General features: G+C 48.4%; 1 protein-coding gene across 1 annotated transcript; it reads right to left on the bottom strand.

Moving 5' to 3' along the window:
* Positions 1-29,077: 29,077 nt before the first annotated feature.
* On the bottom strand, positions 29,078-77,941 carry LOC140721627 (NACHT, LRR and PYD domains-containing protein 3-like). Its single transcript, XM_073036439.1, has 8 exons — positions 77,830-77,941; positions 59,915-60,082; positions 57,519-57,614; positions 55,088-55,561; positions 53,428-53,594; positions 47,981-48,152; positions 47,807-47,872; positions 29,078-30,819 (listed from the first exon to the last, which is right to left on the bottom strand). The coding sequence occupies exons 3-8, from the start codon at positions 57,526-57,528 to the stop codon at positions 29,078-29,080; spliced, it is 2,631 nt and encodes an 876-aa protein (XP_072892540.1). The 5' UTR covers positions 57,529-57,614; positions 59,915-60,082; positions 77,830-77,941.
* Between the last annotated feature and the right edge of the window lie 66,238 nt (positions 77,942-144,179).

A 144,179-nucleotide genomic window follows, 5' to 3' on the forward strand; every position in this document is an offset into this window, starting at 1 on the left:
GAGGGGGAATGGGCAGTGAGATCCCGCAGGAGGAAGGGGGATGGGGAACAGAGATCCCATAGGAGGAAGGGGGATGGGGCAGAGAGATCCCACAGGAGGAAGGGGGATGTGGAATAGAGATCCCACAGGAGGAAGGTGGATGGGGGAGAGAGATCCCATAGGAGGAAGGGGGATGGGGGAGAGAGATCCCACAGGAGGAAGGGGGATGGGGGAGAGATCCCACAGGAGGAAGGGGGATGGGGGAGCGAGATCCCACAAGAGGAAGGGGGATGGGGGGGCGAGATCCCACAAGAGGAAGGGGGATGGGGGAGCGAGATCCCTCAGGTGGCAGGGGGGATGGGGGAGGGAGATCCCACAAGAGGAATGGGGATGGGGCAGAGAGATCCCACAAGAGGAAGGGGGATGGGGGAGAGAGATCCCACAGGAGGAAGGGGGATGGGGAACAGAGATCCCACAGGAGGAAGGGGGATGGGGGAGAGAAATCCCACAGCAGAAAGGGGGATGAGGGAGAGATATCCCGCAGGAGGAAGGGTGATGGCGGAGAGAGATCCCTCAGGTGGCAGGGGGAGAGAGATCCCGCTGGCGGAAGGGGGATGGGGGACAGAGATCCCAAAGGAGGAATTGGGATGGGAGAGAGATCCCACAGGAGGAAGGGGGATGGGGGAGTGAGATCCCACAGGAGGAAGGGGAATGGGGGAGCGAGATCCCACAGGAGGAAGGGGGATGGGAGAGAGAGATCCCACAGGAGGAAGGGGGATGGGGGAGAGAGATCCCACAGGAAGGGGGATGGGGGAGAGAGATCCCACAGGAGGAAGGGGGATGGGGGAGAGAGATCCCACAGGAGGAAGGGGGATGGGGGGAGTGAGATCCCACAGGAGGAAGGGGGATGGGGGAGAGAGATCCCACAGGAGGAAGTGGGATGGAGAAGGGAGATCCCACAAGAGGAAGGGGGATGGGGAACAGACATCCCACAGGAGGAAGGGGGATGTGGAATAGAGATCCCACAGGAGGAAGGTGGATGGGGGAGAGAGATCCCACAGGAGGAAGGTGGATGGGGGAGAGAGATCCCACAGGAGAAAGGGGGATGGGGGAGAGAGATCCGACAAGAGGAAGTGGGATGGGGGACAGAGATCCCGCAGGAGAAAGGGGGATGGGGCAGTGTGATCACGCAGGAGGAAGGGGGATGTCGGAGAGAGATACCTCAGGTGGCAGGTGGATGGGGGAGGGAAATCCCGCAGGAGGATTGGGGATCGGGGAGAGAGATCCCGCAGGAGGATGGGGGAGAGAGATACCGCCTGAGGAAGGGGGATGGGGCAGAGAGATCCCACAGGAGGTAGGGGGATGGGGGGAGAGAGATCCCACAGGAGGAAGGGGGATGGGGGAGAGAGATCCCACAGGAGGAAGGGGGACCGGGGCGAGAGATCCCACAGGAGGAAGGGGGAAGGGGCAGGGAGATCGTGCAGGAGGAAGGGGGAAGGGGGAGTGAGATCCCACAGGAGGAAGGGGGGATGGGGAACAGAGATCCCGCAGGAGGAAGGGGGACCGGGGCGAGAGATCCCACAGGAGGAAGGGGGAAGGGGCAGGGAGATCGTGCAGGAGGAAGGGGGAAGGGGGAGTGAGATCCCACAGGAGGAAGGGGGGATGGGGGAGAGAGATCCCACAGGAGGTAGGGGGATGGGGGAGAGAGATACCACAGGAGGAACGGGGATGGGGGAGGTGAGGAGGGAGATCCCGCAGGAGGATGGGGGGAAGGGGGAGAGAGATCCCACAGGAGGAACGGGGATGGGGGCATTGTGATCCCGCAGGAGGAAGGGGGATGGGGCAGTGTGATCCCGCAGGAGGATGGGGGAATGGGGAGGGAGATCCCGCAGGAGGAAGGGGGAATGGGCAGTGAGATCCCGCAGGAGGAAGGGGGAATGGGCAGGGAGATCGTGCAGGAGGAAGGGGGACGGGGGAGAGAGATCCCACAAAAGGAAAGGGGATGGGGGAGAGAGATCCCACAAGAGGAAGAGGTATGGGGGGAGAGAGATCTCACAGGAGGAAGGGGGATGGGGGAGAGAGATCCCACAGGAGGAAGGGGGGATGGGGGAGAGAGATCCCACAGGAGGAAGGGGGATGGGGGAGTGAGATCCCACAGGAGGAAGGGGGATGGGGGAGAGAGATCCCACAGGAGGAACGGGGATGGGGCAGTGTGATCCCGCAGGAGGATGGGGGAAAGGGGAGGGAGATCCCGCAGAAGGAAGGGGGAATGGGCAGGGAGATCGTGCAGGAGGAAGGGGGATGGGGGAGAGAGATCCCACAAAAGTAATGGGGATGGGGGGAGAGAGATCCCACAAGAGGAAGAGGGATAGGGGAGAGAGATACCACAGGAGGAAGGGGGATGGGGGGAGTGAGATACCAGAGGAGGAAGGGGGATGGGGGAGAGAGATCCCACAGGAGGAACGGGGATGGGGCATTGTGATCCCGCAGGAGGAAGGGGGGATGGGGCAGTGTGATCCCGCAGGAGGATGGGGAATGGGGGAGGGAGATCCCGCAGGAGGAAGGGGGAATGGGCAGTGAGACCCCGCTGGAGGAAGGGGGAATGGGCAGTGAGACCCCGCAAAAGGGAGGGGGAATGGGCAGTGAGATCCCGCAGGAGGAAGGGGGATGGAGAACAGAGATCCCATAGGAGGAAGGGGGACCGGGATTAGAGATCCCACAGGAGGAAGGGGGATGGGGCAGAGAGATCCCGCAGGAGGAAGGGGGAAGGGGAATAGAGATCCCGCAGTAGGAAGGGGTATGGTGGAGAGAGATCCCGCAGGAGGAAGGGGATGGGGGAGAGAGATCCCACAGCAGGAAGGGGGATGGGGGAGAGAGATCCCACAGCAGAAAGGGGGATGAGGGAGAGATCCCACAGGAGGAGGGGGATGGCGGAGAGAGATCCTGCAGGAGGAAGGGGGATGGCGGAGAGAGATCCCGCTTGAGGAAGGGGGATGGGGCAGAGAGATCCCACAGGAGGAAGGGGGATGGGGCAGAGAGATCCCACAAGAGGAAGGGGAATGGAGAACAGAGATCCCTCAAGGGGAAGGGAGATGTGGAAGAGAGATCCCACGGGAGGAAGGAGAATGGGGGAGTGAGATCCCACAGGAGAAAGGGGGATGGGGGAGAGAGATCCCACAGGAGGAAGGGGGATGGGGGAGAGAGATCCCACAGGAGGAAGGGGGATGGGGGAGAGAGATCCCACAGGAGGAAGGGGGGATGGGGGAGAGATCCCACAGGAGGAAGGGTGATGGGGGAGCGAGATCCCACAGGAGGAAGGGGGAGAGAGATCCCACAGGAGGAAGGGAGATGGGGAGAGAGATCCCACAGGTGGAATTGGGATGGGGAACAGAGATCCCACAGGCGGAAGGGGGATGGGGGAATGGGGGAGAGAGATCCCATAGGAGGAAGGGGGATGGGGGAGAGAGATCCCACAGGACGAAGGGGGATGGGGGAGAGTGATCCCGCAGGAGAAGGGGCATGGGGCAGTGTGATCCCGCAGGAGGAAGGGGGAATCGGGAGGGAGATCCCGCAGGAGGAAGGGGGAATGGGGAGTGAGATCCCACAGGTGGATGGGGGATGGGGGAGAGAGATCCCGCAGGAGGAAGGGGGATGGGGGAGAGAGATCCCGCTGGAGGAAGGGGGATGGGGCAGAGAGATCCCACAGGAGGAAGGGGGATGTGGAATAGAGATCCCACAGGAGGAAGGTGGATGGGGGAGAGAGATCCCACAGGAGGAAGGGGGATGTGGAATAGAGATCCCACAGGAGGAAGGTGGATGGGAGAGAGAGATCCCACAGGAGGAAGGGGGATGGGGGAGAGAGATCCCACAGGAGGAAGGGGGATGGGGGAGAGATCCCACAGGAGGAAGGGGATGGGGGAGCGAGATCCCACAGGAGGAAGGGGGATGGGGGGGGCGAGATCCCACAAGAGGAAGGGGGATGGGGGAAGCGAGATCCCTCAGGTGGCAGGGGGATGGGGGAGGGAGATCCACAAGAGGAAGGGGGATGGGGCAGAGAGATCCCACAAGAGGAAGGGGGATGGGGGAGAGAGATCCCACAGGAGGAAGGGGGATGGGGGAGTGAGATCCCACAGGAGGAAGGGGGATGGGGGAGAGAGATCCCACAGGAGGAACGGGGATGGGGCAGTGTGATCCCGCAGGAGGATGGGGGAAAGGGGAGGGAGATCCCGCAGAAGGAAGGGGGAATGGGCAGGGAGATCGTGCAGGAGGAAGGGGGACGGGGGAGAGAGATCCCACAAAAGTAATGGGGATGGGGGAGAGAGATCCCACAAGAGGAAGAGGGATAGGGGAGAGAGATACCACAGGAGGAAGGGGGGATGGGGGAGTGAGATACCAGAGGAGGAAGGGGGATGGGGGAGAGAGATCCCACAGGAGGAACGGGGATGGGGCATTGTGATCCCGCAGGAGGAAGGGGGATGGGGCAGTGTGATCCCGCAGGAGGATGGGGGAATGGGGAGGGAGATCCCGCAGGAGGAAGGGGGAATGGGCAGTGAGACCCCGCTGGAGGAAGGGGGAATGGGCAGTGAGACCCCGCAAAAGGGAGGGGGAATGGGCAGTGAGATCCCGCAGGAGGAAGGGGGATGGAGAACAGAGATCCCATAGGAGGAAGGGGGACCGGGATTAGAGATCCCACAGGAGGAAGGGGGATGGGGCAGAGAGATCCCGCAGGAGGAAGGGGGAAGGGGAATAGAGATCCCGCAGTAGGAAGGGGTATGGTGGAGAGAGATCCCGCAGGAGGAAGGGGATGGGGGAGAGAGATCCCACAGCAGGAAGGGGGATGGGGGAGAGAGATCCCACAGCAGAAAGGGGGATGAGGGAGAGATCCCACAGGAGGAAGGGGGATGGCGGAGAGAGATCCTGCAGGAGGAAGGGGGATGGCGGAGAGAGATCCCGCTTGAGGAAGGGGGATGGGGCAGAGAGATCCCACAGGAGGAAGGGGGATGGGGCAGAGAGATCCCACAAGAGGAAGGGGAATGGAGAACAGAGATCCCTCAAGGGGAAGGGAGATGTGGAAGAGAGATCCCACGGGAGGAAGGAGAATGGGGGAGTGAGATCCCACAGGAGAAAGGGGGATGGGGGAGAGAGATCCCACAGGAGGAAGGGGGATGGGGGAGAGAGATCCCACAGGAGGAAGGGGGATGGGGGAGAGAGATCCCACAGGAGGAAGGGGGATGGGGGAGAGATCCCACAGGAGGAAGGGTGATGGGGGAGCGAGATCCCACAGGAGGAAGGGGGAGAGAGATCCCACAGGAGGAAGGGAGATGGGGAGAGAGATCCCACAGGTGGAATTGGGATGGGGAACAGAGATCCCACAGGCGGAAGGGGGATGGGGGAATGGGGGAGAGAGATCCCATAGGAGGAAGGGGGATGGGGGAGAGAGATCCCACAGGACGAAGGGGGATGGGGGAGAGTGATCCCGCAGGAGGAAGGGGCATGGGGCAGTGTGATCCCGCAGGAGGAAGGGGGAATCGGGAGGGAGATCCCGCAGGAGGAAGGGGGAATGGGGAGTGAGATCCCACAGGTGGATGGGGGATGGGGGAGAGAGATCCCGCAGGAGGAAGGGGGATGGGGGAGAGAGATCCCGCTGGAGGAAGGGGGATGGGGCAGAGAGATCCCACAGGAGGAAGGGGGATGTGGAATAGAGATCCCACAGGAGGAAGGTGGATGGGGGAGAGAGATCCCACAGGAGGAAGGGGGATGTGGAATAGAGATCCCACAGGAGGAAGGTGGATGGGAGAGAGAGATCCCACAGGAGGAAGGGGGATGGGGGAGAGAGATCCCACAGGAGGAAGGGGGATGGGGGAGAGATCCCACAGGAGGAAGGGGGATGGGGGAGCGAGATCCCACAGGAGGAAGGGGGATGGGGGGGCGAGATCCCACAAGAGGAAGGGGGATGGGGGAGCGAGATCCCTCAGGTGGCAGGGGGATGGGGGAGGGAGATCCCACAAGAGGAAGGGGGATGGGGCAGAGAGATCCCACAAGAGGAAGGGGGATGGGGGAGAGAGATCCCACAGGAGGAAGGGGGATGGGGAACAGAGATCCCACAGGAGGAAGGGGGATGGGGGAGAGAAATCCCACAGCAGAAAGGGGGATGAGGGAGAGATATCCCGCAGGAGGAAGGGTGATGGCGGAGAGAGATCCCTCAGGTGGCAGGGGGATGGGGGAGAGAGATCCCGCTGGCGGAAGGGGGATGGGGGACAGAGATCCCAAAGGAGGAATTGGGATGGGAGAGAGATCCCACAGGAGGAAGGGGGATGGGGGAGTGAGATCCCACAGGAGGAAGGGGAATGGGGGAGCGAGATCCCACAGGAGGAAGGGGGATGGGAGAGAGAGATCCCACAGGAGGAAGGGGGATGGGGGAGAGAGATCCCACAGGAAGGGGGATGGGGGAGAGAGATCCCACAGGAGGAAGGGGGATGGGGGAGAGAGATCCCACAGGAGGAAGGGGGATGGGGGAGTGAGATCCCACAGGAGGAAGGGGGATGGGGGGAGAGAGATCCCACAGGAGGAAGTGGGATGGAGAAGGGAGATCCCACAAGAGGAAGGGGGATGGGGAACAGACATCCCACAGGAGGAAGGGGGATGTGGAATAGAGATCCCACAGGAGGAAGGTGGATGGGGGAGAGAGATCCCACAGGAGGAAGGTGGATGGGGGAGAGAGATCCCACAGGAGAAAGGGGGATGGGGGAGAGAGATCCGACAAGAGGAAGTGGGATGGGGGCAGAGATCCCGCAGGAGAAAGGGGGATGGGGCCGTGTGATCACGCAGGAGGAAGGGTGATGTTGGAGAGAGATACCTCAGGTGGCAGGTGGATGGGGGAGGGAAATCCCGCAGGAGGATTGGGGATCGGGGAGAGAGATCCCGCAGGAGGATGGGGGAGAGAGATCGCGCTGGAGGAAGGGGGATGGGTCAGAGAGACCCCGCAGGAGGAAGGGGGATGAGGGAGAGAGATCCCGCAGGAGGATGGGGGATGGGGCAGAGAGATCCCGCAGGAGGAAGGGGGATGGGGCAGAGAGATCCCGCAGGAGGAAGGGGGAAGGGGAAGAGAGATCCCGCAGTAGGAAGGGGGATGGTGGAGAGAGATCCCGCAGGAGGAAGGGGATGGGGGAGAGAGATCCCACAGCAGGAAGGGGGATGGGGGAGAGAGATCCCACAGCAGAAAGGGGGATGAGGGAGAGATCCCGCAGGAGGAAGGGGGATGCGGCAGAGAGATCCCACAGGAGGAAGGGGGATGGGGCAGAGAGATCCCACAAGAGGAAGGGGAATGGAGAACAGAGATCCCTCAAGGGGAAGGGAGATGTGGAAGAGAGATCCCACGGGAGGAAAGAGAATGGGGGAGTGAGATCCCACAGGAGAAAGGGGGATGGGGGAGAGAGATCCCACAGGAGGAAGGGGGATGGGGGAGAGAGATCCCACAGGAGGAAGGGGGGATGGGGGAGAGAGATCCCACAAATGGAAGGGGGATGGGGAAAGAGATCCCACAGCTGGAAGGGGGATGGGGAAAGAGATCCCACAAGAGGAAGGGGGATGGGGGATTGAGATCCCACAGGAGAAAGGGGGATGGGGGAGAGAGATCCCACAGGAGGAAGGGGAATGGGGGAGAGAGATCCCACAGGAGGAAGGGGGATGGGGGAGAGAGATCCCACAGGAGGAAGGGGGATGGGGGAGAGATCCCACAGGAGGAAGGGGGATGGGGGAGCGAGATCCCTCAGGTGGCAGGGGGATGGGGGAGGGAGATCCCACAAGAGGAAGGGGGATGGGGCAGAGAGATCCCACAAGAGGAAGGGGGATGGGGGAGAGAGATCCCACAGGAGGAAGGGGGATGGGGAACAGAAATCCCACAGGAGGAAGGGGGATGGGGGAGAGAGATCCCAGAGCAGAAAGGGGGATGAGGGAGAGATATCCCGCAGGAGGAAGGGTGATGGAGGAGAGAGATCCCTCAGCTGGCAGGGGGATGGGGGAGGGAGATCCCGCAGGAGGATGGGGGAGAGAAATCCCGCTGGCGGAAGGGGGATGGGGGACAGAGATCCCAAAGGAGGAATTGGGATGGGATAGAGATCCCACAGGAGGAAGGGGGATGGGGGAGTGAGATCCCACAGGAGGAAGGGGAATGTGGGAGCGAGATCCCACAGGAGGAAGGGGGATGGGAGAGAGAGATCCCACAGGAGGAAGGGGGATGGGGGAGAGAGATCCCACAGGAGGAAGGGGGATGGGGGAGAGAGATACGACAGGAGGAAGGGGGATGGGGGAGAGAGATCCCACAGGAGGAACGGGGATGGGGCATTGTGATCCCGCAGGAGGAAGGGGGATGGGGGCAGTGTGATCCCACAGGAGGATGGGGGAATGGGGAGGGAGATCCCGCAGGAGGAAGGGGGAATGGGCAGTGAGATCCCGCAGGAGGAAGGGGGAATGGGCAGGGAGATCGTGCAGGAGGAAGGGGGACGGGGGAAGAGAGATCCCACAAAAGGAATGGGGATGGGGGAGAGAGATCCCACAAGAGGAAGAGGTAAGGGGGAGAGAGATCTCACAGGAGGAAGGGGGATGGGGGAGAGAGATCCCACAGGAGGAAGGGGGATGGGGGAGAGAGATCCCACAAGAGGAAGAGGGATAGGGGAGAGAGATCCCACAGGAGGAAGGGGGATGGGGGAGTGAGATCCCAGAGGAGGAAGGGGGATGGGGGAGAGAGATCCCACAGGAGGAACGGGGATGGGGCATTGTGATCCCGCAGGAGGAAGGGGGATGGGGCAGTGTGATCCCGCAGGAGGATGGGGGAATGGGGAGGGAGATCCCGCAGGAGGAAGGGGCAATGGGCAGTGAGACCCCGCAGGAGGAAGGGGGAATGGGCAGTGAGACCCCGCAAAAGGGAGGGGGAATGGGCAGTGAGATCCCGCAGGAGGAAGGGGGATGGGGAACAGAGATCCAATAGGAGAAAGGGGGACCGGGATTAGAGATCCCACAGGAGGAAGGGGGAAGGGGCAGGGAGATCGTGCAGGAGGAAGGGGGACGGGGTAGAGAGATCCCACAAAAGGAATGGGGATGGGGGAGAGAGTTCCCGCAAGAGGAAGGGGGATGGGGGAGAGAGATCCCACAGGAGGAAGGGGGATGGGGGAGAGAGATCCCACAGGCGGAAGGGGGATGGGGGAATGGTGGAGATTGATCCCACAGGAGGAAGGGGGATGGGGGAGAGAGATCCCACAGGAGGAAGGGGGATGGGGGAGAGTGATCCCGCAGGAGGAAGGCGCATGGGGCAGTGTGTTCCCGCAGGAGGAAGGCGCATGGGGCAGTGTGTTCCCGCAGGAGGAAGGGGGAATCGGGAGGGAGATCCCGCAGGAGGAAGGGGGAATGGGCAGTGAGATCCCGCAGGAGGAAGGGGGACGGGGTAGAGAGATACCACAGGAGGAACGGGGATGGGGCATTGTGATCCCGGAGGAGAAAGCGGGATGGGGCAGTGAGATCCCGCAGGAGGAAGGGGGAATGGGCAGTGAGATCCCGCAGGAGGAAGGGGGATGGGGAACAGAGATCCCACAGGAGGAAGGGGGACCGGGGTGAGAGATCCCACAGGAGGAAGGCGGAAGGGGCAGGGAGATCGTGCAGGAGGAAGGGGGATGGGGGAGTGAGATCCCACAGGAGGAAGGTGGATGGGGGAGAGAGATCCCACAGGAGGAACGGTGATGGGGCATTGTGATCCCGGAGGTGGAAGGGGTATGGGGCAGTGTGATCCCGCAGGAGCATGGGGGAATGGGAAGGGAGATCCCGCAGGAGGAAGGGGGATGGGGAACAGAGATCCCACAGGAGGTAGGGGGACAGGGGTGAGAGATACCACAGGAGGAAGGGGGAAGGGGCAGGGAGATCGTGCAGGAGGAAGGGGGACGGGGGAGAGAGATCCCACAAAAGGAATGGGGATCGGGGAGAGAGATCCCACAAGAGGAAGAGGGATGGGGGAGAGAGATCCCACAGGAGGAAGAGGGATGGGGGAGAGAGATCCCACAGGAGGAAGAGGGATGGGGGAGAGAGATCCCACATGAGGAAGGGGGATGGGGGAGAGAGATACCACAGGAGGAACGGGGATGGGGCATTGTGATCCCGGAGGAGAAAGGGGGATGGGGCAGTGTGATCCCGCAGGAGGATGGGGGAATGGGGAGGGAGATCCCGCAGGAGGAAGGGGGAATGGGCAGTGAGATCCCACAGGAGGAAGGGGGAATGGGCAGTGAGATCCCGCAGGAGGAAGGGGGATGGGGAACAGATAGCAGGAAGGGGGACCGAGGTGAGAGATCCCACAGGAGGAAGGGGGATGGGGGGAGAGAGATACCACAGGAGGAACGGGGATGGGGCATTGTGATCCCGGAGGAGAAAGCGGGATGGGGCAGTGAGATCCCGCAGGAGGAAGGGGGAATGGGCAGTGAGATCCCGCAGGAGGAAGGGGGATGGGGAACAGAGATCCCACAGGAGGAAGGTGGACCGGGGTGAGAGATACCACAGGAGGAAGGGGGAAGGGGCAGACAGATCGTGCAGGAGGAAGGGGGACGGGGGAGAGAGATCCCACAAAAGGAATGGGGATCGGGGAGAGAGATCCCACAAGAGGATGAGGGATGGGGGAGAGAGATCCCACAGGAGGAAGAGGGATGGGGGAGAGAGATCCCACAGGAGGAAGGGGGATGGGGGAAAGAGATCCCACAGGAGTAAGGGGGATGGGGGAGTGAGATCCCACAGGAGGAAGGGGAATGGGGGAGCGAGATCCCACAGGAGGAAGGGGGGATGGGAGAGAGAGATCCCACAGGAGGAAGGGGGAATGGGCAGTGAGATCCCACAGGAGGAAGGGGGAATGGGCAGTGAGATCCCGCAGGAGGAAGGGGGATGGGGAACAGATATCCCACAGCAGGAAGGGGGACCGGGGTGAGAGATCCCACAGGAGGAAGGGGGATGGGGGAGAGAGATACCACAGGAGGAACGGGGATGGGGCATTGTGATCCCGGAGGAGAAAGCGGGATGGGGCAGTGAGATCCCGCAGGAGGAAGGGGGAATGGGCAGTGAGATCCCGCAGGAGGAAGGGGGATGGGGAACAGAGATCCCACAGGAGGAAGGGGGACCGGGGTGAGAGATACCACAGGAGGAAGGGGGAAGGGGCAGAGAGATCATGCAGGAGGAAGGGGTATAGGGGAGAGAGATCCCACAAAAGGAATGGGGATCGGGGAGAGAGATCCCACAAGAGGAAGAGGGATGGGGGAGAGAGATCCCACAGGAGGAAGAGGGATGGGGGAGAGAGATCCCACAGGAGGAAGGGGGATGGGGGACAGAGATACCACAGGCGGAAGGGGGATGGCGGAATGGGGGAGAGAGATCCCACAGGAGGAAGGGGGATGGGGGAGAGAGATCCCACAGGAGGAAGGGGGATGGGGGAGAGTGTTCCCGCAGGAGGAAGGGGCATGGGGCACTTGTGTTCCCGCAGGAGGTAGGGGGAATCGGGAGGGAGATCCCGCAGGAGGAAAGGGGAATTGGCAGTGAGATCCCGCAGGAGGAAGGGGGATGGGGGAGAGAGATCCCGCAGGAGGAAGGGGGATGTGGCAGAGAGATCCCACAGGAGGAATGGGGATGGGGAAGGGAGATCCCACAGGAGGAAGGGGGATGGGGAAGGGAGATCCCACAAGAGGTAGGGGGTTGGGGAACGGAGATCCCACAGGAGGAAGGGGGATGGGGGAGACAGATCCCACAGAAGAAAGGAGGATGATGGAGAGAGATCCAGCAGGAGGAAGGGGAATGGCGGAGAGAGATCCCTCAGGTGGCAGGGGGATGGGGGAGATCGATCCCGCAGGAGGATGGGGGAGAGAGATCCTGCTGGCGGAAGGGGGATGGGGCAGAGAGATCCCGCTGGAGGAAGGGGGATGGGACAGAGAGATCCCACAAGAGGAAGAGGGATGGAGGACAGAGATCCCACAGGGGGAAGGGAGATGGGGGAGAGAGATCCAACAGGAGAAAGGGGGATGGGGGAAAGAGATCCCACAGGAGGAAGGGGGATGGGGGAGAGAGATCCCACAGGAGGAAGGGGGATGGGGGAGAGAGATCCCACAGGAGGAAGGGGAATGGGGATGAGAGATCCCACAGGAGGACGGGGAATGGGGAAGAGAGATCCCACAGGAGGAAGGGGGATGGGGGAGAGAGATCCCACAGGAGGAAGGGGAATGGGGTAGAGAGATTCCACAAGAGGTAGGCGGATGGGGAACGGAGATCCCACAGGAGGAAGGGGGATGGGGGAGAGAGTTCCCACAGCAGAAAGGGGGATGGGGGAGAGAGATACCACAGGAGGAACGGGGATGGGGCATTGTGATCCCGGAGGAGAAAGGGGGATGGGGCAGTGTGATCCCGCAGGAGGATGGGGGAATGGGGAGGGAGATCCCGCAGGAGGAAGTGGGAATGGGCAGTGAGATCCCACAGGAGGAAGGGGGAATGGGCAGTGAGATCCCACAGGAGGAAGGGGGATGGGGGAGAGAGATACCACAGGAGGAACGGGGATGGGGCATTGTGATCCCGGAGGAGAAAGCGGGATGGGGCAGTGAGATCCCGCAGGAGGAAGGGGGAATGGGCAGTGAGATCCCGCAGGAGGAAGGGGGATGGGGAACAGAGATCCCACAGGAGGAAGGGGGACCGGGGTGAGAGATACCACAGGAGGAAGGGGGAAGGGGCAGAGAGATCGTGCAGGAGGAAGGGGTACGGGGGAGAGAGATCCCACAAAAGGAATGGGGATCGGGGAGAGAGATCCCACAAGAGGAAGAGGGATGGGGGAGAGAGATCCCACAGGAGGAAGAGGGATGGGGGAGAGAGATCCCACAGGAGGAAGGGGGATGGGGGAGAGAGATACCACAGGCGGAAGGGGGATGGGGGAATGGGGGAGAGAGATCCCACAGGAGGAATGGGGATGGGGGAGAGAGATCCCACAGGAGGAAGGGGGATGGGGGAGAGTGTTCCCGCAGGAGGAAGGGGCATGGGGCAGTGTGTTCCCGCAGGAGGAAGGGGGAATCGGGAGGGAGATCCCGCAGGAGGAAAGGGGAATGGGCAGTGAGATCCCGCTGGAGGAAGGGGGATGGGGGAGAGAGATCCCGCAGGAGGAATGGGGATGGGGAAGGGAGATCCCACAAGAGGTAGGGGGATGGGGAAGGGAGATCCCACAAGAGGTAGTGGGTTGGGGAACGGAGATCCCACAGGAGGAAGGGGGATGGGGGAGACAGATCCCACAGAAGAAAGGAGGATGATGGAGAGAGATCCCGCAGGAGGAAGGGGAATGGCGGGGAGAGATCCCTCAGGTGGCAGGGGGATGGGGGAGGGAGATCCCGCAGGAGGATGGGGGAGAGAGATCCCGCTGGCGGAAGGGGGATGGTGCAGAGAGATCCCGCTGGAGGAAGGGGGATGGGACAGAGAGATCCCACAAGAGGAAGAGGGATGGAGGACAGAGATCCCACAAGGGGAAGGGAGATGGGGGAGAGAGATCCAACAGGAGAAAGGGGGATGGGGGAAAGAGATCCCACAGGAGGAAGGGGGATGGGGGAGAGAGATCCCACAGGAGGAAGGGGAATGGGGATGAGAGATCCCACAGGAGGACGGGGAATGGGGAAGAGAGATCCCACAGGAGGAAGGGGGATGGGGGAGAGAGATCCCACAGGAGGAACGGGGATGGGGCATTGTGATCCCGCAGGAGGAAGGGGGATGGGGCAGTGTGATCCCGCAGGATGATGGGGGAATGGGGAGGTAGATCCCGCAGGAGGAAGGGGGAATGGGCAGTGAGATCCCGCAGGAGGAAGGGGGAATGGGCAGTGAGATCCCGCAGGAGGAAGGGGGAATGGGCAGTGAGATCCCGCAGGAGGAAGGGGGATGGGGAACAGAGATCCCATAGGAGGAAGGGGGACCGGGTTGAGAGATCCCACAGGAGGAAGGGGGAAGGGGCAGGGAGATCGTGCAGGAGGAAGGGGGATGGGGGAGTGAGATCCCACAGGAGGAAGGGGGATGGTGGAGAGAGATCCCACAGGAGGAACGGTGATGGGGCATTGTGATCCCGGAGGAGGAAGGGGTATGGGGCAGTGTGATCCCGCAGGAGGATGGGGGAATGGGGAGGGAGATCCCGCAGGAGGAAGGGGGATGGGGAACAGAGATCCCACAGGAGGAAGGGGGACCGGGGTGAGAGATACCACAGGAGGAAGGGGGAAGGGGCAGGGAGATCGTGCAGGAGGAAGGGGGACGGGGGAGAGAGATCCCACAAAAGGAATGGGGATCGGGGAGAGAGATCCAACAAGAGGAAGAGGGATGGGGGAGAGAGATCCCACAGGAGGAAGAGGGATGGGGGAGTGAGATCCCACAGGAGGAAGGGGGATGGGGGAGAGAGATACCACAGGAGGAACGGGGATGGGGCATTGTGATTCCGGAGGAGAAAGGGGGATGGGGCAGTGTGATCCCGCAGGAGGATGGGGGAATGGGGAGGGAGATCCCGCAGGAGGAAGGGGGAATGGGCAGTGAGATCCCACAGGAGGAAGGGGGAATGGGCAGTGAGATCCCGCCGGAGGAAGGGGGATGGGGGAGAGAGATACCACAGGAGGAACGGGGATGGGGCATTGTGATCCCGGAGGAGAAAGCGGGATGGGGCAGTGAGATCCCGCAGGAGGAAGGGGGAATGGGCAGTGAGATCCCGCAGGAGGAAGGGGGATGGGGAACAGAGATCCCACAGGAGGAAGGGGGACCGGGGTGAGAGATACCACAGGAGGAAGGGCGAAGGGGCAGAGAGATCGTGCAGGAGGAAGGGGTACGGGGGAGAGAGATCCCACAAAAGGAATGGGGATCGGGGAGAGAGATCCCACAAGAGGAAGAGGGATGGGGGAGAGAGATCCCACAGGAGGAAGAGGGATGGGGGAGAGAGATCCCACAGGAGGAAGGGGGATGGAGGAGAGAGATACCACAGGCGGAAGGGGGATGGGGGAATGGGGGAGTGAGATCCCACAGGAGGAAGGGGGATGGGGGAGAGAGATCCCACAGGAGGAAGGGGGATGCGGGAGAGTGTTCCCGCAGGAGGAAGGGGCATGGGGCAGTATGTTCCCGCAGGAGGAAGGGGGAATCGGGAGGGAGATCCCGCAGGAGGAAAGGGGAATGGGCAGTGAGATCCCGCAGGAGGAAGGGGGATGGGGGAGAGAGATCCCGCAGGAGGAAGGGGGATGTGGCAGAGAGATCCCACAGGAGGGAGATGGGGGAGAGAGATCCCACAGGAGGAATGGGGATTGGGAAGGGAGATCCCACAAGAGGTAGGGGGATGGGGAAGGGAGATCCCACAAGAGGTAGGGGGTAGGGGAACGGAGATCCCACAGGAGGAAGGGGGATGGGGGAGACAGATCCCATAGAAGAAAGGAGGATGATGGAGAGAGATCCCGCAGGAGGAAGGGGAATGGCGGAGAGAGATCCCTCAGGTGGCAGGGGGATGGGGGAGGGAGATCCCGCAGGAGGATGGGGGAGAGAGATCCCGCTGGCGGAAGGGGGGATGGGGCAGAGAGATCCCGCTGGAGGAAGGGGGATGGGACAGAGAGATCCCACAAGAGGAAGAGGGATGGAGGACAGAGATCCCACAAGGGGAAGGGAGATGGGGGAGAGAGATCAAACAGGAGAAAGGGGGATGGGGGAAAGAGTTCCCACAGGAGGAAGGGGGATGGGGGAGAGAGATCCCACAGGAGGAAGCGGAATGGGGATGAGAGATCCCACAGGAGGACGGGGAATGGGGAAGAGAGATCCCACAGGAGGAAGGGGGGATGGGGGAGAGAGATCCCACAGGAGGAAGGGGAATGGGGTAGAGAGATCCCACAAGAGGTAGGCGGATGGGGAACGGAGATCCCACAGGAGGAAGGGGGATGGGGGAGTGAGATCCCTCAGGAGGAACGGGGATGGGGGAGAGAGATCCCACAGGAGGAACGGGGATGGGGCATTGTGATCCCGCAGGAGGAAGGGGGATGGGGCAGTGTGATCCCGCAGGATGATGGGGGAATGGGGAGGTAGATCCCGCAGGAGGAAGGGGGAATGGGCAGTGAGATCCCGCAGGAGGAAGGGGGATGGGGAACAGAGATCCCACAGGAGGAAGGGGGAAGGGGCAGAGAGATCGTGCAGGAGGAAGGGGTACGGGGGAGAGAGATCCCACAAAAGGAATGGGGATCGGGGAGAGATATCCCACAAGAGGAAGAGGGATGGGGGAGAGAGATCCCACAGGAGGAAGAGGGATGGGGGAGAGAGATCCCACAGGAGGAAGGGGGATGGGGGAGAGAGATACCACAGGCGGAAGGGGGATGGGGGAATGGGGGAGAGAGATCCCACAGGAGGAAGGGGGATGGGGGAGAGAGATCCCACAGGAGGAAGGGGGATGGGGGAGAGTGTTCCCGCAGGAGGAAGGGGCATGGGGCAGTGTGTTCCCGCAGGAGGAAGGTTGAATCGGGAGGGAGATCCCGCAGGAGGAAAGGGGAATGGGCAGTGAGATCCCGCAGGAGGAAGGGGGATGGGGGAGAGAGATCCCGCAGGAGGAAGGGGGATGTGGCAGAGAGATCCCACAGGAGGAAGGGAGATGGGGGAGAGAGATCCCACAGGAGGAATGGGGATGGGGAAGGGAGATCCCACAAGAGGTAGGGGGATGGGGAAGGGAGATCCCACAAGAGGTAGGGGGTTGGGGAACGGAGATGCCACAGGAGGAAGGGGGATGGGGGAGACAGATCCCACAGAAGAAAGGAGGATGATGGAGAGAGATCCCGCAGGAGGAAGGGGAATGGCGGAGAGAGATCCCTCAGGTGGCAGGGGGATGGGGGAGGGAGATCCCGCAGGAGGATGGGGGAGAGAGATCCCGCTGGCGGAAGGGGGATGGGGCAGAGAGATCCCGCTGGAGGAAGGGGGATGGGACAGAGAGATCCCACAAGAGGAAGAGGGATGGAGGACAGAGATCCCACAAGGGGAAGGGAGATGGGGGAGAGAGATCCAACAGGAGAAAGGGGGATGGGGGAAAGAGATCCCACAGGAGGAAGGGGGATGGGGGAGAGAGATCCCACAGGAGGAAGGGGAATGGGGATGAGAGATCCCACAGGAGGACGGGGAATGGGGAAGAGAGATCCCACAGGAGGAAGGGGGATGGGGGAGAGAGATCCCACAGGAGGAAGGGGAATGGGGTAGAGAGATCCCACAAGAGGTAGGCGGATGGGGAACGGAGATCCCACAGGAGGAAGGGGGATGGGGGAGAGAGTTCCCACAGCAGAAAGGGGGATAAGGGAGAGAGATCCCGCAGAAAGAAGGGGGATGGCGGAGAGAGATCCCTCAGGTGACAGGGGGAATCGGGAGGGAGATCCCGCAGGAGGAAAGGGGAATGGGCAGTGAGATCCCGCAGGAGGAAGGGGGATGGGGGAGAGAGATCCCGCAGGAGGAAGGGGGATGTGGCAGAGAGATCCCACAGGAGGAAGGGAGATGGGGGAGAGAGATCCCACAGGAGGAAGGGGGATGGGGAAGGGAGATCCCACAAGAGGTAGGGGGATGGGGAAGGGAGATCCCACAAGAGGTAGGGGTTGGAGAACGGAGATCCCACAGGAGGAAGGGGGATGGGGGAGACAGATCCCACAGGAGGAAGGGGGATGGGGGAGAGAGATACCACAGGCGGAAGGGGGATGGGGGAATGGGGGAGAGAGATCCCACAGGAGGAAGGGGGATGGGGGAGAGAGATCCCACAGGAGGAAGGGGGATGGGGGGAGAGTGTTCCCGCAGGAGGAAGGGGCATGGGGCAGTGTGTTCCCGCAGGAGGAAGGTTGAATCGGGAGGGAGATCCCGCAGGAGGAAAGGGGAATGGGCAGTGAGAACCCGCAGGAGGAAGGGGGATGGGGGAGAGAGATCCCGCAGGAGGAAGGGGGATGTGGCAGAGAGATCCCACAGGAGGAAGGGAGATGGGGGAGAGAGATCCCACAGGAGGAATGGGGATGGGGAAGGGAGATCCCACAAGAGGTAGGGGGATGGGGAAGGGAGATCCCACAAGAGGTAGGGGGTTGGGGAACGGAGATGCCACAGGAGGAAGGGGGATGGGGGAGACAGATCCCACAGAAGAAAGGAGGATGATGGAGAGAGATCCCGCAGGAGGAAGGGGAATGGCGGAGAGAGATCCCTCAGGTGGCAGGGGGATGGGGGAGGGAGATCCCGCAGGAGGATGGGGGAGAGAGATCCCGCTGGAGGAAGGGGGATGGGACAGAGAGATCCCGCTGGAGGAAGGGGGATGGGACAGAGAGATCCCACAAGAGGAAGAGGGATGGAGGACAGAGATCCCACAAGGGGAAGGCAGATGGGGGAGAGAGATCCAACAGGAGAAAGGGGGATGGGGGAAAGAGATCCCACAGGAGGAAGGGGGATGGGGGAGAGAGATCCCACAGGAGGAAGGGGGATGGGGGGAGAGAGATCCCACAGGAGGAAGGGGAATGGGGATGAGAGATCCCACAGGAGGACGGGGAATGGGGAAGAGAGATCCCACAGGAGGAAGGGGGATGGGGGAGAGAGATCCCACAGGAGGAAGGAGAATGGGGTAGAGAGATCCCACAAGAGGTAGGCGGATGGGGAACAGAGATCCCACAGGAGGAAGGGGGATGGGGGAGAGAGTTCCCACAGCAGAAAGGGGGATGAGGGAGAGAGATCCCGCAGAAAGAAGGGGGATGGCGGAGAGAGATCCCTCAGGTGACAGGGGGATGGGGGAGGGAGATACCGCAGGAGGATGGGGGATGGGGGAGTTCCCGCAGGAGGAAGGGGGATGGGGGAGAGAGATCCCACAAGAGGAATTGGGATGGGGCAGAGAGATCCCAGAGGAGGAAGGGGGATGAGGGAGAGTGATCCCACAAGAGGATGGGGGATGGGGGAGAGTGATCCCACAGTGGGAAGGGGGATGGGGAGATAGATCCCACAGGAGGAAGGGGATGGGGGGGAGAGATCCCACAAGAGGAAGAGGGATGTGGGAGAGAGATCCCACAGGAGGAAGAGGGATGGGGGAGAGAGATCCCACAGGAGGAAGGGGGATGGGGGAGAGCGAACCCACAAAAGGAAGGGGGATGGGGAACAGAGATCCCACAGGAGGAAGGGGGATGGGGGAGAGAGATCCCACAGGAGGAAGGGGGATGGGGGAGAAAGATCCCACAGGAGGAAGGGGGATGGGGGGGGGGGGAGTGATCCCGCAGGATGAAGGGAGATGGGGCAGTGTGATCCCGCAGGAGGAAGTGGGAATGGGCAGTGAGATCCCGCAGGAGGAATCGGGATGGGGGAGGGTGATCCCGCAGGAGGAAGGGGGATGGGGGAGAGTGATCCCGCAGGAGGAAGGGGGACCGGGGAGAGTGATCCCACAGGAGGAAGGGGGATGGGGCAGGGAGATCCCACAGGAGGAAGGGGGATGGGGAAGAGAGTTCCCACAGGAGGAAGGGGGATGGGGGAGAGAGATCCCACAGGAGAAAGGGGGATGGGGGAGAGTGATCCCACTGGAGGAAGGGGGATGGGGGAGAGTGATCCCACAGGAGGAAGGGGGATGGGGGAGAGTGATCCCACAGGAGGAATGGGGACGGGATAGAGAGATCCCACAGGAGGAAGGGGAATGTGGAAGGGAGATCCCACAAGAGGAAGCGGATGTAGAAGTGAGTTCCCATAGGAGGAAGGGGGATGGGGAAGAGCTATCCCACAGGAGGAAGGGGGATGGGGAAGAGAGATCCCACTGGAGGAAGCGGGATGGGGAAGAGAGATCCCACTGGAGGAAGGGGGATGGGGAAGAGAGATCCCACAGGAGGAAGCGGGATGGGGAAGAGAGATCCCACAGGAGGAAGGGGGATGGGGAAGAGAGATCCCACAGGAGGAAGGGGGATGGGGGAGAGAGATCCCACAGGAGGAAGTGGAATGGGGAAGAGAGATCCCACTGGAGGAAGGGGAATGGGGATGAGAGATCCCACAGGTGGAAGGGGAATGGGGAAGAGAGTTCCCACAGGAGGAAGGGGGATGGGGAAGAGAGATCCCACAGGAGGAAGGGGGATGGGGAAGAGAGATCCCACAGGAGGAAGGGGGACGGGATAGAGAGATCCCACTGAAGGAAGGGGGATGGGGATGTGAGATCCCACAGGAGGAAGGGGGATGGGGAAGAGAGATCCCACGGGAGGAAGGGGAATGCTGAGGAGAGATCCAACAGCAGGAAGGGGGAGTGGGAACAGAGAGCCCAGAGGATGAATGGGGGATGGGAAAGTGAGATCCCACAGGAGGATTGCTGCCCATGCCACGTGCTAGTGAGGCTAGAAATAATGCAGCTAAATACGTGGCTGAGGGGATGGTGCCTGAGGGAGGGGTTCATGTTTCTGGACAATTGGGCTTTCTTCCAGGGGAGGTGGGACCCGTTCGAATTGGGCAGTTTGCACCTGAACTGGAGGGGGACTAACATCCTTGCCGGTGGGTTAGCAAGTTCTGCTCCGGGGGTTTTAAACAAGGTTGCAGGGGGAGGGGGCAGAGTGTTAGAGCAGATAGTGATGTGGAGGAGGATAATGGTCATGTGAGGACTGCCTGTATAGACAGATCTCAATGGTTTGTACGTGATAGAAATGTTCTCAGGTGCATCTATTTCAATGCAAGGAGTATTGTAGGGAAGGCAGATGAGTTTAGGGCGTGGATTGGCACATGATGATTTCGACATTATTGCTATTAGTAAGACTTGCTTTGCAGGAGGGGCAGGACTGGCAGCTTCATGTTCCGAGGTTCAGTTGTTTCAGACGTGATAGAGGGGGAGGGGTGAAAGGGGGAGGAGTGGCATTACTAGTCAGGGAGAATCTCACAGCTGTGCGTAGACGGGACAGCCCGGAGGGCTCGTCTACAGAGGCCGTATGGGTGGAGCTGAGGAACGGGAAAGGAGTGACCACACTAATAGGGTATTATTATATACGGCCCAATAGTCAGAGAGAATTGGGGGAGCAAATCTGTAGAGAGTTAGCACACCAATGTAAGAAACAGAAAGTTGTAATCATAGGGGATTTTAACTTCCCACATATTGACCTGGACTCCCACTCTGTGAAAGGGTTAGATGGCGTGGAGTTTGTCGAATGTGTTCAGGAAAGTTTTCTAAATCTATATATTGAGGTACCAACGAGAGAGGGTGCAGAACCTGACCTATTAGGGAATCAGACAGGTCAGGTGACAGAAGTATGTGTAAGCGAACATTTTGGGTCCAGTGACCATAATGTCATTAGTTTCAAGATAATTATGGATAAGGATAGGACTGGTCCACCAGTTGAGGTTCTGAACTGGAGAAGGGCCAATTTTGTGGAAATGAGAGAGGATCTGGGAAGAGTGGATTGGGATAAGTTGTTTTCTGGCAATGATGTATTCAGTAAGTGGAGTTACTGAACTGCGCTTACATCCGGAGTTTGCATGTTCCTGCCAGGATTAAAGGCAAAGTTAACAGGGATAGGGAACCTTGTTTTTCAAGGGATATTGGCGATCTGGTTAAATAGGTGTTTAGCAGGTACAGGCAACAAGGAACAAATGAGATACTTGAAGAGTATAGAGAATGTAAGGGAATACTAAAGAAGGAAATCAGGAAGGCAAAAAGAAGACATGAGGTTGTGTTGGCAGATAATGTGAAGGTAAACCCGAAGGGTTTCTACGAGTATATTAAGAGTAAAAGGATAGTAAAGGACAAAATTGGTCCACCAGAAGATCAGAGTGGTTGTCTATGTGTGGAGCATCACGAGATGGGGAAGATCTTAAACAGTTTTTTTGCGTCAGTGTCTACTCAGGAAACAGGCATAGTGGATATGGAATTACAGGAAACAAACAGTAGAGTCATGGAACGTGGCCAGTGAGTGAGTGGGCCAGTGAAAGAGTGGAAATTTGAGGCTTTGACTCGAGGGATTCTGGCAGTTTTGGCAGTTGGACTGTGCAAATCAAGACAACCAAGATTTGAATAGCTCAGACTCAGCAGAAAGCAGCTGATTGACCAAGCAGTTTGAAAAGCTCAAACAAATAAATAGAGGGGTAGCTCAAGCTGAGCGGCCTGTGGAAAGCGGCCAGTGAGTGAGTGGAGATTTGAGGCTTTGACAGGTCTTTACAATGCCTCCTGAGACGGTGATGTGCCTCTCCTGTGAGATGTGGCAGTCTTGGGGGAACTCCCCTCTCCCGCAGAGTCACATCTGCCAGAAGTGCTTGCGGCTGGGCGATCTGGAAGACAGTGTGAGGAATCTGGAGCAGCAGCTGGATGACCTTCGACTCATAAGGGAGAATGAGGCAGACATAGATGAGAGCTACAGGGAGGTAGTCACACCGAGGCTGCCGGAAGCAGGTCGTTGGGTGACAGTCCGAGGGGGGAAAGCGAAGGAGAGTAGACAGGAGGTGCAGAGCACCCCTGTAGCCATTCCCCTGAATAATAAGTTTACCGTCCTGGATGCTGTTGGTGAGGACGACCGACCAGGTGTGAGTCACGGTGGCAGGGCCTCTGGCACTGAGTCTGACCCTGTGATGCAGAAGGGTGGGACGGAGAGGAGGAGAGCTGTCGTCATTGGAGACTCTATAGACAGGGGAGCAGACAGGAGATTTTGTGTACATGAGAAGGAAACCCGCAAGGTTTGTTGCCTCCCGGGTGCCAGGGTCCGGGATGTGTCTGACTGGGTACATGGCACTCTGGTACGAGAGGGAAAGCAACCAGAAGTCGTGATACATGTTGGGACCAATGACATAGGCAGGAAGAGGGATGAGGTCCTGAAGGGTGAGTTTCGGGAACTAGGCAGAAGGCTGAAGAACAGGACCTCAAGGGTGGTGTTCTCAGGATTGCTGCCAGTGCTACGTGATAGTGATGGTAAGAATTGGAGGAGATGGCAGTTGAATGCGTGGCTGAGGAGTTGCTGCAGGGGCAGAGTTTTAGATTTTCGGACCATTGGGATCTCTTCTGGGGAAGGTGGGACCTGTACAGATTGGATGGGCTGATTTGAACTCGAGGGGGAGCAATATCCTTGCTGGTAGGTTTGCTAGCATGGTTCGGGAGGGTTTAAACTAATTTGCAAGGGGGATGGGACCCAGAGCGATAGAGCAGTGAAAGAAGTGCATGGAGTAAAGCCAGATCTAACACATAGAGAGGCTTTGAGGAAAGAGCAGCAGAATAAAGGGCATAAAGGCAGTAAGGTAGAAGGGCTAAAGTGCCTGTACTTCAATGCAAGAAGCATCAGGAACAAAGGTGATGAACTGAGAGGTTGGATACAAACATGGAATTATGATGTAGTGGCCATTACGGAGACTTGGCTGGCACCAGGACAGGAATGGATTCTCAATATTCCTGGATTTCATTGTTTTAAAAGGGATAGAGAGGGGGGAAAAGGGGAGGACGGGTGGCATTACAGGTCAGGGATACTATTACAGCTACAGAAAGGGTGGGTAATGTAGCAGGATCCTCTTTTGAGTCAGTATGTGTGGAAGTCAGGAACAGGAAGGGAGCAGATACTCTACGGGGGTATCCTATAGGCCCCCTGGTTGCAGCAGAGATACCGAGGAGCAGATTGGGAGGCAGATTTTGGAAAGGTGCAAAAATAACAGAGTTGTTATCATGGGTGACTTTAACTTCCCTAATATTGATTGGCACTTGATTAGTTCCAAGGGTTTAGATGGGGCAGAGTTTGTTAAGTGTGTCCAGGATGGATTCCTGTCTCAGTATGTTGACAGGCCAACGAGGAGGAATGCCATACTAGATCTAGTATTACGTAACGAACCGGGTCAGGTCACGGATCTCTCAATGGGTGAGCATCTGGGGGACAGTGATCACCGCTTCCTGGCCTTTAGCATTATCATGAAAAAGGATAGAATCAGAGAGGACAGGAAAATTTTTAATTGGGGAAGGGCAAATTATGAGGCTATAAGACTAGAACTTGCGGGTGTGAATTGGGATGATGTTTTTGCAGGGAAATGTACTATGGACATGTGGTCGATGTTTAAGGATCTCTTGTAGGATGTCAGGGATTAATTTGTCCCGCTGAGGAAGATAAAGAATGGTAGGGTGAAGGAACCATGGGTGACAAGTGAAGTGGAAAATCTAGTCAGGTGGAAGAAGGCAGCATACACGAGGTTTAGGAAGCAAGGATCAGATGGGTCTATTGAGGAATATAGGGTAGCAAGAAAGGAGCTTAAGAAGGGGCTGAGAAGAGCAAGAAGGGGGCATGAGAAGGCCTTGGCGAGTAGGGTAAAGGAAAACCCCAAGGCATCCTTCAATTATGTGAGGAACAATAGGATGACAGGAATGATGGTAGGACCGATTAGAGATAAAGGTGGGAAGATGTGCCTGGAGGCTGTGGAAGTGAGTGAGGTCCTCAATGAATACTTCTCTTCAGTATTCACCAATGAGAGGGAACTTGATGACGGTGAGGACAATATGAGTGAGGTTGATGTTCTGGAGCATGTTGATATTAAGGGAGAGGAGGTGTTGGAGTTGTTAAAATACATTAGGCCGGATAAGTTTCTGGGGCCTGTCGGAATATTCCCCAGACTGCTCCACGAGGCAAGGGAAGAGATTGCTGAACCTCTGGCTAGGATCTTTATGTTCTCGTTGTCCACGGGAATGGTACGGGAGGATTGGAGGGAGGTGAATGCTGTCCCCTTGTTCAAAAAAGGTAGTAGGGCTAGTCCAGGTAATTATAGGCCAGTGAGCCTTACATCTGTGGTGGGAAAGCTGTTGGAAAAGATTCTTAGAGATAGGATCTATGGGCATTTAGAGAATCATGGTCTGATCAGGGACAGTCAGCATGGCTTTGTGAAGGGCAGATCGTGCCTAACAAGCCTGATAGAGTTCTCTGAGGAGGTGACCAGGCATATAGATGAGGGTAGTGCAGTGGATGTGATCTACAAGGATTTTAGTAAGGCATTTGACAAGGTTCCACACGGTAGGCTTACTCAGAAAGTCAGAAGGCATAGGATCCAGGGAAGTTTGGCCAGGTGGATTCAGAATTGGCTTGCCTGCAGAAGGCAGATGGTCATGGTGGAGGTAGAACAATCAGATTGGAGGGTTGTGACTAGTGGTGTCCCGCAAGGATCTGTTCTGGGACCTCTTCTTTTTGTGATTTTTATTAACGACATGGATGTGGGGGTAGAAGGGTGGGTTGGCAAGTTTGCAGACAACACAAAGGTTGGTGGTGTTGTAGACAGTGTAGAGGATTGTCGAAGATTGCAGAGAGACATTGATAGGATGCAGAAGTGGGCTGAGAAGTGGCAGATGGAGTTCAACCCGGAGAAGTGTGAGGTGGTACACTTCGGAAGGACAAACTCCAAGGCAAAGTACAAAGTAAATGGCAGGATAATTGGTAGTGTGGAGGAGCAGAGGGATCAGGGGATACATGTCCACAGATTCCTGAAAGTTGCCTCACAGGTAGATAGGGTAGTTAAGAAAGCTTATGGGGTGTTAGCTTTCATAAGTCAAGGGACAGAGTTTAAGAGACGCGATGTAATGATGCAGCTCTATAAAACTCTAGTTAGGCCACACTGGGAGTACTGTGTCCAGTTCTGGTCACCTCACTATAGGAAGGATGTGGAAGCATTGGAAAGGGTACAGAGGAGATTTACCAGGATTCTGCCTGGTTTAGAGAGTATGGATTTTGATCAGAGATGAAGGGAGCTAGGGCTTTACTCTTTGGAAAGAAGGAGGATGAGAGGAGACATGATAGAGGTGTACAAGATATTAAGAGGAATAGACAGAGTGGACAGCCAGCGCCTCTTCCCCAGAGCAACACTGTTCAGTACAAGAGGACATGGCTTTAAGGTAAGGGGAGGGAAGTTCAAGGGGGATATTAGAGGAAGGTTTTTCACTCAGAGAGTGGTTTCTGCGTGGAATGCACTGCCTGAGGCAGTGGTGGAGGCAGATACACTAGTGAAGTTTAAGAGACTACTAGACAGGCATATGGAGGAATTTAAGGTGGGGTTTATTTGGCAGGCAGGGTTTGAGGGTCGGCACAACATTGTGGGCCGAAGGGCCTGTAATGTGCTGTACTATTCTATGTTTTATGGAACATATAGAGATTAAAGAGGAGGAGGTGCTTACTGCCTTACAGCAAATAAAGGTAAATAAATCCCCCAGGCCTGACATGATATTTTCTCGGACCTTGAGAGAGACTAGTGTAGAAATTGCAGGGGTCCTGGCAGAAATATTTAAAATGTCCTTCGCCACAAGTGCGGTGCCCGAGGATTGGAGGGTAGCTCATGTTGTTCCGTTGTTTGAAAAAGGCTCCAAAAGTGCACCAGGTAATTACTGGCCAGTGAGCCTGACATCGGTATTAGGTAAATTATTGGAAGGTGTTCTGAGAGACCGGATATACAAGGATTTGGACAACCAAGGGCTGATTAAAGATAGTCAGCATGGCTTTGTTCATGGTCGATCGTGTTTAATGTATCCTGTAGTGTTTTTCGAGGAGGTTACCAAGAATGCACATGAAGGAAAGGCTGTGGATGTTGTCTACATGAACTTTAGTAAGGCTTTTGACAAGGTTCCACATGGGAGGTTAGTTCAGAAGGTTTAGACAGTAGGTATCCATGGAGAGTTTGTAGATTGGATTCGAAATTGGCTGTGTGTGAGAAGCCAGAGAGTGGTAGCGGATCATTGCTTCTCAGACTGGAGGCCTGTGACTAGTGGTGTGTCTCAGGGATCTGTGCTGGAACCATTGTTGTTTGTTGTCTATATCAATGATCTAGATGATAATGTGATAAATTGGATCAGCAAGTTTGCTGATGACACTAAGATTGGAGGCGTTGTGGACAGCGAGGAAGGCTTTCAAAGCTTGCAGAGGGATCTGGACCAACTGGCAACATGGGCCAGAAAGTGGCAGATGGAATTTAATGCAGACAAGTGTGAGGTGTTCCATTTTGGAAGGACAAATCAAGGTAGGACATACACAGTAAATGGTAGGGCACTGAGGAGTGCGCAGGAAGAAAGGGATCTGGGAGTTCAGATACATAATTCCCTGAAAGTGGCGTCACAGGGAGACAGGGTTGTAAAGAAGGCTTTTGGCATCCTGGCATTCATAAATCAAAGTTGAGTATAGGAGTTGGAATGTTATGGTGAGGTTGTATAAGACATTGGTGAGGCCAAATTTGGAGTATTGTGTGCAGTTCTGGTCACTGAACTATAGGACGGATATCAGTAAGACTGAAAGTGTGCGGAAAAGATCTGCGAGGATGTTGCCGGCTCTTCAGGAGTTGAGTTACAAGGAAAGATTGAACAGGTTAGGACTTTATTCCTCGGAGCGCAGAAGCATGAGGGGAGATTTGATGGAAGTTTACACAATTACGAGGGGTATAGACAGGGTAGATGTGAATGGGCTCTTTCCACACGGATTAGGAGAGATAAATTACAAAAGGACTTTGCTTCAGGGTGAAAGGGGAAAGGTTTAGGGGGAACGTCCTCACTCAGAGAGTTGTGAGAGTGTGGAACGAGCTGCCATCTGATGTGGAAAATGCGGACACACTCTGAAGATTTAAGAATAAATCTGATAGATGCATGGATGGGAGAGGTCTGGAGTGTTATGGACTGGGTGCAGGTCAATGGGACTAGCGGAATAAAGTTTTGGCACAGAGCAGAAGGGCCGAATGGCTTGTTTTCTATGCTGTAGTGTTCTATCATTTTACGATTCTATGAAGGAATATGGGGAGGTCAGTTCCCACAGGAAGGAGGAGGATTGGGAAGAGAGATCCCACAGGAGGAAGGGGGATGGTGTAGAGAGATCCGACTGGAGGAAGGGGAATGGGGAGGAGAGATCCAACAGGAGGGAGGCGGATGTGGAAGTGAGATCCCACAGGATGAAAGGGGAATGGGGAAGAGAGAACCTAGAGGAGGAAGAGGAATGGGGAAGAGAGATCCCACAGGAGGAAGGGGGATTGGGAAGAGAGATCCGAAGGAGGAAGGGGAATGGGGAGGAGAGATCCAACAGGAGGGAGGGGGATGGGGAAGTGAGATCCCACAGGATGAAGGGGGTTTGCGAAGAGAGATCCCGTAGGAGGATGGGAGATGGGGAAAAGAGATCTGACAGGAGGAAGGGGGATGGGGCAGGGAGATCCCACAGGAGGAAGGGGGATGGGGAAGAGAGATCCGACAGGAGGAAGGGGAATGGGGAGGAGAGATCCAACAGGAGGGAGGGGGATGGGGAAGTGAGATCCCACAGGATGAACGGGGTTTGCGAAGAGAGATCCCATAGGCAGATGGGGGATGGGGAAAAGAGATCTGACAGGAGGAAGGGGGGATGGGAAGGGATACCACTGGAGGGAAGGGAACGGGGAAGCGAGAACCCACAGGAGGAAGTGGCATGGGGAAGAAAGATCCCGCAGGAAGGGGGGTGGGGAAAAGACATTTCACTGGAGGATGAGGAAAGGGTAATAGAGTGTCCACAGGAGGAATGGGGATGGGGACGAGATCCCTAAGAATCGAAGGGGGATTGGGATAAAAAGTCCCACAGGAGGATTCCAAAGGTAAACGATAATCCTACAAGACGAGAGGATGCAGAAAATTTTTGTACGTGTGTGTTGGGTCTGAACAGAGACCCAGAGGAGATGCGGCCTCGCTCTCTGTGTATCTGATAGTGAGCAAAGTCACACACTATCAAGGGCAGTGGAGGACAATCTCACAATGGTATTTCTTTCCTTCTCACTGGGACAGTCTGCTGACGGTTTCTTGTCCCTCACCGGGAAGGGGGTGTGAATCTCTGACCCACCTGCTGCAATCAGTGTCGGTCTGGGTGTCAGTAACAGTGAGAAGGAACATTGTCAATGGACGTGTCACAGGCAGCAGGAAACACGGCCATTCCTGTGATTTACTACCATTAAACCAATGGTCGTTATTCACTGATCTGATGAAGTCTCCAACATCTCTTCACAAGGAACCACAGAACCCTCCCGTCCTTGGGGAATTACTGACCGATCCCCTGGGCATTTGTCACAATTCTTCACAATCTGATTTATCACAGTTTAACCCAAATCCCTTTTCATTGAAATGACACAATAGAACAGTTTCACAGTTCAGAGTGAGAGATAAATCAAGTTACCTCAACTCCTGGCACTTGTGCAGCCCGGGTCCCAGCCGCTGGATTCCTTCACACTGAATGTGGCAGTCCTCCAGGTCGAGGTGCTTTATTGTATCACAGAGTCCGATGACATGAGACAGGACCGCGCAGTCAATCGGGGTCAGTGTCATTCTACTGAATGAAAGTGTTTTCACAGATCCCAGTGCGGCCTGAGCCAGTCCACGATTCTGAGACTCAAACAAGTAGTGCAATGTGTTCAGGAGCCTCCTTTTACCAGCTTCACTCCATGTGTTTCCACTCTGGCGTTTAACCTCCTCCTTCACCCAGTCAATCACCCGGCAGGTTGTTGCATTAGGAAATGGACCCAGAAACTCCTCCAGGCCCCGAGCTGTCATTGGGGAGGACAGACCAGCAACAAAACGGAGAAACACCTCAAATCGCCCATCTGTCGTGTTGTGGGCTTCAGTGAGGAATTTCAGGATTTCCCCGGGATGTGGATTCAGGAATTGTGCGACTGCAGCTACAAACTCTTGGATGGTGAGGTGTGGGAATGTGTACACCACGCTCTGGGCAGAATCCTCTCTCTCCAAAAGCTCCATCAGGAACCCGGACAGGAACTGGGAAGGCTGCAGATTGTAGTTGATCAAATCTCCATCTGTAAACACAATCTTCTTCTCGGACACTCCTCTGAAGGCCATCTGACCAACCCTGAGTAACACATCACGGGGGTTCTCAATCTCACGGCCGTGGTTTTTCAGGATGTTGTAAATATAGTAGGAGTACAGTTGGGTGATGGTCTTGGGAACTCGCTGTGGGTCCCTGACTCTTTGTGTGAAGAAGGGGCCCAGTGTCAGAGCGAGGATCCAGCAGTAGGAGGGGTTGTAGCTCATGGTGTACAGGATCTCGTTCTCCTTCACGTGTTTGAAAACAGCTTCGGCCACCGTCTGATCTTCAAAATGTCTGATGAAATATTCCTTTCGTTCCTCATCAACAAATCCCAGGATTTCAGCCCAGACACTGATATCCGCCTTTTCCAATAAATGTAACGCAGTGGGACGGGTGGTCACCAGCACTGAACACCCTGGGAGCAGCTTGCCCTGGATTAAACTGTACACAATGTCAGACACTTCACACCACCACTCGGGATCTGGGCACTGGTGCTTTGGTTCCGTATCTCTCCGACTGTCCGCAAAATCGATTTTGTGTTTGAATTCATCTAAACCATCGAATATAAACAGTAATCCCTCTGGGTTCTTCCAGACTTCTCTCAGGATATTCCCAAAGTAAGGATACTGATCCAGAATCAGTTCCTTCAGGTTTATTCTACAATTAATGGTGTTTGAATCTCGGAATTTGAAACTGAAGACAAACTGAAATTGTTGGTATATTTTCCCCATGGCCCAGTCATAAACAATCTTTTGTACCATCGTTGTTTTCCCGATCCCTGGGACTCCGGCCACTGCTGCTGAACTCCCAGATTTGGATTTACTCCGGGAAAAGCTGCTCTGGAATAACTGATCAGTACGGATTTTTTCCAGCTGTCTGCGGAGTTGTTTCTCTCTATAATCCTCATGGTCTCTGCCTCTTGCCAGCAGCTCATGTTCCACCAGTGTCCGATCTCGAACAGTAGAAATGACCGTGAGCTCAGCGTATCGATCAGCTAGCTGGAAAACCTTCACCTTCTCCGTCATCAGGATCGTGTTCACTCTCAGTGTTTCAGTTTGTGCCCGCAGAGTCTCCTTGTGTTTCTGTTGAACATCTTCCATGGGAACAGAGAACATATTCAAAACGTTAAATGGCTCATCTGACAAAGAACTTTATAACGGTATTTCAGCATTCAGTGTTTGAGATTACATGAATAAATTCAATGCTTCCATGGATATTAGGACAGAAAGTAAAATTCTGTTCGCAGACACGGAATTGACAGCAATGGATGTCCCTGAAAATGTCCAATCCTCATGTTCTGGTTCTAGTTATTTGTGAAGGTGAACATTCCCCTGATTGCACTTTCTGAGGAAGCTTAAACAAGCATCACTCCCCACTAACATCTTAACTACATTCTACAGAGGCGTGGTTGAGAGTGTGCTGACCTTTTGCATCACAACCTGGTACTCCAGCTGCAGTGCTGCCGACAAAAAAGCCTTGCAGAGGGTGGTTAGGGGAGCAGAGAAGGTTATTGGGGTATCCCTACCTTCTTCCAAGACCTCTTTCAACGTCGATGCCTCCAGAAGACACGGTACATCATTAACAAACCCTCACACCCTCTCCATGAACTGTTAAATGTTCTTCTGCCATCAGGTAAACGTTACAGGAGCATCAAAACTAAAACCACAAGGCTACTAAACAGCTTCCTCCCACAGGCAGTCAGACTGCTAAATAGCTGCTCTACCTGACTCTGCTTTGGACACTTTTAATTTGGACCGGACACTTACAACTTGATTTAAAGCGATATGTGTCTGTTGTGTTTTATTATTTATTGTTGTGTTTATTATTTAGTGTTGCGTTTGTTATGTTATGATTGGACTGCTCCTGGGAAACGCTGTCTCATTCTGCCCTGCAGAGCTGATGGACGGTTGGAATGACAATAAAGTTTTTGAATCTTGAATATCCTATTGCAGTCCTGACTGCACTCCTGTTACAACAACATTTCACTATATTTAAAGCATTGTTTGCCTCATTAACAGAGGATGTTAATGTTGATCTGGTGTGGAACTATGGAGAGCAGGACACTGTGCATTTTGGCCGATCTACACACTGGGGAGTCACAGGTGTCCACTGCTCTTGCATCAAAACAGGAGCAGAATACGCGGGAAATACTCAAGTCGGGCAGCGTCTGGGGGAGAATCACAGTGAAGTTGCGGATCGATAACCCAACGGAATGACAGGAATGAAAATGGGTAGTTTTCAATCGCAGTGATGGAGGATTGGTGGAAAGATGGAATCTGTGTTAATGGAAGAAGCCACAAGCGTCTGTCTCAGTGATGTACATCGTGTCTGTGGGAGAGGGTGGTGAAGTCTTGGCAACTGTTACTCATCAGTCTTGCTGTGGGGGTATGGGGCGCTGTCTAATGAGGCCTCCGTCTGTCAGAGTCGACCATGGATGTCCTTCCCCTGCAAGCCGGGACACTCCGATATGGAGAGGAAGCTTCTGCCGATGTAGCAAGCTCCCTCTCTCCATGCATCTGATGTACACAAAGGAACGGCAGAGATTGACACAGCTTGGCACCAGAGGTGTCGCAGGAGATGCCAGTCTGCGCTGAACACCATTTAACACTGACTCAGGGACTCCAGCTCCAGGCTTTTCCCATTGTGATGCAGTTTGAACAGCATCGTCTGGATGAAAGGTGCTTTATAAATACGTCATCATTATTATTATTATTAATATTATTATTATTATCTTAGCCTAAACTGGTAAAACTTGAGGTACAGGTATAGCCAAGCATACTCATGTTTCAATTGATAGGAGATTTCAGACTATTCTCGTGGTGTATAGCGTTATGGGTTTTCGAAGATTTTCACAAGTATCGCCGTGTGGGCCTAATTTATTAATACTAGTCTGTAAAGCCTTTAGGATGATACCAGTTATTGATATTACGATTGGGATAAATAATACCCTGTTCGTGTTCCATAGTCTTTCATTTTGCCCTTTCAATTCAACATCTTTCTGGCTTTTTTTTTACTAATTCATTTCTGTAAGTTATGTGTGTTTGGAATGGCTATATATATTTAAAAAAGTTGCTTTTGCTTGTTTATCCTGTAAAATTACATCCGAACGCATATCATGGATTATCCTATCTGAAATAATGATCGGACGCAGTATGATATGAAGGACTCTAACTCTAAAAGTGGAACAGGCTTGTACTTATTGTAAGTTATCATGTTTTTCATCAGTTGTAGTTCAAGCAAGATTTTTGGGAATGTTGTCTACCACTTGATTGTGCTTGTGCAAGTCATGAGATTCAGTTTAATTACTGCAGGATGTTGTAAAGTGTTGGATTGTTTCTGGTTTCTCTTGTAATTTTCAGCATTTATTGTCCTGAATCTATTGGTCGTTTATTCTGTATTATTGATAACTACATGTGTCAACAACCTTGTCCTGTATTGCTACAATGATTCCTTCTGTTTCTGGGAAGAGGTCTCCAACTCTGAGCCAGGGGCTCGACGCTTCCTTGTCGACATCTAATCGGCTCAGATCGTGTGGATGTCCTCCGTGGGGAGTCAGACTCATCCATCGGTTAACATTTTCTACTTTTATGATAGTTTCATTACTTTTATGGGTTATGCTTTCATTTACGTTCAGTGATGTGTACCCTTTATCGGAGTTGCATATGCGTGTATGGAGTGCTGAATCCTGCTTGCGTTATGAAAGTATGTCAATAGAGCTAATTGTGGATTTCAGAAAAGAGTGAGCAATTCCAAATTCCTGGCTGTCAGTATCTCCGAGTATCTAACCTGGACCCAATATATCGATGCAGCTACAGAGAAGGCACAACAGTGGCTATATTTCATCAGGAGTTTCCAACATCACTTGAATATTTCTACAGGTGTAACTTGCAGAGCATTGTAACTGGCTGCATCACCGTCTGGTTCACGAGGACTACTGTACAGGATCGGAGAAAGGCGCACACTCAACGATTCAAGAGCAACTTCTCCTCTGACATCCAGTTTCTGAATGGACATTGAACCCATCGATAGTGACTCACTAATCTCTTTTTAAATTTCTATTTCTACACTAATTTATTTTAATATTTCATATAATCACACAGACATGCACAGCTATATATGTTCAACTTCCAGGCCCTGAAGCCACTTCGCTGCTCAGCCAGATCCACCGTCTGGCAGGCCATATGTCTCGCATGGATAACTCCAGGTTACCGAAAGCAGTACTCTACGGAGAACTCTCTCAGGGCAAGAGAGATCGTGGTGCCCCGTGCAGGAGGTACAAGGACCAAATTAAGCAGAGGCTCTCTCAGGTAAATATGGAGGTCAACGAGTGGCAGCCGCTGATCCACGGAAAAGCCAGGAATTTTGAGGAACCTAGAAGAGCGACTGCTGAAAAGAAGAGGGGATGCAAGAAGGATCCAACTACCCAAGCGCCTGCAACCCAGCTGTCCCTCTGTCCCAACTGCTCCCGAGTCCACAGATCCAGAATTGGCCCCTACCGTCACCAACAATCGTGTCGTCATCCAGTACCAACCCACACACACACACACACACACACACACACACACACACACACACACACACACACACACACACACACACACACACACACACACACACACACACCTATTTGGGAAGAGAACAGGATTTAGGGTATGTTTCATAATCATTAATGCTTGGTGGAACCCCGGAATGTCCATGCCCTCAAACCCTTTTGTTCCCCAGATCTGGAGTACCTGGTGCTGCTGTGTCAACCTTTCCGGCTGCCAAGAGAGTTCCCGGCTGTTATTATCACAGCTGTGTAATAACAACATCCCCCAGTTGTGTGTTATTGTCACAGAGGGGAGATGATTCCCTTCAGAAATCAAACCACAAAATTTGTATCAACAGTTCCGTGTGAACAGCACTTGCCGTGTGACCGACTGCTTACATTGCCGGTGATCAGCAGGAGCTCAAGAAATTCAGCTGTGATCTGTGCAAAGTCATCCAGGCAGCGAAACGACAATACAGAGATCGTATTCAGGCACAGCTCTCCACCAACAACGCACACAGCTTATGGCAAGCTCTGCACCCCAATGCAGACTTCAGAGCTAAATGCAGTGGTGCTGCCAACATCGCTGCCTGTCTCCCAGAGGATCTAAGTCTCTTTACGCTCGGTTCGATATCGCCAACACTGAGACCCCGAGGAGAGCCGACAAAGCAACCTGCACATTGGTCATCTCTGAGGCTGAAGTTCGCAGGTGTTTCCAACGAGTGGACAGTTGCAAGCCCGCGGGACCGGACGGCGTCCCAGGGCGGGTACTCAGGATGCGCGCGGCACAACTGGCAGGTGTATTTACGGATATTTTTAATCTCACCCTCTCCCAGTGTAGAGTTCCCTCCTGCTTCAAATCATCCACCATTGCTCCTGTACTTAAAACAACTGAGGCAACATGCCTGAACGTCTGGCGTCCTGTCGCACTCACCTCAATAATAAGCAAATGCTTTGAGAGACTGGACAAGGACTGCATCTGCAGCTTGTTACCACCCACACTGGACCCCCTACAATTCACCTACCGACACAACCGATCAACAGATGACACAATAGCCACTGCTCTGCACACCTCCTTAAACATCTGGAGAAGAGGGATGCTTATGTGAGAATGATGTTATTAGACTACCGTTCAGCATTCAATACCATCATTCCCTCAAGGCTTGACAAGAAGCTCAGAGACCTCGGCCTTCACCCTGCCTTGTGCAGCTGGGTGCTGGATTTCCTGTCAGATCACCAGCAGGTGGTAAGAGTGGGCTCCCTCACCTCTGCCCCTCTGACCCTCAACATAGGTGCCCCTCAGCGTTGTGTCCTAAGCCCCGTCCTTTACTCCCTGTATGCGCATGACTGTGTCGCTACCCACAGCTCCAATCTGCTAATTAAATTTGCTGAAAACACTATATTTATTGGCCAAATCTAAAATAATAACGAGGCAGCCTACACAGAAGAAGTCACCACCCTGACACAGTGGTGACAAGAAAACAACTTCTCCTTCAATGTCGCAAAAACAAAGGAGCTGGATGCAATGTTGCAAAGACAAGAGGAATGGAGACGGGCTAACCCCTATTGACATCAATGGGTCTGAGGTTGAGAGAGTGAACAGCTTTAAGTTCCTCGGCATTCACATCACTGAGGACCTCACGTGGTCTGTACACATCAATTGTGTGGTGATAAAAGGCACAACAGCACTTATTTCACCTCAGATAGAACCATAGAACATTACAGCACAGAAACAGGCCTTTCGGCCCTTCTTGGCAGTGCCGAATCATTTTTCTGCTTAGTCCCACTGACCTGCACCTGGACCATATCCCTCCATACACCTCTCATCCATATACCTGTCCAAGTTTTTCTTAAATGTCAAAGTCATCCCGCATTCACCACTTGATCTGGCAGCTCATTCCACACTCCCACCACTCTCTGTGTGAAGAAGCCCCCCCCCGAATGTTCCCTTTAAACTTTTACCCCTTCACCCTTAACCCATGATCTCTGATTTCTTTTCTCCCCGAGCCTCAGTGGAAAACGTCTGCTTGTATTCCCTCTATCTATACCCATCATAATTTTATACACCTCTATCAAATCACCTCTCATTCTCCTATATGCAAGGGGATAAAGTCCTAACCTATTCAAACTTACCCTGTAACGCAGTTTCTCAAGTCCCGGCAACATCTTTGTAAACCTTCTCTGCACTCTTTCAACCTTATTAATATCCTTCCTGTAATTAGGTGACCAAAACTGTATACAATACTCCAAATTCGGTCTCACCAATGTCTTATACAACCTCACCATTACATTCCAACTCTTATACTCAGTACTTTGATTTATAAAGGCCAATGTACCAAAAGCTCTCTTTACGACCCTATCTACTTGTGAAGCCACTTTTAGGGAATTATGTATCTATACTCCCAGATCCTTCTGTTCTACTGCCCTCCTCAGAGTCCTACCATTTACCTTGTATGTTCTAACTTGGTTTGACCTTCCGAAGTGCAATACCTCACACGTGTCCGCATTAAACTCCATCTGCCATTTTTCAGCCCATTCCTCCAACTGGTCCAAATCCCTCTGCAAGCTTTGAAAACCTTCCTCACTGTCCACTACACCTCCAATCTTTGTATCATCAGCAAATTTGCTGATCCAATTTGCCATATTCTCATCCAGATCATTGAGAGAGATGACAAATAACAATGGACCCAGCACTGATCCCCGTGGCACATTACTAGTCACAGGCCTCCACTCAGAGTAGCAATCCTCCACTACCACTCTCTGGCTTCTTCCATTGAGCCAATATCTAATCCAATTTAGTAGCTGTGTCCTAAGGTCCCTCCTTTACTCTCTGTATTTCTCCTTTGAAGGTCTCCCACCTACCAATCACATCCTTGCCAGAGAACAACCTGTCCCAATCTACGATTTTTAGATCCCTTCTCATTTCTTCAAATTTGGCCCTTTTCAGGTTTAGAACGTCAACCCGAGGACCAGATCTATCTTTATCCATGATCAAGTTGAAACTAATGACGTTATGATCACTGGAACGTAAGTGTTCCCCTACACACACTTCCGTCACCTGCCCTAACTCATTTCCTAATAGGAGATCTAATATTGCATCCTCCCAAGTTGGTACATCTATATATTGATTTAGAAAACTTTCCTGAACACATTTTACAAACTCTAATCCATCTAGACGTTTAAAAGTATCGGAGTCCCTATCAATGTGTGGAAAATTAAAATCCTCTACAATCACAAATTTCTGTCTCCTGCAGTTGTCTGTTATCTCTTTGCAGATTTGCTCCTCCAATTCTCGCTGACTATTGGGTAGTCCGTAATACAACCCTATTAATGTGGTCATACCTTCCTGTTTCTCAGCTCCACCCGTATGGCCTCAGTAGACAAGTCATCTAATCTGTCCTGCCGAAGCACTGCTGTAATATTTTCTCTGACTAGCAAAGCCACCACCAACCCTTCATCCCTCTGTCTCTATCACGTCGGAAACATCGGAACCCTGGAACACTGAGCTGCCAGTCCTGCCCCTCCTGTAGCCAAGTTTCAGTAATGGCTATGATGTCGTAATTCCATGTGTCAATCCAGGCCCTCAGCTCGCCTGCCTTTCCCACAATACTCCACGCTTTTAAATATACACACCTCAGAAGATTATTACCACCACACACAACCTTGCTATTTGTGACTTTGCATGAATTACCAACATCATTTATTTTTACCCCCGTTCCACTATCTACTCTGGCACTCTGGTTCCCATCTAGTTTAAACCCTCCCCAATAGAACTAGCAAACCTCCCTGCAAGTATATTGGTGCCCTTGTAGTTCAGGTGTAACCCGTCTCTCTTGTACAGGTCCCACCTGCCCCTGAAGAGGTCCCGATGATCTAGAAATCTGAAACCCTGCCCCCTACACCAGTTTCTCAGCCAAGTGTTCATCTGCCAGAGCATCGCACTCTTACCCTCACTGGCACGTGGCACAGGCAGCAATCCGGAGATTACTACCCTCTGTGTCCTGTTTTTCAACTTCCTACTAAGCTCTCTGTACTCACTCTTCAGGACACCCTGACTCTTTCTACCTATGTCATTGGTACCGATGTGTACCACGACATCTGGCTGATCACCCTCCCACCTCAGAATGCTGTGCAGGTGATCAGAGACATCCCTGACCATGGCACCCGGGAGGCAACAAACCATCCAGGAGTCTCTGTCACGACCACAGTATCTCCTGTCTGTACCCCTGACTATGGAGTCCCCTATCACTACCGCTCTCCTCTTCCTCAGTGCCAGAGATCTGGCTGCCGCAGCTTGCCCAGGTAAGCCATCCTCCCCCCCTCCCCTGCCCCTGCAACAGTATCCAAATTGGTATACCTATTTTGGAGGGGAATGGCCACAGAAGAACCCTGCATTAACTGCCCTTTCCCCTTCGCTCGCCTGACGGTAACCCAATTACCTGTGCCCTGTTTCTTAGGTGTAACTACCTCCCGGAAGCTACTATCTATAATCTGCTCAGTCTCCCGAATGATCCGGAGGTCATCCTGCTCCTGCTCCAGTTCCCTAATGCGGTCTGTTAGGAGCTGCAGCTGGATGCACTTCTTGCAGGTATCGTTGTCAGGGACACCTGATGTCTCCCTGACTTCCCACATCCTGCAAGAGGAGCAGTCCGACATCCTGCCTGGCATATTCTCTAGTCTGAACAAAAAAAAAAGAAAAACAGAAAAACAGATGGTTGAGATGGTTGAGGACGTTTGGGATGGGCCCCTAAATACTAACGATTTTCTATAGGGGCACAATTTTGTGCATCCTGACTAGCTGCATCACTGCCTGGTATGGGAACTGTACTTCTCTCAATCGCAGGACTCTGCAGAGAGTGGTGCGGACAGCCCAGTGCATCTGTAGGTGTGTACTTCCTACTACTCAGGTCATTTCAGAGATAGGGGGTAAAAAGTGCCCGAAGGATCATTCTGGACCCAAGTCTCACCAAGCACAAACTGTTCCAGCTGCTACCATCCGGGAAATGGTACCGCAGCGTAAAAGCCAGGACCAACAGGCTCCGTGACAGCTTCTTCCACCAGGCCATCAGACTGATTAATTCACGCTGATACAATTCTATTTCCACAATTGTATACATAAATACAGACTCACTGCACACACTTTACTGTAATCGTGCTGCTGGCGCAGAAAAACAATTTTCACGACATGTGTCCATGATATTAACCCTGATCCTGAAAATTTTTATCTGGCTGTTGTCTCATTTTTTTAGATCTGTTATTCATCATCCTCATACTGTCCTCGTTCATATCAATCCAAGTGCGCTCCAGTGCACGTGGGGTTTTCCAGAAATTGCTATTTAAGTTCTTATTGTTTTGTATATTTTCCAGATCTGTTTCAGACCAGGATATTTTACCAAAATTATACGTCAATATGGGCACAGTGAGTGTTTACTACCTTCGTTATATTTTTACTGTTCAGCTCTGTTTGGCAGATTTTCTTGATCCTTGATGTAAATTCAAAGTTTGTTCAGCCTAGCAGTAAATTCAGATTTTCTTCAGCCTTGAAGTAAATTTTGTTGGAAGGTTTTCCTTTATCACACTATTATCTATTTTCTTTGCTTATTGATATCCTAAATATACGTTTCATATTCTGTTGCATTCCATCCCGATGCTCTGTTTGATATTCTACCGGCTCTATTGCACCTTTCTTTATGTTTAATCATGTTCTGTACTTTCCTAGTCTAAAGTTCATGCTTATATATTTGGAAATTAGTTCCATTATTTGAATTGTTTGTTTCAGCTTTACTGATGCAAGAGCAAATAATATCAAATCCTCAATGTATAGCTGTGTCAAGGTATAATTCATATTTTTTCTGATTAGATACCTGATTTTTATCTGTTTCAGTAAATTATGAGTGGGCTTAAAGCTAGACAAAACCACAGTGGGCTTAGTGAGTCGCTCTGGAAAATCCCTCCATTTATTTTGATAATGGTCGTTGTTCCTCTGTGGTTGTTAATAGGACGATTATTTTACGCGAATGCTTCATCAGTTGTAGAAACTTCACAAGTATTGTATGAATTTTATAAATATTTGGAACTTCTTTTAAACACACGAGGAACAGAATCAGATGGGTTTTTTTATTGACAATATAACACTGAAAGTTTTCTGCTTTCCACAGCGTTTGAAATAGAATTACATAATCTGTTATCTGTTGTTCAAACCCGAACGGTATTCTGTCTGCTCTTCTGTGAGTATATTGTGGTTATCTAAGTTGTTATCTGAGTTGTTATTAGTTACGAGATGTACGATGCTATAATTTTAGATTTAAAATAGTCTTATTATTATTAAGAGCCAATAATAACTTCGTAGGTGACCATTTAGTAGTTTTATAAATGCAGAATAAAGCTGTCGTTGAGGCTGGTGGTACATACCTTCAGCCTTTTATATGTTCTGACCTATGGGAGTATGACAGAGAGGATGTATGAGGTGGTTTGGGGTTCAGCAGCAAGGCTTTGGGTCGGGTTTGTGTCTCGCCAGCTTGATTGAGTTCCTCCAGGAGGTGACAAAGGTGATGGATGCAGTTACACATGGATATTGCCTACTTGTATATTGGTAGAGTGTTTGACAAGGTCCCACATGGGAAGCTCATACAGAATATTAACATGCTTGAGAACTGTGGGGAATTGTCCTGGCTGCCGGGGACACAAACTGGGAGAAATGTCTTGGCTGGCGGGTGGTGAATCTGTGAAATTATTGTCATAGACGGCTGAGGAAGACACTTCATTGGATATATTTAAAATGCAGGTCGATGTGTTCCTGATTAGGAAGAGCGTCGACGTTTACTGGAATAATGAGGTAGAGAGGAATTGAAGAGCAAATTCACTGAGCCAAATGACTTAATTCTGCTACTAGGTCTTATGGTTTAAGGGAGCATCTGGAGTATTGTGTTCACTTCTGATTGTCCAGCTCTTGGAAGGATTGGAGAGGGTGCAGAACAGATTCATCAGGATGTTGCCTGGGTTCGGTGGCATGTGCTACAAATAGAGGTTTGATAAACTTGGTTTGTTTATTCTGGAGTTAGAATAGAGATCTGACTGAGGTGTACACGTTTGAGAGATAAGAGTTTGGGTCATCAGCCTGTATTCTGTTTTTTTTTACATATGACTGGTGTCTAATACCAGAGGGCATTTGGTTAAGGTGAGATGGGGTAAATTTACAGCAATTGTGGGTAGTTTTTTAACAGAGTTGTGGCTGCCTGGAATTTACTGTCTGGGGCAACATGGCTTTGTGAAGGGAACGTCGTGCCTCACGAGGCTAATTGAGTTTTTTGAAGAGGTAACAAAAAGCAATTGATGACGATACGGTGGAATATGTGGTATACATGAATTTTAGCAAGGCATTTGACAAGGTCCCTCACGAGACACTCATCCAGAAAATCATGAGGCACGGGATAAGTGGAACCTTGGCTGTTTGGATAAATAATTGGCTTACAGGAAGAAAGCAGAGGGTAGTAGTGGAAGGAAAGTATTCTGCCTGGAGGTCGGTGACTAGTGGAGTGCCGCAGGGATCTGTCCTGGGACCCCTGCTATTTGTGATTTTTATAAATGACCTGGATGTAGAGGTGGAAGAATGGGTGAGTAAATTTGTGGATGACATGAAGATTGGAGGAGTTGTGGATGGAGCTGTAGGTTGTCGAAGGTTACAAGAGGATGTAGACAGGGTGCAGATTTGGGCAGAAAAGTGGCAGATGGGGTTCAATCCGGATAAGTGTGAGGTGATGCATTTTGGAAGGACAAACCAGAATGCTGAGTACAAGTTTAATCGTTGGTTACTTAAGAGTGTGAATGAACAGAGGGACCTTTGGGTTCAAATCCATACATCCCTTAAGGTCGCTGCACGGGTTGATAGGATAGTTAAGAACTCCTATGGGATGCTAGGCTTCATTAATAGGGGGATTGAGTTCAAGAGTAGAGAGGCCAAGTTGCAAATCTACAAATCTCTGGTGAGACCGCACTTGGAGTATTGTGTTCAATTCTGGTCACCTCATTATAGGAAGGATGTGGAAGCTATGGAGAGGGTGCAGAGGAGATTTACCAGGATGTTGCCTGGTTTGGAGAACAAGTCATGTGAAGCAAGGTTAGCAGAGCTGGGACTTTTCTCTTTGGAGCGTAGAGGGATGAGAGGGCACTTGATAGAGGTCTAAAAAATTATGAGAGGCATAGATAGGGTGGATTGCTAGTACCTGTTCCCCGGGGCACCGATAACAAACACTAGAGGACATATGTACAAAGTTAAGGGAGGGAAGTTTAGGGGAGACATCAGGGGTAAGTATTTTACAAAGGGTTGTGGGTGCCTGGAACAACTTGCCAGGGATGGTGGTGGAGGCTAAAACATTAAGGGTATTTAAGAACCTCTTGGACAGGCACATGGATGAAAGAAAAATAGAGGGTCACGGGGTAGTGTGGGTTTAGTACTCTTTTTAAAGGAATACATGGGTCGGCACAACATCCAGGGCGGAAGAGCCTGTACTGTGCTGTAGTATTCTAGTGTCTAGAGTCTAGTGACTAGGGTCATGTCGCAGGCAACTATGTTATAGATGCTCCTAGTTATACATGAATGTGCAGGAAATGCAAGGAAATGGTCAATAATATAAGAAGGATACCAAAGTATTTTTTTTTCTTTCCCGGATATATAAAGAGTGAAAAAAGGGAGAGGGTCGATATCGGACCACTAGAAACTGCTGTTGTAGTTGCAGTAACGGGTGAAAAGGAAATGCCAGACAAACTCTGTGCAAGTCACTGGCAGAATTCCAAAAGGTAAAGAACATCAGTGTGGTGAACTAGATATACCTGTCTGACTGCTCCTGTGGCTCCTCCCAAGACCCTGCTGACTGCCCCTGTGGCTCCTCCCACAGACCCCTGTATAAAGGCGACTGTGGCCTGCTGCTCTCCCTCATTTTCCCCAGGATGTAGTGTTGTTCTTCAGTCAATAAAAGCCGATATCTCACTTCCTAAGTCTCGGCGTGAGTTATTGATGGTGCATCAATTTTATTGACTGAAAGTTACAACATGGAAACCGCTTTACGCCCAGAATGCCTAGACTTGGACCCCCAAGACCCTGGAGCAGCTCTTGCCTTTGAACACTGGCTGGTGTGCTTCCAATCGTACTTAGAGGAGGTTCGTGCCACCGACTCGGCTGTTCGGCACAAACTTCTCTTCTCGAGGGTCGCCCCAAAAGTTTATTCGTTCATCAGGGACATATCCACCTACGAGGAGGCGCTTGCCGCCCTCCAAAGACAGTACCTGCGGCCAGTAAATCCAGTTTATGCACGGCACCGCTTGGCAACACGAAAACAGCGGCCTACGGAGTCGACTGCTGAATTTCTCCGCGAACTACAGGCACTCGCGCGGGCTTGTGACTGCCAAGCGCTCACAGCGGAACAGCATAAGGAACTCTTGGTCCGAGACGCTTTTGTGACTGGAGTCCGGTCAGTGTATTTACGCCAGCGGCTGCTGGAAAAAGCTGATCTTACCTTACGCTCCGCGATAGAGACGGCCGATACGATAGAGGCTGCGCAGCTGTACGCTGAAGAAGTCCAGCCGAGTGATTCCCCGGTTCCGAGCGAATTCGCCAACGCCGCTGCCAGTCGCGGTATCTCAAACCCCACGAATTCGCCAGGTATGAAACTCTGTTACTTTTGTGGGCTTCTGAAACATGCCAGGAACAGCTGCCCGGCGCACGAAGTGACTTGTTCCAGCTGTGGGAAGAAGGGCCATTTCGCCAAAGTATGTAAGTCTAAACCGCGCCCGGGGTCGAGCAGCGCTGCGTCTGAGACCTGGGGGCCGCCATTTTGCATGACCGGATGTGGACAACCATCTTTGCCGGCGTCACCAGGCCCCGCCCCCGCCTCGCCATCTTGCATGCCCGGATGTGAGCGGCCAACTTTGCCGGCGTCACCAGGCCCCGCCCCCGACACGCCCCGTTCAACGCTGGCTTCCGTGACCCTCGATCAAAGCGCTCCGCACCAGCTCGCAAGGTCGATGATGGAGATCCTGGTGGAGGGGCACAGGACTAGCTGCCTGTTTGACACGGGCAGCACTGAGAGTTTTATTGACCCGGCCACAGTGAAACGCTGCGGACTCGTGACACGGCCGGTCCGTCAGAAGATCACCTTGGCTTCAGGGTCGCATTCCACAGACATCCGGGTGGGTTGTGTAGCGACATTGGTGGTGCAGGGCACAGAATATCGGAACTTTGCGTTCCTGGTCATGCCTCGGCTGTGCGCACCTGTGCTATTGGGGCTGGACTTCCAGAGCCATCTCGAAAGTGTGACTATGGCATATGACGGGCCCCACCCACCACTCACTGTCAGGAATCCTCAGTTTGGTGGGACTTCGCCATATACTCCGTTACCACACGCACATACACCCCGAACCCCACATCCCGCCCAGCACCATGCCGATAGCTGTGCTGCTGACACTATTTGAAACCTCTCCACCCTCAAGATCCCTCCCCCATCGCTGTTCACCAACCTGACCCCCGACTGTAAACCCGTGGCGACTAAAAGTAGGAGGTACAGTGCGGGGGACAGGGCCTTTATTCATTCAGAGGTGCAGCGGCTGCTCAGGGAGGGGATCATTGAGCCAAGCACAAGCCCATGGCAGTCCCAGGTGGTCGTTGTTCGGACTGGGCAGAAAAATAGGATGGTTGTGGACTACAGCCAGACCATCAATAGATTCACGCAGCTTGACGCGTACCCCCTACCCCGCATCGCGGATATGGTCAACCAGATAGCTCAGTACAAGGTGTACTCGACAATTGATCTGAAATCCACTTATCACCAGCTCCCCATCCGCCCAGAGGACCGCCCCTACACCGCCTTAGAGGCGGGTGGCAGGCTCTATCACTTTCTGCGCGTCCCATTTGGTGTCACAAATGGGGTCTCAGTCTTCCAGAGGGAGATGGACCGGATGGTGGACCAGTACAAACTGACGGCCACATTTCCCTATCTAGATAACATCACCATCTGTGGTCGCGACTGGTCGGACCATGACGCCAACCTCCAACGTTTTTTCCAGGTGGCCAATGCTTTGAACCTCACTTATAACAAGGACAAGTGTGTGTTCAGAACCACACGACTCGCTATCCTTGGGTATGTTGTGGAGAACGGGGTCATTGGCCCTGACCCCGACCGTATGCGCCCCCTGTTAGAACTCCCTCTTCCCACTACTCTCAAGGCCCTCCGGCGGTGCCTGGGTTTTTTTTCCTATTACGCCCAATGGGTTCCCCATTACGCAGACAAGGCCCGCCCCCTGGTCAAGTCTACCACCTTTCCCCTCTCTGCCGAGGCCCGCGCGGCCTTCAGCTGCATTAAAGGGGACATTGCCAAAGCAACGATGCATGCGGTAGACGAGACCATTCCCTTCCAAGTAGAGAGTGACGCCTCTGACGTCGCGCTGGCTGCTACCCTCAATCAGGAAGGCAGGCCAGTGGCGTTTTTTTCTCGTACCCTTCAAGGCTCTGAACTTCGGCACTCCACGGTGGAGAAAGAAGCCCAAGCCATAGTGGAAGCTATTCGGCACTGGAGGCACTATCTCGCCGGCAGAAGGTTCACCTTGCTGACCGACCAGCGCTCGGTTGCGTTCATGTTCAGCAGCCAACAGCGGGGCAAAATCAAAAATGATAAAATTTTGCGATGGAGAATAGAACTCTCCACCTATACTTATGATATCCTGTACCGGCCTGGCAGGCTCAATGAACCGTCTGATGCCCTATCCCGGGGACCGTGTGCTAGTGCCCAGCTCGACCAGCTGTATGCCCTTCATGCCCAACTTTGCCACCCGGGGGTCACCCGGTTTTATCATTTCATTAAAGCCCGGAACCTGCCGTACTCCCTGGAGGACATCAGGACTATGACCAGGGACTGCCAGATCTGCACTGAGTGCAAACCGCACTTCTACCGTCCTGACACTGCGCAGCTTGTCAAGGCCACCCGCCCTTTTGAGCGATTGAGTGTTGACTTTAAGGGCCCCCTACTCTCCACCGACCGCAATGTCTACTTTCTCAGTATTATTGACGAGTACTCGCGTTTCCCCTTTGCCGTTCCCTGCCCCGACACTACTACCACGTCGGTCATAAAAGTCCTGTGCCAGCTCTTCACACTGTTCGGATATCCCTGCTATGTCCACAGTGATAGAGGGTCCTCCTTTATGAGTGACGAGTTGCGCCGGTTCCTGCTTGCTAGGGGCATAGCTACTAGTCGCACCACGAGTTATAATCCCCGGGGGAATGGCCAGGTGGAGAGGGAGAATGCCACAGTGTGGAAGGCCATACTTTTAGCCCTTAAGTCACAAGGGTTGCCGGTCTCCCGATGGCAGGAGGTCCTCCCTGAGGCACTCCACTCTCTCCGCTCCCTGTTGTGTACGTCCACTAATGCCACCCCTCACGAACGCTTATTCTCTTTTCCCAGGAAGTCTGTCACTGGGACCACCCTGCCAGTTTGGCTGACGTCCCCGGGGCCAGTGCTGCTGCGTAAACATGCGAGGAGTAATAAGTACTCACCACTGGTCGAGAAGGTTCACCTCCTGCATGCTAATCCCCAGTATGCCTACGTGGTCTTGCCTGATGGGCGGGAGGACACGGTCTCTGTCCGCAACCTGGCACCCGCCGGAGCAGCAGACCACTACCCCGAGCACTCCACGGTAACTATGCACCCTGTACCCGAGGTGACTCCGCGCGCACCGTGCCCCACACAGACTCCGTATGCGTCTGTTCCAGGGACCTCGCTCACATGCGAGGGATCCCTGACACCTCCTGTTGGGACAGAATTAACCCACTCTCCGCCTCCGGAGCACACACCACCTCCGGCACCTGTGCCGTCATCACCTCCGGCTCCTGTGCAATTGCAGCCGGAGCTACGTAGATCGCAGCGAACGATTCGACCACCTGATCGACTTAACCTGTAAATATGCTTGGGAATTTTTTTAAACAAAGGGGGGGTGAATGTGGTGAACTAGATATACCTGTCTGACTGCTCCTGTGGCTCCTCCCAAGACCCTGCTGACTGCCCCTGTGGCTCCTCCCACAGACCCCTGTATAAAGGCGACTGTGGCCTGCTGCTCTCCCTCATTTTCCCCAGGATGTAGTGTTGTTCTTCAGTCAATAAAAGCCGATATCTCACTTCCTAAGTCTCGGCGTGAGTTATTGATGGTGCATCAATCAGCAAACAGAATTGCGTGTAGTGCTATTACAAAGGAAAAGGGGCTTGGAAGATGAAAGGTCTGAAGATAGAAAAGTCACCTGGACTGGGTCATACAGTGTATCAGGAGCCTGCCTGGGGTGTGTTGGGATTCCCAGAGCGTTAGGACCTGGAGTGAAGGCTTCAGCAGAACCAACAGCTGGATTAATAGAAAAATATATTGTAGAATATTCAGGCTGCAAAGAGAGATTCGTTGAATTGTGACTTGAATCCAGAGATCAGCGAATGATTAATGGCGAATTTTGGTTCCCAGGTTTTGCCAAGTCACAGACTAACACTTGAGATGTGGTTTGAACTGTGCATTGATCACTCACCTATCAGCTGAGTGTGTAATTCAGATAAACCTTGGGCAATGTTCATGTATTCCTGTGGATCAGGACCTGTTTAAATATAAAAAAAACATCCATTGAAACAGAGCTAAAATAATTAAAATAACTAAAATGTTTATCTCAATGTGCCTTTGTGTTCAGTGCGTGACTTTAACATACCGAGTTCCTGTATTTCCCTCAGTATTCTGTCCAACTTCGGTAACTCAGTCCTCCACATCAGAAAGGATTCCCACATCGCCCTCCGGGCCCGGAAGCCTTTGCCATTCACCAAACTGAGGAAGAGTCTGGAACTCTCTGCCCGGTTTCCCTTCTCTGTCAGTTCAGTGACTTTCTACAAAAGAAAACAATGAATTTATTGTGGAACAGACAGACAGACATGGAGAATGCGCAGGAAAGTATCTGTTCATGGCCCCAGTAGCTTCAGAACAGATGCAGTCACTGGGCTGTTGCCTGATCATCTCTGCGTTCAGTCATTAACAGAGAAACAGTAACTGAAGGAAATTCTAAATCAATATTGTGTAAGAATAAGGATTTACTGACACCCTGCAGTAGATGCAATGTGATTAATTTCCTTGATCTGTCAATGTGCAGCATTACATCAACAAGATGTGACAACAAGAACGGAAGAGAGGGGAGAGAGAGAGCAAAAACAAATGGATGGCGGGCATCACTGAATCGTGGCTGACAAAAGTTTATAGTTGGGTGCTTAAATCCAAGGAATCGAAAGGATACACAGGTAGGTGAAAGTGTTGGGTCGAAGCTGCTGTCATTAAAAATGAAAAGTCCTGAGAAAGAGGTGATGTCGGATTAGACGATGTTGATGTTAAGAAACTGCGTAGGTAAAATGACCCTGATGGAAACTATATACAGGCATGTTAACAGTAGTCAGGATGTGGGCTACAAATTATAAAGGGGGAGAGAAGAGGCATGGAAAAAAGTCAATGCTAAAATTGTCACGGGGAGTTTCAATATCCAGGTAGCCTTGGAAAATCAGGTCGGTGCTGAATCCCAAGTGAGGGAATTTATAGAATGCCTATGAGATGGCTTTTGAGAGAAGCCTATGGTTGAGCCCACTATAGGAAAGGCGGATCTGGATTCTGTGTTGTGTATTGAACCAGATTTGATTAGGGAGCTTCAGCTAAATAAACCCTTAAGAGGCAGTGATCATAAAATAGCTGAACTCAGCCAGCAGGTTGAAAGGGAGAAAGTAAAGTTAGAGGTATCAGTGCTACAGTAGAATAAAGGAATTACCTCGACATGAGAGAGGTGCTGGGCAATAATACATTCAAAAATGACACTAACAGGGACAACGGCAGAGCAGGAATGGCTGAAGTTTCTCGGAGGACAAACAATCACAATGATGAAGAATTATTCTAAAGGGAAGATGATCAACCGTGGCTGACGAGGTAGTCAAAGCAGCACAAAAGCAAAGGAGAGGGCACAGAGTATTACAAAATATAGTAGAAAGCTGGAGGACTGGGATGTTTTTACAAATCAACAGAAGGCAATTAAAAAACCGTAAATAGAGAAAATATGAAATAGTTAGCAGGGCTAGAGAATGATGTAAAATAGCTTACCAAAACGTCCGTCTGATATATGAAGATTGAAAGAGAGGAGAGTGGATATTGGACCACCGGAAAATGACAGTGGAGAGGTACTGTCAGGGGACAAGGAAATGCCGGAAGATATTGGTCGGCATTTTGCGTCAGTCCTCACTGTAAAAACACTAGAACGTGCCAGATATTTGAGAATGTCAGGTGGCAGAAGTGAGTGTATTTGCAATTATTGCAGAGAAGGCGCTTGGTAAGCTGAAAGTTCTGAAGATAGATGCGTCCAGATCAACTCACCCGATTGCTTCTGAAAGAGGAGGCTGAAGAGATTGTGGAGACATTAGTAATGATCGCTCAACAATCACTAGATTTTGGAATGGTTCCGGAGGACTGATCATTTTAAACTATAGGCTAGTTAGTCTGATCAGCGTTTGGGAAGATGTCAGCAGTTGATAATTGAGGATAAGGTTTCCGGGCATTTGGACGCTCATGATCAGAAAAAGGCCAACATCCATGGAAGGGAATCTTGCCTGAGAGAATTGTTGGAATTTTTTGAGAGAACAGCATGCTGGGTCGACAATGGAGAGTCAGTGCAAGTTGTTTACTTGGACTTCCCGAGGACCTTTGACCGGGTGTCCCACATGGACTGATGAAAAAATGGACACATCAGTGGCAATTGGAATGTAGTATAGTGAGGTACGTGGCCATATACTTTAGCAGAAATAATGAAGACGTAGACTATTTTTGAATCTGGGAGAAAATTCAGAAATCGGAGTTGTAAAGAGTCTCTGGAGACCTGGTGCAGGATTCCGTGCAGTTTGAGTCGGTGTTCGGAAAGGCAAATACAATGCTAGCATTCATTTCGAGAGGATCAGAATATAAGAACAAGCACTGGCCAGACCGCACTCGCATATTTTGATCCCCTGATCAGAGAAAATATGTGATGGCATTGTGAAAAATCCAGAGAGGAATCTAAACGAACAGAACCTGTGATGTTAAACCAGATTTTGATGGGAATGATTCCTGGATGCACCTGTACTGGCCGGAGTGTGGAAGGATGAGGGGGAATCTAATTGTAACCTGTGGAATATCGAAAGACATTGAGAGGACATGGAGATGATGTTTCTAAGTGGGGGAGTCTAGAACCAGACGGAACAGCCTCAGATTAGAGGGACGTCCATTTAGAGCAGAGATGAGGAGATTATTTAGCCAAGGAGTAGTGAATCTGTAGAATTCATTGGCAGTGACAGCTGCGGAGACCAGGTCATTGGGTATATTTAAAACAGAGGTTGGTATCTTCTTGACTAGTCTGGTCAGCAAAGTTCACTAGGAGAATGGGGTTGAGGGGGATAGTACATCACCCATGATGTAATGGCAGAGCAGAATCGATGGGCCTAATGGCCAATTGTGCTCTGATGCCGTATGGTCTTATGATGTGTAAAGACAAAAGAAGATTAAGAAATGTCAGTGCGGCTGTCTTATAATGGAGATGGTTACTGCCTGGCACTCATACCGTAAAATGGTAATGACTTCCTGAATGCAGGCATGGGCTTCCTGATTAACTGAGGAATTATGAATTAATCATTGAATAGTCTTCAAGCAACATACACCTATGATGGAATTAAGGTAACTGAATATGGATGGGCTTAGGACATTGCTCTGAGAAATAAGAGAGGCAGCGTTTAAGGGTAAGCACAACATTGTGGGCCGAAGGGCCTGTACTGTGCTGTACTGTTCTATGTTCTATGTTCTGTGTCCCGGATTTGAATGATTGATCTCCTAGAACAGATATCAGTAGGGAATAATGGACAACAATTATGAAATAAATCAGCATAATTCCCTGATGGCCCACTGCACTGTAAAATAATCCCTCAGTTTCACTGCTACCAGGTCTGAGGAGTTAAAAGTTGTGAAAGAAATTTAACCAGTAAAGCAGACGTCTCCAGATGATGAATTTATAGATCAGCATCATATTTACAGATTACCTCTTGCCTTTGGATAATGCCTGTGTGATTCATTACAGACAGCGCCAATGAATCCCAACGAGAACAGAGTTACTCACGGGTGTAACACACTTGATTTTCTAATACCACTCATGGCTGAATAGGTCAGATCTAGGACAAGACAATCACTGTTTGTGAGCTCCAAGGAGAGTGACCTGAAATGGTGTGTCCCTGTCTCTCATTAGTCAGATATTCAGCAAGTTAGCAGTTTTTTTTTGTTTGCCCCTTCCCTTTCAGGAAATCCTATTGATCTTCTTCCCTTTCAGGACAACCTGTTGATTTTTTGGGATCATGAGATATCAGCTAGTCACCAGATTTATTTTATGTTTTGTGCTTTCTTCTGCCCTTTTAGATCAAACTATTGATGTTTGTGGTCATAAGGTATCAGCTTTGTGCGTGATCTTTCACATCTAATCAATCTCAGAGTTTTTCGAGGAAGTTACCAGGAAAGTTGATGAAGGCAAGGTTGCGGATATTGTCTACATGGACTTCAGCACGGTATTTGACAAGGTCCCGTATAGGAGGTCGGTCTAGAAGATTCAGTTGCTTAGCATTCAAGATAAAGTAGTAAACTGGATTAGACACTAACTTTTTCGAAAGAATCCGGAGTGTCACTATAGACTGTTGCATTTCTGATTGGCCCCTGTATCTCGTGCAGTGTTATGGGAATCGGTGCTGTGCTTGTTGTTGTCTGTCATCTATATCAATGATCTGGATGAAATTACGGTTAAGAGCATCAGCAAATTTGCTGTTGACTCCAACATTGGGAAGGAGCAGTTGACAAAGAGGTAGATTACAAGAGCTTGCAGTGAGGTCTGGACCAACCGGAGAATGGGTTTAAAAGGGGCCGATGCAATTTAATGCAGACAGGTGCACGATGTTGCACTTTGGATGGACCAATCAGGGTAGATCTTACACAGCGACCGGTAGAACAAAGTGATCTGGGAGTACAGGTACATAAGCCATTGAAAGTGGCAGCAAATGTTGATAGTCTCTGAAAGAAAGTTTCCTAGCACATTATCCTTGGTAATTGAAAATATCGTGTACCATGTATAAGACGTTGGAGAGGCCTAATTTGGATATTATGTGCAGTTCTGCACACCTACCTGCAGGACAGATGGAAATGTTTGAAAGAGTACAGAAAAAGCATTACAAGGATGTTACCTGGACTGGAAGACCTAAGTTATAAGAAAAGAGTGAACTGATTAGGACATTATTCATTGGAACATGAAAGACTGAGCGGAGATTTGATAGAAGTGTACACAATTACATTGGGATATAGATAGGATAAATGCAAGCAGGCATTTTGTACTGAGGTAAAGAGGTACTGCAACAAGAGGTTATCACCAAAGGGTGAAAGGTGAAAAGTTCAAAGGGTACAAAGGTGAAACCGGTTTACACAGAGGGTGGTGAGAGTGCAAAACTAGCTAGCAGGGCAAGTAGTGCAAGTGGTTAAGAGAATTCTGAACAGATGCTTGCGTAATGAGCGTATAGAGCGCCATGGCCCGGTGCAAGTCAATGGGAATAAGTAGATTCTGTAGTCTGGCATGGAATAGATGGGCCAAAAGGCCTGTTTCTGTACTATACTTTGCTGTGACTATGACAAGTCAGCCACACATTGTTTGGGAACTCACAGAGCCAAGACAAGCTGTGGTTAGCTGGTTTCCCTCCCTCAGGTACCGCAGTGAAGCCGGTTGGCCCAATTGACAGTTTAATACTCATCCTGGATTAATGAGATGAGGGGAAGCTACCCGACGGTTCAGCCAAGATTTGAAATTAGTTTCAGACCGAATGCCTTTTGGAAGTCCAGATATGCAGCCACTGCTCTTACTTCACACTGATAAATACAGCAGGTGATACAAGAAAAGGTGATGCTAAACCTGCAGTTCCCAGTGCTCCCCACCTTAACAACTGAAACCAGATCTGCGAGAGACAAGTCAGAGATCAAAGTCTCCATTCCCAAGTCGATCTCCTAAAACGTGCAGGAGATTAATGTTGATCACTATTCCCTCTGATACCAGCAGATCAGTGACAATACACGAACTGCACTCACCTCATTTTCTTCTCTACTGAAATGTCCCTCCTTTGTCAACATCCAACCCAGTCTCTCAACCTTTTCTTCAATTGCTTGTTTGAGTCTGTCCCTGTAGAACTTTGTCAGTTGGTACAGTCGATATTCCTCCCCCTGTGCCAGGAGGTCAGAGATTGTAAACTCTGGCTCTGTGAATATAAAAAGGAAAATGTAGGCTTGAACTCAGATATCCCTCGTCTCCACCGCTCTTACCCAACTCAACAAAAAACCGTGTCTTGAACCTGCCTCCAGATACAAAATTGGATTAATTCTCCATCACCAACACCATCACACTGAGCACGGAGTCCCCCTACGGCTGTGTGCACAGACCACTGCTGTTCACTCTGCTGACCCACGACTGTGCTGCAACACACAGCAAGAACGACGAGTCAGCTTACAGAGAGGAGGTGCAGCGGCTAACGGACTGGTGCAGAGCCAGCAAACTGTCTCTGAATGTGAACAAAACAAATTTCTTGGTGTTCATCTAGCGGAGAATCTCAGCTGGTCCCTCAACACCAGCTCCATAGCAAAGAAAGCCCAGCAGTGTCTCCACTTTCTGCGAAGGCTGAGGAAAGTCCATCTCCCACCCCCGATCCTCATCACATTCTACAGGGGTTGTATTGAGAGCATCCTGAGCAGCTGCATCACTGCCTGGTTCGGAAATTGCACCGTCTCGGATCGCAAGACCCTGCAGCGTATAGTGAGGTCAGCTGAGAAGACCATCGGGGTCTCTCTTCCCGCCATTACGGACATTTACACCACACGCTGCATCCGTAAAGCCAGCAGCATTATAAAGGATCCATGCACCCCTCATACAATCTCTTCTCCCTCCTGCCATCTGGGAAAATGCACCGAAGCATTCGGGATCTCACGGACAGACTATGTAACACTTTCTTCCCCCAAGCTGTCAGACTCCTCAGTACCCAGAGCCTGGCCTGACACCTTACTGCCCTATTGTCACGTATATTATTTATTGTAATGTCTGCACTGTTTTGTGCACTTTATGCAGTCCTAGATAGGTGTGTAGTTTAGTGCAGTTGTTGTGTGTTTTTTTTTCTTTTCCTCTGTTGTTTTTTACGTAGTTCAGTCTAGTTTTTGTAATGTGTCATGCAACACCATGGTCCTGAAAAACGACTCATTTTTACTGTGTACTGTATCAGCAGTTATGGTCGAAATGGCAATAAAAAAGTGACTTGACTTGACTTGAATCTAACACTTGCCTTAAAGCCTACCCAATAATGTTCTAGGCATTACGTAATAGAAGGACCACATTTAATATAAACCAGTCCATCCCCCATCCGACCCATTCACCTATTTAAATTTGGAAGGGCATAAATGTTGTGACTGTTGGTAATATTCGCTTCCCGGAGATACTCTCTCTATCCTGGCGAATACATTTCCCCTGATACACATCCCGGAAACACTTTCCTCATCTGGACAGCTGCATTTCCTCCAATTCACATCCTGGAAATCCTCAGAGCGGGTAGTACATTTCCTGTAGTGGGGTAATGGCTGCCCAGTGCACCACATGTACCACACCCACACATTTTCCCTCTCCTCTGACCAACCCTCCAACAAGGCCTCACCTTTACCCTCCACCCTGCCGCATTCTGTCAGCACATCACACTCATATTTCACTCACCCGCTCCTTCTTGGGGATTTGACCGTTCTGTGTTCAATGAGCTTCCGAGCTGACAGACAGTCGCCTCACTTGTGCCGGCACTGTCTCTGGGCTGACAGATAGTCACCTCCCTTGTGCTGGTTCCAGGGTCCTGATCGGTGTCTCTGACGTCACTGTCTCTGGGCTGACAGACAGTCGCCTCACTTGTGCTGGTTCCAGGGTCCTGATCGGTGTCTCTGACACCACTGTCTCTGGGCTGACAGGCAGTCGCCTCACTTGTGCCGGTTCCAGGCTCCGGATCAGTGTCTGTGACGTCACTGTCTCTGGGCTGAATTTGCTCTTCCTCCTCTGCGGCCAGACCGCATTCCATTGGGACATCGCTCTCAATCTGACCCTGCTTTGGTACCTTGCTTCCCGTGTCCAGATCATCTTCCCTCGATGATCTGCCTGTTAAAATCCTCTTCAGTCTTATCGCTGCTCGTTTCAATTTTCCACCTGAAATAAGTGATGAATTGCAGGTTATACGAGTATGATTTAGAGATGAGCAAAACTGATTCAGATTGCAATGGAGCCGATATTCTGGCTGACCAGATTTGGAGTGGAACTGTGCTGGTTAGTGTGAACCGTACATCCTGTCAGGTGATCATCCCGATAAGCCGGTGACTGGACATATTTACTCCCAGTAAAATAGCACGATCGGCACAGTAATACTAATCACAGCAGTTGAACGCACGGATGACCATGGGATCATAATGCACCGGTGTCCAGTGATACTGGGAAATATCACTGTGATTATCTTCCACAAGTTAAAATCTCCCTCGGTCACTAAATGTCCAGTAGTCTGTGTCACACAAAGACCAACAACGGGATCACACATTCTCCAGTTGCTTTGTCACACGAGGCGCTGGAGACTGGACAAGGGGACTGGAGTTGCTTTCTCCAGTCCCCTTGGTCACAGACTGACCATTTCCTTGAGACGCACATCGTCCGGTCCCCTGGGTCGCAGGCTGACCATTCCCTTGCGATCTATGCTGACCTCTCCCTTGGTTCCCAACTTATCCCACACCTGCTGATCATCATGTAACAACTATGCATGTCATTGGCAAAGTCTTGGTTATAGAGCTTTGTGTGTAGTTGCAGTTGCTAATCTATAGGATGGAGGTGATGAGGCTGGAAAGTGTGAAGTGAAGAATGAACACTACGGTACTGGGCTAGGGTGTTGTTTTTTGTGTTATATGGTTGGGCTGGGACAGCTTGCCCTGGAGCTCAGGAGCTTGAAGGGAAACCTTACACAGACACACACACATACAATAATCAGGGGTGCAGATAGGGTAGATGGTCACAGTCTTTTTCCCCGGGTAAGGGAGTCTGAGACTCGAGGGTAGAGATTTAAAAGGGACCAAAGGGGCATTTTTCCACGTGGTGGCTGATGGGTATAAAGTACAGGCATCCGGAGGAGGCCGCAAACACAAATAAAATTACAAAATTGAGAGCATGTGGGCAGGAAAAAGGGGAGAAGAAGTTTACGAGGGAAATTTGGGAAAACGGCAGGAAAATGGGACATTTAGATCAGCATGAATTATATGGGCCGAAGGACCCGTTTCCAGGCTGGAGCATCGTTTTTATTCCAGCTGGAGTCTCAGATTTGAGCACAATCACAATGTCTACAGGTGACAGAGACATTTGGTGATTGGTTATGCCGGGTTTCCCAGCCAAGATCCTGGGAATTTAAATTCAGGTAGAAGATCATATCAAGAGGGAAATATTTAGAACCTCAGGTTCACCATTTCTCCACAGCCCAGACATTCACTGGGGTGTTAAAACTCCGAAGCGGATCACAAATATATCTACAATGAGCTGCCTCCTGATCCTCAGCCATTCCCAGCACCGGCAATGATCTCCGCTCCGCTACAGAAAACAGATTTCGGTGACACCCCTCCTCCTTTGCGTAGCAGGCAAGAAACACCAGGGGGGAGTTGGTAGCTTTCCTTCCAAAACCTGAAATGCTGTGTAATCATAGAATCTCGGAAATCCCGGAAATGCTCCTATCATCTGCTTCTGAATTTTATAAGTGAAAGTTGAAGATCTTACACCTCAGGGTCTGTCTGGAGGTGAAACGGACCCTGGCCCTGAACATTCACATAAACGACAAGATCGCTGTCACATTCCTGTCTGTGTTTCACTCATGACCACCTGATTCAGGAGCCCCTGCTCCTTTCACTCAGCTGAAGCTTTGTATGATGAGCGGAGTGATTCGACCATTACTGGTGTCAGGTCCCTGCGCTGGAATTGTTGGGTTAATCAATTACTCAAGGCCGCTTTACCAGTGGGATAAATGACACTGCTTGATGAAACTTTTCTATGCACTGTTAACACCTTTGTCAGTTTTTTCATCGGAACTATTGTGTACAAACTCGACAAAAGTTTAATTCAAAGATCCCTGTGATCATACCTTTGTCCATTCTGAGTCTGAGTGGCGATTGTTGATTGTCGTCGTCTGATAACACTTTGATCGCTCTGCAGGACAGCTCCACCTGCTGGTGAGGCTCTAAATTTCACAACAAGCAGACAGTGAGTCAGAGAGTACGACTACTTTGCAAATATGACAGTATTTCCATCCCCTGCAGCATTTGGCATGGGGACCAAACATTCCCTGTTAGTAACCACTTCCACACCATATCTGTCCACTGATACCTGGCGCATCTACTGACAGAGTCACAGAGCAATAAAATCCTAATTCAGAGCGTTCAACCCAATGAGACAATGCCAACCACAGTGCCCACTGAGATGGTCACAATTTCCTGTGATGGGGCCATCTCCCTTCTGGCCTCTTCACTCCATCTACACACCCCAACTGCTTTTTGAATTATGCAACTGCACCTGGCTCATCCACTTCCTCTGGCTGTTTCCTCCACATGATCCCCAACATCTGCATGAATCCGCTGCTGATCAGATTGGCTTTGCAATCTCTTTACCAGCATTTAGATCCCCCTATGGCTACGATAATCTTCTCTATGAACAGAACTACTGATGTTGTGCATTCTGCGAACTTACCAGTCAAGTAATCATTGTGCAACCGCATCCAAAGACCATGGAGCGGCTGATAATACAGAATCTGAGGCCACAAACCAGGCACGCCCAGGATCCTCTTCAGTTTGCGTATAAGGAGAAGGTGGGAGTGGAGGATGCTATCACGTATTTGCTGCACAAATCACTCTCTCACCTAGATGGGGCCAGTTGTGCTGTGAGGATTACATTTCTTGACTTCTCTAGTGCCTTTAACACCATCCAGCCCAAGATCTTAAGGCACAAACTAACGGAGATGGGAGTAGACTCTCACATGGTGAGTTGGATAGTGGACTACTTGACAGATAGACCTCAGTATGTGCGGTTGGGAGACTGTAGGTCTGACACGGTGGTCAGCAGCACAGGTGCGCCGCAGGGAACCGTACTCTCTCCGGTCCTGTTCACCCTGTACACATCAGACTTCCAATATAACTCGGAGTCCTGCCATGTGCAGAAGTTCGCTGATGACACGGCCATAGTGGGGTGTGTCAGGAATGGACAGGAGGAAGAGTATAGGAAACTGATACAGGACTTTGTGATATGGTGCAACTCAAACTACCTGCGTCTCAATATCACCAAGACCAAGGAGATGGTGGTGGACTTTAGGAGATCTAGGCCTCATATGGAGCCAGTGATCATTAATGGAGAATGTGTGGAGCAGGTTAAGACCTACAAGTATCTGGGAGTACAGTTAGACGAGAAGCTAGACTGGACTGCCAACACAGATGCCTTGTGCAGGAAGGCACAGAGTCGACTGTACTTCCTTAGAAGGTTGGCGTCATTCAATGTCTGTAATGAGATGCTGAAAATGTTCTATAGGTCAGTTGTGGAGAGCGCCCTCTTCTTTGTGGTGGCGTGTTGGGGAGGAAGCATTAAGAAGAGGGACGCCTCACGTCTTAATAAGCTGGTAAGGAAGGCGGGCTCTGTCGTGGGCAAAGTACAGGAGAGTTTAACATCGGTAGCTGAGCGAAGGGCGCTGAGTAGGCTACGGTCAATTATGGAAAACTCTGAACATCCTCTACATAGCACCATCCAGAGACAGAGAAGCAGTTTCAGCGACAGGTTACTATCGATGCAATGCTCCTCAGACAGGATGAAGAGGTCAATACTCCCCAATGCCATTAGGCTTTACAATTCAACCGCCAGGACTTAAGAACTTTTTAAAAGCTATTATTAATGCTTTTTGAGATAGTGATTTAGATGCATATCATATTTTTTTACTGAGTTAAGTATTGTATGTAATTAGTTTTGCTACAACAAGTGTATGGGACATTGGAAAAAAGTTGAATTTCCCCATGGGGATGAATAAAGTATCTATCTATCTATCTATCTATCTAAATCATTGCTATAAAATTACAAATGTCAAAGGTCCCAACTTGTAGCCTCATGGCACACCGTTAATTACTCGCCTCCATTGCGAGGAGAAATCTTCAACCACCACTCTTTTCTTGCTACCTTGAAGCAAATTCTACTATCACTACAATACGACACACTTGGAGCTTCTAAGAAAGGGATGAAATTGTCAACGCATTTTAAAATGATTATAACGTAACAAGGAAACATCAGAACTGACCAAAAGCTACTTCAGATGATGCAGGACCTTCAAATGAGCAAAGACTCAGAGAATGTGAGTGACTGTAAAGAGCTGGGCTTCTGAAAGCACATTACCAGACCTGGAGTGATTGCAACTTGGTCTGACCGAGGCATTCCACCTAATTTGTACCTTCCTTTGTAAAGATATGCAATGTTTACAGGACCAGTGTTCGAGTGAATGAGACTCACCAAACTTTCTCCTGACTGAATCAGTGAAAACTCTGAGTCAGAGGGTTCTCTTCAGTTGGTACTCTCAGTCCTCGAGCTGGTTCACTTGTCGCTGTTCCCTCGTTCTCATTCGTAGCTTCTTTCCAGCTGTGGGCTTTTCTTCCAATAAATCTCTCACCGCAGGTCTAACTTTAACCAGAGAGATAATGAAGCACATTAACAATACAAAGGAGAAAAAAATATTTCTGCTCAATTTTTTCAAAAGCGAATCTCACTGAAATTTAAACGCTGAAGACAAATAAAAGAATCTCATGGAACAAATCTGTAATTGTCCCTCACACGTCACAAATCCTGATACGGGATATGAAGGACTCATCATTCAGTCATGATAAGATATCAGAGCAGAATGAAGTGATTCAGTCCATCGAGTCTCCTCCATCATTCAATCATGGTTGATTTTTTTTTCGCCCCAATGCCATATTCCTGCGTCCTCTTATAAAGTGCTGGAAACTCGGTACAGCAGATTGCATCTGTGGAACAAGACACTGTGGAAGACCCAGTATCAGAACTGGGATTATCCAAGATGATGCGTGATATGCTGAACGCTTAATTGCGCAATTTGGCCCAGATCTCATCCTTGCTCATACCTATAATGGGGGAGGTACTACACACAGTGTTCTGAAAATATAGTAAAAGTGATTATCGGGGCATTAATAGTGATCTTTCGAGAAACGAAAACGAAAAGCTCTTGAATTTATAGTAAATGGACCGTCTAGTTATTCGCTGCTCAGAATTAGTTCTGTATTGTTAAGCACCTGAGCATCATTGCCTCACAGTACGCTCCCACGGACAAGGCGACATTATTATTAATTTTTCTTGCGTTATTCATTACTATTTCCTGGATACCAGAGAGGCTCCCGGTGAAACTGTTTTGTCCACTCTATTGACTTTTAACATCTCCTCTATAACAGGAAGCACGATAATGTACCATATTCAATCGTGATTAATATGCATAGAATGTAACGTGGTTCGGTCTCCAATGTTCCCTCTAATTACTATTTTTGCAGCTACATGGATCAACTATTGCTCTGAGCCGGAAATTTTCACACGGACTGAGAAAAGCACAACATCGTAGATGTGTCCTCTTTTGTAAAATGCATCTATGAATATTTTAGGATAAAGACAGACAAGAGAAAAAAAATCCTTTTGATTTTAATTACTAATTAAAGGACAGGATATAAATGCAGTACAACAAAGAAAAACGTTCAGGTTTCATAAACGTTTGTCCGGCAGTGTTTAATTCCATCTGCGCTGCAACAAAGGCTCCGTTCGTGGGAGCATTTTGGTTAGGCAGACTGAAGGCTAACAATTACACCAGTGCCCAAGAAGAGCTGTGTGAGTTGCATTAATGATTATCGTCCATAGCAATAACAGTTACCGTGAGGAAATGCTTTGAAAGGTTTGCGATGGCTAGAATTAGCTCTTCTCTCAGCAAGGACCTGGGCCCACTGTAATTTACCTGTATCCACAATAGGTCACAATGCAATCTCATCGGCTCCTCACGCGGCTTTGGATTACCTTGACAATATGAATACTTACATCAGAATGCTGTTTCTCAACCAGAGCTCAGCGTGTAATGCAATTATTCCTACAGTTCTGATCAAAAGGCTCGAACCGCTGGCCTTTCTACCTCCCTCTGCAACCGGATCCTCAATTTCCTCAACAGAAAACCACAATCTGTGCGGTTTGGATGTAACGCCTGCACATCACCATCGATACTGGTGCGCCTCAAGGATATGTGCTTTGCCCACTGCCCTACTCTCTCTGCACCCATGGCTGTGCGGTTTGGCACTGCTCAAATGCCAGTGACAAATTTGCTAATGACACCACTATTGTTGGCAGATTTTCAGATGGTGAGTAGAAGGCAAACAGGAGCGAGATATATCACCTGGATGAGTGGTGTTGCAGCAACAAACTTGCACTCAATATCGGTAAGACCAATGTTCTAATTGTGGACTTCTGAATGGGTAAAATGAGGTCACACACACACAACAATCATCATTGTTTGGTCAGCAGTGGAAAGAGTGAGCAACTTCATGTCCCTGTGTGTCAGCATCTCTGAGGATCTATCCAGGGCCCAGCATATCGATGCAGTTACAAAGAATGCACGGCAGCCGTTATATTTCATTAGGAGTTTGATGGGATTTGGGATGTGACCAAAGACTAGCGGATTTCTACAGTTGTACCGTAAAAATTGTTCTAACTGTCTGCACGTTGCTTCATATGGTAAGGTGGGGGAAGTGATGAAGCTAATGCACAGGATCGAAATACTCTGAGGAAAGTTGTCAATTCAGTCAGCTCCATCATGGGCAGTAGCCTCCGTAGCATCCAGGACATCGTCATGGAGCGATGCCTCAAAATGGCGGCATCAGTCATTAGGGATCTGCTTCACCAAGGAGATGCCCTCTTCTCATTGGTATCACTAGGAAGGTGGTACAGGAGATTGAAGGCACACACTCAACTCGTTAGGAACCACTTCCTTCCCTCTGCCATCCCATTTCTGAATTGACATGGAACTCATGAACCTACTTCACTGAATTCATTTTTACAATAATTGTTTAACTTTTAGTAACAGATATTTACTGTAATGCAGTTTTTTCTCTATTATTATATATTGCATTGTACTGCTGCCACAAAGCCAACAACATTCACTACGTATGCCTGTGATATGACACATCCTCCTGATGACTCTTCGGGGATTAATTCCGATTGAGTCCATCGGGCTGAAGATCCACTTCCCGTGTTCTTCTCTGTTCCCCAATAACAAACTGTCCAGCTGGACGGCCAAAGATCACATCCTTATCCCTGGGACAATAACAGCCATCGTGAGCCAGTAATGCCACTGCTCCACTTGTCAGCGATGGGAAACCATCTTTATCGTTTCACTTTCCAGAGAGCCGGACTCTGGGCATTGCCGATTTGGGGCTGTGTTCACAGGGATATCAGAGGCTTTTTGAAACAGACTCGTTCCCACTGCCCTGAGAGGACACTTGCAGTGTGGATGGTCCTGCAGCAGCCCTGGGGTCATCAGATCCTAGACTCAGACAATGGGCAACAGCACAGCTACACAAAGTCTCTACACACCCTCCCCCATTTCCTAACTTTTATGGTTCGTTTCTCCCCAGAGCAGTGAAAGTATGATGTGCAAGAATGTTGTTGGTCAGTTATCAGACTGGAACAACATGACACTTACTGCTCTGGGAGAGAGAACAGTTAATTTACTGAATTAAAAATATATAGTTCAGTACAATGTAGCAAGACATTTGGCAGAGTCCCACCTGGGAGATTAGTCAAGAAGGTTTGGCATTCAGAATGAGGTGGTAAATTGGTTTGGACATTGGTTTTGCGGGAGAAGCCAGTAAGTGGTGGAAGATGGTTTGGCTCTCTGACTGGAGACCAGTGACTCGTGGGGTGCAGTGGGGGTCGGTGCTAGGTTCATTGTTGCTTATCATCTCAGTCAACGTTCTGGATGATTTAATTACTGCAATAGTTGTTTCTTGTTCAACAGTAGGTTATTTGCCGTGGTCCGTACTTACTAACTTAGTTTACAGTAACTCTGTAGTCAGAGCTTTTCTTGTGCACAGACCAGGCAGAAATTGGCCACTCAGCCCATCGAGCCTGCTGCCCCACACAGTGAAATCATGGTGTTCGCTCTGCAATGCCGCCTGTCGCTTTCTGTAACTGGTCACCCCACCCCCAATGTTTGTTAAGTATCGAGACCTTGAACAGAATCAACGTCTTTTCTTTTAAAGGACGTTGAGGAAATCAGCTCGAAACACCAACAATAAACACAGTCATGATAAAAACGACATGCATTCATCTGAAGTCACAAGTTTTAGAAACAGAAGCCATGTTGACTAAACATCTTTTTGCACACTTGCTTTGGAATCGTAACCCCTGATTCAGGAACTGTTTTTAACCTTGACATGAATTGTGGAGAATCTCAACCGTGCAGACAGGATAACGCAAGAACACAAATACCACGACCGCCAGAAGAGACAAAATAGAGCGAATAACTTCTTCCAATACACACAAAATGCCGGAAGAGCTCAGCAGGCCAGGCAGCATCTGGGAAAGGAGTCTTGCCGAAGGGTTTCGGCCCAAAACGTCATCTGTTCACTCTTTTCCTAGATGCTGTCTGGCCTGCTGAGTTTCTCCAACATTTTGTGTGTGTTGCTCCAGCATCTGCAAATGTTCTCTTGTTTGCAAGTAACTTCTTGATCACTGGTCCAAAACACGGGTAACATGTCAACTGGAAGTAAAGATCAGAAATATAGAACAGAAGCTGAATTCACCTTAATTCACTAAGAACGTTTAGTCTCCCTGTGGGTATATTTTCAAGTCGTTTTCTTCTAGTTTTACACCAGACCATCAGATGAGGGTCATTTAGTAACTATGGGGGAGGGGCCGATGTTGCTGCTCTGTGAGACTCACAGTGCAATTTTCTGTGTGCAAGCTGCTGCCTGTCTGCAGGGCAAATTCTGACACGCAGGCATTCCTCGGAGCAGGGAGCGGCTTCTCTGCTGAAAACAAACAAACTGTGGCAACCCAATTACTAGCACACTCGAACCGGCTGACAATTAGCCAGAGCCAGAGACAAAGGTAGATAGCCTCAAGGAGTTTCAGTTATGTGCCTCTCGAAGTATCGAGTGGGGGAGACAGGCTTTAAAGCAAGACTGTGTTTTTGAAATAAACTTTTTCTGTGGCTGCAGTTTATCGACTCCGTGTCGTAATTTCAGTGCTGCGCGTAGCACCCCGCTACAATACTACTTCAACATTTCGCGCTCACCTTCAACTGTGAAGAAAGCCAATTTAACACTGAATTTAAATATTTCTGTAACAGGAAAAAACATTAAAACACCAATGATATAGAAAAGAAAGTTCACCAGTGTCTGCAATCTGAATGTCTACTTATTACAATTGCTATTAGATGTTGAGAGTTTCCAGTAGTTTATTTTACTTCAAACACCCAATATCTGTAGTTTTAATATCTATATATTTGCTACTTAATTAAATGAATCGATCTGTGGCATAGTCCATGGCGATGTTTCGAATGCCAATATCTTACAGTAGTTCTGTATTCTCAATAGTTTTTCCTGTGTATGTGAGTGAGTGTGTGTCAGGGAGGGCGAAGAGGGAGAGAGACTCTTTCACTGCCCTGTGGGGACAGTTCGCATATCACTGCAGAAAGGTTTTTCTACAGCATCTCAGTAGAAACCAACTGGAGAATGTTTGTAGTTGAAGGTAATTGTTTATTTTAATTCATTTGGTCAATAATTAATTTGTCAATTTGAAGATTTCAGAGTTCCTTTCTCCCACTGACTTCCCTCCCGAGCCCGACAAAAGCCAAACCCCATTGTAAATGCTCCCTGGTTCTGAAGAATCGGAGACAACACTTAGTGATGTTGAAACCGGACGGAGTTCAGTGAGGTGCCGGGTGAGCGTTGTGCTCACCATACACAGAGATGTCAGTCTGAGCCGCTACACCCGAGGTTATTCGGTTATATAGTGTCTGTCGCTCATTACAAAACACTCGCTTTCCTTCCCGCGCTGTCCTCCCACTTGCCCCCTCCCCGCTGCGCTCTTCTCCCACCCCCCGTCCACTTTTCCTCCCACCCTCTCCTTCCCCACCTACCCCAAGCTCTCTCCATCCTCCTCCCGTGCTCTACTCATCCCATGCTGAACTCTCCTTCCTCTTTCCCCACACCCTTCCCCGCTCTCTCATGCCTTCATCCCTCTCCATCTCTCCTTCTTTTTCCTGCCCAGCTACCGCCTGTCTATCCCCGTCTAATAATGTAGACTGTCATCTGCATGGGAGAATGTTCAAACATCAGAGGTGCAGAGGGAATCAGGTGTACTCGGGTCTGACTCCTGGAAGGTTAATTTATAGGTTGAGTCTGTGATAAAGAAGGCAAGTGCAATGTTGTCATTTATTTTAAGGGGAATAGAATATAAAAGCAAGGAGAAAATTCTGAGTCTTTATGAGACATTAACCAGGCCATATTTCAAGTGTCATCAACAGTTTTGGACGCAATATCTCAGAAAGCATGTGTTGTCGTTGTTGAGTGACCGCAGGAGGTTCATGAGGATGATTCCAGCAATGAAGGGGTTCACATACGAGGAGCATGTGGCAGCTTTGGGTCTGTACTCACTGGAATTTAGAAAAATGCTGGGGAATCTCATTGACACCTACTGACTGTTAAAAGGACTGGCTGGGGTGAATGTGGAAAGGATGGGTCCTGTGGTGAAGGCATCCAAATCTGGGGGTTGCAGCCTTAAAATTGAGGGGCGACCATTTAGAAAAGATTAAAGAAGAATTTGGTTTAGCCAGAGAGTAGTGAATCTGTCACAGACTGCAGTGGAGGACAATCCGTGGGTGTATTTAAGGCAAAAGTTGATTGTCTCCTGATCATTCAGAACATCAAAGGATATGGCAAGAAGGTAGATGTATAGGGTTGAGTGGGATCGGGGATCAGCCATCATGGAATATCGGAGCTGAATTGATAGGCTGAATTCTGCTCCTGTGTCTCATGGTCCGGTGACTGTCACAAACTGATTTTTTAAGGAATCATGAAAAGAATGTTTTAGAAACAAATATAGACAATGTGAGTCTGAAGGAAGAAATGATAAAATTCCAGAAACTCACAGCAAGCAGAGCATCAACTGTAATTGGTAACGTTGTGGTTTCCAAATCATCGGTAGTGTTCTTTATATCAGCTTTCACATTCATTGACCCTCCCTGCAGCAGAAATAGTTAAGCAGACTAATAATGTGAATGTTTTCAAACCCAAATGAGAGGGAAACTTCAAACCAGTTGGATATGGTTTTAGCAGAAAGGCCTGAAGTTCTGCTTTAAGAAGAACTGCCTATGGTTCTGTGGAATGTGCAGGGCCAGACAGCTGCTTCCACCAGACCCTGAGCTTGGAATCTCCCAGAAAAACAACCCGTACCTTTTCCCAGTACTCTTTCAACCTTATTTATTTCTCTTCTATAGATAGATGACCAAAACTGCAGTCAATACTCCAAATTCAAACTCAGCAATGTCTTATTCCTTTTATTCCACCGCACTCTTTAGTGCGCTATCGTTTACTGTGTAAGACCTACATAGTGCAACACTTTGCACTTACCTGCATCTGCAATCTGCAGCTGTGCCAGAGCCCACTGTAACCTATGATAACTTGCCTCTCTGCCAACTACACCCCTGATCTTGCTGTCATATGGAAATGTGCTTATCAAGTTAAACACATTATCATAGATGACAAACAGCAATGGCCCAACTACCATTTCTGTGGCTCTCCACCGGTCATAAACCCCCAATCAGGGAGACAATCATCTACTATCATTGTCAGCCTTCGCCCAAAGCTCCACTGTCTATGCCAATTTACTTCCTTACGTTGAACGTGGAGAAAATAAATTTTCTTTACCAAAATCCCTCTGTCCCTTTCTCTCTAATCATATTCCCTCCTGCTGTCTCCCCATTGTGTCCCATCATCTACCCCCCGTCTACCTACTCCACTGACTCACCTTCATCTTAGTTGCTCCCTGTCCACCTCATAGACCTGTTATGAGTGATGAATAGACCTGATGGACAATGGGGTACAGAGTTAACCATTCCCCTCCTGAGAAACACAAACTATTACTGTTGCTATGCTGACCATGAGAAAGAGAGACGGAAAAACGAGCAAGAACATCGATGACAGATAAGAGAGAGGGGGAAATTGCTGATTAACCATATTGTGACTCCTTTTTGAATTATTTACTGTTTCACTGCAAAGACAATAGTTTGCTCATAAACATTCCTCAGTGGATTGAAGGAGTGGCCTTATTTGATGGACACAGTCATTCAGGAGTGATGGATAGCTGAGTCCCTGTGAGTAGGGATAAAAGACAGGTCTGGAGAGACACCCTCCAGACACACCAGTGGACACTGATTGAGTGTTGGAACCCACAAGAAAGGTGGGGGCTTCGAAGACCGAACCAGGAGGTCGGTCATTAAGGCAATCAGTGTTAACGCAGGGCCGGTGGGGACTTGTGTGTGTGTCCACTCATGCCAGAGTGACGAGTCCACCACAGAAGAACGGTCTAGCAGAAGGACGGAGAGGTCATAACTGAATGACCACCCCGATACGACGGATTGAGAAAGCAAAGGAAGGTTTGCTTGACTGTAGCTGTTACATCTCGCTCTCTCTCTCTCTCTCTCTCTCCAACCATTACAATACAACAACTATAAGTACATCAGCACTCATGAACTGAACTGAACTTTATACTTTTCTATGACAATTTATTTACCCCTAGACATCAATAGAGCTTGTTTATTATTGATTATTATTATTATTCCTACACTTTTAGGTTATTACTGCTAACTGGTTTTATATGTATATTTGCATTATTGATATGGTTTTGCTTATTTTTATTAATAAACACCTTTAGTATAGTACCACCAGACTCCAACAAATTCTTCTTTCTCTGCTGGTTAGACACCCAGTTACGGGGTACGTAACAGACCCTCGCCCTGACTTTTTCCCCTCTCCCTGCTCAACCTCTCTCTCTCTCCACCTCATTCTGCCCCTCACCTTTACCCTTACATCAATAATATTTTAAGGGTTATTGGCAATTTTGGGAAAGATGCACTTTTCATACACTGTGTCGTGTCTTTGTATTAAGGAATGTTACAGTTGGGAATGGCATGGATCTTTTTTTAAAGTATCGTGAAAAAATAAAACAACTGCAGATAATGAGAGTTTGAAGTAAAAAAAATTAAATTCTGCAAACTCACAGCAAACAGGACAGCAACTGTAACTGGTAATGTAGCTGGTTCAAGCCCATCGGCAGTGTCGTTTATGACATGTTACAGGTTCCTTGCAAACTATTAACAGTTTAGCACATTTGCATATGCAGAAATAGTTAAACAGAACACGGAAGTGACTTTGTTTATGTGATCGAGAGTGAAATGTCAAACCAGTTTGAATTGGTTTCAGTAGAAAGGCTGCTCCCTGTTCTGAGGAATATGCAGGCAGCTGTTTAAACACAAACCCTGAGCTCCAAGTCTCACACAAAAGCAACCTGCACCTTCCAAATCAAACAATGATATTGCCTCTTCCTTTCCAGTTCCACTGAAGGGTCTCGGCCCGAAACGTTCCCGTTGTATTCAGTTCCATACATACTGCCCGGACCTGCTGAGTTACTCCAGCATTTTGTCTTTCCCTGGTTACGAAATATCCGTGACAGGGAGCGTGTGGGCAGTTTAAACACATCCAGGCTGTTGAGTATTCTTGGGGAATTAAGGTGTGAATTATTCAAGTCTGATATTAATTTCGGATCTTTACTCAAACTTTTGTCTGTGATCAAGCAGTCATGGTTAGAGAGTCATATCGAAACAGAACACAGTACAGGTGCATTGTCTGAGCCATTTAAACCACCTGTTCCCACCCACCTGCACGGTAGCCATATTCCCCCATCTGTGGCGACCCACTTCCTAGCGCACTCGAACCGGCTCACAAATAGCCAGCGCGCCGGCACAAAGGCCAGTCCCAAAAGGGCACCAGGTCTGCTTCACCAACAAAGGGAAAAGCCTGCGCGGGACAGTGAGTACGTGCCCCCTACAGCATCCGCGCCCGGGGAGGGCGGGATCAGGGAGGCTTTAAAGCGAGGCTGTGAAGTTCAAATAAAATCTTCTTCTTTAACTGCAGTTTACCGACTCAGTGTCGTTATTTTAGCGCTGCGTGTAGCACACCGCTACAATTGGTGACCCCGACGGTCCAAACGATATTTGGACCGGAGATGGACGATGCCTCCTCTGTTCATGCGGTTTCGTTGAAACTGCCAAGCTTCTGGACGCTGCGACCTCACCTCTGGTTCCAGCAAGCAGAAGCCCAATTCCACGTTCGGCAGATAACCTCAGAGGACACACGTTACTACTACGTGGTGAGCTCCCTCGACCAGGAGACAGCCGCCCAGGTTGAGGAGTTCATACAGTCGCCCCCGGAGGATGGCAAATACACGGACTTCAAAGCCCTACTCATAAGGACTTTCGGACTCTCACGGCGCGAGCAGGCTGCCCGCTTACTGCACCTGGATGGCTTGGGAGACAGACCTCCATCAGCTTTAATGAATGAGATGTTGTCTCTGGCCGGCGGACACACACCCTGCCTCATGTTTGAGCAGGCATTCCTGGAGCAGCTGCCCGAGGACATACGCCTGCTGCTGTCCGACGCGGATTTCAGCGACCCCCGGAAGGTGGCAGCCCGGGCGGACTTGCTGTGGAACGCCAAGAAGGTGAGTGGGGCATCCGTCGCACAGATCACCAGGCCACACTCCCAGCAGCAGACCAGACCAGGCCCGGCCGCAGAGCCCGCTAACCCCAGTGGCAGGGGTGAGGAGCCCAACAAATGGTGCTTCTACCACCAGCGGTGGGGCGCAGAAGTCCGCCGCTGTAGCCTGCCCTGCAAGTTCCCGGGAAACGCCAGGGCCAGCCGCCGCTGATGGCTACGGCGGCTGGCCATCGGGATAGCCTCCTGTATGTGTGGGACAAGAGGTCGGGACGCCGTTTTTTGGTCAACACCGGTGCCGAGATCAGCGTCTTACCTCCGACGAGTTACGACACCCGCAGTAGGGCACCGGGTCCCCCCCAAGGGCCGTGAACGGCAGCACAGTTAGGACCTACGGCACCCGTACGGTGCAGCTACAGTTCGGCTCCAGCCGGTTCACGTGGGTCTTCACACTGGCCGCCGTAGCCCAACCGCTTCTGGGTGTGGATTTTTTGCGGTCTCACAGCCTACTGGTCGACCTGCCGAGGCAGAGACTGGTCCACGCCGAGACCTTTCAGACGTTCTCCCTGGGTGCAGCCGTTGTCAGCCCCTCACCTCGACTCCATCACGCTGTCTGACAACGACTTCACCAGGGTCCTGGCGGATTTCCCATCGGTTCTGAAATCGTGCTCGCATGTACCACTTCTGTTGGCAGCTCGTTCCACATTCTCTCGACCCTCTGATTGAAGACTTATCCACTCATGTCCCACTAAAACTTTTCATCTTTCACCCATGATGCATGATCTCTGGTTGTCGTTTCACCCAACTTCAATGGAAAAGACCTGCTTGCATTTACCTATCTATACCCATCTTCATATTGCACTGCTCTATCAAATCTCCTCTCAATGTTGTAGCATTTCAAGGATTAAAGTCCAAAACTATCCTGTAGGTAGGTGACCAAAACTACACACAATACTCTAAATTTGGACTCACCGATGTCATATACAACTTCAAAATAACATCCCATCTCCTGTAGTCAATAATTTAATTGATGAAGGTCACTATGCCAAAAGCATTTATTAAGTACCCTATCTGCCTGTGGCACTGCTTTCAATGAATTATGGACCTCTATTCCCAGATCCTTTTGTTCCACCGCAACGTTAGTGCTCTACTGTTTACTGTGTAAGACCTACCATAGCACAACACTTCACACTTGCCTGCATTAAATTCCATTTGCCATTTTCAGCTCAGTATTTCCAGCTGTTCCAGAGCCCTGTAACCTATGATAGATAATTTGCCTCTCTGTCAACTACACCCCTAATCTTGGTGTCACATGTAAAGGTGCTTATCAAGTTAAAAACATTACCATCCCAATCATTGATATAGATGACAAACAGCAACGAACCCTACGATTAATGGAGACAATCATCTACCATCATAGTCCACCTTCTAATGGAGACAATCATCTACCATCACAGTCCACCTTCTAATGGAGACAATCATCTACCATCACAGTCCACCTTCTGAGACAATCATCTACCATCACAGTCCACCTTCTAATGGAGACAATCATCTGCCATCACAGTCCACCTTCTGATGGAGACAATCATCTACCATCACAGTCCACCTTCTAATGGAGACAATCATCTACCATCACAGTCCACCTTCTAATGAAGACAATCATCCACCATCACAGTCCACCTTCTGAGACAATCATCTACCATCACAGTCCACCTTCTGATGGAGACAATCATCTACCATCACAGTCCACCTTCTAATGGAGACAATCATCTACCATCACAGTCCACCTTCTGAGACAATCATCTACCATCACAGTCCACCTTCTGATGGAGACAATCATCTACCATCACAGTCCACCTTCTGATGGAGACAATCATCTACCATCACAGTCCACCTTCTAATGGAGACAATCATCTACCATCACAGTCCACCTTCTAATGGAGACAATCATCTATCATCACAGTCCACCTTCTGATGGAGACAATCATCTACCATCACAGTCCACCTTCTAATGGAGACAATCATCTACCATCACAGTCCACCTTCTGATGGAGACAATCATCTACCATCACAGTCCACCTTCTAATGGAGACAATCATCTACCATCACAGTCCACCTGCTAATGAAGACAATCATCCACCATCACAGTCCACCTTCTGAGACAATCATCTACCATCACAGTCCACCTTCTGATGGAGACAATCATCTACCATCACAGTCCACCTTCTAATGGAGACAATCATCTACCATCACAGTCCACCTTCTGAGACAATCATCTACCATCACAGTCCACCTTCTGATGGAGACAATCATCTACCATCACAGTCCACCTTCTGATGGAGACAATCATCTACCATCACAGTCCACCTTCTAATGGAGACAATCATCTACCATCACAGTCCACCTTCTGATGGAGACAATCATCTATCATCACAGTCCACCTTCTGATGGAGACAATCATCTACCATCACAGTCCACATTCTAATGGAGACAATCATCTACCATCACAGTCCACCTTCTAATGGAGACAATCATGTATCATCACAGTCCACCTTCTGATGGAGACAATCATCTACCATCACAGTCCACCTTCTGATGGAGACAATCATCTACCATCACAGTCCACCTTCTGATGGAGACAATCATCTACCATCACAGTCCACCTTCTAATGGAGACAATCATCTACCATCACAGTCCACCTTCTAATGGAGACAATCATGTATCATCACAGTCCACCTTCTGATGGAGACAATCATCTACCATCACAGTCCACCTTCTGATGGAGACAATCATCTACCATCACAGTCCACCTTCTGATGGAGACAATCATCTACCATCACAGTCCACCTTCTAATGGAGACAATCATCTACCATCACAGTCCACCTTCTAATGGAGACAATCATCTACCATCACAGTCCACCTTCTAATGGAGACAATCATCTACCATCACAGTCCACCTTCTAATGGAGACAATCATCTATCATCACAGTCCACCTTCTGATCGAGACAATCATCTACCATCACAGTCCACCTTCTAATGGAGACAATCATCTACCATCACAGTCCACCTTCTAATGGAGACAATCATCTACCATCACAGTCCACCTTCTGAGACAATCATCTACCATCACAGTCCACCTTCTGATGGAGACAATCATCTACCATCACAGTCCACCTTCTGATGGAGACAATCATCTACCATCACAGTCCACCTTCTAATGGAGACAATCATCTACCATCACAGTCCACCTTCTAATGGAGACAATCATCTATCATCACAGTCCACCTTCTGATGGAGACAATCATCTACCATCACAGTCCACCTTCTAATGGAGACAATCATCTACCATCACAGTCCACCTTCTAATGGAGACAATCATCTATCATCACAGTCCACCTTCTGATGGAGACAATCATCTACCATCACAGTCCACCTTCTGATGGAGACAATCATCTACCATCACAGTCCACCTTCTGATGGAGACAATCATCTACCATCACAGTCCACCTTCTGATGGAGACAATCATCTACCATCACAGTCCACCTTCTAATGGAGACAATCATCTACCATCACAGTCCACCTTCTAATGGAGACAATCATCTACCATCACAGTCCACCTTCTAATGGAGACAATCATCTACCATCACAGTCCACCTTCTGATGGAGACAATCATCTACCATCACAGTCCACCTTCTAATGGAGACAATCATCTACCATCACCGTCCACCTTCTCCCAAAATGCCATTGTCTACTCCAATTTACTTCCTTACGTTCAACGTGATGCAAATGAATTTTCTTGACCAACCTCCCATGCAGGATTGTTAAATGCTTGCAAAAGACCATGTGAACAACATACACTTCATTGCCTTTATCTACTTTCCTGGTAACATACCCCATAACCTCATCAAAAAAAAAATTGTGTTTGTTGTCAGGAGTAAACAAAGTCATGCTGACTGTTCCAAGTCAGTCTTGTCTTTTCAAATACTTATATATGCAGTGCTTCTAATACTGATGTCAGAAGCACTGGTCTATAGTTTGCTGGTTTATTTTTTTAAGCCTTTCTTCAACAGCAGGTCTATATAACCCATGTCAGTATGGGGAGCGGGATTTTACACCATATTCCAGGTACAATCTCAACAAAACGCAAGTAATTGTTAATGTCATTTCACTCTTACACCCAATAACTCTTACAATAAATACAATGTACCTTTCACCTCCCTCTCTACCCACTGCACTTAAACTCTCCATTTTAACACACTCAGGATTTCAGTTTCTCCTACAGAAGTGGGTGATCTCACATTTCCCACACTGGACTCCAGTGACCTGTTGTTCCCACTCACTCCTTTTGCCTCCATTACCCCAAAACCTCTCAACAAGAGACACAGAACATAGAACAGTACAGCACAGTGCTCAGTCTATTCAATTAATGAAATGGCCAACTAAACTAATCCCATCTGCCAGAACAATGTCCATATCCTTCCATTTTCCTCACATTCAAGTGCTGATCTAAATATCTCTTAAAAGTTCCAATGTATCTGCCACTACCATCACCCCAGGCAGCACAGACTGGATGGAGGTTGAACGAGATGGTTGATATAGATCATTGAGATGATAGGATACAGACTGGACAGAGGTTGAACAAGATGGTTGATATATATCATTGAGGTGGTGGGATACAGACTGGACAGAGATTGAACAAGATGGTTGACATATATCATTGAGGTGGTGGGATACAGACTGGACAGAGATTGAACAAGATGTTGATATATATCATTGAGATGATGGGATACAGACTGGACAGAGATTGAACAAGATGGTTGATATATATCATTGAGGTGGTGGGATACAGACTGGACAGAGATTGAACAAGATGGTTGACATATATCATTGAGGTGGTGGGATACAGACTGGACAGAGATTGAACAAGATGTTGATATATATCATTGAGGTGGTGGGATACAGACTGGACAGAGGTTGAACAAGATGGTTGATATATATCATTGAGGTGGTGGGATACAGACTGGACAGAGGTTGAACAAGATGGTTGATTGGTTGATATATATCATTGAGGTGGTGGGATACAGACTGGACAGAGGTTGAACAAGATGGTTGATATATATCATTGAGGTGGTGGGATACAGGCTGGACAGAGGTTGAACAAGATGTTGATATATATCATTGAGGTGGTGGGATACAGGCTGGACAGAGGTTGAACAAGATGTTGATATATATCATTGAGGTGGTGGGATACAGGCTGGACAGAGGTTGAACAAGATGTTGATATATATCATTGAGGTGGTGGGATACAGGCTGGACAGAGGTTGAACAAGATGGGTGGGGAATGAGCAGATGGAATCAGCTGGGAGAAGGGATCAAGGACGATCACTGATGGTCCTCAGGAGGAGGGGTTGGTCAACAGCCCGCCCCCTGCATTTCTAATGAGCAGCACTGTTTATTGTTCTTGTGTTAAAATGCTTTTGTGGGATTAGGATGGGATGTTCCAGTTCATTTATTGTTACCTTTTAGCTTGGATTATACAGTTACTTGCTTGTGTATTTCTGGGTCACACTAACTGTAACCAGGGTGTATGATGGTCACCTCCCGTCTGTATGAGACTGGTTGGGTCGTGCTGGCCGGTCTATTTTGTGTTTATCACGATAAAACTGTTATTGAGTTTAATGAGCTGCCTCATCTGTCGTTATGGACCAAATGCTCACCACAATACTACTGTATAAAAGATCTGAAAATAACAAAGCTAGAACAAACCATAAGAACTTTGGAATATACACTTTGCCCATCAGCAAATTTTATCAATGCATCATAAAAAGTTTCCCATCCGGATACTCCACGCATTGGTACGGCGACTGCTTTGCCCATGGCTGCAAGGAACTGCAGAGTTACAGACACAGATCAGCTCATCACAGAAACCAGTCTCCCCTACGTGAACTCCTTCTGGACTTCCCACTCCCTCGGTAAAATGAAAGATCCCCACAACCTGGGGCATTCTCCTTTCTCACCCACCCCGATTAGGGAGAAGATACGTATCACCAGGATTAAAAGTGGCTTATCTGAAGTGAAAGCGTTTTTGAGAAGTTCCAGGAAGCGAGGCGAAGTCGACAGTTCGGGGAGTTAACGGGACTCATTGGCCAATATTAGATTTCTCCAACAAATCCACGTCAGCACAAAATGGTCACTTGGACTCCGCCGGCCAAAAATCACTGCATTCTGCGGACTGTGAGCATGCGCGATGCGATGCTCACATCGACAGAGCCGGGGCGGGGCCTCGGGAAAAACCCGCAGCCTGCAGATCTGCGGCAGAATAAGAGCGGAATACAGGATACCGTGACCGGTGGGCGCGTCTCCCCGACAACAAACCGGCTTCATAGGACATAGGAGCAGAATTAGGCCGTTTGGCCCATCGAGTCTACTCCGGCGTTCAATCAGGGTGACCCTTTTCCCCCTCCTCAGCCTTCTCATCGTAACCACTCAAGAACCTAGTAAATACCCCCACAGCTCCCTCTGCTAATTCCACACATTCACCACACTCTGGCTACAGAAATGTCTCCGAATCTCTGTTTTAAATAGGCGCCCCTTTGCCCTGAGGCTGATTCGCCATTTTAATTGTGTGAAGATTGACCGCCTGGGTTGCTGGTTCGCAGGGAGAGATCAGTGAAGTGTGTCCGTCTTAGAGGGGCCCAGAGAGTTGGAAAATGAGTAAATGGCCGACAGTTCGGGAAGTTAACGAGACTCACTGCCCAACATCAGGGCTGCCGACTCGACACTGGCCTCAGTACTCACCGATGGGAAACTGATTTCTCCCCGGGGGGGAGGGGGCGAGGACCCTTTCCCTGCCACTCCCGATCCCCCAGACGATCCGCTTCAACAACGAACGGGATAAAAAACAAACCACCCCCCATCCGGTTTATAAAGCTCCAACAGAAAATCCCGACTTTTGAACTCAGTGCTTCAACTAATAAAGACAACCACGCCATTTGCCTTCTTAACCACCCGATCAATCTGTGCAGTCTCTTTCAGGGAGTCTAAAATCCCTCTGATCATCAACACTGTTCAGGGTTTTGCATTTAACAGTGTACTGTCTCATACATTCGACCAACCGAGCTGCCAAGATGATCATCACTAATCAAATCTCACTGAGATTTCTCAGGTCCTGTTGAATTTATTGCCAAGTTCACAAGTACGGGAAGGTACAGGGACAGAGAAACACTGACTTGTGGCAGCATCACAGGCAAGTACATTCAGATAACACACGGAACACAAATTGTACAATTTTCTGTCAGTAACAAGATAGAAACATGTTTTACTTCATCCTGCTAACAGGACCAGAACAACAGGGGCTGAGCGGCGGCTCATCTCAGACGGTTCGGTGTGAAGGTCTCACAACCCGGACCGACCCCGGCAGATTCTGTGAAGGAAGCGAGGCGAGGCCGCCAGTTCGGGAAAGTTCATCCCCTCCCCCTTCAGGTTTCACCGATCACCTTGTGTTTCTCTCTCCCTCCCCCACCCCCACCCCCAGTTCTCCAGTTCGGGAAAGTTAATGGCCTAACATCAGACCTCCCCGCTCCGGACCTGCGTCAATACTCACCGAAAGGAAATTCTTGGTGTCGCCCCACAGAGAATGATCCGTCCCCGGCTCCCCGCCCCAAGGGGCGAGGGTGAGGACCCGATCCCGATCCCGATCCCACCGCCGTCCCGCTTCAACAAAGAACGAAAAACAACACCGCCCTTCCCGGACTGAGCATGCGCGATGTTGCCAGCGCGTCACCAGGTAAGTGGGCGGGGCCTCGGAACCTGCCTGTCCAGGTGGACCCATTGTCTCAGACTGCTCCTGCTCCACCGAACATGCGCGATGTCGCCAGCGCGTCACCAGGTAAGTGGGCGGGGCCTCGGAACCTGCCTGTCCAGGTGGACCCATTGTCTCAGATTGCTCCTGCCCCACAGAACTCATTTCTGCATACCTTGATACCTTGAACCTGCCTGTCCAGGTAGACCCATTGTCTCAAATTGCTCCTGCCCCACATAACTCATTTCTGCATACCTTGATACCTTGAACCTGCCTGTCCAGGTGGACCTACCGTCACAGATTGCTCCTGCCCCACAGAACTCATTTCTGCATACCTTGATACCTTGAGCCTGCCTGTCCAGGTAGACCCATTGTCTCAGATTGGTCCTGCCCCACCCAACTCATTTCTGCATACCTTGATACCTTGAACCTGCCTGTCCAGGTGGACCCATTGTCTCAGAATGCTCCTGCCCCACCCAACTCATTTCTGCATACCTTGATACCTTGAACCTGCCTGTCCAGGAGGACCCATTGTCTCAGATTGCTCCTGCCCCACCCAACTCATTTCTGCATTCCTTGATACCTTGAAACTGCCTGTCCAGGTGGACCCATTGTCTCAGATTGCTCCTGCCCCACAGAACTCATTTCTGCATACCTTGATACCTTGAACCCGCCTGTCCAGGTAGACCCACCGTCTCAGATTGCTCCTGCCCCACAGAACTCATTTCTGCATACCTTGATACCTTGAACCTGCCTGTCGAGGTGGACCCATTGTCTCAGATTGCTCCTGCCCCACAGAACTCATTTCTGCATACCTTGATACCTTGAAACTGCCTGTCCAGGTGGACCCACCGTCTCAGATTGCTCCTGCCCCACAGAACTCATTTCTGCACACCTTGATACCTTTAACCTGCCTGTCCAGGTAGACCCATTGTCTCAGGTTGCTCCTGCCCCACAGAACTCATTTCTGCATACCTTGATACCTTGAACCTGCCTGTCCAGGTAGACCCATTGTCTCAGATTGCTCCTGCCCCACAGAACTCATTTCTGCATACCTTGATACCTTGAACCTGCCTGTCCAGTTAGACCCATTGTCTCAGATTGCTCCTGCCCGACAGAACTCATTTCTGCATACCTTGATACCTTGAACCTGCCTGTCCAGGTAGACCCATTGTCTCAGATTGCTCCTGCCCCACCGAACTCGTTTCTGCATACCTTGATACCGTCTTATCCCCCCCTTGTTCAATCCCTTCCCACCTATGTTCGTGACACTTCTCACGCTTTGAATTTTTTCAATGATTTTAAGTTCCCTCGCCCCCACCGCCTTATTTTCACCATGGACGTCCAGTCCCTCTATACTTCCACCCCCGACCAGGAAGGTTTCAAAGCTCTCCGCTTCTTTTTGGATTCCAGTCCTAAACAATTCCCCTCTACAACCACTCTCTTCCGTCTAGCGGAATTAGTTCTTACTCTCAATAATTTATCCTTTGTCTCCTCCTACTTCCTCCAAACCAAGGGGGCAGCCATGGGCACCCTCATGGGTCCCAGTTATGCCTGCCTTTTTGTTGGTTATGTGGAACAGTCCATGTTCCAAGTCTATACGGGTATCCATCCCCCTCTTTTACTTCGCTACATCGATGACTGCATTGGGTCTGCCTCCTGCACGCATGCTGAGCTCCTTGACTTCATTAACTTTCACCCTGCCCTCAAATTTACCTGGTCCATTTCTGACACCTCCCTCCCCTTTCTTGATCTTTCTGTCTCCATCTCTGGAGACGGCTTATCTACTGATATCTACTAAGCCGACAGACTCTCACAGCTACCTGGACTATTATTCTTCCCACCCTGTCTCTTGCAAAAATGCTGTCCCCTCACAACTCCTCCATCTCCGCCGCATCTGCTCTCAGGATGAGGCTTTTCATTCCAGGACGAAGGAGATGTCTTCCTTTTTTAAACAAAGGGGCTCTGACGGTGGTGTCGGAAAAGAGGATGCTGTCCAAGTTGCATGCCATCTTTCACAACGACTCCCATCCACTCCATACTGTACTGGTTAGGCACAGGATTACATTCAGCCAGAGACTCATTCCACCGAGATGTAACACTGAGCGTCATAGGAAGTCATTCCTGCCTGTGGCCATCAAACTTTACAACTCCTCCTTCGGAGTGTCAGACACCCTGAGCCAATAGGCGGGCCCTGGACTTATTTCCACTTGGCATGATTAACTTATTATTATTAGATTATTTATGGTTTTATATTGCAATATTTCTTCACTATTCTTGGTGGTGCGTCTGTAACGAAACCCAGTTTCCCTCGGGGTCAATAAAGTATGTCTATCTGCCATCACCTCTGCTCTGAAACGCATCTCTCCCATTTCCCGCACATCTGCCCTCACCCCATCTGCCCACCACCCGACTCAGGATAGGGTTCCCCTTGTCCTCACCTACCACCCCACCAGACTCCGGGTCCAACGTATAATTCTCCGTAACTTCCGCCACCTCCGACGGGATCCCGCTACCAAGCACATCTTTCCCTCCACATTCCCTTTCTGCTTTCCGCAGGGATCGCTCCCTATGCGACTCCCTTGTCCCCCCATCCCTCCCCACCGATCTCCCTCCTGGCACTTATCCTTGTAAGCAGAACAAGTGCTACACCTGCCCTTACACTTCCTCCCTCACCACCATTCAGGGCCCCAGAAAGTCCTTCCAGGTGAGGCGACACTTCACCTGTGAGTCGGCTGGTGTGGTATACTGCGTCCGGTGCTCCCGGTGTGGCCTTTGGTGAGACCCGACGCAGACTGGGAGACCATTTCCCTGAACACCTATGCTCGGTCTGCCAAGGAAAGCAGGATCTCCCAGTGGCCACACATTTTAATTCCACGTCCCATTCCCATTATGATATGTCTATCCATGGCCTCCTCTACTGTCAAGATGAAGCCACACTCAGGTTGGAGGAACAGTAACATATACCGGCTGGGTAGCCTCCAACCTGATGGCATGAACATTGAATTCTCTAACTTCAGTTAATGCCCCTCCTCCCCTTCTTACCCCATCCCTGATATATTTAGTTTTTATTTTCCACCCTCCTCCTTTTTTCACTGTTTCTGCCCGTCACTCTACCCGTTCTCCATCTCCCTCTGGTGCCCCCCTCCCTCTTTCTTTCTCCCGAGGCCTCCCATCCCATGATCCTTTCCCTTCTCCAGCTCTGTATCCCTTTCGCCAATCACCTTATAGCTCTTAGCTTCACCCCACCCCCTCTGGTCTTCTCCTATCATTTCGCATTTCCCTCTCCCCTCGTACTTTCAAATCTCTTACTATCTTTCCTTTCAGTCAGTCCTGACGAAGGGTCTCGGCCCGAAACGTCGACAGAGCTTCTCCCTGTAGATGCTGCCTGGCCTGCTGCGTTCCGCCAGCATTTCGTGTGTGCTGCAGATGCTGCGGATCCGCGGTAAAACGGGATCACGTGACGGGTGGAGGGTCTTCCACGTGACCCGGTGACTCCACTCCTCGCCCCTCACACGCTGCCCGACCTCCCCACCGCATCTCCCACATTATTCCATGTTTACACCGGGTACACGTTTAACATTTTCCCTCCGTATATTCCCGTCCCATCCCTCCACCTCCCTGGGTCACTGTTACGGGTTCGAATCCCTTTCCGATCCGACTGACATTTTAGATCCAGAACAGAATTGTGCAGGTTTCATGTAAATCAGTCTATGTTTATAAGCACTAATTTCTATTCACATTCCTCCTGCCTCACTGGACAGGAACACTGAAACATCAAGTGAGAAACAGCAGGAGGTGGCCATTCAGCCCCTCTAACTATCCACAAGATGGCGGCTGCTCTCCCATCTCGGCCACTTGTTTCTGCCCGATCCTCATTTCCTCCATCCCTTCCGTCTCCACACATCTGCCGGCCTCTGTTTTACGTGGGGACGATCACCGAGTCTTCACCGCACTCTGTGGTGGGGATTTACAGACATTCAACACCCTCGGAGTGGAGGCATTTCCCTCATCTCAGTCCCGGACCGTCCACTCCTTTTTTCAGAGACTGGGATCCCTGGTTCAGCCGGTAATGATGTTGTGAATCTCAATGTGTTCACCTCTGAGTCCCCGATTCTCTAAATGAAAGGGTTATCGCATTTGATCTTTCTTCATATGATGACCCCACCACTCCAGGGATCAGTCTGGTGAATCTGCATCGCACTCTCTATAACAAATACTCTCTTTGTTCATTCTCTGTGGAATTAATTTCCATCTTCTGCAGCCCCGTGTGGCCCCAACCACTCACCTCCCACCCCTGTCACTATTTCCACCTGCCAACCTCCCCCCTCACCTGGATCCACCTCTCACTCCCCAGCTCTTGCCCCATCCCCACCCCTCACCTCTTTCCTCGGACTATTTCCCGTCACTCTCAGTCCAGAGGGAGGGTCTCGGCCCGACATGTTGACGGTCCATTTCCCTCCACAGATGCTGCCCGACCCTCCGGCAGTTTGTCCTTTGGTCTGTATAACCCGTGTTAGTGTGGGGATCGGGATTTTACACCATATTCCAGGTACAATCCCAACAAAACACAAATAATTGTCACTCTGCCCGGACCCTCCGGCAGTTTGCCCTTTGGTCTGTATAACCCGTGTTAGTGTGGGGATCGGGATTTTACACCATATTCCAGGTACAATCCCAACAAAACACAAATAATTGTCACTCTGCCCCGACCCTCCGGCAGTTTGTCCTTTGGTCTGTATAACCCGTGTCAGTGTGGGGATCGGGATTTTACACCATATTCCAGGTACAATCCCAACAAAACACAAATAATTGTCACTCTGCCCCGACCCTCCGGCAGTTTGTCCTTTGGTCTGTATAACCCGTGTTAGTGTGGGGATCGGGATTTTACACCATATTCCAGGTACAATCACAACAAAGCACAAATAATTGTCACTCTGCCCGGACCATCGGCCCCGCTTGCAGGGCAACAGTCTGCCGGTGTTTGCCCCCCAAGGTGGTGAATCCCTCCGCTCGACACCACCGTGGGCTCAGACATTTCCACAGATGAGCCCCTCCTGTCCCCCCCGGGACAAACATCCTGTCCGCCCCCTCTCTCACCATCTTCACCCTCTCAATAAAATCCCCCCCTCCCCGGGGAGCCGGCATCAAACCGACGGGCCGAGCGGTCTCCTCCTACCTCTCGGCGACACATCGGACTCCGGCCGCGGGAGACGCTTCACAAACGCCCCAACTTCCCTCGGCGGGAAATGGAAATAAATCAGAAAGCGGACATTTACTTTGAGCTTTTCTCCGAGCGGGAGACGGACTCAGCGGGGGTAACGCCCACTCGGCCTGTCCGCCTCCGCGACTGGTTGTAACCGGTGATTGACATCGCTTCGCACCATTGGGAGTAGCGCAGCTCCTGAATCCTCTGTCGACAGCGGTGCGGGAGGGGCTGGTCACGTGATTATTATCCCAGCCGTTCAACCGATAAAGCTCGAGCGCAGCAGCGCGCGTGTGACGTGAGACGCCGCGCACGTGAGGGCAGATTCCGGTGTCGGGAGCCCGTGTGTGACGTCATGCGCGTGGGGGGAGGAGCTGTGTGACGTCACCTGTGGGAGAGCGCTGGCATTTAATGGACCTTTCAGTGGGACAACAACATTAATGACGGGTTTCATCACTGAATCCAGTGTTGTGGGATGTAAAGTCCCCTGTTATGTGTCCGGCTGTGCCGTGTTGTTGGTGGAGTGGGCAGCGTGGTGTTTGTCTCGATTCGGGTCACAACACCAGAATTGCCAGCGGGGTCCACACACAGTGTATTAGTCAACAGAAAACCTCTCGTCCCTGCAGTCTTTGTCTCCTGGCAAACTCAACACCCTGACAGTGTGGACCATAGATACCCCTTCCTCTCAGAGTCAGGGCATCATTCAGACAGCTGACGCTGAGAGGAATTATATTTATTGGTCATTAATGTTCACCCAGATTCGTTTGGACGGATTTGATGTGGAGTTCGGGGTGTCACGGTGAAAGGGCCGGAAGGCCGAACTCTCTTCGTTGTCCAAACATCCTTCCAGGTGAGGCGACACTTCACCTGTGAATCTTCCGGGGTCGCCTGTTGTGTCCGCTGCTCCCGATGCGGCCGCCTCTACACTCGTGACACCGGCTACTCCGCAGTTATGCGGGGTAGGGTTGTTTTTTTTGGGGGGAGGCATCAATATTATAGTTCCCTTTTGTCTGCAGGGGTGGGTTTGGGGGTTGATGATCAGGATGACATTCTGTTTTATGCGGGGGGTGGGGTGGGAGTTTGATTTTTCTCCCTGAGCGTCTTTCATGCTCTTTCTTTGTTTCGTGGTTCTCCGGAGAAGAACAAAACAACTCAGAGTTGTTTATGGATACCTGCTTTATAATAAATTAAAATTCGAACTATCCGCTCCGAGCGGGAGTTCCCGTTGTCCAAACATTTTCATTCCGATTCCCATTCTCGTTCCGACGTGTCAACCCATCGCCTCCTCTTGTGCCAAGATGAGGCTACCTTCAGGGTCCAGGATCAGCACCTCATATTCCGTGTATGTACCCCCACCCCCACAACCTGATGGCATGAATATCGATTTCTCCTTCCGGTGAACAAATTTCCCTCACACCCCTCCCTCCCACTCCCTCTCTTCCTCTCTGACTTTTCACGTCCTCTCACCTGCGTATCACTTCTCTCTGGGTCCACTGCTCCATATCTTTCTCCTATTCTCCACTCTCCTCTCCTATTAGACTCTATTTTCTTCTGCTCTTGAGCTTTCCCATCTACCTGGCTTCACTTATCACCTTCCAGCGAGACATTTCCTGACCCGCTCCGATTTTATTCAGATATTTCTCCCATCCCATCTCAGTCCTGAAGGAGGGTTCAACTGAAACTCTTTTCGATAGAGGCTGCCCGGCCTGCTGAGTTCCGCCAGCATTTTGTTTGTGTTGCTCTGAATTTCCAGCATCTGCAGACTTTGTGGTGTTTGTGATTTACCTCTCCGTTGTCCCTCCCGCCTCCAGCCACTAGTGGCGCTGCATGGACCTCCAGAGACTGGTGGCGCTGCATGGACCTCCGGCCACAGGTGGAGCTGTGGGAGCCTCCGGCCACGGGTGGCGCTGCGGAAAAACGTCTGCTATACGCATGCGCATTGCTCTCTGCAGCTGTTGGCCGGTTCTCCGATTCGAGCGGGGGTGAGTCGGGGCTGATCCCGAAATTGTGTAAATGTGGGTCGGTTGCATTGGGAAAGGGCCGGGCCCGAGCTCTGCCGGACGGCTGGAGCAGTGGTGCAGTGGCAATTTTTTAGGTGCTGGAGCTGTACGGGGGGGTTGATAAGTTCGCGGCCTAAGTTAGCAGGCTTAAAGTTATACAACTCTCGGTACCTGCACGTGGTTCAACTCTTTGAGTGATTATGCATAAAGTTTGAAATTAATAACGTTTGCGGTATTTCTGTTTCAGATAATTGAAAATTGCTCTGTTTTGTAAAATTGACTCGTTCCACCTTAGGCCACGAAGTTATCAATCACCTCGGGTGTGTGACACCCAATTTGTCTACCTGCTCATTTCATGTACTGGGCAACTTCCTTGCCCCATTCGTGTAATGAGCAGGTACACAAATTGGGTGTGACATATATAGGGCTTCTTATAATGTCAAGCTGTAAACCAGGATGAAAGAAATATGTGAATTCCAGAGCTCCACAGAAATATAGTGATAGCTAAGACATTAACAAGATTACAGCCTCTCACTACATTTCAGTGTATAACTGGTACAATTAAACATATAATACTTAATTTAATAATATGACAAAGTATTGCACGGTTGCACTTAACTGATTATCATAAAATATAATTATCAAGCAAGTAAAATAACTTTGTTTGCTTAGAAGCCAAAGGGTTGTTAGTGAGAAAAATTTACTTTAGGATTAGCGAGTAATCCACGGACCACCACAGATGCAGCCTTACTAATACGAGTGAGTCGGAGCAGACGGCAGGGCCCGCAGCGCTTAGCAGTGTTCCTCAGAGGTATAAAAATAACAGAAATAAAGCCATTCATTTTTTTTACACTTTTAGCCACCTAAATTGGAACCAAGTAATCAAGTATGAAAAAAGAACGTCTGACAAACTATTGCTAAAGCCAGGAATATTGCTGAATATTAGTCTCAAAGGTGGTAGGTTGGCAACTCTGCCTCGTACCGTTTCTCTCACAGAAATGGTTGGACGGGAAGTGTACCTGTGAGTGTCGATACTCACAATATTCTCACACGTCGGGTGTTACGTGGTTCGATCTTTACAGATTCTGTTTAGTCTTTAAATATATAAAAAATTAAAGAAGCTTGAATCTTTACATGAATTATTATCGCATTTATACAAATAGAAAATATTGTAGTTTGCAGGTGACAAATGTTAACGGGAGGACAGCAACCATTTGGGAGTTTTGGAAATGCATTTCATCTCGTTCATTGCCTCACTAAATTACTCTTTTTCCTATCAACACAAAGAGAAAAAGAGCCTCTTTCCCATCATCTACAGTTGGTGGAGCGAGGCCAAGGGGTTGATTCGCTATTAATGATAGTTGAAATGACGTAAAACTAGCTTATAGCCCAGAAATGCTTTTTTTCCATTTAGCTTGTAAAACAAAACTAAATTTATCCAGGTGTAGAAGAGGATTTTGGATGATTAGCTTGTGTATTTGATCAAAATCAGGAAGAAGATGAGTGAGCAGTGAAATTTTCTTTCATTGTTTTTGACTTTTAAACTTGGGTTTCTATGTTCATTCCTTGCTTAATCTAGCTCCTTCCTGGTATCCAATGGTACCCATTGGAAAGAACGGAAAAATGCTCGCACTTCTGTGCAGGTATTTCCCAGCTTCCTAGGACAACGGGTCGAGCGAGAAGGAATTTCACAAATACCTAAATAAAAAACAGTCACAGCTCCAGGATTTCACCAAAAACAATCAAATATCCTAATGTTATTAGTGGTATTTGTCCCCACCAGCCAACACCCCCTCTTCCCAACCCCCGCTTCGGTAAAATTCCCTCTTTTTAATATGCGGCCGCTGTTAAATTCCGTGCTTGTTTATTTTGACTTTTTTACAGAGGTGTCGGAGCGGCTCTCCGGTGAGCTCTGGTAGCACTGCAGCCCTGAATGTATGAGACAGTACAGTGTTAAATGCAAAACCCTGAACAGTGTCGATGATCAGAGGGATCTTAGACTCCAAGTTCATCGCTCCCTGAAAGAGACTGCACAGATTGATCGGGTGGTTAAGAAGGCAAATGGCGTGGTTGTCTTTATTAGTTGAATTAGTTCAAAAGTCATGAAGTTGTGTTGCAGCTTTGTAAAACTTGTTAGCCCTCATCTGGAGTGTTTCATACAGTTCTGGTCACCCCCATTCTCGGAAGGATGTCGGGGCTTTGGAGAGGGCGCAGAAGAGGTTTACCAGAACCCTGCCTGGATTAGAGGGCATGAGCTATAACGAGAGACTGGACAAACTTGTGTTGTTTTCTCCAGAGCGGCGCAGGCTGGGGTGAGACTGGACGGACGTTTACAAGATTACGAGAGGAATAGGTAGAGTGGACAGACGTTATATTTTACCTGGGGTTTGAAATGTCGGACACATTTAAGGTGAGAGGAGATGTGAGGGGCAAGTTTGTTTATTTCCACAGAGTGCTGGGAAGCTGGAGACTATGCCTGGGGTGTTAGACCCCACCGGTCACGTGATCCCATTTGTCCCTCCCATTTAACCGCAGATGTAACGATCTCTTTGTGGATGTTCACAATCTCCAGATTGGTGGTCATGCATCCTCCATGTTGTGTTGGGAAATCTGATGTTGGCCACGGAGTCCCGTTAACGTCCCCCAACTCGCCTCGCTTCCTGAGGCTCCTCACATTTGTCCTGGAGCTTTATGGCTGTTGTGTCTTCTCCCGGACTGGGGTGGGTGAGAAAGGAGAACGTCCCAGGTTGTGGGGATCTTTGATTTCACTGCCTGCTTTACCGAGGGACTGGGAAGTCTAGCGGGGAGGATCGTTTCTGTGATGTGCTGATCTGGATCCAAAGGTCTCTGCAGTTCCTCGCAGTCACAGGCAGAGCAGTTACCATGCAAAGCGTGAAGTGTCCGGATGGGAAACTTTCTATGTTGTGTTGATAAAAGTTTTGGTGAGGGTCAAAGTATATCTGGCAAAGTTCTTGTTATTTTTGCTAATTCTGACATTTTAGAATCTTTTGTACAATAGTATGTACTATTCATTCAGTACCTATGTGTTGCTGGAGGACCATCAGTGATCGTCCTTGATCCCTTCTCCCACCTGGTTCCATCTGCTCATCTTGTTCAACCTCTGTCCAGTCTCCTCACACCGTTTCAGTGATATACATCAACCATCTGGGTCATCCTCAGTCCGCCTTGTATCCCACCTCCTCAATGTTATCTATCAGCAAACTTTCTTCCAACCCTTGTCTTCATTGTGAAGTGTTCTTTTGTACCTTTGGCCTCACTGAGTCATTTCCAGAATCGGTTATTGTTAGTTGGAATGCCGGAGGGTCATCAGGTCCCAGTTCTGTTGTGCATTGGTGTGGAGGTGCTAGTTTATGAACAGTGACGGGCTGACACACTGCAGCATTTTACTGGCAGCAAAGAGTACTGGGAGAGTTGGTGCTTGGGCTCTAATCCTGTGATCGGCATTCCAGGCAAATGGAACTATTGGTGTTTTGGCTTTGACTTTGGTTTGAGTTTCTACAGATGGGGCTGTAAGATACAGATCCTGCAATGAAGCAGAAATTTTGAGCAGCTGGACATTGGTTGTGGTGAAATCTTAGATTGCACTACCCAGTGTGAGATGTGGGGACGATGTGTGAGACTCTTAGGGTCGGTGAGTGGCAGATTCAGCTGTGTGAGTCTGTGAGGTTGGGTCCTGGGAGATCACGGTTTTTTGATCCAGGTAAAGTGGACCCGGGATTGAGCTGTTTGGGCTTGTGAGGTGTTGATCGAGTATTTCTGGTCTGGGATCAGATGTTTGTTTCTGGAGTTCCTTTGGAAGCAATGACTGCCAATCTGAGGAGAGGATGAGTTCCCATTTCATCCTCACAGGGAGAGGCTGTGAGTAAATGGGCTGTTCCGTGTTTACAACAGTAGAAATAGACCCTGAGTTCGGTGTTCAAACTGTGTTTGAATCCCCCCCCCCCCCCCCCCCCCCCCCCCCCCACTGTCACATAGTGGAAATCAGGCAGCTGTGCTGGAGATCTGCACTAAAAACTGAAAATGTTTGAACTCAATCTGATGAAATGTTATTAATTGAATTGTATTGTAAGCTGTTCCTTACCTGCTGAGTGTTTCTGGTAATTCCAGTTTCTTTTATTCTTGGTTTATATTTCCTGAAATGGACCTATTTTAACCTGGAAATGAAAATGGCTATGATAGTTTGTAGGCCTCTGTTAGAGTCTCTGCAAGTCTCCCCTCTCCACGCCAGCGATGTTGTCCAAGGGAAGGGCATTAGGACCCATACAGCTTGGCACTGGTGTCGTCGCTCAAGGACACACACGCAGCCTCTGCCAAGGCTCGAACTAGGAACCTTCAGATCACTAGACCAACGCCTTAACCACTTGGCCAGGCGCCAGCACATGTGATAGTAGAACAGTAAAGAAAGCACAACGTTTCCCTTTAAATTATCCTGGTACCAATTTGTCTGTTTTTCCTGGAAATGTGTTCAGTACAGTTGTTGCTAACAAGGTGTACATGAATAATCTCAGGAATGATCGGCGTTATGTATGAGGAGCATTTGATGGTTCTGGACCTGTGCTCGATGGAGTTCAGCGGGACTGTGGGGGTGGTGGAGGGATGTATGGTTAAGTAAACTTACCGAATGCTGAAAATCCTGGATACAGTGGACATGGAGAGGATGTTTCCATTAGACAGAGTCTGTGATCTGACAGCACAGTCTCAGAATAAAGATGCTTCCTGTTAAAATTCAGTTGAGAATTTTTTTTTTGCCAAAATATGTCTGATCTATGGAATTTGTTGCCGCGGAGTCTGATTGAGGCTGCCATTTGGGTATATTTATGACAGAGATTAATATATTCATGGATTGCTAAGTAGCTTCAGGGTTACAGGAGGAAGGCAGGAATATGGTGTTGAAATAAAAATCAGCCCTGGTTGAGTGGTGTGGCAGACCAGATGGATCGAATCATCTAATTCTGTTCCTTTGTCTTATGTCTTACCATGACTGAATGATGGCTCCTTCTTATCCCATATCGTTTTGTGACATATGAGGGACAATAAAAGATTGTTCACTGAGATCATTATATTTGCCTTCAACGTTTAAATTTCAGTGAGTTTTGTTCCTAGTAACATTAAGCAGAAATGTTTGGTCCTCCTTTGTAATGTTAATGTGCTTCATTATCTTTCATGTTAAAGTTAGACCTGCAGTGAGAGATTTATTGGAATAAAAACCACGACTGAAGGCGAGGGAACAGCAACAAGTGAACCAGCCCGAGGACTGAGAGCACCAACTGGAGAGAACCCATCTGACTCAGGGTTTCCATTGATCCAGTCAGGAGAAAGTTTGGTGAGTCTCGTTTACTCAAACACTGGTCCTTTAGACATTACATACCTGCACAAAGGAAGGTAGGGAATAGTTGGGAGTGAGACAGAATGTGCCCAGAAGAACCAGTTATGCCTCTGTCAGAACCAGTTGTGAAGAAGCCCCCCCCCCCAATGTTCCCTTTAAACTTTTTGCCCTTCACCCTTAACCCGTGTCCTCTGGTTTTTTTCTCCCCTAGCCTCAGTGGATAAAGCCTGCTTGCATTCACTCTATCTATACCCATCATAATTTTATATACCTCTATGAAGTCTCCGCTCATTCTTCTACGCTCCAAGGAATAAAATCCTAAACTATTCAACCTTTCTCTGTAACTCAGTTTCTCAAGTCCCGGCAACATCCTCGTAAACCTTCTCTGCACTCTTTCAATCTTATTAATATCCTTCCTGTAATTCGGTGACCAGAGCTGCACATGATACTCCAAATTCAGCCTCACCAATGCCTTATACAACCTCACCATAACATTCCAATTCTTATACTCAATACTTTGATTCATAAAGGCCAATGTACCAAAAGCTCTCTTTACTACCCTATCTACCCGTGATGCCACTTTTAGGGAATTTTGTATCAGTATTCCTAGATCGCTCTTCTATTGCACTCCTCAGTGCCCCACCATTTACCTTATCTGTTCTACATTGGTTTTTCCTTCTGAAGTGCAATACCTCACACTTGTCTGTATTAAACTCCATTTGCCATTTTTCAGCCCATTTTTCTAGCTGGTCCAGATCCCTTTGCAAGCTTTGAAAACCTTCCTCACTGTCCACTGTACCTCCGATCTTTGTAACATCAGCAAATTTGCTGATCCAATTTACCAAATTATTATCCAGATCATTGATATAGATGACACATAACAATGGACCCAGCACTGATCCCTGTGGCACATCACTAGTCACAGGCCTCCACTCAGAGAAACAATCCTCCACTACCAATCTCTGGCTTCTCCCATTGAGCCAATGTCTAGTCCAATTTACTACCTTACCATCTATACCTAGTGACTGAATCTTCCTAACTGACCTCCCATGCGGGACTTTGTCAAAGGCCTTACTGAAGTCCATGTAGACAACATCCACTGCCTTGCTTTCATCCACTTTCCTTGTAACCTCCTCAAAACACTCTAATATATTTGTTAAACATGACCTACCACACACAAAGCCATGTTGACTCTCCCTAATAAGACCCTGTCTATCTAAATAATTGTCAATCCTGTCTCTTAGTACTCCTCCAATATTTTACCCACTGCCGACATCAAACTTACCAGCCTATAATTTCGAGAATTACTTTTACAGCCTGCTTTAAACAACGGAACAACATGAGCTATCCTCCAAATCTCTGGCACCTCACCCGTAGATAACCCCATTTAAATATAACTGCCAGGGCCCCTGCAATTTCAACACTAGTCTCCTTCAAGGTCTGAGGGAATACCCTGTCAGGTCCTGGATATTTATCTACTCGCCTCAAGATAGCAAGCACCTCCTCCTCTTCTATCTGTATAGGTTCCATGACCTCAATACTTGTTTGCCTTATTTCCATTGACTCCATGCCAGTTTCCTTAGTAAATACAGACGCAAAAAAAACATTTAAGATCTCCCCCATTTCTTTCGGTTCCATACATAGCCGACCACTCTGATCTTCAAGAGGACCAATTTTATCCCTTACTATCCTTTTGCTCTTAACATCCCTGATGTAGCTCTTTGGATTATCGTTCACCCTGACTGCCAAAGCAACCTCATGTCTTCTTTTAGCCCTCCTGATTTCTTTCTTAAGTATTTTCTTACTCTTTTTATACTCCTCTAGTACCTTATTTGCTCCCTGCTTCTTATACATGTCATACATCTCTCTTTTTCTTTATCAGAGTTCCCTGGAGAACCAAGGTTCCTTATTCTTATTCATTTAGCCTTTAATCCTGAGACTTTGTTCCCAGGGTGTCCTCATGGGGCGTCCAGAAATGATTTCAGCTGGTGACAACCCTGTTTTCCCCTGTGGGGTAACCCTCATGTGGAATCGGGCTAATGGTCGGACCTTCAACCAAGTGAGTCCAGTCTCCGCTGTTAGTCTGGCCAGTTTACTCTTCAGAGTTGCATTGGCTCTTTCCACCATACCGGTGGCCCGTGAGTGGTGTACACAGTGGAATTGTTGCTTGATAGCTAGTTCGTTACGTACCCCTTCGTTTACTTTCACCACAAAGTGTGGGCCATTGTCAGAGCTCAGCATCTCTGGCAGGCCGTACCTGGGAATTATTTCCCGTAATAATACCTTCACAACAGTCAGCAGTATTAATGGTCGTTGGAAAAGCTTCAACCCATCTACTAAACACGTCTATAATAACTAAGCAGTATCTATAGCAATGTACTCGAGGCAATTCAATGAAATCAACTTGTAGACACGAAAAAGTTTCACCTGTCTAGGGAGTCGTACCCGGTGTGCAGGGTACAGGTTACCAACCATTCCCTCCTTTTCCAAGTGTGTACAGTTATGTACATAATTGACCAATGTTAGTAAAGACTGTGTAGGAACACAAACCTGTCCCACTGGGTGATCCAAAAACCTAGGTCGGGGTCTTTCTGGCATCCCATCTGGGACCACAGTTTGCGCTCCTCCTCAGAGACGTCCCCCTGAAAAGTACGCACCTCCCGCATGTCTGGCAAACCCGTCCTGCTTGAGTCATGGAGGATTGCTTGACGGGAACCCGAGCGGACTACAACTACCGAGGATTGTGCCGCACTTTTCGCTGTCTCATCTGCTAAAGCATTGCCCGTAGTGACCAGGTTAGACATGCGGACGTGGGCTGCACACTTAATAATAGCCGAAACTCGAGGTAGCTGTAGAGCGGTGAGTAAGTTGTTTACAAAGGTGGCATTACTAATGGGGTGGCCAGAGGAAGTCAGGAATCCCCGTGTTCCCAGAGAGCCCCGTAGTCATGTACCATTCCAAACGCATAACGGGAGTCTGTGTGAACGTTCCCATTTCTGTCTGTTGCTGGGAAACAGACACGAGTCAGAGCAAACAGCTCAGCCTTCTGGGCGGAGACAGCTGCTTCAAAAGAGGCCTGCTCAATTACTTCACTGTCCGTCACTATCGCATAGTCAGAATGTCGTTTTCCTGATGGATCCACAAAAGAGCTTCCATCCTCGTAAAAAGTTGCCTCAGGCTTGAGGGGGTATTGCAGAATGGATGGGAGAGTCTGTCCTTCTTTCACTGTGATCCAGACAGGGGGCAGTTGGTGCGGCCGACTTCATGGCCTGAAATTGCCCAGAGATGTGGTGCAACATCTTGGGTTTTGTCGATATTAAAAGAGAGTTTTACTAGATGTCCCGTCTTCACTTCCGACTCCTTTCACCGCGCACGTGAGGGCAGATCCCGGTTTTGGGAGCCCATGTGTGACGTCAGGCGTGTGGGGAGAGGAGCTGTATGACGTCACCTGTGGGAGAGCGCTGGCATTTAATGGACCTTTCAGTGGGACAACAACATTAATGACGGGTTTCATCACTGAATCCAGTGTTGTGGGATGTAAAGTCTCCTGTTATGTGTCCGGCTGTGCCGTGTTGTTGGTGGAGTGGGCAGCGTGGTGTTTGTCTCGATTCGGGTCACAACACCAGAATTGCCAGCGGGGTCCCCACACAGTGTATTAGTCAACAGAAAACCTCTCGTCCCTGCAGTCTTTGTCTCCTGGTAAACTCAACACCCTGACAGTGTGGACCATAGATACCCCTTCCTCTCACAGTCAGGGAATCACTCAGACAGCTGATCGCTGAGAGGAATTATATTTATTGGTCATTAAAGTTCACCCAGATTCGTTTGGACGGATTTGATGTGGAGTTCGGGGTGTCACAGTGAAAGGGCCGGACGGCCGAACTCTCTCCGTTGTCCAAACATCCTTCCAGGTGAGGCGACACTTCACCTGTGAATCTTCCGGGGTCGCCTGTTGTGTCCGCTGCTCCCGATGCAGCCGCCTCGACACTGGTGACACCGGCTACTCCGCAGTTATGCGGGGTAGGGTTGTTTTTTTGCGGGGGGCATCAATATTATAGTTCCCTTTTGTCTGCAGGGGTGGGTTTGGGGGTTGATGATCAGGATGACGTTCTGTTTTATGCGGGGGGTGGGGTGGGAGTTTGATTGTTCTCCCTGAGCGACTTTCATGCTCTTTCTTTGTTTCGTGGTTCTCCGGAGAAGAACAAAAAAACTCAGAGTTGTTTATGGATACCTGCTTTATAATAAATTAAACTTCGAACTATCCGCTCCAAGCGGGAGTTCCCGGTGTCCAAACATTTTCATTCCGATTCCCATTCTCGTTCCGACGTGTCAACCCATCGCCTCCTCTTGTGCCAAGATGAAGCTACCTTCAGGGTCCAGGATCAGCACCTCATATTCCGTGTATGTACCCCCACCCCCACAACCTGATGGCATGAATATCGATTTCTCCTTCCCGTGAACAAATTTCCCTCACACCCCTCCCTCCCACTCCCTCTCTTCCTCTCTGACTTTTCACGTCCTCTCACCTGCGTATCACTTCTCTCTGGGTCCACTGCTCCATATCTTTCTCCTATTCTCCACTCCCCTCTCCTATTAGACTCTATTTTCTTCTGCTCTTGAGCTTTCCCACCAACCTGGCTTCACTTATCACCTTCCAGCGAGACATTTCCTGACCCGCTCCGATTTTATTCAGATATTTCTCCCATCCCATCTCAGTCCTGAAGGAGGGTTCAACTGAAACTCTTTTCGATAGATGCTGCCCGGCCTGCTGAGTTCCACCAGCATTTTGTTTGTGTTGCTCTGAATTTCCAGCATCTGCAGACTTTGTGGTGTTTGAGATTTACCTCTCCGTTGTCCCTCCCGCCTCCAGCCACTAGTGGCGCTGCATGGACCTCCAGAGACTGGTGGCGCTGCATGGACCTCCGGCCACAGGTGGCGCTGTGCGGGCCTCCAGCCACTAGTGGCGCTGCATGGACCTCCAGAGACTGTTGGCGCTGCATGGACCTCCGGCCACAGGTGGCGCTGTGCGGGCCTCCGGCCACAGGTGGCGCTGCATGGACCTCCAGAGACTGGTGGCGCTGCATGGACCTCCGGCCACAGGTGGCGCTGTGCGGGCCTCCGGCCACAGGTGGCGCTGTGCGGGCCTCCGGCCACAGGTGGCGCTGCATGGACCTCCAGAGACTGGTGGCGCTGCATGGACCTCCGGCCACAGGTGGCGCTGTGCGGGCCTCCGGCCACGGGTGGCGCTGCGGAGAAACGTCTGCTATACGCATGCGCAGTGCTCTCTGCAGCTGTTGGCGGTTCTCCGATTCGAGCGGAGGTGAGTCGGGGCTGATCCCGAAATTGTGTAAATGTGGGTCGGTTGCATTGGGAAAGGGCCGGGCCCGAGCTCTGCCGGACGGCTGGAGCAGGGGTGCAGTGGCAATTTTTTAGGTGCCGGAGCTGTACGGGGGGGGGGGGGGGGGGGGGGGGGGGTTGGTTGATAAGTTCGCGGCCTAAGTTAGCAGGCTTAACGTTATACAACTCTCGGTACCTGCACGTGGTTCAACTCTTTGAGTGATTATGCATAAAGTTTGAAATTAATAACTTTTGCGCTATTTCTGTTTCAGATAATTGAAAATTACTCGGTTGTGTAAAATTGACTCGTTCCACCTTAGGCCACGAAGTTATCAATCAACTCTGGTGTGTGACACCCAATTTGTCTACCTGTTCATTTCATGTACTGGGCAACTTCCTTGCCCCATTCGTGTAATGAGCAGGTACACAAATTGGGTGTGACATATATAGGGCTTCTTATAATGTCAAGCAGTAAACCAACATGAAAGAAATATGTGAATTCCAGAGCTCCACAGAAATATAGTGATAGCTAAGACATTAACAAGATTACAGCCTCTCACTACATTTCAGTGTATAACTGGTACAATTAAACATATAATACTTAATTTAATAATATGACAAAGTATTGCACGGTTGCACTTAACTGATTATCATAAAATATAATTATCAAGCAAGTAAAATAACTTTGTTTGCTTAGAAGCCAAAGGGTTGTTAGTGAGAAAAATTTACTTTAGGATTAGCGAGTAATCCACGGACCACCACAGATGTAGCCTTACTAATACGACTGAGTCGGAGCAGACGGCAGGGCCCGCAGCGCTTAGCAGTGTTCCTCAGAGGTATAAAAATAACAGAAATAAAGCAATTCATTTTTTTTACACTTTTAGCCACCTAAATTGGAACCAAGTAATCAAGTATGAAAAAAGAACGTCTGACGAACTATTGCTAAAGCCAGGAATATTGCTGAATATTAGTCTCAAAAGTGGTAGGTTGGCAACTCTGCCTCGTACCGTTTCTCTCACAGAAATGGTTGGACGGGAAGTGTACCTGTGAGTGTCGATACTCACAATATTCTCACACGTCGGGTGTTACGTGGTTCGATCTTTACAGATTCTGTTTAGTCTTTAAATATATAAAAAGTTAAAGAAGCTTGAATCTTTACATGAATTATTATCGCATTTATACAAATAGAAAATATCGTAGTTTGCAAGTGACAAATGTTAACAGGGGAGTACAGCAACCATTTGGGAGTTTTGGAAATGCATGTCATCTCGTTCATTGCCTCACTAAATTACTCTTTTTCCTATCAACACAAAGAGAAAAAGAGCCTCTTTCCCATCAGCTACAATTGGTGGAGCGAGGCCAAGGGGTTGATCCGCTATTAATGATAGTTGAAATGACGTAAAACTAGCTTATAGCCCAGAAATGCTTTTTTTCCATTTAGCTTGTAAAACAAAACTAAATTTATCCGGGTGTAGAAGAGGATTTTGGATGATTAGCTTGTGTATTTGATCAAAATCAGGAAGAAGATGAGCGAGCAGTGAATTTTTCTTTCATTGTTTTCAACTTTTAAACTTGGGTTTCTGTGTTCATTCCTTGCTTAATATAGCTCCTTCCTGGAATCCAATGGTACCCATTGGAAAGAGCGGAAAAATGCTTGCACTTGTGTGCAGGTATTTCCCAGCTTCCTAGGACAACGGGTCGAGCGAGAAGGAATTTCACAAATTCCTAAATAAAAAACAGTCACAGCTCCAGGATTTCACCAAAAACGATCAAATATCCTAATGTTATTAGTGGTATTTTTCCCCACCAGCCAACACCCCCTCTTCCCAACCCCCGCTTCGGTAAAATTCCCTCTTTTTAATATGCGGCCGCTGTTAAATTCCGTGCTTGTTTATTTTGACTTTTTTACAGAGGTGTCGGAGCGGCTCTCCGGTGAGCTCTGGTAGCACTGCAGCCCTGAATGTATGAGACAGTACAGTGTTAAATGCAAAACCCTGAACAGTGTCGATGATCAGAGGGATCTTAGACTCCAAGTTCATCGCTCCCTGAAAGAGACTGCACAGATTGATCGGGTGGTTAAGAAGGCAAATGGCGTGGTTGTCTTTATTAGTTGAATTAGTTCAAAAGTCATGAAGTTGTGTTGCAGCTTTGTAAAACTTGTTAGCCCTCATCTGGAGTGTTTCATACAGTTCTGGTCACCCCCATTCTCGGAGGGATGTCGGGGCTTTGGGGAGGGCGCAGAAGAGGTTTACCAGGACCCTGCCTGGATTAGAGGGCATGAGTATAACGAGAGGCTGGACAAACTTGTGTTGTTTTCTCCAGAGCGGCGCAGGCCGGGGTGAGACTGGACGGACGTTTACAAGATTACGAGAGGAATAGGTAGAGTGGACAGACGTTATGTTTTACCTGGGGTTTGAAATGTCTGACACATTTAAGGTGAGAGGAGATGTGAGGGGCAAGTTTGTTTATTTCCACAGAGTGCTGGGAAGCTGGAGACTATGCCTGGGGTGTTAGATCCCACCGGTCACGTGATCCCATTTGTCCCTCCCATTTAACCGCAGATGTAACGATCTCTTTGTGCATGTTCACAATCTCCAGATGGGTGGTCATGCATCCTCCATGTTGTGTTGGGAAATCTGATGTTGGCCACTGAGTCCCGTTAACTTCCCCCAACTCGCCTCGCTTCCTGAGGCTCCTCACATTTGTCCTGGAGCTTTATGGCTGTTGTGTCTTCTCCCGGACTGGGGTGGGTGAGAAAGGAGAACGTCCCAGGTTGTGGGGATCTTTGATTTCACTGCCTGCTTTACCGAGGGACTGGGAAGTCTAGGGGGGAGGATGGTTTCTGTGATGTGCTGATCTGGATCCAAAGGTCTCTGCAGTTCCTCGCAGTCACGGGCAGAGTAGTTACCATGCAAAACGTGAAGTGTCCGGATGGGAAACTTTCTATGTTGTGTTGATAAAAATTTTGGTGAGGGTCAAAGTATATCTGGCAAAGTTCTTGTTATTTTTGCTAATTCTGTCATTTTAGAATCTTTTGTACAATAGTATGTACTATTCATTCAGTACCTATGTGTTGCTGGAGGACCATCAGTGATTGTCCTTGATCCCATCTCCCACCTGGTTCCATCTGCTCATCTTGTTCAACCTCTGTCCAGTCTCCTCACACCCCCCAACCCCGTTTCAGTGATATACATCTCCCATCTGGGTCATCCTCAGTCCGCCTTGTATCCCACCTCCTCAATGTTATATATCAGCAAACTTTCTTTCAACCCTTGTCTTCATTGTGAAGTGTTCTTTTGTCCCTTTGGCCTCCCTGAGTCATTTCCAGAATCGGTTATTGTTAGCTGGAATGCCGGAGGGTCATCAGGTCCCAGTTCTGTTGTGGACTGGTGTGGAGGTGCTAGTTTATGAACAGTGACGGGCTGACACACTGCAGCATTTTACTGGCAGCAAAGCGTACTGGGAGAGTTGGTGCTTGGGCTCTAATCCTGTGATCGGCATTCCAGGCAAATGGAACTATTGGTGTTTTGGCTTTGACTTTGGTTTGAGCTTCTACAGATGGGGCTGTAAGATACAGATCCTGCAATGAAGCAGAAATTTTGAGCAGCTGGACATTGGTTGTGGTGAAATCTTAGATTGCGCTACCCAGTGTGAGATGTGGGGACGATGTGTGAGACTCTTAGGGTCAGTGAGAGGCAGATTCAGCTGTGTGAGTCTGTGAGGTTGGGTCCTGGGAGATCACGGTTTTTGATCCAGGTAAAGTGGACCCGGGATTGAGCTGTTTGGGCTTGTGAGGTGTTGATCGAGTATTTCTGGTCTGGGATCAGATGTTTGTTTCTGGAGTTCCTTTGGAAGCAATGACTGCCAATCTGAGGAGAGGATGAGTTCCCATTCCATCCTCACAGGGAGAGGCTGTGAATAAGTGGGCTGTTCTGTGTTTACAACAGTAGAAATAGACCCTGAGTTTGGTGTTCAAACTGTGTGTGGAAATCCCCCTCCCCCTTACTGTCACATAGTGGAAATCAGGCAGCTGTGCTGGAGATCTGCACTAAAAACTGAAAATGTTTGAACTCAATCTGATGAAATGTTATTAATTGAATTGTATTGTAAGCTGTTCCTTACCTGCTGAGTGTTTCTGGTATTTCCAGTTTCTTTTTATTTCTTGGTTTATATTTCATGAAATGGACCTGTTTTAACCTGGAAATGAAAATGGCTGTGATAGTTTGTAGGCCTCCGTTAGAGTCTCTGCAAGTCTCCCCTCTCCACGCCACCGATGTTGACCAAGGGAAGGACATTAGGACCCATACAGCTTGGCACTGGTGTCGTCGCTCAAGGACACACAGGCAGCCTCTGCCGAGGCTCGAACTAGCAACCTTCAGATCACTAGACCAACGCCTTCACCACTTGGCCACGCGCCAGCACATGTGATAGTAGAACAGTAAAGAAAGCACAACGTTTCCCTTTAAATTATCCTGGTACCAATTTGTCTGTTATTCCTGGAAATGTGTTCAGTACAGTTGTTGCTAACAAGGTTTACATGAATAATCTCAGGAATGATCGGCGTGATGTATGAGGAGCATTTGATGGTTCTGGACCTATGCTGGATGGAGTTCAGAGGGACGGTGGGGGTGGTGGAGGGATGTATGGTTAACTAAACTTACCGAATGCTGAAAAGCCTGGATACAGTGGACATGGAGAGGATGTTTCCATTAGACAGAGTCTGTGATCTGACAGCACAGTCTCAGAATAAAGATGCTTCCTGTTAAAATTCAGTTAAGAATTTTTTTTTGCCAAAATATGTCTGATCTATGGAATTTGTTGCCACGGAGTCTGATTGAGGCTGCGATTTGGGTATATTTATGACAGAGATTAATATATTCATGATTGCTAAGTAGCTTCAGGATTACAGGAGGAAGCGCAGGAATATGGTGTTGGAATAAAAATCAGCCCTGGTTGAGTGGTGTGGCAGACCAGATGGATCGAATCATCTAATTCTCTTCCTTTGTCTTATGTCTTACCATGACTGAATGATGGCTCCTTCTTATCCCATATCGTTTTGTGACATATGAGGGACAATAAAAGATTGTTCACTGAGATCATTATATTTGCCTTCAACGTTTAAATTTCAGTGAGTTTTGTTCCTAGTAACATTAAGCAGAAATGTTTGGTCCTCCTTTGTAATGTTAATGTGCTTCATTATCTTTCATGTTAAAGTTAGACTTGCACTGAGAGATTTATTGGAAGAAAAACCACGACTGAAGACGAGGGAACAGCAACAAGTGAACCAGCCCGAGGACTGAGAGCACCAACTGGAGAGAACCCATCTGACTCAGGGTTTCCATTGATTCAGTCAGGAGAAAGTTTGGTGAGTCTCGTTTACTCAAACACTGGTCCTTTAGACATTACGTACCTGCACAAAGGAAGATAGGGAATAGTCGGGAGTGAGACAGAATGTGCCCAGAAGAACCAGTTATGCCTCTGTCAGAACCAGTTGTGAAGAAGCCCCCCCCCCCCAATGTTCCCTTTAAACTTTTTGCTCTTCACCCTTAATCCGTGTCCTCTGGTTTTTTTCTCCCCTAGCCTCAGTGGATAAAGCCTGCTTGCATTCACTCTATCTAAACCCATCATAATTTTATATACCTCTATGAAGTCTCCGCTCATTCTTCTACGCTCCAAGGAATAAAGTCCTAAACTATTCAACCTTTCTCTGTAACTCAGTTTCTCAAGTCCCGGCAACATCCTCGTAAACCTTTACTGCACTCTTTCAACCTTATTAATATCCTTCCTGTAATTCGGTGACCAGAGCTGCACATGATACTCCAAATTCAGCCTCACCAATGTCTTATACAACCGCACCATAACATTCCAATTCTTATACTCAATACTTTGATTCATAAAGGCCAATGTACCAAAAGCTCTCTTTACTACCCTATCTACCCATGACGCCACTTTTAGGGAATTTTGTATCAGTATTCCTAGATCCCTCTTCTACTGCACTCCTCAGTGCCCCACCATTTACCTTATCTGTTCTACATTGGTTTTTCCTTCTGAAGTGCAATACCTCACACTTGTCTGTATTAAACTCCATTTGCCATTTTTCAGCCCATTTTTCTAGCTGGTCCAGATCCCTTTGCAAGCTTTGAAAACCTTCCTCACTGTCCACTATACCTCCGATCTTTGTATCATCAGCAAATTTGCTGATCCAATTTACCAAATTATTATCCAGATCATTGATATAGATGACAAATAACAATGGACCCAGCACTGATCCCTGTGGCACACCACTAGTCACAGGCCTCCACTCAGAGAAACAATCCTCCACTACCAATCTCTGGCCTCTCCCATTGAGCCAATGTCTAATCCAATTTACTACCTTACCATCTATACCTAGCGACTGAATCTTCCTAACTAACCTCCCATGCGGGACTTTGTCAAAGGCCTTACTGAAGTCCATGTAGACAACATCCACTGCCTTGCTTTCATCCACTTTCCTTGTAACCTCCTCAAAACACTCTAATATATTTGTTAAACATGACCTACCACACACAAAGCCATGTTGACTCTCCCTAATAAGACCCTGTCTATCTAAATAATTGTCGATCCTGTCTCTTAGTACTCCTCCAATATTTTACCCACTACCGACATCAAACTTACCAGCCTATAATTTCGAGAATTACTTTTACAGCCTGCTTTAAACAACGGAACAACATGAGCTATCCTCCAAATCTCTGGCACCTCACCCGTAGATAACGACATTTAAATATATCTGCCAGGGCCCCTGCAATTTCAACACTAGTCTCCTTCAAGGTCTGAGGGAATACCCTGTCAGGTCCTGGATATTTATCTACTCGCCTCAAGATAGCAAGCACCTCCTCCTCTTCTATCTGTATAGGTTCCATGACCTCAATACTTGTTTGCCTTATTTCCATTGACTCCATGCCAGTTTCCTTAGTAAATACAGACGCAAAAAAAAACACTTAAGATCTCCCCCATTTCTTTCGGTTCCATACATAGCCGACCACTCTGATCTTCAAGAGGACCAATTTTATCCCTTACTATCCTTTTGCTCTTAACATACCTGATGTAGCTCTTTGGATTATCCTTCACCCTGACTGCCAAAGCAACCTCATGTCTTCTTTTCGCCCTCCTGATTTCTTTCTTAAGTATTTTCTTACTCTTTTTATACTCCTCTAGTACCTTATTTGCTCCCTGTTTCTTATACATGTCATACATCTCTCTTTTTCTTTATCAGAGTTCCCTCGAGAACCAAGGTTCCTTATTCTTATTCATTTAGCCTTTAATCCTGAGACTTTGTTCCCAGGGTGTCCTCATGGGGCGTCCAGAAATGATTTCAGCTGGTGACAACCCTGTTTTCCCCTGTGGGGTAACCCTCATGTGGAATCGGGCTAATGGTCGGACCTTCAACCAAGTGAGTCCAGTCTCCGCTGTTAGTCTGGCCAGTTTACTCTTCAGAGTTGCATTGGCTCTTTCCACTATACCGGTGGTCCGTGAGTGGTGTACACAGTGGAATTGTTGCTTGATAGCTAGTTCGTTACATACCCCTTCGTTTGCTTTCACCACAAAGTGTGGGCCATTGTCAGAGCTCAGCATCTCTGGCAGGCCGTACCTGGGAATTATTTCCCGTAATAATACCTTCACAACAGTCAGCAGTATTAATGGTAGTTGGAAAAGCTTCAACCCATCTACTAAACACGTCTATAATAACTAAGCAGTATCTATAGCAATGTACTCGAGGCAATTCAATGAAATCAACTTGTAGACACGAAAAAGTTTCACCTGTCAAGGGAGTCGTACCCGGTGTGCAGGGTACAGGTTACCAACCATTCCCTCCTTTTCCAAGTGTGTACAGTTATGTACATAATTGACCAATGTTGGTAAAAACTGTGTAGGAACACAAACCTGTCCCACTGGGTGATCCAAAAACCTAGGTCGGGGTCTTTCTGGCATCCCATCTGGGACCACAGTTTGCGCTCATCCTCAGAGACGTCCCCCTGAAAAGTACGCATCTCCCGCATGTCTGGCAAACCCGTTCTGCTTGAGTCATGGAGGATTGCTTGACGGGAACCCGAGCGGACGACAACTACCGAGGATTGTGCCGCACTTTTCGCTGTCTCATCTGCTAAAGCATTGCCTGTAGTGACCAGGTTAGACATGCGGACGTGGGCTGCACACTTAATAATAGCCGAAACTCGAGGTCGCTGTAGAGCGGTGAGTAAGTTGTTTACAAAGGTGGCATTACTAATGGGGTGGCCAGAGGAAGTCAGGAATCCCCGTGTTCCCAGAGAGCCCCGTAGTCATGTACCATTCCAAACGCATAACAGGAGTCTGTGTGAACGTTCCCATTTCTGTCTGTTGCTGGGATACAGACACGAGTCAGAGCAAACAGCTCAGCCTTCTGGGCGGAGACAGCTGCTTCAAAAGAGGCCTGCTCAATTACTTCACTGTCCGTCACTATCGCATAGTCAGAATGTCGTTTTCCTGATGGATCCACAAAAGAGCTTCCATCCTCGTAAAAAGTTGCCTCAGGCTTGAGGGGGTATTGCAGAATGGATGGGAGAGTCTGTCCTTCTTTCATTGTGATCCAGACAGGGGGCAGTTGGTGCGGCCGACTTCATGGCCTGAAATTGCCCAGAGATGTGGTGCAACATCTTGGGTTTTGTCAATATTAAAAGAGAGTTTTACTAGATGTCCCGTCTTCACTTCCGACTCCTTCCAGTATCGGAGTTGGCCCACAGGAAATCTTGCCAGTCTCCTTTCGTGCTGGAGGCTTGTTTTGTCAGGGTGTAGGCAGGGAACCCAGGGCAAACCCTGATGCTGGTATGGGCAACCACCAGTCCTGTCTGTCGCCAAAGGAAATCCAGAACTTCAGACAGTAATGAACTGCCCTCTCTTCCTTTAACCTGTCCAATCACCGTGAATGGGAACTTCTGTCCCTCGAGGGCTGCATAAATATGGCTTTCCTCAGTTGAGCACCCCGTAGGGTCGAAGTACAGAGTCACATGAGAGTCGGCCGCTGGCAGAAGGGGTTCAAACTCAGTGGAGTCCGGATTAAGTGCCCACCACTGGGGGGGGGGGGGGGGGTGTTCAGAAATTGGGGAAGCTGTCGGTTGTTCGCTAGTTGCAGGGTGATACCATTGTCTCTGCAGAGGATCTCGACTTCCAACAGACAGAGCAAGTCTCTCCCTGCTAGATTACACCCCCGACTGGTGGTGACTGTGAATGAAACCTCACACTGGTTCCCCTGGAATTCCACCTGCAGTGGCTGGTTATGTGAATACGTACATCCTATGCCTTCAAAGCCAGACTCAGTGATTGTAGCGTCTGATAGCTGGAATCCCTTTTCTGATACTGTTTCCTGATCGAGAGTGGTTGTGGTTGCCCCCATATCAATCATAAACGGAATTGGAATTCCAGCAACTTGCAATATTACATTGGGCTCTTCCTGAGGGGCGGAAATCACAGTAGGAAGCATCCTTGCTTGTCCATTTCTAAACGGGTTGTTTTCCCCACCTGTCCCGTGGCAACTTTCTGTTTTTCTGTTCCCATTTCTGATCCCCAGATATAGCCCGCTCGCATCATTCTTTCCACTGAACATATTCTCCTTTAATATTAGTTCCCTTCAGGGTCGATCGGGATTCGAAAGTCGGGTCGCAATGATATGTCAAGGCTCAACGTATTCCATTTCGGTCATTGTCAGGCCAATCCATATTATTTTTAATCCTGTTGGCTATCTATATTGGTAAGCGATAGAACAGTAGGGCATTAAACTGGGGGGACAGATTCCCATTATTAAAGGCTTGGTCTCGTGCGAAAGTGCCATAGCAGGCCACAAATCACTCCCAATAGTCTGGTCCTGATTCCCCAGGGTTAGGTTTGCATTCAACTACTTTAGTAATGTTTACAGGTTGCTGGAGAGCCCTTTCCAAGGCTTGAATAATCTGGTCTGTCTATTCATTCTCATTATGTTTTCCCGCCTGTAACTCCTGATAGGTTTGGTATCTCAAATCTGCCTTCCATTTCCTCCCCTCAGCAGCTGAGAGAATCATGCAGCAGAGACTGAATAAATCTTGAGACCGTTTTCCCATTAAAACTCCAGCTTCCACTGCTGACGTTGCCCGACGGCCGGACTGAAAAAAGCGCATCACTCCCAGCGGTGACATTTATCTCGCTGTGCTCAAAGATTATAGTAAACTGCTGGGACTCACCTGAAAAAGAGAAAATCATATGAGGGAAAAGCGACAGATGCGGATAGACTTGGGAACGGCACTTAACTCAATCTGTACAGATACCAGGGATCTGTTCTTAGCTCGGTAAGGTCGATAATTATAACCTGATCTTCATGCCTCCTACCACTCGCCACCCTGATGGTTATCCGCCACTTAGGGTTCGAGAGAGTGACACTCACCCGCCGTTATGTGGAGACAAAAAACGAGAGCTGCGAAGGGCAGTCCCGACATCCCGGGAGAGCAGCGCCGATCTCTGTTACACTCGGAGACTGAGCGGCATTTCCTGGTTTGCGGGGCAGATATCTGGATTCTGACGTCACAGGCGGCAGCGCTGATTGGATCAGAGAGTCTGTACTTTGCACAAATCTACATCAAATCCTGTGTGCTCTTCTACAACTATCTGCTGCTGTGTGGAATCTGATACTGGTCTCAAAGAGAGTTTCTCTCACCCACCGACATGAAGAGAAAGAGAGAGAGTAAATTGAACGTCATCCACGCGATCCCGAGAGAGCGGCGCCTGTCTCTGTTACATTCGGAGAGTGAGCCTCATTTCCTGGTCTCCATGAGAGATCCCGAGAGCACGTTATCTGAAAAGCCGGAGCTGACTGGAGCGCAGAGCGAGAAGGCGGAGAATGAACGAACCTAAAACGCTGGAGAAGCAGAAGGCTATTCGGCCCTCGATACTCTGGTGTCGGCCTCGACCAGATCATGTGGAATTAAAAGTACTTCCCTCCGGGATAGGTAGACTGGCTGAGTGTTGTCGCCGCAATAATCTCGCACACAAGGACAGCAAGACCAAGGATGTGACTGTGAACGCCGCGAAGGAGAAGTCGGGAGATCACACACCAGTCCTCATTGAAGGGTCGGCGGTGGTGAGGGTGAGCAGGTTTAAGCTCCTTCTGAGAGAATCTCTGCTTGGCCTCACATAGTTATACATTCACAAAGAAAGGCACGTCAGCGGTTGTATTCCATTAGGTGATAGAAACATAGAAACATAGAAAGCCTACAGCACAATAAAGGCCCTTCGGCCCACAAAGCTTGAAGAGATTTGGTATGGGTATGTCACCAAAAACTGGGAAATGTTCGCACATGCAAGGCGGAGAGTATTCTGACTGTTTCCATCACCGTCTGGTGTGCAGGCTGCAATGCACAGGATCGACACAGATTGCAGAGGCTTGTGTACAACAATCACATTCATCACAGTGCAAGCCTCTTCATAATCTAGAAAATCTTCAAAAGGTGGTTCCTCAGGAATACCAGGTCCGCAATTAAGGGCGATCAACGTCAGGTATATGGTCTTGTCTCATTACAACCATTCGGGATATACACCCTTCCTATTATACAATCCGGAATATGCTCTCTTCTCATTACTACCATCCGGAATATGCTCTTGACTAACTACTACCATCCAGGATATGCTCTTGTCTCATTACTACCATCCGGGATATGCTCTTGTCTCATTACTACCATTCGGGATATACTCTTGTCTGATTACTACCATCCAGGATATGTTCTCGTGTCCCTACCACCATCCGGAAGTAGGTAAATGACCCTGAAGACCCACGATCAGAGATTTACCTAAATCTTCTGAAATCAGATTTCTGAACGGTCCATGGACCCATGAAAGCGACTTCATAATTCATTTTTTATTTGTTAGTTCATTTACTTTTTCATTAATTGATTTATTTATTCGTTCATTCACTTGTTTACTTACCGAAATACTATGTACATTTTATGCATATATTACTTATTAATGAACTGAGGACGCATTGCGCCACCTGGCGGTAATGATGGTACTTCTCTGAATTGGCCAGCCAGATGTAGAATGATTCTCCATTGTTGGAACGGCCATTGTTGGAGTGGTCCGGCTTTTGTGAAACTGGCTTAGGCGAGAACACGCTTGGACAAACACAGCCGCATGCTCGAAGTAAGGAATGAAGTTTCAGGTAAGTTGATATTTTGTTTTTTGTTATTACATAGCTAGTGCGCTGAGAGTAGATGCGGACTCAGTGTCATTTACGTTGTGTGAGATTTAGGGAAAATGAGATACCGCCTCTATCCCGCATAAATACATCTGCACAACGTGTATCGGGTGCAGCTCCTGAGGGAGCATGTTAAGGAACGGGAGCTGCTGTTCCATGAGCTTCGTATTAACACGGGACAATGAGGAGACGATAGGTAGAAGCTACAGGGAGGGAGCCACCCCGAAATGAAGAGGGCAGTATCACGGGTGACCTGCAGGAGAGGCAAAAGAGATAAACAGGTGGAGCAGTGCCCCCTTGTGGCCGGACCCCCCAATAACAGGTGTACCGCTTCAGATGCATTTGGTGGGTTGCCGGGAGTGGAGATTACCAGGAGGAAGGTACTGAGACCGGCTCTGTGGCCCAGAAGGGGATGGTGAAAGGGGAGTGCAATAGCGATTGGGGATCCTCAATTAGAGGATCGGAACGCATATTCAGTGGACATGGAAGAGACACCCAGTTGCGCTCCGAATCCATGGTTTATTATGAAGGAGTCGCCGCTGCTCTGTTGTTATCTGATGCAGCCTATCGGTCTGCCTGGTGGACTGAGAACACTTTGGGCTGGAGAGCGACAACCAGAGTGTGGCAGGTGAGCCGTCTCAGTGAAAGAGAGGACTCAGAACTCCTTTGTGTCCCTTCGAAATAGCAATCTTGTCCTTAGGCCCCGTGCTCTGCTCTCTAATGAATGTACATTGGCCAGCAAGATGCGATGGAACAGTAGTCGTGTTCCCGTAGCTTCACTCTGGCCTGATGCCCACCGCACCCCGTCCTCCCCTGGTCGACCTCGCTTCTCCGGCGGAATTCCACTCACTTCCAGGTGCAGTACTTGCATTGCTGGGAGTCATCTTCGACGAGTCCTTACTGTTCTTGTGGAGTTCGTATGATCGCCGGTGCCTGCAGAGAATTCGAGTGTTTTTGTGCTTAATTGGCAGAAGACTGCGACGATAACAGCTCAGAAAATGCACATTTTGTAGAATTGTGGCCTTCCGGAGATTGTCACCGTATATCGCCAGTGGCATTTTAATTATTATACACGCTCTGTGCAATGTTTTCAAATCGGACAGGGCGAGGTTAAGGAGACAGAAAAGATCCTGGTGACAGAAGGAGACGAGTTGCGAGATCAGACTGCAAGGTTTGAGCGGCTCAGGGACCGTGTGACCATTGCTCCCATTCTGACCTCGTCTCCGCATTCCGACACTGCCCCCTTGTGGTGACACTGTGCCGCCTGCTTTCTGTGCTGCTGCTCTTTCAACTTTGCCAATGGAAGTACGGCCGTCACTGTATTGCCACCGGCGTCAGTTATCACAGTGTGCAGTTGTGCCTCTTCCTTTGTCATGCCCAGTCACTGAAATTCCTGCGTGAAGCTGCCTTATGCAGAAATACCTTTCTCATACGTCGGGAATAATATTTGGACGATAAATGAGAGACACCTCTGCATTATCGCGTCTTTAAATTGGTTCTGCAAACGGGTAGCATGTCTTTCGCTTGTTCGTTGTTGTTTGTTAGTGCTGATCTTCAAAAGGGCAATTTGCAACAACAGCCGCCGTTCCCGGTGATACACTAAACACAATCTACTTTGCAGAAATGGTGTTTAAGTGGCATTTGCTTCGTTTATGCTGATATACGGGAGGACTTTTTTGGTCTACGTGGCGAACACGGTTATTTTGGCTTGAAACTCCAGCATCTCTGAAGACAAGTATCATGGTGGTTTTAGCACAAATCGGTAAAACCTGGGGAGGTTGGAGGGAGAGGGTGAAGTGGAGATCTGGAAGAGATAAAGTGCTGAGATGGGGGAATACAATAGGAAAGGAAATAATACCATGGACGAAAGGGAAGGGAGAGGAGAACCAGATGGAGACGATGGGCAGGGAAGGAGATAAAGTGAGAGAAGGAAAAGGGAACGGGGAATGTCAGAGGAGAGGCGAGCAGAGAAGTGACAGAAATGGAGCAAGTGAAGTTGGGGACAGGTGGAAGTTGGAGGCAAAGCTGATGAATTTGATCAGTGGAATAGACTATCCATGCTGACTATCCCTAATCAGATTGTGTCTCTCCAAATGACCATAAATCCTGCCTCTCGGGATCTTCCCCAACACCCTGCCCACCAATGAAGTAAGACTCACTGGTCTACCATTTCCTGGGTTAATTTAATTATTCGTTCATTCATCTTTGTCTTCAATTTACTCATTTATGTGCTTCGTCTGTCTGTCTGTTTGTTTATTCTGCAGCTACGTTCGCCCGGAGAATAGAGACGATTGTCTCACCAATCCGCACAGGTAAAGTCCACCACAGCGAGAGGAAGGACAGATCGGGGCTGTATTTTGGACAGTTTTTTAATAGGCAAATGACACCTGAGTTATTGACTCAGAGACGGGGTCTGACTGTCACGTGACAGCTGAAGGATTATAGTTCAACTTAGCAAGTAAATCAAAGTCAAAGTAAAACATGTTATCAGTGTACATACATACACGTCACCACAAGCACCCTCAGATTCTTTTACTGTGGGCATGTCAGCAAATCTATAGAACTGTAACTCTAAACAGGATCAATGTAACTGTGCAAATGCAGATAGAAATAATAACAAGAAATCACGAGTATGAAATAGCAGGATAAATGCGTACTTAAATCGGAGTAGTAATCTCCTTTTGGTGGAGAGTCTGATGGTTAACGAGTAGTAAGAGTTCTTAATTCCGGTGCTGCCAGTCCTAAGTCAGCTTTACCTTCTCCCTCATACAAGCAGCGAGAAAACAGGTCGTGAGGATCGAAGGTGCTGGGGAGTAGGTACAGAGGGGATGTCAGGGGTAATTTATTTACTCAGAGAGTTCAGGGTGCCTGCAATGCGCTGCCCACAACTGTACTGGAGACGGATACGATAGGGTCTTTTAAGAGACTTTTGGATGGGTACATGGAGCTTAGCAAAACGCACGGCTATGGGTAAGCCGAGTAATTTCTAAGGTAGGGGCATGTTCGGCACAACATTGTGGGCCGAAGGGCCTGTATCATGCTGTAGGTTTTCTATGTTTCCAATACAACAGCCGTTCAGTAAAGATCACTGTCCAGGGCAAGTGAAAGTTTCCGTCGATATTCCACTTCCAGCCACCGCATCAACTTCTGAGCAATTTTATTCTGCAGTTTTCACGCTTTTCTATTCTGTCTACTTCATCCGTCAGGAAAAAAAAAAGTTCATCTAGAACAGGGAAGGTGGAACAGCGTTACAGATATACGAGAGGTGGTAGCGGGGTTTAATTATCAATCAAGCTCCCGGACTTCTTTATGTCAAATTTCCGGAGATCTACATTTAAGTCTATAACGAATAAGGTCCCATGCTTGCCAGAGCATTTTAATGCTTCAGTTAAAATAATGGAGGACCCTGCCGGTTTATCTGCCTCCGTCACAGAGGGGCGTTCTGCACCCATGCTTGTAAACAGGATTGCCCACCGCTTCTCTTCACACCGGCAACTTCACTTGGAGTCACCGCCGACTGTGCACTGAAGCTCCTGAAAATTTGAGAAGTTTTGAGATCTCTACTCTGTTTCTCAGTGGGCAGATCTCCCAGCAGTGCGGACGCGACTTTGCGAAGTTAAGGAATTGATCCCTTTGTGAATGAAATTCAGCCGCTGGACATACTGAACGAACCAATCTTATTCAAACTAAATTAAGCAGACAGTGAAAAAAAAGACGGCCGAAATAAAACGTGTCCTCTCCATGATTCAGTAGAATTGTATCACTGAATTCCTTTTCATAAACTCCAATTTGTTTGCCTTTCAGGCTAATATGTCGGTCACGATTGTAACCTGGTCTACAGAGTCCCAGCTGATGTGATTGAACTGCAGTGGAAAGGAGTCATTCCATTCCTCTTTCAGTTCTATTTGCAGGACCCGTGTCTCGTGTCAATGTAAGCATCAACTCTTACACTCTCAGAAAAAAACAACGATAACGTTGTATTCACCTGTGACGCTTAGGGCGCAATTCAGATAAAACATGGTTAGAAGACATCTAACCGAGCCAATATCTCGATTTTCAGAAAAACGTAGTCTGAACATAACCCGTCTGAACAGAAATGACACAGGAGACTGAACATAACCCGTCTGAACGGAAATGACACAGGAGACTGAACATAACCCGTCTGAACAGAAATGACACAGGAGTCTGAACATAACCTGTCTGAACAGAAATGACACAGGAGACAGAACATAACCCGTCTGAACAGAAATGACACAGGAGTCTGAACATAACCCGTCTGAACAGAAATGACACAGGAGACTGAACATAACCCGTCTGAACAGAAATGACACAGGAGACTGAACATAACCCGTCTGAACAGAAATGACACAGGAGACTGAACATAACCCGTCTGAACAGAAATGACACAGGAGACAGAACATAACCCGTCTGAACAGAAATGACACAGGAGTCTGAACATAACCCGTCTGAACAGAAATGACACAGGAGTCTGAACATAACCCGTCTGAACAGAAATGACACAGGAGTCTGAACATAACCCGTCTGAACAGAAATGACACAGGAGACTGAACATAACCCGTCTGAACAGAAATGACACAGGAGTCTGAACATAACCCGTCTGAACAGAAATGACACAGGAGACTGAACATAACCCGTCTGAACAGAAATGACACAGGAGACTGAACATAACCCGTCTGAACAGAAATGACACAGGAGTCTGAACATAACCCGTCTGAACAGAAATGACACAGGAGACAGAACATAACCCGTCTGAACAGAAATGACACAGGAGTCTGAACATAACCCGTCTGAACAGAAATGACACAGGAGACTGAACATAACCCGTCTGAACAGAAATGACACAGGAGACTGAACATAACCCGTCTGAACAGAAATGACACAGGAGTCTGAACATAACCCGTCTGAACAGAAATGACACAGGAGTCTGAACATAACCCGTCTGAACAGAAATGACACAGGAGTCTGAACATAACCGTCTGAACAGAAATGACACAGGAGTCTGAACATAACCCGTCTGAACAGAAATGACACAGGAGTCTGAACATAACCCGTCTGAACAGAAATGACACAGGAGTCTGAACATAACCCGTCTGAACAGAAATGACACAGGAGTCTGAACATAACCCGTCTGAACAGAAATGACACAGGAGTCTGAACATAACCCGTCTGAACAGAAATGACACAGGAGTCTGAACATAACCCGTCTGAACAGAAATGACACAGGAGACTGAACATAACCCGTCTGAACAGAAATGACACAGGAGACTGAACATAACCCGTCTGAACAGAAATGACACAGGAGTCTGAACATAACCCGTCTGAACAGAAATGACACAGGAGACTGAACATAACCCGTCTGAACAGAAATGACACAGGAGACTGAACATAACCCGTCTGAACAGAAATGACACAGGAGTCTGAACATAACCCGTCTGAACAGAAATGACACAGGAGTCTGAACATAACCCGTCTGAACAGAAATGACACAGGAGTCTGAACATAACCGTCTGAACAGAAATGACACAGGAGTCTGAACATAACCCGTCTGAACAGAAATGACACAGGAGTCTGAACATAACCCGTCTGAACAGAAATGACACAGGAGACTGAACATAACCCGTCTGAACAGAAATGACACAGGAAATTATAGACGTGCTGTCAATATTCATTGCAGCCGCGACAGTGCAGAGATCTACCTGCAAGTTAATTGTAGGTACGCAGGTTGCTCATTACATTAGTTTACATTCAATATTACCGATCACAGAAACAGCATACAATATCTATTTCTGTTGTAGATGGGTCAGACAACATCGGGATTAAGCCGCAGGGTCCGGGTGTCACAGACACTCTCACAAGTCTGAAATTAACTCGTTCTGTCCAGTCAGTTCCCAATGCTGACTATAGATGGCGCAATGGAGCAAATTACCAGCAGGCAGGACAGGGCGACACCATCGAGTCAGTTATCAAAGTTGCCTGTGTAAATGGTAGTTGCCAGGTTCAGAACAACGTAACCGTGAAACACAGCGGCCTTTCTGTAAAGATCAGTCTGCCACGTAAAGAAAATCTTCTGCTGATATTGCACTTCAATCGACCTCTTCATCGCCCAAGTGATTTTATTTTGCAATTTTGCAATTTTCATGCGGTGGTCTTCTGTCGACGTCGGTCACCAGAGGAAAAAAAAATAATTGTATTGAATATGGAGCAGAGTTCCAGATATCATAGGGGGTCTGGTGGGATTTATTTCGAGGTCAATTTGGCGGAAATTTAAAGATTCATTTAAGTGTAAGGCGAATAATATTTCATGTTTCCCAGAGGATAGAGAACTAAAGAGCAGGTAGAACACTCCAGTTAAAATTATGGAGAGCCGTGTCTGCCCTTCTGCCTCAGTAACCGAGGGCCGGTGCTTGTCATCAGGATCGCTCAAAGCCGTTCTTCACAGTAGCAGCTTCAGTTGACGTCACGGCGTATTGTCGAGTGAAACTCCTGACGTTTTGAGAAGTAGCTGCGTTTCTCAGAATACATATCCCCGAGCATTGCAAGCCTGACTTCACTAAGTTAAGGAAGCTACCCCTTTGTGAATAAAATGCAGCCGGCGGACACAGTGAGCGAACCAATCTTGGAGCCAGTTACCGGGGGTAGGAGTAACATAACATTAAGCGGTAGAAACATAAACCGCTGAAAACATCCAGCAGGTCGGGCAGCGTCGGTGAAAGGAGAAGCAGCTGTCGACACTGCGATTCAGGACGGGAAGGCGGGGAACAACAAAGCGGCACTAAAACGTTAAATGATCCTTCACCAGAGCGGGTGGGACATGGGGCCGAAAGGATTTGTCCAGAAGTTCTGACAGAGGCACTTTCGCTTGAAATCTTAAGACAGACCGACAGACAGACATAGTTTATTGATCCCGAGGGAAACTGCGTTTCGTTACAGTCGCACCAACCAAGAATAGTGTAAAAATTTAGCAATATAAAACCATAAATAATTAAATAATAATAAGTAAATTATTCCAAGTGAAAATAAGTCCAGGACCAGCCTATTGGCTCAGGGTGTCTGACACTCCGAGGGAGGAGTTGTAAAGTTTGATGGCCACAGGCAGGAATGACTTCCTATGACGCTCAGCGTTACATCTCGGTGGAATGAGTCTCTGGCTGAATGTACTCCTGTGTCTAACCAGTACATTATGGAGTGGATGGGAGTCATTGTCCAAGATGGCATGCAACTTGGACAGCATCCCCTTTCCACACACCACCGTCACAGGTCCAGTCCACTTCAACATCACTGGCCTTACGAATGAATTTTGCCCCCTAACTCTCAACTCATGTCCTCGTGATTGAACCTACCCTACTCTCAAGGGAAAAAAGCCCATCCACAGCAACTCTGCCTATCCCACTCATAATTTTAAATACCTCTATCAAGTCCTCCATCAACCTTCTAAGCTCCAGAGATTGAAGGCCTAACTTGTCCAACCTTCCTCTGTAACCTTGGTGCTGAAAGCCAGGTAACATTCTAGTAAATCTTCTCGGTACTCTCTCTATTTTGTTGACATTTTTCCTATAAATCGGTGACCAGAACTGTACACAATACTCCAAGTTCGGCCTTACCAATGCCTTGTACAATTTTAACATTACATCCCAACTCCTCTACTCAATGCTCTGATTTATAAAGGCCAGCATACTAAAAGCTTTCTTCAGCACCCTATCCACATGAGATTCCACCTTCAGGGAACTATGCACCATTATTCCTAGATCTCTCTGTTCTACTGCATTCTTCAATGCCCTACCATTTACCGTGTATGTCCTATTTGGATTATTCCCACCAAAATGTAGCTCCTCACACTTATCAGCATTAAACTACATATATAGCACCTCATAATTATCAGCATTAAACTCCATATGTAGCACCTCACACTTATCAGCATTAAACTCCATATGTATCACCTCACAATTATCAGCATTAAACTCCATCTGTGAAAGGAGAAGCAGAAGTCGACTTTGCGATGTAGGTCGGGAAGGCGGGGAACAACAAAGCGGCACTAAAATGTTAAATGAACCTTCACTGGAGCGCAAGGGACATGGGGCCGAAGGGATTCGTCCAACAGTTCTGACAGAGGATCTTCGACTTGAAATCTTAAACATTCCTTCTCCACAGAGACTGCCTGACCGTCTGAGTGTATTCCGGGATTTCCTTTTTATTTTGATATTTCCAACATATCCAGCGCGTGCGTTGTAACAAAATTCAGTCGGAACCAATTTATAGGTGAAAGGAAAGAACCCTTCATGTAACTCGTCCTGATGGGTGACCACTGGGGGATCCCGCTTTTTCAGGCGAACGAAGTTTAGGTCCTCGGCAATGCGGTCTCCCACTCCACGCCGGGTCTCACCTCCCCTTATCACTTCCCAGTTTCTGAAGCGCCTGGCAAGCACTACACATCTCCGCACTTCAGTCCCCTTCAACCACCCGTCACTGTATCCACCTCCACTATTGTTCCTGTCATGGGTAAATCCGGTGTGAAACGGGGTCCAGAATAGACCCTGTGAACTGAGCTGCTATTAAGAGAGAGAGAGAGGGAGGCGTCCAGCGCAGTGAGAGAGACAGAGACAGAAATTGCTCGAAAGATTGATGTTATGTTTTCTCTTCTAGATTATTCTCTCTTTCCACGAGGTCACTTGCCTGCTTGCTGAAGTTCCTGCAGAAAGTGGAGGGCGGAGCAGGTTGATGGACAGCTAGTGTCCAACATGTGGAGTTAAAAACCAGGTCCGCTGTTACACGGGGAGACACACCACGAGACACACAGGTTCGGACACTGAACGAGCTTTGTTGCACCCACAAGAAGGTGAGTTTTTGGAGGATCGATTCGAGGAAATCGTTCAGTGGTTCGCAGTGTGAAAAAGGTACGACCGGTGGGGAATTATTTGTGTATCCACCCTTGCCGGAGTGATAATTCCACCACTAAAGAACGTTCGTACGTATCATGGTCATTGTCAGTGACTACAACAGGACTTCGGATGACAACGGGAAGATCGACGGCATCACATCTCACCTCTCTCCCTCTCTCTCTCTATCAATCGTTACCCAACTAGCTACTTCGAACTGAACTTAACTCTCTTCATCACGTCGTAAGACTGTACCCATTTACCCCTATGTTTGAAAGAGCCTAGTTTTGCTCCTATTTCCATAAATTCATTATATTTGCATTTATATTAATGTCTTGATTAGTGTATAATAAACGCTATTAGTTCAGAGTAATACCAGGCACCAATGTGTTTTCCATTTCTGCTGGTTCTTTAACTGATTCATGGAGCACGTATCAAAATTGGGGGCTTGTCTGGGATATCTGCAAGTCCTTCGCAAGTTTCAACTTTTTTTGCAATACTCAACAGCCCCAACTTTATGGCGTCCTCTAATGCCTCAGTGTTAGGCGCAACCAAAACTTTATCAACATCCATTTCTGCTGTTTTTCCACACAACCATATCAAAGAACCACAGATACATAGAACATTACAGCACAGAAACAAACCTTTTGGCCCTGCTTGGCTGTGACGAACCAATTTTCTGCCTATTCCCACTGACCCGATTGTCCCGGATGATGTTTTCTTCAGGAAAATTACTATGGACATGTGATCGATGTTTAGGGATCTCTTGCAGGATGATAGGGACAAATTTGTCCCGTCGAAGACGATAATGAATGGTAGGGTGAATGAACCATAGGCGACAAGTGAGTTGCAAATCTAGTCAGGTGAAAGAAGGCATCATACATAAGCTTAAGGAAGCACGGATTAGGTGAGGCTATTAAAGAATATACGGTAGCAAGAAAGGAACTTAAGAAAGGGCGAAGGAGAGAAAGAAGGAGGCATGAGAAGGCCTTGGCGAGTAGGGTAAAGGAAAACCCCAAGGCATTCTTCAATTATGTGAAGAAAAATAGGATGACAGGAGTGAAGGGAGGACCGATTAGAGATGAAGGTGGGAAGATGTGTCTGGTGGCAGTGGAAGTGAGCGAAGTCCTCAATGAATACTTCTCTTCAGTATTCACCAATGAGAGGGAACTTGATGATGGTGAGGATAATATGACTGAGGTTAATGTTTAAGCATGTTGATATTAAGGGAGAGGATGTGTTGGAGTTGTTAAAATGCATTAGGACGGGTAAGTCCCCGGGGTTGACAGAATATTTCCCAGGCTGCTCCACGAGGGGAGGGAAGAGATTGCTGAGCCTCTGGCTAGGATCCTTATGTCCTCGTCGTGCACGGGAATGGTACCGGAGGATTGGAGAGAGGCGGCTGTTGTCTCCTTGTTCAAAAAAGTTAGTAGGGATAGTCCAGGTAATTATACACCAGTTATCCTTACGTCTGTGGTGGGAAAAGTGTTGGAAAAGATTCTTAGAGATAGGATCTATGGGCATTTAGAGAATCATGGTCTGATCAGGGACAGTCAGCATGGCTCTGTGAAGTGCATATCGTGTTTAACAAGCCTGAGAGACTTTTTTGAGGAGGTGACCAGATATATAGATGAGGGTAGTGCAGTGGATGTGATCTACATGGATTTTAGTAAAGCAATTGACAAGGTTCCACACGGTAGGCTTATTCAGAAAGTCAGAAGGCATGGGATCCAGAGAAGTTTGGCCAGGTGGATTCAGAATTGGCATGCCTGCAGAAAGCAGAGGGTCGTGGTTGAGGGAGTACATTCGGTTGGGAGGGTTGTGACTAGTGGTGTCCCAGAAGGATCGGTTCTCGGTCCTCTATTTTCGTGATTATTATTAACGACCTGGATGTGGGGGTCGAAGAGTGGTTTGGCAAGCTTGCAGACAACGCAAAGTTTGGTGGTGTTCTGGATATTGTAGAGGATTGGCGACGATTGCAGAGAGACATTGATAGGATGCAGAAATGGGCTGAGAATTGGCAGATGGAATTCAACCCGGAGAAGAAAGGCGGTTCACTTTGGAAGGACAAACTCCAAGGCAGAGTACAAAGTAACTGGAAGGATACCTGGTAGTTTGGAGGAGCAGAGGGATCGGGCTTCCATGTCCACAGATCCCTGAAAGTTGCCTCACAGGTGGATTGGGTAGTTAAGAAAGATTATGGGGTGTTAGCTTTCATAAGTCGAGGCATAGAGTTTAAGAGTCACGCGGTAATGATGCAGTTCTACAAAACTCTGGTTAGGTAACACTCGGAATATTGTGTCCAGTTCTGGTCGCCTCACTACTGGAAAGATGTGGAAACATTGGAAATGGTACAGAGGAGATTTACCAGGATGTTGCCTGGTTTAGAGAGTGTGCATTATGATCTGAGATTAAGGGAGCTAGAGCTTTCGCCTTTGGAGACATGATAGAGGTATACAAAATATTAAAAGCAATAGATAGAGTGGACCCCCAGGGCACCACTGCTGAATACAACAGGACATGGCTTTAAGGTAAGGGTGGGAAGTTCATGGGGGATATTGGAGTCAGGTTCATCCGTGGAATGCACTGTCTGTATCAGTGGTGGAGGCAGATGCACCAGTGAAATTGAAGAGACTACTAGACAGGTATATGCAAGAATTTAAGGTGGGGTGAGGGTTATGTGGGAGACAGGGTTTAAGGGCCAAAAGGCTTGTATTGTCCTGTACTATTCAATGTTCTATGTTCTCTGTTCTGTAGAGGTGGTGCTGATTTGCTTTGACCGTATTTCTGGTTGAGTTTGAACTGCTGAGGAAATATACGTGCGTACATGGGAAACCATCCGAGTTGCAGGAAACATGCTGGGTGATGGATGCGTGTGGCCTATGTTTTAACATTTATTACAGCCCTGTGGAACTGATTCAATCCTTGCGAGTCTGTTGAGAATGGCTTGGGTGAGGTGTCAATACGCTGTGCAATACCGCCGACAATCCTGCTGGAGAAACAAGCTATTACTTACATCGATCTCTAAAACTACCTGCATTCTTTTTCACCATGAACTGCCCTGTGGGGGGCGTGGGGGTGGTGGAGTGATCGATGGAGGGAGAACTGTGTTGTTTTGACAGTATGTGTCGTTCAATTGAACTGCTGCAGAACTATGATGAAGTAATTACCACAGCTTCCCAATTCTCTCTTCTCTATTATTAGCAGACCGTGTGGTGTTAGTCACTGCTACAGAGCAAGCGAATACAATTGCAAGATGCAAGTTCCCTTCCTCCACCACCCATAGATGTGTACACAGTCTACAGAATGCAGCATACTAACCTACCAGGAGTATTCTACCAGAAATTCCGGACCACCACTCCCACTACTACCGACTACCCCATCCCTAATTTAACAACCATTCTCGCCCTGAGGGCGAAGGGGAACAAGAAAAAAGAGGAACAACGTGATTAAACATTACTTTTCTCTCGAAGATACCCCACCACTGGGAAATCTGTCTGAACTGCCCGCATCACGGTGCGGGTCCGATTACCTGAATTCCCTGCCCGAGAGAACTTTGTTAGCAGCTTTCCCAGACAGGGTATGGCAGATTAAAATCTCTCTGCTCCTCCCTCAGCTTTCTGAACGATAACAACTGGAACTGGGTGCCTGGATCAAATTTAAAATCAGCACCAGGTTCATCACCACTGACATATGTCATTCAATCTGTTGTTTCCTGGCGGAGATCAGGGCAATAGATAACTGTGTCTATGAACTAATATAAGAAGCATGAAATAATTAATAAAGAGAAGAAAAGTTGCGGTAGTAATCGTAGATCCAGAGATCATTCAGATATCTGATGGTGGAGGAGAGGTGCTGTATGCACTGAACGAGTGTCTTCATGTTCATATACGTTCTCCCTGAGAGTAACATCAATACGTGGAAATAAACCACCTAATGATTCATGAATATTAATGGGAATAAAACAACTTCAGAACGTTTAATAAAGAGGGATCATAACAAAATGATGGATACTTTCCTTGTCTCTGAAATTCCAGCCTCCAACCACTCCCTCTCTGAAACCGGAACCAGTCTATGTACACACTCCCTGTCTCTTTAGACATCTTGCCCCCACGCCTCTCTGACGCTATGCGTGCTCCTGCAGCATAGACCTTCCCTGTTTCTGTGTCATTCTTCAAGCACTAAACCCTTCGTCGGTTCTCTACGGCCTTCCGGCCTCTTCACTGTCTCAATAACCCTCCCTGGCCCCTATTCAGAGGTTGGCTGACCCAAGTACTTCCCGGTGTTGCTGTTTCCATGTATACATCCGACAGGAGATATTGTGGACATTTGTGGTCACTATCAAGCCAGGCTTGGGACATGATCTCTAATCTGACAGCACAGGACTAAGCACATTAAATTCTGACATTCGTCAGAAACTTTTCACTTCTTGTTTCTGAGAATTAAGGGTTCGTTGAATTGAGATCGGGAAGTGCTTGTTACACAATACCAGACTGTTCGGAATCAATTATTTTTATAACAAAGGAAGCGGCCGATTGCAAACTGGAGAAACTAAATCAGCAGCAAAACTTTATTAACCCTTTATAAACCCCCAGAGAGATAGAGAGGGCAGAGAGGGGGATTGAACACGGGTCTCCGTAGCGGCGCCACTGGAGACCACAACCTTCTATGATCTCCAGTCACTGCTCTGTTTCCGAGTGTCATTTCGTCCTGCAAATGGCACAAATGTAGAAATTACTCTAAAGAAAGGAAGTTTCAAGCAGCAACTGTGGAAAAAGACACAGTTTGCGTTTCGTGTCTGGATCAGCGATGAAGGTAGCAGGAACCAAAAACATTAATTTGGTCTCCCACCCAGACGTTGTTTCCGACAATTTCTGTTTGCACTTCAGATTTCCAGCAGCTACGGCGATTTTGTTTTAAATAATAATTTACTGGAAACTTTCCTGCAACGAACAATTTAGATTTCAGTGATGATTTAACAAAAGTCTGCGGAGTTGTGGGATAATCTGAGGATAATAGGCCGGGCGGATGGTCGGTGTTTATTGCACAGGGTGGGACAACCTATATGAAACTCTGCTGGTATCCTTGGCTGCGGTAGCAGTGAAACCTTCCCAAGGGTGATCAAAGTGCGTGGAGATTTAAAGTGTGGAGATCTGTGGCACATATGGGTATATGATAGATATGTACATTAAATGAAATTATCTTATGGAAATGATTGTTGATGCTGAATTTAAAAAAAAACAAAAACAAAAAAGGTGTTCCTCATTTTCACATCAACGATTTAGATGATGGCATTGAGAATAACATCAGCAAGTTTTCTGATGATACTAAGCTGGGTGGCAGTGTGACATGTGATGAGGATATTGAGCCCTTCTTCAGTTTCAGCACATTGCTGGTCAGTTCAGGGGTTTAAACCTGCTTACAATGCTGCAAGTTGGCCCTCACCCGTGCTTTAAAACCATATAATATATAACCATATAACAATTACAACACGGCTTTATGAGTGATGGACAGACATGATGGACATTGGGGTGCAGAGTTAACCATTCCCAACCCTCCTCATGAGAACTACGAACTATTGCTGTTGTTATGCTGCTCATGAGAGAGATATAAAGCACAGGTAAGAACATCTGCTACAGATAAGAGAGGGGAGAGAGACTGTTGATTTACTGTATTATGACTCTTTCTGGATCATTTACCTTCTACTACAAGGGCTTGGCTCGTTAACATTCCTCAGGAGATAGCAGGAGTGGCCTGAACTGATGGACACTATCATTCCGAGTTGATGGATAGCTGAGACCCCGTGAGTGGGGATAAAAAGACAGGTCTGGACAGACACCCTGTAGACACACCAGTGGACACTGATTGAGTGTAGGGAACCCACAGAAAAAATTGGAAATTGACAAATTTTTAAAAGACCCAACTATTATTAGCAGACTGATCAGTGTTAAACCCTGCTACAGAGCAAACGAATGCAATTGCAACATGCAACTTCCCTTCCTCCACCACCAGCACATAATGACCGATGTGTGCACAGTCTATAGAATGCATCATAGTAACCTACCAGGACTATTCTACGAGAAACGCCGGACCACCACACCTATCACTACCAACTGTCTCACCCCTACTAACTACCCCACCGCTACCACCTACCCCTCCCCAATCAACTACCCCACCCTACTCCTTAACAACCGTTCTCGAACTGAGGGCAAAGGTGAGCAAGGAAAAAGAGGAACATGGCAATTAAAGACTACTTTTTTCCCCAAGATTCCCCGCCACTCGGAAATCAGTCTGAGCTGCCTGCACCACGGTGCGGGTCCGATTCCCGGAATTCCCTGACTGAGAGAACTTTGTTAGCAGCTTTCCCAGACAGCGTATGACAGTTTAAGGAGAGAGCCCAACATAAACCGCTCAGTGAGGGGCTTGTTAAGGGAGGGGTGATAAATTCCTGCCTTGCCAACAGCAACCAGACTCATCCCTTAAAATACAAACAATCCGCACCACACTTTTATGTAAACATTCCTCTGGGAATTGTTTTCCTGGTGACCATTTGTCGCTGAGATTTATCTCAGAGGAGAGAATAAGCTCACTGTGTAATCTATCAACACACAATGATATTGGAAAAAATCAGCCAACATCCCTTACCACCAGAGCCCGAGAAACGCACCCTGTACAGCTAAACATTGCTACTCCTCCCTCAGCTTTCTGAACGATAACAACTGGAACTGGGTGCCTGGAGAATGTTTCAAATCAGAACCTGATTTATCACCACTGATATATGTCATTTAATCTGTTCTCTTGTGGCAGAAGTACAGAGCAATAGATAACCGTGTCTACGAGCTAAGATGAGAAGCATAGCATAAATAAGTATTGCAAAACGAGAAGAAAAGTTGCGGTAGTATTCATGGGTCCATAGACCATTCAGAAATCTGATGTGGGCGGAGAGAATTGAGCGTGTGGCTTCATGTTCATATTCCTTCTCCCTGAGAGTAACATTAATATGTCGAGTTAAACGTCATAATGAGTCATAAATGTTAATCGTAAAGGAACAACTTCAGAACGTTTACAAAAGAGTGAACAATACAAAATGATGGATACTCTCCCTATCTCTGAAATTCCAGCCTCTACACCACTCCCTCTCTGAAACCGCACCCAGTCTACGCACACACTCCCTGTCTCTTTAGACATCTTGCCCCCACGCCTCTCCGACTCTATGCGTGCTCCTGCAGCATAGACCTTCCCTGTTTCTGTGTCATTCTTCCAGCACTAAACCCTTCCTCGGTTCTCTACGGCCTTCCGGCCTCTTCGCAGTCTCAGTAACCCTCCCTGGCCCCTATCCAGAGGTTGGCTGACCCAAGTACTTCCCGGTGTTGCTGTTTCCATGTATACATCCGACAGGAGATATTGTGTACACTTGTGGTCACTATCAAGACAGGTTTGGGACATGTTGTCTAATCTGACAGCACAGGACTTACCGCATCAAACTCTGACATTCGTGAGATAATTTTCACTTCTTGTTTCTGTGAATTAAGGGTTCGTGGAATTGAGATCAGGAAGTGCTTGTTACGCAATACCAGACTGTTCGGAAGGAACTATTTTTATAACAAAGGAAGCGGCCGATTGCAAACTGGAGAAATCAGATAGGCAGAAAAACTTTATTAACCCTTTATAAACTCCCAGAGAGTTGGAAAGGTAAGAGAGCGGGATTGAACACGGGTCTCCGCAGCGGCTCACTGGAGCCCACAACCATCTCTGATCTCCAGTCACTGCTCTGCTTCCGAGTGTCATTTCGTCCTGCAAATGGCACAAATGTAGAAATTACTCTAAAGAAAGGACGGTTCAAGCAGCAACTGTGGAAAAAGGCGCAGTTTGCGTTTCGTGTCTGGATCAGCGATGAAGATACCAGGAACCAAAAACATTAATTTGGTTTCCCACCCAGACGTTGTTTCTGGCAATTTCTGTTTGCACTTCAGATTTCCAGCAGCAACGGGGATTTTGTTTTAAATAATAATTTACTGGAAACATTCCTGCAACGATCAATTGAGATTTCAGTCATGATTTAACAAAAGATTGCGGAGTTGTGGGATAACCTGAGGATAATAGGCCGGGTGGATGGTCCGAGTTTATTGCACAAGGTGGGACAACCTATATGAAACTCTGCTGGTATCCTTGGCTGCGGTAGCAGTGAAACCTTCCCAAGGGTGATTAAAGTGCGTGGAGGATTAAAGTGTGGAGATCTGTGGCACATATGGATATATGATAGATATGCACATTAAATGAAATATATCTTATGGAAATGATTGTTGATGATGAATTTCAAAAAAAAACAAAAACAAAAAAGGTGTTCCTCATTTTCACATCAACGATTTAGATGATGGCATTGAGAATAACATCAGCAAGTTTGCTGATGATACTAACCTGGGTGGCAGTGTAACATGTGATGAGGATGTTAGGAGAATTCAGGGTGACTTGTATAGGCTGGGTGAGTGGGCAGATACTTGGCAGATGACTCTTAATGTGAATAAGTGTGAGGTTATCCACTTTGGGAGTAAGAAAAGGAAGGCAGGTTATTATCTGAACGGTGTAAAGTTAGGTAAGGGAGAAATACAAAGAGATCTAGGAGTCCTTGTTCATCAGTCACTGAAGGTGAATGAGCAAGTGCAGCAGGCAGTGAAGACGGCTAATGGAATGTTGTCATTTATTACAAAGGGAATTGAGTACAAGAGCAAGGAAATCTTCTTGCATTTGTACAGGGCCCTGGTGAGACCACAACTGGAGTATTGTGTACAGTTTTGGTCTCTAGGGTTAAGGAAGGATATCCTGGCTGTAGAGGAAGTGCAGCTTAGATTTACAAGGTTAATTCCTGGGATGTCAGGACTGTCTTACGCAGAGAGGTTAGAGAGACTGTGCTCGTACACGCTGTAATTAAGGAGATTGAAAGGGGATCTGATTGCAACATATAAGATTATTGAGGGATTGGACAAGATAGAGGCAGGAAATATGTTCCTGATGCTGGGGGAGTCCAGTACCAGAGGGCATGGTTTGAGAATAAGGGTTAGATCATTTAGGACAGAGTTAAGGAAAAACTTCTTCTCCCAGAGAGTTGTGGGGGTCTGGAATGCACTGCCTCGGAAGGCAGTGGAGGCCAATTCTCTGGATGCTTTCAAGAAGGAGCTAGATAGGTATCTTATGGATAGGGGCATCATGGGATATGGGGACAAGGCAGGAACCGGGTATTGATAGTAGATGATCAGCCATGATCTCAAAATGGCGGTGCAGGCTTGAAGGGCCGAATGGTCTACTTCTGCACCTATTGTCTATTGTCTATTCACATGTTGGGAGATGGGTCTGTTCAATCCTACGAATATTTGGCCTCCACATCTGCCTGTGCCAAAAGATTGCCCGGTTTCATCACTCTCTTTCTAAAAACATTCCTCCTCATCTTTCTTTTAAAAGTACGCCCCTCAGCCCTGAGGCTGTGTTCTCTGGTCTCAGAGTCTTCCACCACAGGAAACATCCTCTCAACACCCACTCTATCAATTCCTTTCACCGTTCGATAGGTTTCAGTGAGGCCACCCCTCAGGCCCAGAGTCATTGAAAGCTCTTCAAATGACATGCCATTCAATTCTGGAATAATTTCTGTGAACCTCCTTGAGCCCTTCTTCAGTTTCAACACATTGTTAAGGTGTTTAAACCTGCTTATAATGCTGCAAGTGGGCACTCACCCGTGCATTATAAACATATAACATATATCCATATAACAATTACAACACGGTGTTTGAGTGATGGACAGGCATGATGGACATTGGAGTGCAGAATTAACCATTCCCAACCCTTCTCATGAGAACTACGAACTATTGCTGTTGTTATGCTGCTCATGAGAGAGAGATAAAGCACAGGCAAGAACATCTGCTACAGATAAGAGAGGGGGCAGAGACTGTTGATTTACTGTATTATGACTCTTTCTGGATTATTTACCTTCTACTACAAGGATTTGGCTCGTTAACATTCCTCAGGAGATAGCAGGAGTGGCCTGAACTGATGGACACTGTCATTAAGAGTTGATGGATAGCTGAGGCCCCGTTAGTCGGGATAAAAAGACAGGTCTGGAGAGAAACCCTGCAGACAAACCAGTGGACACTGACTGAGTGTTGGGAACCCACAGAAAGGTGGGGGCTTCGAAGACCGAACCAGGAGATCGGTCAGTAAAGTTCACAGTGTTACAGCAAGGTCAGTGGGGACTTGTGTGTGTGTCCACTCATGTCAGAGTGACAGAAGACCGGTCTAGCTGAAGACCAGAGGGGTCATAACTGAATGACCACAACGATACGACGGATTAAGAAAGCAAAGGAAGGTTTGGCTGCTGTAGCTGTTACCTCTCGCTCGCTCTCTCTCTCTCCAACGATTTCAGCACAACAACCATAACTACTTCAGCGTTTATGAACTGAACTCTATACTTTCCTATGACAATTCATTTACCCCTAGACATCGATAGACCTTGCTTATTATTGTTTATTATTATTATTTCTACACTTTTAGGTTTATTACTGCTAACTTGTGTTATATGTATAGTTGAATTATTGATATGGTTTTGCTTATTTTTATTAATAAGCACCTTTTAATATAGTAACACCAGACAACCAACGGATTCTTCTTTCCCTGCTGGTCTGACACCCAGTAACGGCGCATGTTACAAATTGGGGGCTCGTCCGAGATTCGATTACTTAATTAGGGGGCCGGTGAATCGGGATAAAAGTCGCTTATCTGATCTAGTTGTGAGTTTTACCCGACGGGAAACCAGCTGAGATGAAAATTGACAAATTTTTAAAAGACCCGACTATTATTAGCAGACTGATCAGTGTTAAACCCTGCTACAGAGCAAACGAATGCAATTGCAACATGCAACTTCCCTTCCTCCACCACCAGCACATAATGACCGATGTGTGCACAGTCTATAGAATGCATCATAGTAACCTACCAGGACTATTCTACGAGAAACGCCGGACCACCACACCTATCACTACCAACTGTCTCACCCCTACTAACTACCCCACCGCTACCACCTACCCCTCCCCTACCAACTACCCCACCCTACTCCTTAACAACCGTTCTCGAACTGAGGGCAAAGGTGAGCAAGGAAAAAGAGGAACATGACAATTAAAGACTACTTTTATCCCCAGGATTCCCCGCCACTTGGAAATCAGTCTGAGCTGCCTGCACCACGGTGCGGGTCCGATTCCCGGAATTCCCTGACTGAGAGAACTTTGTTAGCAGCTTTCCCAGACAGCGTATGACAGTTTAAGGAGAGAGCCCAACAGAAACCGCTCAGTGACGGGCTTGTTAAGGGAGGGGTGATAAATTCCTGCCTTGCCAACAGCAACCAGACTCATCCCTTAAAATACAAACAATCCGCACCACACTTTTATGTAAATATTCCTCTGGGAATTGTTTTCCTGGTGACCATTTATCGCTGAGATTTATCTCAGAGGAGAGAATAAGCTCACTGTGTAATCTATCAACACACAATGATATTGGGAAAAATCAGCCAACATCCCTTACCACCAGAGCCCGAGAAACGCACCCTGTACAGCTAAACATCGCTACTCCTCCCTCAGCTTTCTGAACGACAACAACTAGAACTGGGTGCCTGGAGAATGTTTCAAATCAGAACCAGATTTATCACCACTGATATATGTCATTTAATCTGTTGTCTTGTGGCAGAAGTACAGAGCAATAGATAACCGTGTCTACGAGCTAAGATGAGAAGCAGAGAATAAATAAGTATTGCAAAACGAGAAGAAAAGTTGCGGTAGTATTCATGGGTCCATAGACCATTCAGAAATCTGATGGTGGCGGAGAGAATTGAGCGTGTGTCTTCAGGTTCATTTTCCTTCTTCCTGAGAGTAACATTAATATGTCGAGTTAAACGTCATAATGAGTCATAAATGTTAATCGTAAAGGAACAACTTCAGAACGTTTACAAAAGAGTGAACAATACAAAATGATGGATACTCTCCCTATCTCTGAAATTCCAGCCTCTACACCACTCCCTCTCTGAAACCGCACCCAGTCTACGCACTCACTCCCTGTCTCTTTAGTCATCTTGCCCCCACGCCTCTCCGACTCTATGCGTGCTCCTGCAGCATAGACCTTCCCTGTTTCTGTGTCATTCTTCCAGCACTAAACCCTTCCTCGGTTCTCTACGGCCTTCCGGCCTCTTCGCAGTCTCAGTAACCCTCCCTGGCCCCTATCCAGAGGTTGGCTGACCCAAGTACTTCCCGGTGTTGCTGTTTCCATGTATACATCCGACAGGAGATATTGTGTACACTTGTGGTCACTATCAAGACAGGTTTGGGACATGTTGTCTAATCTGACAGCACAGGTCTTACCGCATCAAACTCTGACATTCGTGAGATAATTTTCACTTCTTGTTTCTGTGAATTAAGGGTTCGTGGAATTGAGATCAGGAAGTGCTTGTTACGCAATACCAGACTGTTCGGAAGGAACTATTTTTATAACAAAGGAAGCGGCCGATTGCAAACTGGAGAAATCAGATAGGCAGAAAAACTTTATTAACCCTTTATAAACTCCCAGAGAGTTGGAAAGGTAAGAGAGCGGGATTGAACACGGGTCTCCGCAGCGGCTCACTGGAGCCCACAACCATCTCTGATCTCCAGTCACTGCTCTGCTTCCGAGTGTCATTTCGTCCTGCAAATGGCACAAATGTAGAAATTACTCTAAAGAAAGGACGGTTCAAGCAGCAACTGTGGAAAAAGGCGCAGTTGCGTTTCGTGTCTGGATCAGCGATGAAGATACCAGGAACCAAAAACATTAATTTGGTTTCCCACCCAGACGTTGTTTCTGGCAATTTCTGTTTGCACTTCAGATTTCCAGCAGCAACGGGGATTTTGTTTTAAATAATAATTTACTGGAAACATTCCTGCAACGATCAATTGAGATTTCAGTCATGATTTAACAAAAGATTGCGGAGTTGTGGGATAACCTGAGGATAATAGGCCGGGTGGATGGTCCGAGTTTATTGCACAAGGTGGGACAACCTATATGAAACTCTGCTGGTATCCTTGGCTGCGGTAGCAGTGAAACCTTCCCAAGGGTGATTAAAGTGCGTGGAGGATTAAAGTGTGGAGATCTGTGGCACATATGGATATATGATAGATATGCACATTAAATGAAATATATCTTATGGAAATGATTGTTGATGATGAATTTCAAAAAAAAACAAAAACAAAAAAGGTGTTCCTCATTTTCACATCAACGATTTAGATGATGGCATTGAGAATAACATCAGCAAGTTTGCTGATGATACTAACCTGGGTGGCAGTGTAACATGTGATGAGGATGTTAGGAGAATTCAGGGTGACTTGTATAGGCTGGGTGAGTGGGCAGATACTTGGCAGATGACTCTTAATGTGAATAAGTGTGAGGTTATCCACTTTGGGAGTAAGAAAAGGAAGGCAGGTTATTATCTGAACGGTGTAAAGTTAGGTAAGGGAGAAATACAAAGAGATCTAGGAGTCCTTGTTCATCAGTCACTGAAGGTGAATGAGCAAGTGCAGCAGGCAGTGAAGACGGCTAATGGAATGTTGTCATTTATTACAAAGGGAATTGAGTACAAGAGCAAGGAAATCCTCTTGCATTTGTACAGGGCCCTGGTGAGACCACAACTGGAGTATTGTGTGCAGCTTTGGTCTCTAGGGTTAAGGAAGGATATCCTGGCTGTAGAGGAAGTGCAGCTTAGATTTACAAGGTTAATTCCTGGGATGTCAGGACTGTCTTACGCAGAGAGGTTAGAGAGACTGTGCTTGCACACGCTGGAATTAAGGAGATTGAAAGGGGATCTGATTGTAACATATAAGATTATTGAGGGATTGGACAAGATAGAGGCAGGAAATATGTTCCTGATGCTGGGGGAGTCCAGTACCAGAGGGCATGGTTTGAGAATAAGGGTTAGGTCATTTAGGACAGAGTTAAGGAAAAACTTCTTCTCCCAGAGAGTTGTGGGGGTCTGGAATGCACTGCCTCGGAAGGCAGTGGAGGCCAATTCTCTGGATGCTTTCAAGAAGGAGCTAGATAGGTATCTTATGGATAGGGGCATCATGGGATATGGGGACAAGGCAGGAACCGGGTATTGATAGTAGATGGTCAGCCATGATCTCAACATGGCGGTGCAGGCTTGAAGGGCCGAATGGTCTACTTCTGCACCTATTGTCTATTGTCTATTCACATGTTGGGAGATGGGTCTGTTCAATCCTGCGAATATTTGGCCTCCACATCTGCCTTTGCCAAAAGATTGCCCGGTTTCATCACTCTCTTTCTAAAAACATTCCTCCTCATCTTCCTTTTAAAAGTACGCCCCTCAGCCCTGAGGCTGTGTTCTCTGGTCTCAGAGTCTCCCACCACAGGAAACATCCTCTCAACACCCACTCTATCAATTCCTTTCACCGTTCGATAGGTTTCAGTGAGGCCACCCCTCAGGCCCAGAGTCATTGAAAGCTCTTCAAATGACATGCCATTCAATTCTGGAATAATTTCTGTGAACCTCCTTGAGCCCTTCTTCAGTTTCAGCACATTGCTGGTCAGTTCAGGGGTTTAAACCTGCTTACAATGCTGCAAGTGAGGCCTCACCCGTGCGTTATAACCATATAACAATTACAACACGGCGTTATGAGTGATGGACAGACCTGATGGACATTGGGGTGCAGAGTTAACCATTCCCAACCCTTCTCCTGAGAACTACGAACTATTGCTGTTGTTATGCTGCTCATGAGAGAGATATAAAGCACAGGTAAGAACATCTGCTACAGATAAGAGAGGGGACAGCGACTGTTGATTTACTGTATTATGACTCTTTCTGGATTATTTACCTTCTACTACAAGGATTTGGCTCGTTAACATTCCTCAGGAGATAGCAGGAGTGGCCTGAACTGATGGACACTGTCATTCAGAGTTGATGGATAGGTGAGACCCCGTGAGTGGGGATAAAAAGACAGGTCTGGAGAGACACCCTACAGACACACCAGTGGACACTGATTGAGTGTTGGGAACCCACAGAAAGGCGGGGGCTTCGAAGACCGAAACAGAAGATCGGTCAGTAAAGCTCACAGTGTTACAGAAAGGTCGGTGGGGACTTGTGTGTGTGTCCACTCATGCCAGAGTGACAGAAGAACGGTCTAGCTGAAGACCAGAGGGATCATAACTGAATGACCACAACGATACGACGGATTAAGAAAGCAAAGGAAGGTTTGGCTGCTGTAGCTGTTACCTCTCGCTCTCTCTCTCTCTCTCTCTCTCTCCAACGATTTCAACACAACAACCATAACTACTTCAGCATTTATGAACTGAACTCTATACTTTCCTGTGACAATTCATTTACCCCTAGACATCGATAGACCTTGCTTATTATTGTTTATTATTATTATTCCTACACTTTTAGGTTTATTAATGCTAACTTGTGTTATATGCATATTTGCATTATTGATATGGTTTTGCTTATTTTTATTAATAAGCACCTTTCAATATAGTATCACCAGACACCAACGGATTCCTCTTTCTCTGCTAGTCTGACACCCAGTTACGGTGTAAACTAGAAATTGGGGGCTCGACCGGGATTCGAAAACATAATTGGGGGGCCAGTGAATCGGGATAAATGTCGCTTATCTGATCTGGTTGTGAGTTTTACCAGACGGGAAACCAGCTGAGATGGAAATTGACAAATTTTTAAAAGACTCGACTATTATTAGCAGACTGTTCAGTGTTAAACCCTGCTACAGAGCAAACGAATGCAATTGCAACATGCAACTTCCCTTCCTGCACCACCAGCACATAATGACCGATGTGTGCACAGTCTATAGAATGCATCATAGTTACCTACTAGGACTATTCTACGAGAAACTCCAGACCACCACACCTATCACTACCAACTGTCTCACCCCTACCAACTACCCCACCCCTACCACCTACCCCTCCCTACACCTTAACAGCCGTTCTCGACCTGAGGGCAAAGGTGAGCAAGGAAAAAGAGGAACATGGCAATTAAAGACTACTTTTGTCCCCAGGATTCCCCGCCACTCGGAAATCAGTCTGAGCTGCCTGCACCACGGTGCAGGTCCGATTCCCGGAATTCCCTGACTGAGAGAACTTTGTTAGCAGCTTTCCCAGACAGCGTATGACAGTTTAAGGAGAGAGCCCAACAGAAACCGCTCAGTGACGGGCTTGTTAAGGCAGGGGTGATAAATTCCTGCCTTGCCAACAGCAACCAGACTCATCCCTTAAAATACAAACAATCCGCACCACACTTTTATGTAAACATTCCTCTGGGAATTGTTTTACTGGTAACCATTTATCACTGAAATTTATCTCAGAGGAGAGAATAAGCTCACTGTGTAATCTATCAACACACAATGATATTGGAAAAAATCAGCCAACATCCCTTACCACAAGAGCCCGAGAAACGCACCCTGTACTGCTAAATCTCTCAGCTCCTCCCTCAGCTTTCGGAACGATAACAACTGGAACTGGTTGCCTGGAGAATGTTTCAAATCAGAACCAGATTTATCACCACTGATATATGTCATTTAATCTGTTCTCTTGTGGCAGAAGTACAGAGCAACAGATAACCGTGTCTACGAGCTAAGATAAGAAGCATAGAATAAAGTTGCGGTAGTATTCATGGGTCCATAGACCATTCAGAAATCTGATGGGGGCGGAGAGAATTGAGCGTGTGTCTTCTGGTTCATATTCCTTCTCCCTGAGAGTAATATTAATAAGCCGAGTTCAACGTCATAATGAGTCATAAATGTTAATCGTAATGGAACAACTTCAGAACGTTTACAAAAGAGTTAACAATACAAAATGATGGATACTTTCCCTGTCTCTGAAATTCCAGCCTCTACACCAGTCCCTCTCTGAAACCACACCCCGTCTATGCACACACTCCCTGTCTCTTTAGACATCTTGCCCCCACGCCTCTCCGACTCTATGAGGGCTCCTGCAGCAAAACCCATCTATTTCTCTCTTACCACAGCCTTCCCCGAATACCACCTGAACCACTACAAAGATGTCGGTCTCGTAAACCCCTGTCCCGCCCCGCACCTGCAATCTAGAGCCTCCTCCAGTCCCGAGACCTTCCCTTTTTCTGTGTCTCCTTTCAAGCATTACACCATTCCCGTTTCTCTACGCCCTTCTGGCCTCTACAAACTCTCTCTCTGTATCCATCTCAAGTGCTACTCCCCTCACGGTCTCTGTAACCATCCCCGGCCCCTATGGCCTTCCGCATCTCTGAACCTGCCTGTACCCTCAATGAAACAGTCAATGTCCTTGGGAGACATGGCCGTGCACATGTGTAGATCATATTTTCACATGTCGTACGTATTTGTTGTCGGGAAAAATTGCAAGTTTGTACCCAGTTTGGGTGAAGCGTTCAGTCAGTGGGTTTAGAATTTCGGAGTTCTTGTCCCCGGATGGATTTAGAGGGCAGATCACTGAGAGGGACTTAAAGAGTGGGAGATTAATGCTTGACTGGTCGAGGTTATAAATTGGCAGTGAGTAAAGGCTAATGGGGAAGTGGGTGAGAATTGTCTGGGACAGATACTGCTGTATGGTTGGAGACGTTAGCTGACCGAAGTAGTTCCCGGTCCAGTTGTTTCCGTGTGTACATCCGACAGGAGATATTGTGGACACTGTAGGTATCCAACCAGACAAGGGGCATGATCTCTAATCTGACAGCACAGGACTAAGCACATTAAATTCTGACATTCGTCAGAAACTTTTCACTTCCTGTTTCTGAGAATTAAGGGTTCGTTGAATTGAGATCGTGAAGTGCTTGTTACACAATACCAGGCTGTTCGGAATCAGCTATTTTTATAACAAAGGAAGCGGCCGATTGAAAACTGGAGAAACTAAATCAGCAGCAAAACTTTATTAACCCTTTATAAACCCCCAGAGTGATAGAGAGGGCAGAGAGCGGGATTGAACAAGGGTCTCCGCAGCGGCGCCACTGGATACCACAACCTTCTCTGATCTCCAGTCACTGCTCTGTTTCCGAGTGTCATTTCGTCCTGCAAATGGCACAAATATAGAAATTACTCTAAAGAAAGGACGGTTCAAGCAGCAACTGTGGGAAAAGACACAGTCTGCGTTTCGTGTCTGGATCAGCGATGAAGGTACCAGGAACCAGGAGCATAAATTTGGTCTCCCACCTAGTAGTTGTTTCGGACAATTTCTGTTTCCACTTCAGATTTCCAGCAGCTACGGGGATTTTGTTTTAAATAATAATTTACCGGAATCTTCCATGAAACGGAAAATTTAGATTTCAGTGATGGTTTAACAATAGACTGCAGAGTTGTGGGATAACCTGAGGATAATAGGCCGGGTGCATGGTCGGAGTTTATTGCACAGGGTGGGATAACCTATATGAAACTCTGCTGGTATCCTTGGCTGCGGTAGCAGTGAAACCTTCCCAAGGGTGATTAAAGTGCGTGGGGGTTTAAAGTGTGGAGATCTGTGGCACATATGGATATATGATAGATATGTACATTAAATGAAATATGGAAATGATTGTTGATGCTGAATTTCAAAAAAAAAACAACAGAATAGGTGTTCCTCATTTTCATGTCAACGATTTAGATGACGGCATTGAGAATAACATCAGCAAGTTTTCTGATGATACTAAGCTGGGTGGCAGTGTGACATGTGATGAGGATGTTAGGAGAATTCAGGGTGACTTGGATAGGCTGGGTGAGTGGGCAGATACTTGGCAGATGACTCTTAATGTGACTAAGTGTGAGGTTATCCACTTTGGGAGTAAGAACAGGAAGGCAGATTATTATCTGAACGGTGTAGGGTTAGGTAAGGGAGAAATACAAAGAGACCTAGGAGTCCTTGTTCATCAGTCACTGAAGGTGAATGAGCAAGTGCAGCAGGCAGTGAAGAAGGCTAATGGAATGTTGTCATTTATTACAAAGGGAATTGAGTACAAGAGCAAGGAAATCCTCTTGCATTTGTACAGGGCCCTGGTGAGACCACAACTGGAGTATTGTGTGCAGTTTTGGTCTCTAAGGTTAAGGAAAGATATCCTGGCTGTAGAGGAAGTGCAGCGTAGATTTACAAGGTTAATTCCTGGGATGTCAGGACTGTCTTACGCAGAGAGGTTAGAGAGACTGTGCTTGTACACGCTGGAATTAAGGAGATTGAGAGGGGATCTGATTGAAACATACAAGATTATTAAGGGATTGGACAAGACTGAGGCAGGAAATATGTTCCTGATGCTGGGAGAGTCCAGTACCAGAGGGCATGGTTTGAGAATAAGGGGTAGGTCATTTAGGACAGAGTTAAGGAAAAACTTCTTCTCCCAGAGAGTTGTGGGGGTCTGGAATGCACTGCCTCGGAAGGCTGTGGAGGCCAATTCTCTGGATGCTTTCAAGAAGGAGCTAGATAGGTATCTTATGGATAGGGGAATGAAGGGATATGGGGACAAGGCAGGAACCGGGTATTGATTGTAGATGGTCAGCCATGATCTCAAAATGGCGATGCAGGCATGAAGGGCCGAATGGTCTACTTCTGCACCTATTGTCTATTGTTTATTGTCTATTCACATGTTGGGAGATGGGTCTGTTCAATCCTGCGAATACTTGGCCTCCACATCTGCCTGTGACAAAAGATTGCCCGGTTTCATCACTCTCTTTCTAAAGACATTCCTCCTCATCTTCCTTTTAAAAGTACGCCCCTCAACCCTGAGGCTGTGTTCTCTGGTCTCAGAGTCTCCCACCACAGGAAACATCCTCTCAACACCCATTCTAACAATTCCTTTCACCGTTCGATAGGTTTCAGTGAGGCCACCCCTCAGGCCCAGAGTCATTGAAAGCTCTTCATATGCCATGTCATTCAATTCTGGAATAATTTCTGTGAACTTCCTTGAGCCCTTCTTCAATTTCAGCACATTGTTGGTCAGTTAAGGGGTTTAAACCTGCTTACAATGCTGCAAGTGGACCCTCACCCGTGCGTTATAACCATATAACCTACAACCATATAACAATTACAACACGGCGTTATGAGTGATGGACAGACCTGATGGACATTGGGGTGCAGAGTTAACCATTCCCAACCCTCCTCCTGAGAACTACGAACTATTGCTGTTGTTATGCTGCTCATGAGAGAGATATAAAGCACAGGTAAGAACATCTGCTACAGATAAGAGAGGGGAGAGAGACTGTTGATTTACTGTATTATGACTCTTTCTGGATCATTTACCTTCTACTACAAAGGCTTGGCTCGTTAACATTCCTCAGGAGATAGCAGGAGTGGCCTGAACTGATGGACACTGTCATTCCGAGTTGATGGATAGCTGAGACCCCGTGAGTGGGGATAAAAAGACAGGTCTCGAGAGACACCCTTCAGACACACCAGTGGACACTGATTGAGTGTAGGGAACCCACAGAAAGGTGGAGGCTTCGAAGACCGAACCAGGAGATCGGTCAGTAAAGCTCACGGTGTTACAGAAAGGTCAGTGGGGACTTGTGGGTGTGTCCACTCATGCCAGAGTGACAGAAGAACGGACTAGCTGAAGACCAGAGGGGTCATAACTGAATGACCACAACGATACGACGGATTAAGAAAGCAAAGGAAGGTTTGGCTGCTGTAGCTGTTACCTCTCGCTCGCTCTCTCTCTCTCTCTCTCCAACGATTTCAACACAACAACCAGAACTACTTCAGCATTTATGAACTGAACTCTATACTTTACGATGACAATTCATTTACCCCTAGACATCGATAGACCTTGCTTATTATTGTTTATTATTATTATTCCTACACTTTTAGGTTTATTAATGCTAACTTGTGTTATATGTATAGTTGCATTATTGATATGGTTTTGCTTATTTTTATTAATAAGCACCTTTCAATATAGTACCACCAGACACCAACGGATTCTTCTTTCTCTGCTGGTCTGACACCCAGTTACGGCGCATGTTACAAATTGGGGGCTCGTCCGGGATTCGATTATTTATTTAGGGGGCCAGTGAATCGGGATAAAAGTCGCTTATCTGATCTGGTTTCGAGTTTTACCCGACGGGAAACCAGCTGAGATGAAATTTGACAAATTTTTAAAAGACCCGACTATTATTAGCAGACTGATCAGTGTTAAACCCTGCTACAGAGCAAACGAATGCAATTGCAACATGCAACTTCCCTTCCTCCACCACCAGCACATAATGACCGATGTGTGCACAGTCTATAGAATGCATCATAGTAACCTACCAGGACTATTCTACGAGAAACTCCAGACCACCACACCTATCACTACCAACTGTCTCACCCCTACCAACTACCCCACCCCTACCACCTACCCCTCCCTACACCTTAACAGCCGTTCTCGACCTGAGGGCAAAGGTGAGCAAGGAAAAAGAGGAACATGGCAATTAAAGACTACTTTTGTCCCCAGGATTCCCCGCCACTCGGAAATCAGTCTGAGCTGCCTGCACCACGGTGCAGGTCCGATTCCCGGAATTCCCTGACTGAGAGAACTTTGTTAGCAGCTTTCCCAGACAGCGTATGACAGTTTAAGGAGAGAGCCCAACAGAAACCGCTCAGTGACGGGCTTGTTAAGGCAGGGGTGATAAATTCCTGCCTTGCCAACAGCAACCAGACTCATCCCTTAAAATACAAACAATCCGCACCACACTTTTATGTAAACATTCCTCTGGGAATTGTTTTACTGGTAACCATTTATCACTGAAATTTATCTCAGAGGAGAGAATAAGCTCACTGTGTAATCTATCAACACACAATGATATTGGAAAAAATCAGCCAACATCCCTTACCACAAGAGCCCGAGAAAAGCACCCTGTACTGCTAAATCTCTCAGCTCCTCCCTCAGCTTTCGGAACGATAACAACTGGAACTGGTTGCCTGGAGAATGTTTCAAATCAGAACCAGATTTATCACCACTGATATATGTCATTTAATCTGTTCTCTTGTGGCAGAAGTACAGAGCAACAGATAACCGTGTCTACGAGCTAAGATAAGAAGCATAGAATAAAGTTGCGGTAGTATTCATGGGTCCATAGACCATTCAGAAATCTGATGGGGGCGGAGAGAATTGAGCGTGTGTCTTCTGGTTCATATTCCTTCTCCCTGAGAGTAATATTAATAAGCCGAGTTCAACGTCATAATGAGTCATAAATGTTAATCGTAATGGAACAACTTCAGAACGTTTACAAAAGAGTTAACAATACAAAATGATGGATACTTTCCCTGTCTCTGAAATTCCAGCCTCTACACCAGTCCCTCTCTGAAACCACACCCCGTCTATGCACACACTCCCTGTCTCTTTAGACATCTTGCCCCCACGCCTCTCCGACTCTATGAGGGCTCCTGCAGCAAAACCCATCTATTTCTCTCTTACCACAGCCTTCCCCGAATACCACCTGAACCACTACAAAGATGTCGGTCTCGTAAACCCCTGTCCCGCCCCGCACCTGCAATCTAGAGCCTCCTCCAGTCCCGAGACCTTCCCTTTTTCTGTGTCTCCTTTCAAGCATTACACCATTCCCGTTTCTCTACGCCCTTCTGGCCTCTACAAACTCTCTCTCTGTATCCATCTCAAGTGCTACTCCCCTCACGGTCTCTGTAACCATCCCCGGCCCCTATGGCCTTCCGCATCTCTGAACCTGCCTGTACCCTCAATGAAACAGTCAATGTCCTTGGGAGACATGGCCGTGCACATGTGTAGATCATATTTTCACATGTCGTACGTATTTGTTGTCGGGAAAAATTGCAAGTTTGTACCCAGTTTGGGTGAAGCGTTCAGTCAGTGGGTTTAGAATTTCGGAGTTCTTGTCCCCGGATGGATTTAGAGGGCAGATCACTGAGAGGGACTTAAAGAGTGGGAGATTAATGCTTGACTGGTCGAGGTTATAAATTGGCAGTGAGTAAAGGCTAATGGGGAAGTGGGTGAGAATTGTCTGGGACAGATACTGCTGTATGGTTGGAGACGTTAGCTGACCGAAGTAGTTCCCGGTCCAGTTGTTTCCGTGTGTACATCCGACAGGAGATATTGTGGACACTGTAGGTATCCAACCAGACAAGGGGCATGATCTCTAATCTGACAGCACAGGACTAAGCACATTAAATTCTGACATTCGTCAGAAACTTTTCACTTCCTGTTTCTGAGAATTAAGGGTTCGTTGAATTGAGATCGTGAAGTGCTTGTTACACAATACCAGGCTGTTCGGAATCAGCTATTTTTATAACAAAGGAAGCGGCCGATTGAAAACTGGAGAAACTAAATCAGCAGCAAAACTTTATTAACCCTTTATAAACCCCCAGAGTGATAGAGAGGGCAGAGAGCGGGATTGAACAAGGGTCTCCGCAGCGGCGCCACTGGATACCACAACCTTCTCTGATCTCCAGTCACTGCTCTGTTTCCGAGTGTCATTTCGTCCTGCAAATGGCACAAATATAGAAATTACTCTAAAGAAAGGACGGTTCAAGCAGCAACTGTGGGAAAAGACACAGTCTGCGTTTCGTGTCTGGATCAGCGATGAAGGTACCAGGAACCAGGAGCATAAATTTGGTCTCCCACCTAGTAGTTGTTTCGGACAATTTCTGTTTCCACTTCAGATTTCCAGCAGCTACGGGGATTTTGTTTTAAATAATAATTTACCGGAATCTTCCATGAAACGGAAAATTTAGATTTCAGTGATGGTTTAACAATAGACTGCAGAGTTGTGGGATAACCTGAGGATAATAGGCCGGGTGCATGGTCGGAGTTTATTGCACAGGGTGGGACAACCTATTATGAAACTCTGCTGGTATCCTTGGCTGCGGTAGCAGTGAAACCTTCCCAAGGGTGATCAAAGTGCGTGGAGGTTTAAAGTGTGGAGATCTGTGGCACATATGGATATATGATAGATATGTACAGAAATACATCTTGTGGAAATGCTTGTTTGATGATGAACTACAATAAAAAAAATAAATTACAAAAGCAAGTGTTGCTCTTTTTCACCTGTTGGGAGATGGGTCTGTTCAATCTTGCGAATACTTGGCATCCACAGCTGCCTGAGACAAAAGATTGCCCGGTTTCATCAATCTCTGTCTAAAGAAATTCCTCCTCAACTTCCTTTTAAAAGTTCGCCCCTCAACCCTGAGGCCGTGTCCTCTGGTCTCAGAGTCTCCCACCACAGGAAACATCCTCTCAACACCCACTCTATCAATTCCTTTCACCGTTCGATCGGTTTCATTGAGGCCACCCCTCAGGCCCAGAGCCATTGAAAGCTCTTCATGTGACATGCCATTCAATTCTGGAATAATTTCTGTGAACCTCCTTGAGCCCTTCTTCAGTTTCAGCACATTGTTGGTCAGTTCAGGGGTTTAAACCAGCTTACAATGCTGCAAGTGAGGCCTCACCCGTGCGTTATATCCTTATAACAATTACAACACGGTGTTATGAGTGATGGACAGACCTGATGGACATTGGGGTGCAGAGTTAACCATTCTCAACCCTTCTCCTGAGAACTACGAACTATTGCTGTTGTTATGCTGCTCATGAGAGTGAGATAAAGCACAGGTAAGAACATCTGCTACAGATAAGAGAGGGGACAGAGACTGTTGATTTACTGTATTATGACTCTTTCTGGATTATTTACCTTCTACTACAAGGATTTGGCTCGTTAACATTCCTCAGGAGATAGCAGGAGTGGCCTGAACTGATGGACACTGTCATTCAGACTTGATGGATAGGTGAGACCCCGTGAGTGGGGATAAAAAGACAGGTCTGGAGAGACACCCTTCAGACACTGATTGGGTGTAGGGAACCCACAGAAAGGTGGAGGCTTCGAAGACCGAACCAGGAGATCGGTCAGTAAAGCTCACAGTGTTACTGAAAGGTCAGTGGGGACTTGTGTGTGTGTCCACTCATGCCAGAGTGACAGAAGAACGGACTAGCTGAAGACCAAAGGGGTCATAACTGAATGACCACAACGATACGGCGGATTAAGAAAGCAAAGGAGGGTTTGGCTGCTGTAACTGTTACCTCTCGCTCGCTCTTTCTCTCTCTCCAACGATTTCAACACAACAACCATAACTACTTCAGTGTTTATGAACTGAACTCTATACTTTCCTATGGCAATTCATTTACCCCTAGACATCGATAGACCTTGCTTATTATTGTTTATTATTATTATTCCTACACTTTTAGGTTTATTAATGCTAACTTGTGTTATATGTATAGTTGCATTATTGATATGGTTTTGCTTATTTTTATTAATAAGCACCTTTCAATATAGTACCACCAGACACCAACGGATTCTTCTTTCTCTGCTGGTCTGACACCCAGTTACGGCGCATGTTACAAATTGGGGGCTCGTCCGGGATTCGATTATTTATTTAGGGGGCCAGTGAATCGGGATAAAAGTCGCTTATCTGATCTGGTTTCGAGTTTTACCCGACGGGAAACCAGCAGAGATGGAAATTGACAAATTTTTAAAAGACCCGACTATTATTAGCAAACTGTTCAGTGTTAAACCCTGCTACAGAGCAAACGAATGCAATTGCAACATGCAACTTCCCTTCCTCCAACAACAGCACATAATGACCGATGTGTGCACAGTCTATAGAATGCATCATAGTAACCTACCAGGACTATTCTACGAGAAACTCCAGACCACCACACCTATCACTACCAACTGTCTCACCCCTACCAACTACCCCACCCCTACCACCTACCCCTCCCCTACCAACAACCCCACCCTACACCTTAACAACCGTTGTCGACTTGAGGGCAAAGGTGAGCAAGGAAAAAGAGGAACAAGGCAATTAAAGACTACTTTTGTCCCCAAGATTCCCCGCCACTTGGAAATCAGTCTGAGCTGCCTGCACCACGGTGCGGGTCCGATTCCCGGAATTCCCTGACTGAGAGAACTTTGTTAGCAGCTTTCCCAGACAGCGTATGACAGTTTAAGTAGAGAGCCCAACATAAACCGCTCAGTGAGGGGCTTGTTAAGGGAGGGGTGATAAATTCCTGCCTTGCCAACAACAACCAGACTCATCCCTTAAAATACAAACAATCCGCACCACACATTTATGTAAACATTCCTCTGGGAATTGTTTTACTGGTGACCATTTCTCGCTGAGATTTATCTCAGAGGAGAGAATGAGCTCGCTGTGTAATCTATCAACACACAATGATATTGGAAAAACTCAGCCAACATCCCTTACCCCCAGAGACCGAAAAACGCACCCTGTACTGCGGAATCTCTCTGCTCCTCTCTCAGCTTTCTGAACGATAACAACTGGAACTGGGTGCCTGGAGAATGTTTCAAATCAGAACCAGATTTATCACCACTGATATATGTCATTTAATCTGTTCTCTTGTGGCAGAAGTACAGAGCAATAGATAACCGTGTCTACGAGCTAAGATAAGAAGCATAGAATAAATAAGTATTGCAAAACGAGAAGAAAAGTTGCGGTAGTATTCATGGGTCCATAGACCATTCAGAAATCTGATGGTGGCGGAGAGGATTGAGCGTGTGTCTTCAGGTTCATATTCCTTCTCCCAGAGAGTAACATTAATAAGTCGAGTTAAACGTCATAATGAGTCATAAATGTTAATCGTAATGGAACAACTTCAGAACGTTTAAAAAAGAGTGAACAATACAAAATGATGGATACTCTCCCTATCTCTGACAATCCAGCCTCTACATCACTCCCTGTCTGAAACCGGAACCAGTCTATGCACACACTCCCTGTTTCTTTAGACATGTTGCCCCCACGCCTCTCTGACGCTATGCGTGCTCCTGCAGCATAGACCTTCCCTGTTTCTGTGTCATTCTTCAAGCACTAAACCCTTCCTCGGTTCTCTACGGCCTTCCGGCCTCTTCACAGTCTCAATAACCCTCCCTGGCCACTATCCAGAGGTTGGCTGACCCAAGTACTTCCCGGTGTTGCTGTATCCATGTATACATCCGACAGGAGATATTGTGGACACTTGTGGTCACTATCAAGCCAGGCTTGGGATATGATCTCTAATCTGACAGCACAGGACTTACCGCATCAAACTCTGACATTCGTGAGATAATTTTCACTTCTTGTTTCTGAGAATTAAGGGTTCGTGGAATTGAGATCG

Source organism: Hemitrygon akajei, unplaced genomic scaffold, assembly GCF_048418815.1.
Source record: "Hemitrygon akajei unplaced genomic scaffold, sHemAka1.3 Scf000058, whole genome shotgun sequence".
Taxonomy (NCBI): domain Eukaryota; kingdom Metazoa; phylum Chordata; class Chondrichthyes; order Myliobatiformes; family Dasyatidae; genus Hemitrygon; species Hemitrygon akajei.

What these genes read in the sequence shown, in the direction of transcription:
- LOC140721627 (XM_073036439.1), bottom strand. An exon ending in AAATCCCCAAGAAGGAGCGG is followed by an intron (nt 53,595 to 55,087) that starts GTGAGTGAAATA and finishes TTATATTCACAG; the next exon opens with AGCCAGAGTTTACAATCTCT. An exon ending in TCAGTAGAGAAGAAAATGAG is followed by an intron (nt 48,153 to 53,427) that starts GTGAGTGCAGTT and finishes TTTCTTTTGTAG; the next exon opens with AAAGTCACTGAACTGACAGA.